General features: G+C 49.5%; 1 protein-coding gene and 1 pseudogene across 1 annotated transcript; one reads left to right on the top strand and one right to left on the bottom strand.

Moving 5' to 3' along the window:
• Positions 1-31,676: 31,676 nt before the first annotated feature.
• On the top strand, positions 31,677-39,672 carry LOC147118643 (uncharacterized). The gene is made up of 2 exons (XM_085984517.1): positions 31,677-35,148; positions 37,787-39,672. The coding sequence occupies exon 2, from the start codon at positions 37,882-37,884 to the stop codon at positions 39,181-39,183; it is 1,302 nt and encodes a 433-aa protein (XP_085840643.1). The 5' UTR covers positions 31,677-35,148; positions 37,787-37,881; the 3' UTR covers positions 39,184-39,672.
• A 39,269-nt stretch (positions 39,673-78,941) lies between these two features.
• LOC147118642 (uncharacterized) lies at positions 78,942-136,556 on the bottom strand (annotated as a pseudogene).
• Between the last annotated feature and the right edge of the window lie 7,623 nt (positions 136,557-144,179).

The raw sequence follows: 144,179 nt of genomic DNA, 5'->3' as shown, positions 1-144,179 counted from the left end.
GCTCGGTCCTCCAGCCCCGCCCCGCTCTTCCTATTGGTCCGGAGCTCCCGTCAATCACCCGGGCAGTGTAAACTGAGCATGCGCGGACCTTAGCAGCAGCCGCTGACACATCAGGGAAGAGAGCTCAGGGAGCGGGTTCATGAACCCCGGGGGAAGGCGGGCCGCTCACACCCCGAGGTCAGGGAGCGGGTTCATGAACCCCGGGGGGAGGCGGGCCGCTCACACCCCGAGGTCAGGGAGCGGGTTCATGAACCCCGGGGGGAGGCGGGCCGCTCACACCCCGAGGTCAGGGAGCGGGTTCATGAACCCCGGGGGAACGCGGGCCGCTCACAGCCCGAGCTCAGGGAGCGGGTCCATGGACCCCGGGGGGAGGCGGGCCGCTCACACCCCGAGCTCAGGGAGCGGGTTTATGAACCCCGGGGGGACGCGGGCAGCTCACACCCCGAGCTCAGGGAGCGGGTTTATGAACCCCGGGGGGACGCGGGCCGCTCACACACCGAGTGCGGCCCCAGGCCCCGTTATTAAAACGCTCAACATTATCCACCCGCCGCTTCCCGGTTTCTCCCGATTCGCTCAGCAAAGGGGCCCCGCGCCAAACTCCGGGACAAACAGGAAGTCAGGGAGCGTCTGTAAATGGAGGAGAAATGGAGACTGGTCAGGGAGCGTCTGTAAATGCAGGAGAAATGGAGACTGGTCAGGGAGCGTCTGTAAATGAATGCAAAATGGTGACTGGTCTGGGAGCGTCTGTAAATGGAGAAATGGAGACTGGTCAGGGAGCGTCTGTAAATGATGAAGTTACTATTTTTAATTAACAAATATGTATGATTGATTTTAATTAGACTCTTTTCCATGTTCCAGCTCATGTAAATACTGGCTGTAAAGGGGCCAGACTCTCAGGAGGCTATACACCTGCTTGTGTGAAAGTGATCATGCATCAGATTAATGTGCTTCTGCTGTGTGTGTTTAACAACGTGTCCAAAGCTGTTTATGAAATGTTAGGAATCAGTGAGTGCAGAACTGAACCCAGCCAGAGTCAGCACCTTCAGGGGAGGAGAGGGAGGGGAACCAGGGAGTGTGGAACTGAACCCAGCCAGAGTCAGCACCTTCAGGGGAGGAGAGGGAGGGGAACCAGTGAGTGTAGAACTCAACCCAGCCAGAGTCAGCACCTTCAGGGAAGGAGAGGGAGGGGAACCAGTGAGTGTAGAACTGAACCCAGCCAGAGTCAGCACCTTCAGGGGAGGAGAGGGAGGGGAACCAGTGAGTGTTGAACTGAACCCAGCCAGAGTCAGCACCTTCGGGGGAGGAGAGGGAGCGGAACCAGTGAGTGTAGAACTGAACCCAGCCAGAGTCAGCACCTTCCGGGGAGGAGAGGGAGGGGAACCAGTGAGTGTAGAACTGAACCCAGCCAGAGTCAGCGCCTTCAGTGGAGGAGATGGAAGGGGACCAGTGCGTGTAGAACTGAACACAGCCAGATTCAGCACCTTCAGAGGAGGAGAGTGAGGGGAACCAGTGAGTGTAGAACTGAACCCAGCCAGAGTCAGCACCTTCAGGGGAGGAGAGAGGGGAACCAGTGAGTGTTGAACTAAACCCAGAAAAAGTCAGCACATTCAGGGGAGGAGAGGGAGATGAACCAGTGAGTGTAGAACTGAACCCAGCCAGAGTCAGCACCTTCAGGGAGTGAGAGGCAGGGGAACCAGTGAGTGTAGAACTGAACCCAGCCAGAGTCAGCACCTTCAGGAGAGGAGAGGGGAACCAGTGAGTGTAGAACTGAACCCAGCCAGAGTCAGCACCTTCAGGGGAGGAGAGGGAGGGGAACCAGTGAGTGTAGAACTGAACCCAGCCAGAGTCAGCACCTTCAGGGGAGGAGAGGGAGAGGAACCAATGAGTGTAGAACTGAACCCAGCCAGATTCAGCACCTTCAGGGCAGGAGAGGGAGGGGAACCAGTGAGTGTAGAACTGAACCCAGACGAGTCAGTACCTTCAGGGGAGGAGAGGGAGGGGAACCAGTGAGTGTAGAACTGAACCCAGCCAGAGTCAGCACTTTCAGGGGAGGAGAGGGAGGGGAACCCGTGAGTGCAGAACTGAACCCAGCCAGAGTCAGCACATTCAGGGGAGGAGAGGAAGGGGAACCAGTGAGTGTAGAACTGAACCCAGCCAGAGTCAGCACCTTCAGGGGAGGAGAAGGAGGGGAACCAATGAGTGTAGAACTGAACTCAGCCAGAGTCAGCACCTTCAGGGGAGGAGAGGGAGGGGAACCAGTGAGTGTACAACTGAACCCAGCTCGAGTCAGCACCTTCAGGGGAGGAGAGGGAGGGGAACCAGTGAGTTCTGTAAAAGTATCCTCCGGACTCAAAGGAAAACCGTAAGCAATGCATGCAGGGCAGAACTAGGCCAATATCCATTAATAATCACTATCTAAAAAAGAGCCACCAAATTTTGGAAACACCTAGAAATGAGCAACCCCCAATGCTATCATTACGAAGCCCTGAAATGCCAAGAGAGGACCATAAAGAAGAATACCCTCAGTCAACTAGTCCTGGGACTCAGTGAAGTCACTACTAACACTAACCAGCCCCAGGACAGTGACAGCGTAACAAAAAGAATTCGACCCAACACAATCGTCGCTAAGCAAAAGGAAAAATATCTGTCATATTGGACAAAAACAGCAAAAACCCAAAGCAATCTCAATTGCTACTTGGCCCTAAACAGACAATACAACATGGCTGATTACCTGACCATGGTAAAGGATAGCAAACTGAGAAAAACCTTGACAATAGCCTAGCCTTCGTGAACATAGCCTGGCGATCGAAAAAGGTAGACACAGGCAGACCCGGCTACCAAGAGAGGACAGGATATGCTCTCACTGCAGTCAGGGAGTGGTGGAGACAGAGATGCACTTCCTCACAGCTTGTAGAAAATATCAGGGCATAAGGGAGAATTTCTATCCAAAATTCACAAAAATATGCCCGGAATTCAGAAATTTGAATGACGACCAAAAACTCCCATACCTACTAGGGGAAGAGAGAAATTGTGTAACACTAGCGGCACACTATGTTACAGCTTGCGATAAACAGAGGGACAACCTCAAAATATAAGAAAAGACTTTATATAAATTATATGAATGTATATTTATACACTCAGGAATATATCTGTTTATACACTGTATGGATAGATCTGTATTTTTGTGTACAAACATGAATGTTTTTCGATGCTTTGGCAACATAAAATGTAACTTGTCGTGCCAATAAAGCGATTTGAATTGAATTGAATTGAGTGTAGAACTGAACCCAGCCAGAGTCAGCACCTTCAGGGGAGGAGAGGGAGGGGAACCAGTGAGTGTAGAACTGAACTCAGCCAGAGTCAGCACCTTCAGGGGAGGAGAGGGAGGGGAACCAGTGAGTGTAGAACTGAACTCAGCCAGAGTCGGCACCTTCAGGGGGGGAGGGGAACCAGTGAGTGTACAACTGAACCCAGCTAGAGTCAGCACCTTCAGGGGAGGAGAGGGAGCGGAACCAGTGAGTGTAGAACTGAACCCTGCCAGAGTCAGCACCTTCAGGGGAGGAGAGGGAGGGGAACCAGTGAGTGTAGAACTGAACCCAGCCAGAGTCAGCACCTTCAGGGGAGGAGAGGGAGGGGAACTCGTGAGTGCAGAACTGAACCCAGCCAGAGTCAGCACCTTCAGGGGAGGAGAGGGAGCGGATCCAGTGAGTGTAGAACTGAACCCAGCCAGAATCAGCACCTTCAGGGGAGGAGAGAGGGGAACCAGTGAGTGTTGAACTGAACCCAGACAAAGTCAGCACATTCAGGGGAGGAGAGGGAGATGAACCAGTGAGTGTAGAACTGAACCCAGCCAGAGTCAGCACCTTCAGGGGAGGAGAGGGGAACCAGTGAGTGTAGAACTGAACCCAGCCAGAGTCAGCACCTTCAGGGGAGGAGAGAGGGGTACCAGTGAGTGTAGATCTGAACCTAGCCAGAGTCAGCGCCTTCAGTGGAGGAGATGGAAGGGGAACAGTGAGTGTAGAACTGAACCCAGCCAGAGTCAGCACCTTCAGGGGAGGAGAGGGAGGGGAACCAGTGAGTGTAGAACTGAACCCAACCAGAGTCTGCACCTTCAGGGGAGGAGAGGGAGGGGAACCAGTGAGTGTAGAACTGAACCCAGCCAGAGTCAGCACCTTCAGGGGAGGAGAGGGAGGGGAACTCGTCAGTGCAGAACTGAACCCAGCCAGAGTCAGCACCTTCAGGGGAGGAGAGGGATCGGATCCAGTGAGTGTAGAACTGAACCCAGCCAGCGTCAGCACCATCAGGGGAGGAGAGGGATCGGATCCAGTGAGTGTAGAACTGAACCCAGCCAGCGTCAGTACCTTCAGGGGAGGAGAGGGAGGGGAACCAGTGAGTGTAGAACTGAACCCAGCCAGAGTCAGCACCTTCAGGGGAGGAGAGGGTGGGGAACCCGTGAGTGAAGAACTGAGCCCAGCCAGAGTCAGCACCTTCAGGGGAGGAGAGGGAGGGGAACCAGTGAGTGTAGAACTGAAGCCAGCCAGAGTCAGCACCTTCAGGGGAGGAGAGGGAGGGGAACCAGTGAGTTCTGTAAAAGTATCCTCCGGACTCTCAGGAGAACCGTAAACAATGCATGCAGGGCAGAACTAGGCCAATATCCATTAATAATCACTATCTAAAAAAGAGCCACCAAATTTTGGCAACACCTGGAAATGAGCAACCCCCAATGCTATCATTACGAAGCCCTGAAATGCCAAGAGAGGACCATAAAGAAGAATACCCTCAGTCAACTAGTCCTGGGACTCAGTGAAGTCACTACTAACACTACTAACAATAACCAGCCCCAGGACAGTGACAGCGTAACACAAAGAATTCGACCCAACACAATCGTCGCTAAGGAAAAATATCTGTCATATTGGACAGAAACAACAAAAACCCAAAGCAATCTCAATTGCTACTTGGCCCTAAACAGACAATACAACATGGCTGATTACCTGACCATGGTAAAGGATAGCAAACTGAGAAAAACCTTGACAATAGCCTAGCCTTCGTGAACATAGCCTGGCGATCGAAAAAGGTAGACACAGGCAGACCCGGCTACCAAGAGAGGACAGGATATGCTCTCACTGCAGTCAGGAAGTGGTGGAGACAGAGATGCACTTCCTCACAGCTTGTAGAAAATATCAGGGCATAAGGGAGAATTTCTATCCAAAATTCACAAAAATATGCCCGGAATTCAGAAATTTGAATGACGACCAAAAACTCCCATACCTACTAGGGGAAGAGAGAAATTGTGTAACACTAGCGGCACACTATGTTACAGCTTGCGATAAACAGAGGGACAACCTCAAAATATAAGAAAAGACTTTATATAAATTATATGAATGTATATTTATACACTCAGGAATATATCTGTTTATACACTGTATGGATAGATCTGTATTTTTGTGTACAAACATGAATGTTTTTCGATGCTTTGGCAACATAAAATGTAACTTGTCGTGCCAATAAAGCGATTTGAATTGAATTGAATTGAGTGTAGAACTGAACCCAGCCAGAGTCAGCACCTTCAGGGGAGGAGAGGGAGGGGAACCAGTGAGTGTAGAACTGAACTCAGCCAGAGTCGGCACCTTCAGGGGGGGAGGGGAACCAGTGAGTGTACAACTGAACCCAGCTAGAGTCAGCACCTTCAGGGGAGGAGAGGGAGGGGAACCAGTGAGTGTAGAACTGAACCCAGCCAGAGTCAGCACTTTCTGGCGAAGAGGGCGAAGAACCAGGGAGTGTAGAACTGAACCCAGCCAGAGTCAGCACCTTCAGAGGAGTAGAGGGAGGGGAACCCGTGAGTGTAGAACTGGACCCAGCCAGAGTCAGCACCTTCAGGGGAGGAGAGAGGGGAACCAGTGAGTGTTGAACTGAACCCACCAGAGTCAGCACCTTCAGGGGAGGAGAGGGAGAGGAACCAGTAAGTGTAGAACTGAACCCAGACGAGTCAGTACCTTCAGGGGAGGAGAGGGAGTGGAACCAGTGAGTGAAGAACTGAACCCAGCCAGAGTCAGCTCTTTCTGGCGAAAAGAGGGCGAAGAACCAGGGAGTGTAGAACTGTACCCAGCCAGAGTCAGCACCTTCAGGGGAGGAGAGGGAGAGGAACCAGTGAGTGTAGAACTGAACCCAGCGAGAGTCGGCACCTTCAGGAGAGGAGAGGGAGAGGAACCAGTGAGTGTAGAACTGAACCCAGTCAGATTCAGCACCTTCAGGGGAGGAGAGTGAGGGGAGGGAGAGACACAAGAGAGAGCTGAAGCTACTTGAGAACCAGGTGAATCTACTTAGGAATCAGGTGAAAGAGCTGCAGGAAAAAGAAGAGAGCCATAGAGGAGAGATAACACCATTAGACCAGCAACCAGAGGCTAGAGATAAGACAAGACAGAGCCGGACGGAACGGCTGCACTCCCACACGGAACAAAAGCAACAGACACACAATACAAGGGGTGCCACACAGACCGACCAGCATACTGATTCGCAATCTTCCCCCACCACCGTGGAACCACAAGCGGGCCGCTCACAAGAGGTACGCACACACCAGACACCCCAGCCCAGCACACACACTATGAGTCCAAGCGAAAGCCACCAGACAGTAAACACAAACAAGGCTGACGTCGTAATACTCATAGACTCAAATGGGAAATTTCTATGGGAGAAAAAGCTATTCCCTAGAAGTAAAGTAGAAAAGATCTGGTGCCCAACAACAAACAGAGCCATGGGATGGCTGACCAAAGCCAGATTAGGCTCCCCCCAACACATAATAATACACACGGGCACAAATGACCTAAAGACCCAACAGAAAGAAGTAGCAACATCGCTCAGAGCAATGATTAGGAAAGCAAGCAGTACATTTCCAAACACTAGAATCACTGTTTCCACAATATTGCCGAGAACAGACTTCAACAACAACACAATTCATGAGATAAATGCCAGCATAGCAAGAGACTGCGAATCAAACCACAACGTACACCTGGCCCAACACCCCACCCTCGATGAGGAATGTCTTTACGACCACGTCCACATCCAAAGGCAAAGAATATCGATCTTTGCTAAAGCCCTGAAGGACGTCGCTTTTAACCGGGTCCATACCCAGACTCCAAGAGGACCCCCCCCCGACCACCAGAGATCAGCGGGGTACATATCAGGAACACTACAAGGACCACCAACACACCAACCGAGACCAGAGAGGATCCCCATGCAAAACAACAATATCAGACCTGCACCACTCCTGTCCCACAGGGGAATAGGACTGCTCCCAGCCAGACAGAGGGAGAGATGCACAGGACGTACGCAATACCTCAGACAGAAACAATCCATTAAGAGACAATAAGCAGATGTGCAGCAGCATCTACTTCCGCCTTATGGATCAAGGACTAATTAATAGAAAGAACTGTAACCAAATTGTATTAACTTTTGTAGACAACTGATGTGATCTTTTTTTTCCCACACTTAGACACGACAAACACGTACCACTCTTTAACCTATCATAGTAAAAGATCAAACTTAACATGAAATCCTTATATATTTCGACCTGGAATATCCAAGGTCTACGCTCTTCACTGCGAGAAGTGAAAAGTAGGACCCCAGAGTTCATAGATGAAACTAAAGACCTAGATATTATCATTTTACAGGAAACTTGGTATAAAGGAAAAGGACACACTGGCTGTCCCCAAGAGTACACTGAGCTGGTGGTCCCCTCCAATAAATTACCAAGTGTAACCCAAGGCAGAGACTCCGGAGGCATACTGATCTGGTTTAAAACAGAACTTAAGAATTACATCAAATTTATAAAAAAGGGCGAAAACCATATGTGGCTCAAACTTGAGAGGGAGATTATCTCAAACACCCAAGATGTTTACATTTGCGCACTTTATATCCCTCCAATCGATTCCCCGTACTTTAAAGAGGACACCTTCTCCAACATGGAGGGGGAAATTATCCAATACCAGGCCCAGGGGAACGTGTTGATCTGTGGGGACCTCAATTCAAGAACGGGCGAAGAACCAGACTTCACCAATAATCAGGGAAACAATTACGTTTTCGGGAATAACCACTTTGACATCCCTTCCCTTCCATACAGGCATAACTGCGACAAGCAGTCAAATACCAACGGAAAACAGCTACTACAGCTCTGTCGAAACCTGGGTCTGTACATTGTCAATGGTAGGTTCATAGGAGACCTCCTAGGAAGATCGACCTATTGCTCACCTCTTGGCTGCAGCACAGTAGACTATATGATTAGAGACTTAGACCCATCCTCTTTCAGAGCATTCACAGTCAAACCACAAACAACACTGTCAGATCACAGTCAAATTACTATGTTCCTCAAAAAGACAGAAACAAACAACATAGAAACACAACCCAGTAAACTGTACAACACCAAAAAATCGTACAGATGGGCCAAAAACGACACGGAAAAATACCAGAAAACAATTAGCAATGCATCAACTCAAGCTCTCTTAGACACCTTTCTGGATAACATATACACTCACAATAAAGAAGGCGTAAACCGGGCAGTTAGTAAACTAAACAATATTTTTGATAATTTGGCAACAAATGCAAACTTGAAAGCTCGCAAGAACAAACCCAAAACAAAAAACTGAAAAATGGTTTGACCGAGATTGCCATAACATGAGGAAAAAACTTAGAAAAATATCAAACCAAAAACACAGACATCCAGAAAACGAGGAACTACGCCTTACTTATTGTCAGACACTAACACAATACAGAAACACACTCAGAACCAAAAAAGAGCAATATATTAAGAATACACTCAGCTCCATGGAGGAATCCATTGATTCCAATTGTTTCTGGGAAAACTTGAAAACACTACACAAAAAACAACACGACGATTTGGCCATTCAAAATGGGGACACATGGGTAAACCACTTTGAAAAATTATACCAGAAAAACACACTAAGACCAGAGCAACACCAAATATGCAAAAAACTGGAAAAGCTAGAAATGGCCATAAAAGATAACCAAAACCCGCTGGACGCCATAATAACAGAAAAAGAACTTCTTGAAAAACTCAAGGACCTGCGACCAGGAAAAGCCTGCGGGACAGACGGCATACTAAACGAGATGATTAAACACACAGACAACAAAATGAAACTGGCTATCCTAAAACTCTTCAACTTGGTTCTGAGTGTCGGTTATTTCCCTGATATCTGGAACAAAGGACTCATAACGCCCATATACAAAAGTGGGGACAAAATCGACCCAAACAACTATCGAGGCATCTGTGTAAACAGTAACCTGGGGAAGGTATTCTGTAGCATCATAAACAAAAGACTTATAAACTTCCTTGAGGAGCACAATGTCTTGAGTAAAAGCCAAATTGGATTCCTGCCAAACTATAGAACATCCGATCATATCTTCACCCTACAGACCCTAATTGACAAACACGTTCACCATAACAAAAGCAAAATCTACGCATGCTTTGTAGATTTCCAGAAAGCTTTCGACTCCATCTGGCATGACGGTTTATTCCTGAAACTTATCGAAAGTGGGGTAGGAGGGAAAACATATGATGTAATCAAATCAATGTATACAAACAACAAATGTGCAGTTGAAATTGGAGACAAACAAACAAAATACTTCCCACAGGGGCGGGGGGTGACGCAGGGCTCGCCAATCTCACCGACACTCTTTAATATTTACATAAATGGATTGGCAAAACTACTTGAACAACCTACAGCACCCGGCCTCACCCTATATGAACCCAAGGTTAAATTCCTCCTCTATGCAGACGACCTGGTTCTGCTGTCACCTACTAAAGAGGGGCTACAGCAAAACCTGGACCTGCTGGAGTCGTACTGCCAGACTTGGGCCCTGACAATAAATCCCCAAAAAACCAAAGTCCTTGTGTTCCAGCAAAGATCCAAACATCAGGGACCCAAAATAAATTTCACAGTAGGAACAACCAAAATTGAACAAACCACTAACTACACATACTTGGGCTTAAAAATCAGTTCTACGGGAAACTTCAAACTGGCTGTGAATGAACTGAAAGAGAAAGCAAGAAGGGCTTTCTATGCCATCAAAAAATCAATCCAAATAGAAATCCCAATTAGCATTTGGCTCAAAATTTTCAAATCAGTAATTGAACCAATTGCACTCTATGGCAGTGAGGTATGGGGACCGCTAACTCAACAAGAATTTGCAAAATGGGACAAACACCCAATTGAGATCCTACATGCAGAATTCTGTAAAAGTATCCTCCGGACTCAAAGGAAAACAGTAAACAATGCATGCAGGGCGGAACTAGGCCAATATCCATTAATAATCACTATCCAAAAAAGAGCCACCAAATTTTGGAATCACCTACAAATGAGCAATCCCCAATGCTATCACTACGACGCCCTGAAATGCCAAGAGCTGACCATAAAGAAGAATACCCTCAGTCAACTAGTCCTGGGACTCAGTGAAGTAACTACTAACAATACTAACAATAACCAGCCCCAGGACAGTGACAGGGTAACACAAAGAATTCGACCCAACACAATCGTCGCTAAGCAAAAGGAAAAATATCTGACATATTGGGCAGAAACAACAAAAACCCAAAGCAAACTCAATTGCTACTTGGCCCTAAACAGACAATACAACATAGCTGATTACCTGACCATGGTAAAGGATAACAAACTGAGAAGAACCTTGACAAGGTACAGACTTAGCGAACATAGCCTAGCGATCGAAAAAGGCAGACACAGGCAGACCAGGCTGCCAAGAGAGGACAGGATATGCTCTCACTGCAGTCAGGGAGTGGTGGAGACAGAGATGCACTTCCTCACAGCTTGTGGAAAATATCAGGGCATCAGGGAGAATTTCTACCAAAAATTCTCACAAATATGCCCCGATTTCAGAAATCTGAATGACAACCAAAAACTCCCATTCCTACTGGGAGAGGAGAGAAGCTGTATAACAGTGGCGGCACACTATGTTACAGCTTGCCATGAACAGAGGGACAACCAGTAAACTAAGAAAAGAATATATATAAACAATGCGAATGTATATTTATACACTCAGGGATATACCTGTTTATACACTGTATGAATAGAACTGCGTTTATGTGCTAAACCATAAATGTATTTTGATGCTTTGGCAACATAAGATGTAACTTATCATGCCAATAAAGCGATTTGAATTGTGAATTGTGAGTGTAGAACTGAACCCAGCCAGAGTCAGCACCTTCAGGGGAGGAGAGAGGGGTACCAGTGAGTGTAGAACTGAACCCAGCCAGAGTCAGCACCTTCGGGGGAGGAGAGGGAGAGGAACCAGTGAGTGTAGAACTGAACCCAGCCAGAGTCAGCACCTTCAGGGGAGGAGAGGGAGGGGAACCAGTGAGTGTAGAACTGAACCCAGCCAGAGTCAGCACCTTCAGGGGAGGAGAGAGGGGAACCAGTGAGTGTAGAACTGAACCCAGACAAAGTCAGCACATTCAGGGGAGGTGAGGGAGATGAACCAGTGAGTGTAGAACTGAACCCAACCAGAGTCTGCACCTTCAGGGGAGGAGAGGGAGAAGAACCAGTGAGTGTAGAACTGAACCCAGCCAGATTCAGCACCTTCAGGGGAGGAGAGTGAGGGGAACCAGTGAGTGTAGAACTGAACCCAGCCAGAGTCAGCACCTTCAGGGGAGGAGAGGGAGGGGAACCAGTGAGTGTAGAACTGAACCCAACCAGAGTCTGCACCTTCAGGGGAGGAGAGGGAGAGGAACCAGTGAGTGTAGAACTGAACCCAGCGAGAGTCAGCACCTTCAGGGGAGGAGAGGGAGAGGAACCAGTGAGTGTAGAACTGAACCCAGCCAGATTCAGCACCTTCAGGGCAGGAGAGTGAGGGGAACTAGTGAGTGTAGAACTGAACCCAGACGAGTCAGTACCTTCAGGGGAGGAGAGGGAGGGGAACCAGTGAGTGTAGAACGGAACCCAGCCAGAGTCAGCACCTTCGGGGGAGGCGAGGGAGAGGAACCAGTGAGTGTAGAACTGAACCCAGCCAGATTCAGCACCTTCAGGGGAGAAGAGGGAGGGGAACCAGTGAGTGTAGAACTGAACCCAGCCAGAGTCAGCACCTTCAAGGGAGGAATCATTGGGGAACCAGTGAGTAAAGAACTGAACACAGCCAAAGTCAGCACCTTCAGGGGAGGAGAGGGAGGGGAACCCGTGAGTGTAGAGCTGAACCCAGCCAATGTCAGCACCTTCAGGGGAGGAGAGGGATGGGAACCAGTGAGTGTAGAACTGAACCCAGCCAGAGTCAGCACCTTCAGGGGAGGAGACGGAAGGGAACCAGTGAGTGTAGAACTGAACCCAGCCAGAGTCTGCTCTTTCAGGGGAGGAGAGGGAGGGGAAACAGTGAGTTGTGTAAAAGTATCCTCCGGACTCAAAGGAAAACCATAAACAATGCATGCAGGACAGAACTAGGCCAATATCCATTAATAATCACTATCCAAAAAAGAGCCACCAAATTTTGGAAACACCTAGAAATGAGCAACCCCCAATGCTATCATTACGAAGCCCTGAAATGTCAAGAGAGGACCATAAAGAAGAATACCCTCAGTCAATTTGTCCTGGGACTCAGTGAAGTAACTACTAACACTACTAACAATAACCAGCCCCAGGACAGTGACAGCGTAACACAAAGAATTCGACCCAACACAATCGTCGCTAAGCAAAAGGAAAAATATCTGTCATATTGGACAGAAACAACAAAAACCCAAAGCAAACTCAATTGCTACTTGGCCCTAAACAGACAATACAACATGGTTGATTACCTGACCATGGTAAAGGATAGCAAACTGAGAAAAACCTTGACAATGTACAGACTTAGTGAACATAGCCTGGCGATCGAAAAAGGTAGGCACAGGCAGACCTGGCTACCAAGAGAGGACAGGATATGCTCTCACTGCAGTCAGGGAGTGGTGGAGACAGAGATGCACTTCCTCACAGCTTGTAGAAAATATCAGGGCATAAGGGAGAATTTCTACCCAAAATTCACAAAAATATTCCCGGAATTCAGAAATTTGAATGACGACCAAAAACTCCCATACCTACTAGGGGAAGAGAGAAATTGTGTAACACTAGCGGCACACTATGTTACAGCTTGCCATAAACAGAGGGACAAGCACAAAATATAAGAAAACACTTTATATAAATTATGTGAATGTGTATTTATACACTCAGGAATATATCTGTTTATACACTGTATGGATAGATCTGTATTTTTGTGTACAAACATGAATGTTTTTCGATGCTTTGGCAACATAAGATGTAACTTGTCATCATGCCAATAAAGCGATTTGAATTGAATTGAATTGAGTGTAGAACTGAACCCAGCCAGAGTCAGCACCTTCAGGGGAGGAGAGGGAGAGGAACCAGTGAGTGTAGAACTGAACACAGCCAGAGTCAGCACCATCAGGGGAGGAGAGGAACCAGTGATTGTAGAACTGAACTCAGCCAGAGTCAGCACCTTCAGGGGAGGAGAGAGAGGGGAACCAGTGAGTGTAGAACTGAACCCAGCCCAAGTCAGCCCCTTCAGGGCAGGAGAGGGAGGGGAACCAGTGAGTGGCTGGGTTCAGTTTTACAGTCACTGGTTCCCCTCCCTCTCCTCCCCTGAATGTGCTGACTCAGGCTGGGTTCAGTTCTGCAGAGTCAGCACATTCAGGGGAGGAGAGGGAGAGGAAGCAGTGAGTGTAGAACTGAACCCAGCCAGAGTCAGCACCTTCAGGGGAGGAGAGGGAGGGGAACCAGTGAGTGTAGAACTGAACCCAGCCAGAGTCAGCACCTTCAGGGGAGGAGAGGGAGAGGAACCAGTGAGTGTAGAACTGAACCCAGACGAGTCAGTACCTTCAGGGGAGGAGAGGGAGGGGAACCAGTGAGTGTAGAACTGAACCCAGCCAAAGTCAGCACCTTCAGGGGAGGAGAGGGAGGGGAACCAGTGAGTTAAGAACTGAACCCAGCCAGAGTCAGCACCCTCAGGGGAGGAGAGGGAGGGGAACCAGTGAGTGTAGAACTGAACCCAGCCAGAGTCAGCACCTTCAAGGGAGGAGAGGGAGGGGAACCAGTGAGTGTAGAACTGAACCCAGCCAGAGTCAGCACCTTCAGGGCAGGAGAGGGAGTGGAACCAGTGAGTTTAGAACTGAACCCAGCCAGAGTCAGCACCTTCAGGGGAGGAGAGAGGGGAACCAGTGACTGTTGAACTGAACCCAGCCAGAGTCAGCACATTCAGGGGAGGAGAGGGAGAGGAACCAGTGAGTGTAGAACTGAACCCAGCCAGAGTCAGCACCTTCAGGGGAGGAGAGGGAGGGGAACCAGTGAGTGTAGAACTGAACCCAGACGAGTCAGTACCTAAGGGGAGGAGAGGGAGGGGAACCAGTGAGTGTAGAACTGAACCCAGATGAGTCAGTAGCTTCAGGGGAGGAGAGGGATGGGAACCAGTGAGTGTAGAACTGAACCCAGCCAGAGTCAGCACCTTCAAGGGAGGAGAGGGAGGGGATCCAGTGAGTGTAGAACTGAACCCAGCCAGAGTCTGCACCTTCAGTGGAGGAGAAGGAGGGGAACCAGTGAGTGTAGAACTGAACCCTGCCAGAGTCAGCACCTTCAGGGGAGGAGAGAGAGGGGAACTAGTGAGTATAAACCTGAACCCAGCAAGAGTCACCACCTTCAGGGGAGGAGAGGGAGAGGAACCAGTGAGTGTGGAACTGAACCCAGCCAGAGTCAGCACCTTCAGGGGAGGAGAGGGAGGGGAACCAGTGAGTGTAGAACTGAACCCAGCCAGAGTCAGCACCTTCAGGGGAGGAGAGGGAGGGGAACCAGTGAGTGCAGAACTGAACCCAGCCAGAGTCAGCACCTTCAGGGGAGGAGAGGGAGGGGAACCAGTGAGTGCAGAACTGAACCCAGCCAGAGTCAGCACCTTCAGGGGGGAGGGGAACCAGTGAGTGCAGAACTGAACCCAGCCAGAGTCAGCACCTTCAGGGAAGGAGAGGGAGGGGAACCAGTGAGTATAGAACTGAACCCAGCCAGAGTCAGCACCTTCAGGGGAGGAGAGAGAGAGGAACCAGTGAGTATAGAACTGAACCCAGCCAGAGTCAGCACCTTCAGGGGAGGAGAGGGAGAGGAACCAGTGAGTATAGAACTGAACCCAGCCAGAGTCAGCACCTTCAGAGGAGGAGAGGGAGGGGAACCAGTGAGTGTAGAACTGAACCCTGCCAGAGTCAGCACCTTCAGGGGAGGAGAGAGAGGGGAACCAGTGAGTGTAGAACTGAACCCAGCCAGAGTCAGCACCTTCAGAGGAGGAGAGGGAGGGGAACCAGTGAGTGTAGAACTGAACCCAGCCAGAGTCAGCACCTTCAGAGGAGGAGAGGGAGGGGAACCAGTGAGTGTAGAACTGAACCCTGCCAGAGTCAGCACCTTCAGGGGAGGAGAGAGAGGGGAACTAGTGAGTGTAGAACTGAACCCAGCCAGAGTCAGCACCTTCAGAGGAGGAGGGGGAGGGGAACCAGTGAGTGTAGAACTGAACCCAGCCAGAGTCAGCACCTTCAGAGGAGGAGAGGGAGGGGAACCAGTGAGTGTAGAACTGAACCCAGCCAGAGTCAGCACCTTCAAGGGAGGAGAGGGAGGGGAACCAGTGAGTGTAGAACTAAACCCAGCCAGAGTCAGCACCTTCAGGGGAGGAGAGAGAGGGGAACCAATGAGTGTAGAACTGAACCCAGCCAGAGTCAGCACCTTCAGGGGAGGAGAGAGAGGGGAACCAGTGAGTGCAGAACTGAACCCAGCCAGAGTCAGCACCTTCAGGGGAGGAGAGAGAGAGGAACCAGTGAGTGTAGAACTGAACCCAGCCAGAGTCAGCACCTTCAGGGGAGGAGAGGGAGGGGAACCAGTGAGTGTAGAACTGAACCCAGCCAGAGTCAGCACCTTCAAGGGAGGAGAGGGAGGGGAACCAGTGAGTGTAGAACTGAACCCAGCCAGAGTCAGCACCTTCAGGGCAGGAGAGGGAGTGGAACCAGTGAGTTTAGAACTGAACCCAGCCAGAGTCAGCACCTTCAGGGGAGGAGAGAGGGGAACCAGTGACTGTTGAACTGAACCCAGCCAGAGTCAGCACCTTTGGGGGAGGAGGGAGAGGGGAACCAGTGAGTATAGAACTGAACCCAGCCAGAGTCAGCACCTTCAGGGGAGGAGAGGGAGGGGAACCAGTGAGTGTAGAACTGAACCCAGCCAGAGTCAGCACCTTCAAGGGAGGAGAGGGAGGGGAACCAGTGAGTGTAGAACTGAACCCAGCCAGAGTCAGCACCTTCAGAGGAGGAGAGGGAGGGGAACCAGTGAGTGTAGAACTGAACCCAGCCAGAGTCAGCACCTTCAAGGGAGGAGAGGGAGGGGAACCAGTGAGTGTAGAACTGAACCCAGCCAGAGTCAGCACCTTCAGGGCAGGAGAGTGTGTGGAACCAGTGAGTTTAGAACTGAACCCAGCCAGAGTCAGCACCTTCAGGGGAGGAGAGAGGGGAACCAGTGACTGTTGAACTGAACCCAGCCAGAGTCAGCACATTCAGGGGAGGAGACGGAGAGTAACCAGTGAGTGTAGAACTGAACCCAGCCAGAGTCAGCACCTTCAGGGGAGGAGAGGGAGGGGAACCAGTGAGTGTAGAACTGAACCCAGACGAGTCAGTACCTTCAGGGGAGGAGAGGGAGGGGAACCACTGAGTGTAGATCAGAACCCAGCCAGAGTCAGCACCTTCAGGGGAGGAGAGGGAGGGGATCCAGTGAGTGTAGAACTGAACCCCGCCAGAGTTGGCACCTTCAGGGGAGGAGAGAGAGGGGAACCAGTGAGTGTAGAACTGAACACAGCCAGAGTCAGCACCTGCAGGGAAGGGGAACCAGTGAGTGTAGAACTGAACCCGGCCAGAGTCAGCACCCTCAGGGGAGGAGAGGGAGGGTAACCAGTGAGTGTGGAACTGAACCCAGCCAGAGTCAGCACCTTCAGGGGAGGAGAGGGAGGGGAACCAGTGAGTGTAGAACTGAACCCAGCCAGAATCAGCACCCTCAGGGGAGGAGACTGAGGGGAACCAGTGATTGTAGAACTGAACCCAGCCAGAATCAGCACCCTCAGGGGAGGAGAGGCAGGGGAACCAGTGAGTGTAGCACTGAACCCAGCCAGAGTCAGCACCTTCAGGAGAGGAGAGGGAGGGGAACCAGTGAGTGTAGAACTGAACACAGCCAGAGTCCGCACCTTCAGGGGAGGAGAGGGAGGGGAACTAGTGAGTGTAGAACTGAACACAGCCAGAGTCAGCACCTTCAGGGGAGGAGAGGGAGGGGAACCAGTGAGTAGACCTGAACACAGCAAGAGTCAGCACCTTCAGGGAGTGATAGGGAGGGGAACCAGTGAGTGTAGAACTGAACCCAGCCAGAGTCAGCACCTTCAGGGGGGGAGAGGGAGGGGAACCAGTGAGAGTAGAACTCAACCCAGCCAGAGTCAGCACCTTCAGGGGAGGAGAGGGAGGGGAAGCAGTTAGTGCAGACCTGAACCCAGCAAGAGTCAGCACCTTCAGGGGAGGAGAGGGAGGGGATCCAGTGAGTGTAGAACTGAACCCAGCCAGAGTCAGCACCTTCAGGGGAGGAGAGGGAGGGGAACCAGTGAGTGTATAACTGAACCCAGCCAGAGTCAGCACCTTCAGGGGAGGAGAGGGAGGGGAACCAGTGAGTGTATAACTGAACCCAGCCAGAGTCAGCATCTTCAGGGGAGGAGAGGTACCCTGTAGATCGAGCTTTACTCTGTATCTAACCCGTGCTGTACCTGTCCTGGGAGTGTTTGATGCGACAGTGTAGAGGGAGCTTTACTCTGTATCTAACCCGTGCTGTACCTGCCCTGGGAGTGTTTGATGGGACAGTGTAGAGGGAGCTTTTCTCTGTATCTAACCCGTGCTAATCAGCCACTCAGTTTATTATTCAGCTGAACAAATTATTTCAGTTCAGTATTGATTTTCTGAAGCTGTGTATAACTGTAATGCTGGTCCTGCGCTGTGAGTATATTGATTTTCTGAAGCTGTGTATAACTAATGCTGGGCCTGCACTGTGAGTATTGATTTTCTGAAGCTGTGTATAAGTGTAATTGGCCAGGCCACTTGGGATAACTCCCCTACTCTTCTTCGAAATAGTGCCATGGGATCTTTTACATCCACCTGAGAGCAGACGGGGCCTCAGTTTAAAGTCTCATCAGAAAGATGGCACCTCTGACAGTGCAGCACTCCCTCAGCTCTGCACTGGAGTGTCAGCCTAGCTTTATGTGCTGAAGTCCCTGGAGTGGGACTTGAACCCACAACCTTCTGACTCAGAGGGGACTTAATCCCCTTATTGGACACAAGGCTCTTTGTTTCACAACGCACTGTCTCAGATTTTAAAGATGTTTCATTCACCAGAAAAAGATGAAGTACATTAAATAAATCTGGAATGAAAAGTTTGTATCAGTGATGATGACCATGAAACTATCGGATTGTGTAAAAACCCATCTGGTTCACTAATGTCCTTTAGGGAAGGAAATCTGCCGTCCTTACCCGGTCTGGCCTATTGGTGACTCCAGACCCACAGCAATGTGGTTGACTCTAAACTGCCCTCTGAAGTGGCCCAGCGAGTCACTCAGTTGTATTCAGAAGGCGGCTCTCCACCACCTTCGAGGGCAATTAGAGATGGGCAATAAATACTGGCCTTGCTGGCGATGCCCACATCCTGTGAATGAATAAAAACACACAGTGGTCAGCTTCAGAACATAAGAATTAGGAGCAGGAGTCGGCCATACGACCCCTCGAGCCTGCTCCGCCATTCAATAAGATCATGGCTGATCTTCGACCTCAACACCACTTTCCTGCACTATCCACATATCCAATTCCAATTCCAATTCAAATGCTTTATTGGCATGAAAGTTTACAGAGAACCATATTGCCAAAGCTTACATAGCAAAAAGGTACAGTTTTCCAACATTCTGTAGGTGTCAATCGATTTGACATTTGTTGGGTACATACAATATTACTTTTAAACAATATTAATTTTAAACAGTCTTTGTACTTCATTTGGTACGTTCAATATTAATTTTAAACAGTCTTAATTTTAAACAGTCCTCAGGTTGTGACATGTTGTTACATATTTGGCCCCAAGGTATGGTCTGTCTCCTTCTCCCAGGACTAATCTCAATTTTGACAGGTCATCCAATTCTTTGAAATCTGGGGTTGTTTGGCTTAGCTTGTTGAATAATATGTTTCTTGATGTGTTGAATTTTTCGCATTTTAGGAGGAAATGCATTTCTGTTTCAACCTCGTCGGCCAGACATTGATCGCATATTCTATTCTCTCTAGGCTGCCAGGATTTCCTGTATCTGCCTTTTTCAATTTCCAGTTGGTGGTCGCTTAGTCTGTACCTGGTGAGGGTCTGTCTCTGTTTTGTGTCTCTGATGGTCGTGAGGTAGTCTGCCAGTTTATATTCTCTTTTTAGGGCCCGGTAACATTCTAATCTGCTTTGGCTTTCGGTTATTTTGTTCCAATGTTCCAGGTAGGTTTCTTTGCATTGTTTAATGATTTGGTTCACTCGGATTGGTGTTTGGACGGCTGTGTTGGTCTGGGGCTGGTCAGGGTCCGGCTGAGTACTTAGTTTCAGTAGCAGCTGACTCAGGGGACTCTTTTCTGGGTTTAGCTCTTGGGTCTGAAAGGCTTTGAAATGAAGGGTGTCTGGGGAGCTAGATTTGAGGTGATTTAGGAAGTTTAGTGCTCGTTTTTGGATGTTTATTATCAGTGGGTATCTGCCTAGTTCGGCTCTGCATGCATTTGTTGGCGTTTTTCTTTGGATGCGAAGGATGCTTCGGCAGAATTCTGCATGTAGCGCTTCTATTGTGTGTTTTTCCCATTTAGTGTAGCTTTGGTGATTTAGCGGGCCCCATACTTCACTACCGTACAGTGCAATGGGCAGGATTATGCTGTCAAATATTTTGAGCCAGATTTTGATTGGGATTTGGATGTTGTAGAATTTTCTTTTTATTGCATATAGGGCTCTTCGGGCTTTTTCTTTTAGTGCATTCACTGCTATGCTGAAGCTCCCTGATGCTGTAATAGTTAGACCAAGGTAGGTGTAGCTCATAGTGTGTCCTATAGTGGTATCACTGAGGGTAAACTGGTATTTGTTTTCCTGACATCTGGGCCTTTTTTGAAAAATCATGATGTTGGTTTTCTTTAGATTTACTGTTAGAGCCCAATTTTGGCAGTATTTGTCGAGTAGGTCTAGTTGTTGCTGTAATCCCTGTTCTGTGGGAGACAGCAGAACCAGGTCGTCCGCATAGAACAGGGATTTCACTTCTCCATCCAGCCCTTGATTCCACTAGAGTCAAACATAAAGGCCCCGATTTTCGGGCAGCTGTCGGACGGCTTTTCATGCGGCCGTGGTCCGAAAATTGTGGAAAAAGCGGGTCGGGACCCCCCCCCCCCGCCTGATTCCCCGCCCCGTCCGACTTTCGGACCACCGTTTCCACGCACCCCGCTTCAGTCCCGCCCGTCGCTGGCGGGACTGCTCGTCGGAGCACTAATCACCAATGATCACCTTGTTAAGGAAGATTTTCCTGTCGTTGTGACTTTGGGGCTTTCCCCACCTGAAACGCGCCTGCGGGGAACCCCGCCGATGAGAGCTGTCGTGAAAACAGCTGGCTTGCTTGCTTGCAGCAGCAGGTCGCTGAGGGCTGAAGAGATTTAAAGAGGCAGCATTTGCAGGCTGCAGGACCTTGTTGATCAAGGCTTGGGGGAACTATTTGAAGCCTTAGGAGCAGCTGCAGAAAGTTGGAGCCTCACACACTTCTTCAGTGTGAGCTCCTGGGAAGCCCCTCTCACCACCCTAACTCAGGACCTCCTCAACCGAGGCATCTGCTAGAAGCATGGGAGGCCTTTGGCACCTTCCCTTCCTGGCATTAGAGGATCTCCAACAGCAGAGGTGACAGCAGCAGAACCAGGAACAGCAGGATGATTACCAGGAGCACCAGGCTGCTGCTCACTCACCTGAAGCTGCACAAGCCAGAAGGGGCCAGCGCTTGGAAGTGGCTTGAGAGCACCTTGCTGCGCTTTAGGGGGCCAGTGGGACCCATTTCTGCACTGGCAGTCCTACTCAAGGACTTCCATGAAGATCTGGTTTCTCTGTTCAACAGATGGCCAACGCTCCCCAAGAGATGTCGTTCTCTTATGAGCACTCACCATGTTTTCCGTATGCTGGTGAGTTATCTCCTCCATGGAGGTTGCCAACCTTTCCATGGTGCTGCGTTCATGCACCAATGACTCCACAAAGGCTCTGCTCATGGTCGCTATGGACTCCTCCATTCGCTCCACACTCGCAGCGACCCTGGAGACAAAACCTGCCAGAGACTCCTGCATCTGTGCATGGAGATCCATCACCTCTTCTCTTGCGGATGGACCCAGAGGCAGAGGGTCGTCATGCAGCACAGCTGAGCTGGCAGAGTCCTGCGCCCTCCGACGAGGACTCTCCACTGCTGTCCCTGTCTCCAGAATCTGCTGAGGCTCACTTGTGAGCTGTGAAACACCAGGTGACAACACTACTCTATGTCCCGAAGGTCCCCCCGAGGTGTGTGTCTGCGCTGGTGCTGGGTGCGCCCTCAGAGGTTGGAGCTTCCTCTGAGGAGTCTGGCTGCACAGCCTCTTCCTCCTCCACAGTGAGGACGGGGGCTCTGGATGGTACTGTGGGGGAGTAAAGGAAGGAGTTAGAGATGTAATGCCAAGGTTCTTCTGGTGACTCCCAGCGAGTTGGCATCTGCTGACACCTGCATCCATGCAGCATTGGTCTCAGTGGGAGGCCTCTTCCTCCCTGACCTAGGGAAGAGCACCTTCCTGTGGGCCCTAACCCCATCCAATAATGCCTGCAGTGAAGCCTCGTGGAATTTGAAGGCAGCTCGGCTTCTGCCGCTGGCAGCAGCTGGTGCAGGCTCCTCTGCCATTGTGCAAGAGTGGTTGAGAAGCCTGCAGAGGTGGAGAAGCTTGCTGGACACTTTGAAAGCACCACGAATGATGACATCGTAGTGTGGGGATTTCTGACTCGAATTGGACAATTAGCAAGGCTTCCCACATGCTGGGAATTAATTGGCCACTTGAGGGAAAATTGCGTGGAGCTGGCTGACACTTTTTTATGTGTGTCAGAAACCCCACATTCGGGGAAATCCGACCATTCCCCACACAAGCCGAAAATCGGGGCCAAAGTGTCTGATATAATGTGTATTATGGGAAAGAGAAGTTTAGTCTGAGTTAGAAACTCAAACAGGCGTTTCACTGCAGACAGGTTGCCATGGCAACACATGAGACATTCCATTCACTGAATCGACTGGTTGGAATCTGTAATCAGATCAGGGGAAAGAACAGAGTTTGCCGTTATTAACCAAAGTGAGTAATAAAATACATTAGATTATAATGTGTGATGTTTATACCTATAATTGTGAAACTATAAGAAATAACATTAACAGCAGACAGTGTAGTTTAGGGATAATGAGAACATTACTGAAGAAAAGTAACTGCTGGGAACCATGGAATGTGTCCTTGTAAACCACAGATTAGAGAAATTCCAGCTGTCTTTTCCTCACTTCCTGCCAAAACCCAGAGTCCGGTGCCAGAGATGGATCACTGCAGGGTATAAAAGTGAGGGGATCCTGATGTAAGGGGGCAGTCGGGACTGGACACACCAGAGATCAAGCTCAGGGTGCCCGAGGTTCCATCCAGCGGGCTGACCCCGTGTAAGTTACTGTGGACTCGCGGGACCTGTATGTTTACTCTGATTGATGGATCAATATAAGGTACGGTAGATGACAGAGAATCTGCTCATCTTATATTTCTTAATGAGGTGTTAAAGATGCTGACACCAGACTATTGATCCTGCTAATTAATAAGACAAGGCATTAGCTAGAATCTTACACCTCTTTACTGTTCTACTCCTCTGCTCCTTTTAAACTTTTTCCATTTAATCTACTTTTCTTACTATTTTCTTCCTCCCAAAATCCATCACCTCACATTTCTCTGTGTTACATTTGATCCGATATCTACCTGCCCCATTTACTAACCTGCGTATTCAGTGAGGTCACTGACAGTCCACGTCGCAGTTGCCCATGGTCCCTTTTTTGGTCTCATCTGGAAACCCAAGTCCTGATCATTTCTCTATATTGAGAAGAGCAATGGCCCCACACTGAGCCCGGGGGACACCACTGTTTACATCCACCAGTCTGAAGAACATCAGATGGAGTATAATGTGGGAAAATGTGAGGTTATCCGCTTTGGTTAGAAGAATAAAAAAGCAAAATATTATTTCAATAGAGGGAGACTACAGAATGCTGTGGTACAGAGGGATCTGGGTGTCCTCGTACATGAAACACAAAAAGTTAGCTTGCAGGTACAGCAAGTAATTCGGAAGGCAAGTGGAATATTGGCCTTTATTGCAAGGGTGATGGAGTATAAAAGCAGGAAAGTCTTGCTACAACAAATAGAGGTAAATGGATATGATATGATTGGAATTACGGAAACATGGCTCCAGGGTGACCAAGGCTGGGAACTCAACATCCAGGGGTATTCAATATTCAGGAAAGATAGGCAAAAAGGAAAAGGAGGTGGAGTAGCATTGCTGGTTAAAGAGGGGATTAACACAATTGTAAGGAAAGATATTAGCTCTGATGATGTGGAATCTGTATGGGTAGAACTGAGAAATACCAAAGGGCAGAAAACATTAGTGCGAGTGGTGTATAGAGCCCCAAACAGTAATGCAGAGGTTGGGGATGGCATTAAAAGGGAAATTAGAGAAGCGTGCAATAAGGGCACAGCAGTCATCATGGGTGACTTTAATCTACATATAGATTGGGCTAACCAAATTAGTAACAATACTGTGGAGGAGGAATTCCTGGAGTGTATACGGGATGGTTTCCTGGACCAATATGTCGAGGAACCAACTAGGGATCAGGCCGTCTTAGACTGGGTATTATGCAATGAGAAAGGATTAATTAGCAATCTTGTTGTGCGAGGCCCCTTGGGTCAGAGCGATCATAATATGATTGAATTCTTCATCATCAAGATGGAGAGGGAAGTAGTTGACTCAGAGACTAAGGTCCTGAATTTAAATAAAGGGAACTATGATGGTATGAGACGCGAGTTGGGTAGGATTGATTGGGTAGTGTCACTCAAAGGGTTGACAGTGGATAGGCAATGGCAAATATTCAAAGATCACATGGATGAACTACAGAATTTGCTTATCCCAGTTTGGCATAAAAATAAATCAAAAAAGGTGACTTAATCGTGGCTTACAAGGGAAATTAAGGATAACATAAGATCCAAAGAGAGGGCATATAAATTGGCCAAAAAAAGCAGCAAACCTGAGGATTCGGAGCAGTTTAGGATTCAACAAAGGAGGACAAAGGGATTAATTAAGAGGGGGAAATAGAGTATGAGAGTAAGCTTGCAGGGAACATAAAAACTGACTGTAAAAGCTTCTATAGATATGTGAAGAGAAAAAGATTGGTGAAGTCAAGCGTAGGTCCCTTGCAGTCAGAATCGGGAATTTATAATGGGGAACAAAGAAATGGCAGACCAATTAAATACATATTTTGGTTCTGTCTTCACAAAGGAGGACACAAATAACCTCCCAGAGATGTCGGGGACATAGGGACTATTGAGGGGGAGGAACTGAAAGAAATCATTATTTGTAGGGAAATGGTGTTGGGGAAGTTGAAAGGAGTGAAGGCCAATAAATCCCCAGGGCCTGATAATCTACATCCTAGGATACTTGAGGAAGTGGCCCTGGAGATAGTAGATGCATTGCTGGTCATCTTCCAGAACTCAATAGACTCTGGAACAGTACCCATGGATTGGAGGGTAGCTAATGTTACCCCACTATTCAAAAAAGGTGGTAGAGAAAAAGCGGGGAATTATAGACCGGTAAGCCTGACATCGGTAGTGGGGAAAATGCTAGAGTCCATTATAAAAGATGTAATAGCAGAACACTTGGAAAGCAGTGACAGGATCGGACAAAGTCAACATGGATTTACCAAAGGTAAATCGTGCTTGACTAATCTACTGGAATTTTTTGAGGATGTAACTGGTAAAATAGATAAGGGAGAACCAGTGGATGTGGTGTATTTGGACTTTCAGAAGGCTTTCGATAAGGTCCCGCATAAGAGATTAGCTTGTAAAATTAAGGCACATGGGATTGGGGGCAAGGTATTGACTTGGATAGAGAACTGGTTGGCAGATCGAAAGCAAAGAGTTGGAATAAACGTGTCGTTTTCTGAGTGGCAGGCAGTGACTAGTGGGGTACCGCAAGGATCGGTCCTAGGACCCCAGCTGTTCACAATATATATTAATGATCTGGACGAGGGAATTGGATGTAGTATCTCCAAATTTGCAGATGACACAAAGCTGGGTGGGAGGGTATGCTGTGAGGAGGATGTTGTGAAACTCCAGTACGATTTGGACAGGTTGGGTGATTGGGCAGAAACATGGCAAATGCACTATAATGTGGCAAATGTGAGGTTATCCACTTTGGTGGCATAAACAGGAAGGCGGATTATTATTTGAATGGCGATAGATTGGGAGAAGGGGAAGTGCAAAGAGACTTGGGTGTACTTGTGCACCAGTCGCTGAAGGTAAGCATGTAGGTGCAGCAGGCGGTTAAGAAGGCAAATGGTATGTTGGCCTTCGTAGCAAGAGGGTTCGAGTACAGGAACAAGGATGTCTTGCTACAGTTGTACACGGCCTTGGTGAGACCACATCTTGAGTATTGTGTGCCGTTTTGGTCGCCTTATCTGAGGAAGGATGTTCTTGCCATGGAAGGAGTGCAGCGAAGATTCACCAGGCTAATACCTGGGATGGCAGGAATGACGCACGAGGGGAGATTGGGTCGATTGGGCTTATACTCGCTGGAGTTTAGAAGATTGAGGGAATCTCATCGAAACCTACAAAATTCTGTCAGGCCTGGACAGACTAGATGCAGGAAGGATGTTCCCGATGGCCGGGGAGTCCAGAACCAGGGGTCACAGTCTAAGGATAAGGGGTAAGCCATTTAGGACTGAGATGAGGAGGAATTTCTTCACCAAGAGAGTGGTGAACCTGTGGAATTCTCTACCACAGAAGGCAGTTGAGGCCAATTCATTAAATATATTCAAGAAGGAGTTGGATATATTTCTTAAGGCTAAAGGGATCAAGGGATATGGGGAGAAGACAGGAACGGGGTACTGAATTTGGATGATCAGCCATGATCTCATTGAATGGCGGAGCAGGCTCGAGGGGCCGAAGGGCCTATTCCTGCTCCTATCTTCTATGTTTCTATGTAACTGTACCACACCTGGAGTACTGCGTAGTTGTGGTCTCCTTATTTAAGGAGGGATATACTTGCATTGCAGGCAGTTCAGAGATAGAAACATAGAAGATAGGAGCAGGAGTAGGCCATTCGGCCCCTCGAGTCTATTCCGCCATTCAATGAGATCATGGCTGATCATCCAAACTCAGTACCCTGTCCCTGCCTTCTCCCCATATCCCTTGATCCCTTTAGCCTTAAGAAATATATCCAACTCCTTCTTGAATATATTTAATGAATTGGCCTCCACTGCCTTCTGTGGTGGAGAATTCCACAGGTTCACCACTCTCTGGGTGAAGAAATTCCTCCTCATCTCAGTCCTAAATGGCTTACCCCTTATCCTTAGACTGTGACCCCTGGTTCTGGACTCCCCGGCCATTGGGAACATCCTTCCTGCATCTAGTCTGTCTCGTGCTGTTAGAATTTTATAAGTTTCAATGAGATCCCCTCTCATTCTTCTAAACTCCAGTGAGTATAAGCCCAATCGACCCAATCTCTCCTCATACGTCATTCCTGCCATCCCAGGTACCAGTCTGGTGAATCTTCGCTGAACTCCTTCCATGGCAAGAACATCCTTCCTCAGATAAGGTGACCAAAACTGCACACAATACTGAAGGTGTGGTCTCACCAAGGCCCTGTACAACTGCAGCAAGACAACTTTGTTCCTGTACTCGAACCCTCTCGCTACAAAGGCCAACATACCATTGTGATGGTTCACTAAGTTGATTCCTGAGTTGAAGGGGTTGCCTTATGAGGAAAGGTTGAGCAGGTTGGGCCGATACTCATTGGAGTTTAGAAGAATGAGAGGTGATCTTATTGAAACATGTAAGATTCTGAGGGGGGATTGACAGGGTAGATGCTGAGAGGATGTTTCCCCTAGTGGAGGAATCTAGAACTCGGGGAATAGTTTCAGAATAAGGGGACGCCCATTTAAAACTGAGATGAGGAGGAATTTCTTCTCAGAGGGTCGTAAATCTGTGGAATTCTCTGCCCCAGAGAGCTGTGGAGGCTGGGTCATTAAATATATTTAAGGTGGAGATAGACAGATTTTTGAACAATAAGGGAGTGAAGGGTTATGGGGAGCGGGCGGGAAAGTGAAGTTGAGGCCAAGATCAGATCAGCCATGATCTTATTGAATGGCGGGGCAGGCTCGAGGGGCCAAATGGCCTCCTCCTGCTCCTGTTTCTCATGTTCTTATGTTCCATTAACCACTTCTCTCTGTTTTCTGCCCTTTACCCAACTTCCTATCCACGCTGCCCCACTCCCTTTAACACCGTGAGCCTTAATTTGATCAACAAGCCTCCTGTCCGGCACCTTATCAAACACCTTTTGACAATCCATCTCCACAACATCCACTGCATTTCCTTTCTCACTACACTGTGTTATTTCCTGAAATAATCCCTGCTGTCTGTCCTGAATGAATCCATTTCACTACCAAACGTTGCAATGTTTGCTCCACCCCACAGGCTTCTGTTTAAAGCCACAACAGAAAGGCCCAGCTTTCTCCTGGAGTTTGAGAGAAATCAGGTTTGAAAATGATGCAGAGTTTCAGCCAATGAGGGAGCTCCGGGCTGAGCCCCGCCCACTGGGTGCCACAAGCCCCGCCCCTTACACACTCCAATTGGTTGGAGGACCCGCCGCCAGCTCGGTCCTCCAGCCCCGCTCTTCCTATTGGTCCGGAGCTCCTGTCAATCACCCAGGCAGTGTGAGTTAAGCATGCGCGGCCCCCTTGGCCAGGAACCAGGAGGAGAGAATCTTGTCAATTTCTATCCTGGACTCACAGTGATGGCTTTTGTAAACTCCTTTTACAGGCTGTGAGAAGGGCAGCATTTACACACCGCAAACTCAAACCAAACATCACATCAAGATCTGACAGAGTCACTCCATTCATCAGGACCTGAATATCATCGGCCTTTGAATGTGGAAGGAGAAATGTTTGTCTGTTCTGTCTGTGGCCTCCCCTAGCCCCGGGCCCTGAACAAGGGACTGGAGAAACTCGCTGCCCTGCGGATCAGACAATCAGTGGACGCAAGTCCCGCCCCTCGAGCTCCCCGATTGGTTGGAGGACCCGCCGCCGGCTCGCTCCTCCAGCCCCGCCCCGCTCACTCCCTATTGGTCGGAAGCTCTTTGTTGGCCGGCGCGGACACAATGGACCGAAATGGCCTCCTTCCGTGCTATAACTTTCTATGATTCTATGAGCAGTGTGACCGTAAAAGCGCCGAGACACACACCGAGTGAGAGTGTTTCAGAGCACTGACTGTGGAAAGAGCTTTAACCAGTTACGCAGCCTGAAAAAACATCGCACCATTCACAGCGGGGGAAACCGTACACGTGTTCTGTGTGTGGACGAGGCTTCAACTGATCGTCCAACCTGGAGAGACACAAGGACACCCGCAGCTCGGCGAAACCACAAAAATGTGGGGACTGTGGGAAGGGATTCAATTATCCGTCTAAGCTGGAAACTCATCAATGCAGTCACACTGGGGAGAGGCCGTTCACCTGCTCCGTCTGTGGGAAGGGATTCACTCAGTCATCCACCCTGCTGAAACACCAGCGAGTTCACAAGTGACTGATGGGGTTGGATTCTGCTGTTGTTGCTGCTGTTAATCACATCCGGGACTGAATCATGTTCATCCTTTCAGGCAGCGCATTCCAGATCACAACAACTCGCTGCTTAAAAACAATTCTCCTCCTGTCGCCTCTGCTTCGTTTGACCAATCACATTAAATCTGTCTCCTCTGGAAACACTTTCTCCTTATTTACTCCATCAAAACCCTTCATGATTTTGAACACCTCTACCAAATCTCCTCTCAACCTTCTCTGCTCTAAGGAGAACAACCCCAGCTTCTCCAGTCTCTCCACATAACTGAAGTCCCTCATCCCTGGTACCATTCCAGTAAATCTTTTCTGCATCCTCTCTGAGGTCTTGACATTATTGCTAAAGTGTGGTGCCCAGAATGGAACAAAATATTCCAGCTGAGGCCTAACCAGTGTTTCAGAAAGGTTTAGCCTGACTTCCTTGCTTTTGTACTCTGCCTCTATTTATAAAGCTTAGGATCCCATATGGTTCTTTAACAGTCTTCTCAACTTGTCCTACTACCTGCAAAGATTTGTGTGCAGACACTCCCAGGTCTCTCTCTTCCTGCACCCCCGTTAAAATTGTATTGTATCATTTAGTTTATATTGCTTCTCCTCATTCTTCATACCAAACATCGCCCATCTCCATCCCTGCTTCCCCATCTGCTGCTGAAACCCTCACCCATGCCTCTGTTACCTCCAGACTCGACTATTCGAATGCTCTCCTGCCCATCTTCCACCCTCCATAAACTTCAGCTCATCCGAATCTCTTCTGCCCATATCTTAACTCGCAACAAGTCCTGTTCACCCATCATCCCTGTGCTCGCTGACCTATATTGGCTTCTGGTCTGGCAACACGTCAAGTTTAAAATTCTCATCCTTATTTTCCAAACCTTCCATGCCTCCCCATCTCTGTAATCTCCTCCAGCCCTACAACCCTCCGAGATATCTGCGCACCTCCGATTCTGGCCTCTTGAACATCCCTGATTCACTCCACCATTGGCGGCCGCACCATCAGCTGCCAAGGCCCTGAGCTCTGGAACTCCCTCCCTAAACCTCTCCGCCTCTCCACCTCTCCTCCTTTAAGATGCTCTTTAAAACCTAACATTTTGATCAAACTTTTAGTCATCTACCATAATATCTCCTTATGTGGCTTAGTGTCATATTTTGTTTGATATTGCTTCTGTGAAGTGCCTTCGGATGTTTTACTACATCCTCAATTTTTAAATTCTGATTCTTGTTTTCAAATCCCTCCATGGCCTTGCCCCTCCCTATCTCTGTCACCTCCTCCAGCTCTACAACTCTCTGAAAATTCCTTTTACCTGGTCACTTGTTCAACCAACCTCACTTCACAGCAACTTGTTCACTTGTAATAAAAAGTCCTGAGACATGTCACAGGAGTATTAGTAAACAAAGTTTGACACTGAGCCAAATATTAGGACAGGGGTAAATAAATCCAGGGACCACTTACACTGAGACACCAAATCCAGGGACCACTTACACTGAGACACCAAATCCAGGGACCACTTACACTGAGACACCAAATCCAGGGACCACTTACAATGTGACACCAAATCCAGGGACCACTTACACAGAGACACCAAATCCAGGGACCACTTACACTGAGACACCAAATCCAGGGACCACTTACACTGAGACACCAAATCCAGGGACCACTTACACTGAGACACCAAATCCAGGGACCACTTACACCGAGACACCAAATCCAGGGACCACTTACACTGTGACACCAAATCCAGGGACCACTTACACTGAGACACCAAATCCAGGGACCACTTACACTGAGACACCAAATCCAGGGACCACTTACACTGAGACACCAAATCCAGGGACCACTTACACTGAGACACCAAATCCAGGGACCACTTACAGTGTGACACCAAATCCAGGGACCACTTACACTGAGACACCAAATCCAGGGACCACTTACACTGAGACACCAAATCCAGGGACCACTTACACTGAGACACCAAATCCAGGGACCACTTACACTGAGACACCAAATCCAGGGACCACTTACACTGAGACACCAAATCCAGGGACCACTTACACTGAGACACCAAATCCAGGGACCACTTAGTGTGACACCAAATCCAGGGACCACTTACACTGAGACACCAAATCCAGGGACCACTTACACTGAGACACCAAATCCAGGGACCACTTACACTGAGACACCAAATCCAGGGACCACTTACACCGAGACACCAAATCCAGGGACCACTTACACTGTGACACCAAATCCAGGGACCACTTACACTGAGACACCAAATCCAGGGACCACTTACACTGAGACACCAAATCCAGGGACCACTTACACTGAGACACCAAATCCAGGGACCACTTACACTGAGACACCAAATCCAGGGACCACTTACAGTGTGACACCAAATCCAGGGACCACTTACACTGAGACACCAAATCCAGGGACCACTTACACTGAGACACCAAATCCAGGGACCACTTACACTGAGACACCAAATCCAGGGACCACTTACACTGAGACACCAAATCCAGGGACCACTTACACTGAGACACCAAATCCAGGGACCACTTACACTGAGACACCAAATCCAGGGACCACTTACACTGAGACACCAAATCCAGGGACCACTTACACTGAGACACCAAATCCAGGGACCACTTACAGTGTGACACCAAATCCAGGGACCACTTACACTGAGACACCAAATCCAGGGACCACTTACACTGAGACACCAAATCCAGGGACCACTTACACTGAGACACCAAATCCAGGGACCACTTACACTGAGACACCAAATGGGAATCAGAGAGCCTCAGTGTGGGGAATGGTCATGGTGGTGAAACCAGCTGTAGTGAGGGTGAAAGGTGGGTAATGGATGAAGATATGACGGTGGAATCAGATGGCGACTGGTGGGGCCTGGTGACAGGTTGTTGTCAGAAGCCCTTTTCAGGCAGGCCGGCGATTGGGTGTAACCAGAGCAACAACTGGATCCGCCTGTTCTTGTTCCCAAAGTCTAATGTCTTTTTCTTTGGGAAATGTCGAGATGTGAAAGAAGGGCGGAAATCGGACTCAGGCCAGACATTAGGTTCCTTGAATGAACAATTCATGAGGCTGTTTTGTGACTCGTCTGCGTGAGGTTAAAAAACATGAATGAGAAAGGACGTGTCCAGTAACACTGGCGTTGTCAATAGTGGTTTCTAACCTTAATCACTGTCTCCTAAGCCAAATATCCTATCGACTACCCCCAACCACTAATCCCAATCCTAACCAATAACCACTAGCCCCAACCACTAACCCCAATCCTAACCAATGACCACTGGCCCCAACCACTAACCCCAATCCTAACCAATAACCACTGACCCCAATCCTAACCAATAACCACGAGCCCCAACCACTAACCCCAATCCTAACCAACAACCACGAGCCCCAACCATTAACCCCAATCCTAACCAATAACCACGAGCTCCAACCACTAACCCCAATCCTAACCAATAACCACTGGCCCCAACCACTAACCCCAATCCTAACCAATAACCACTGGCCCCAACCACTAACCCCAATCCTAACCAATAACCACTGGCCCCAACTACTAACCCCAATCCTAACCAATAACCATTAACCCAACCACTAACCCCAATCCTAACCAATAACCACTAGCTCCAACCACTAACCCCAATCCTAACCAATAACCATTAACCCAACCACTAACCCCAATCCTAACCAATAACCACTAACCCCAATCCTAACCAATAACCACGAGCCCCAACCACTAACCCCAATCCTAACCAATAACCATTAACCCAACCACTAACCCCAATCCTAACCAATAACCACTAGCTCCAACCACTAACCCCAATCCTAACCAATAACCACTAGCCCCAACTACTAACCCCAATCCTAACCAATAACCATTAACCCAACCACTAACCCCAATCCTAACCAATAACCACTAGCCCCAACCACTAACCCCAATCCTAACCAATAACCATTAACCCAACCACTAACCCAATCCTAACCAATAACCACTAACCCCAATCCTAACCAATAACCACGAGCCCCAGCCACTAACCCCAATCCTAACCAATAACCACGAGCCCCAGCCACTAACCCCAATCCTAACCAATAACCATGAGCCCCTAACCCCAGCCCCTAACCATGGATTATTGACAGAGATCAATGGAGGAGCTGATGATCTGATAAAGGAAGTATTTGAAACAATTATCTTGATTAAAGAAATAGTGTTAGTAACACCAGATTAAATCAATGAGACCATCAAAATTACCAATTACAGTTACAAAGATCAGAACATTTCAAAGTGCAATATGTGTGATGGTGTTTTACTTAATTGTATCCAAACAATGTTAAATGATGCAGAAAATAACAGATTTCAAATCTTATACAAGATAGTTCTATAAAGGGGGTGGTTTAAAGGAATTTCAGGTGAGTGTAAAGTGAAACACTACAGTTCAGTCTATGACACCCACAAGCCATGTACTCAAACGGAACACACATTCAAACATTCGAGATGCAAAACCTGCCCTTTTACCTCCTCCCTTCCCCCGGTCCAGGGCCCCAAGCATTCCTTCCAGGTGAAACAGCGATTTACTTGTACTTCTTACAATTTAGTATACTGTATTCGCTGCTCACGATGCAATCTGCTCTACATTGGGGAGACCAAACGTAGATTGGGTGACCGCTTTGCGGAACACCTCCATTCAGTCTGTAAGGGTGACCCGAGCTTCCGGTCGCCTGTCACTTTAGTTCTCTGCTCCACTCCCACTCTGACCTCCCTGTCCTCGGCCTCCTACGCTGCTCCAATGAAGCTCAATGTGAGCTAGAGGAACAGCACCTCATCTTTCGATTAGGCACTTTACAGCCTTCTGGACTCAACATCAAGTTCAACAATTTCAGGCCATAACCTCGGCCCCTATATTTTCACATGGCAGTTGTTGATGATTCTGCCATTCCAATTTACACCTCATCTAGACTCATCTTTTGTTTCATTACTTGTCCCATTACCATCTCTTTTTGCTTTGTACTATCCTCCCTTTTGTCATTTAATCTCTCCTGCCTTCCACCCTATCAGAGACCTTCCCTTTTGGTCTTTCCTCCCCACTTTCCCTGCCTCTTCACTTGCTTAAAGCCTGCTACATCTCTAAGTTTTTCCAGTTCTGATGAAGGGTCACTGACCTGAAATGTTAACTCTGTTTCTCTCTCCACAGATGCTGCCTGACCCGCTGAGTATTTCCCGCATTTTGTTCTTATTTCAGATTTCCAGCATCCGCAGTATTTTCCTTTTATATTAGTATTTTAAACAAAGCTGATGTATTCAATATTTATACAGAATATTAATCTCCAGCCCAAGTATTGGGGTTATAGATCAGCAGAAACAAACCATAACTGCTAGAATGAACATGGTTCAGTCCTCAATGCAATCACAGTAAATCATGTTGTATTCACTAATGGCGGGGCTTTTACCCAGCACTCCACGCGGTGGGGAATGTGCCGCACCCAGACTACAGGAGCCCAGTACGCAGGCGTGGTTCCGGGCAGTGTTTGGAGCATGCGCAGTGCGTTGTACGGGAGACAGGCTGGAGAAGGACCGATGGTGGAGACGGGCCTCGGACAGCTGGTAAGAAGTGGGAGGGCACAGGGGAGGAACGGACCCGGTGGGTGAGCGTGGAGGCTTCATAAACAACTGGTGCAGGCCGCAAGTTCCGAACAATACCGTAAAGTGGAAATAACAACAGAAAAAGCTGGAAAAACTCAAGTTCTGAAGGGTTTCGACCTGAAACATTAACTCTGTTTCTCTCTCCACGGATGTTGCCTGGCCTGCTGAGTGTTTCCAGCTTTTTCTGTTGTTATTTCAGATTTCCAGCATCCGCAGTATTTTGCTATTGAATAACGTAAAGTTCCTCGGTTGCAGATTCGGGGCTTTCTCCCGGTAAAAGGCCTTGGTTGACGGCCGCCATCTTTCTGCAGGAAGGCGGGAATGTTCAGTATCGAGTCCACATGATTCAGGAAGTAGCACAGGGCACGCGTGGCCATCTTGGTACAGGAACAAAGAGGGGCGTGGCTTCAGGGTCTGTTCCCAACTGGGTCCTAGTGCCCTCCTGAGAAACAGAACGCCTCGTTTATCTCACTCTCCGCACATCGGATTTCTCCCCATCTGTCCTAAAGGCGCTGGTAAGTGCCGAGCTTACGGTTTGCATCCCACACAAATATAACAGAAGAGCCCCAGAGCTGGGCCCTCCATGTACAGTCCCAGGGTTAGAATCCCCATGTACACTCCCAGGGTTGGAATCCCCATGTACAGTCCCAGGGTTAGAATCCCCATGTACAGTCCCAGGGTTGGAATCCCCATGTACAGTCCCAGGGTTAGAATCCCCATGTACAGTCCCAGGGTTAGAATCCCCATGTACAGTCCCAGGGTTGGAATCCCCATGTACAGTCCCAGGGTTGGAATCCCCATGTACAGTCCCAGGGTTAGAATCCCCATGTACAGTCCCAGGGTTAGAATCCCCATGTACAGTCCCAGGGTTAGAATCCCCATGTACAGACCCAGGGTTAGAATCCCCATGTACAGTCCCAGGGTTAGAATCCCCATGTACAGTCCCAGGGTTAGAATCCCCATGTACAGTCCCAGGGTTGGAATCCCCATGTACAGTCCCAGGGTCTAGATGCTGGAAGGATGTTACCGATGGTCGGGAAGTCCAGAACCAGGGGTCACAGTCTAAGGATAAGGGGTAAGCCATTTAGGACAGAGATGAGGAGGAATTTCTTCACCCAGAGAGTGGTGAACCTGTGGAATTCTCTACCACAGAAGGCAGTAGAGGCCAATTCATTAAATATATTCAAGAAGGAGTTGGATATATTTCTTAAGGCTAAAGGGATCAAGGGATATGGAGAGATGGCAGGGACTGGGTACTGAATTTGGATGATCAGCCATGATCTCATTGAATGGCGGAGCAGGCTCGGGGGGCCGAATGGCCTACTCCTGCTCCTATCTTCTATGTGTGCAGCCCGCATCCCCCCGGGGTTCATGAACCCGCTCCCTGAGCTCGGGGTGTGAGCGGCCCGCGTCCCCCCCGGGGTTCATGAACCCGCTCCCCGAGCTCGGGGTGTGAGCAGCCCGCGTCCCCCCGGGGTTCATGAACCCGCTCCCTGAGCTCTCTCACCTGATGTGTCAGCAGCTGCTGCCAAGGTCCGCACATGCTCAGCTCACACTGCCCGGGTGATTGACGGGAGCTCCGGACCAATAGGAAGAGCGGGGCGGGACTGGAGGACCGAGTGGGCGGCGGGTCCTCCAACCAATCGGAGTGGGTGAGGGGCGGGGCTTGAACTTTAACCAGAACAACAGAAGGTGAGCTGACCATGCGCGGACCTTGGCAGCAGCCGCTGACACATCAGGTGAGAGAGCTCAGGGAGCTTCGATCTATTTTATTTCCTTTCCAGTTTGAAAAAGGGTTTCGACCCGAAACATCACTCTAATTTCTCTCCACAGATGTTGCCTGGCCTGCTGAGTTTTTCCAGCATTTTCTGTTGTTATTTCGGATTTTCAGCATCTGCAGTATTTTGCTATCGCTGTGCTGGACTCGGCCCAAACTGCCGTCCCGCGTACGCATGCGTGGACTCTCGGCTGTCAATCAACCAACAGCCAGAAGAGGTCGCTGGTGAGGCCAGTGAAGAAAGAAAGATTTGCATTTATATAGCGCCTTTCACCACCACCGGACGTCCCAACGCGCTTTACAGTCAATGAAGTACTTTTGAAATGTTGTCACTGTTGTAATGTAGGAAACGCGGAAGTCAATAATGGCACAGCAAGCTCCCACAAACAGCAATGTGATAATGACCAGATAATCTATCTTTTTGTAATGTTAATTGAGGGATACACATTGGCTAGGACACCGGGGATAACTCCCCTGCTCTTTCCCACATTACAACAGTGACTACACTCCAAAAGTACCTCGTTGGCTGTAAAGCACTTCAAGACGTCTGCTGGTCATGAAAGCACTGTATAAATGCAAGACTATCTTTCTCGAAATAGTGTCATGGGATCTTTTACATCCACCTGAGAGAGCAGACAGGGCCTCAGTTTAATGTCTCATCCGAAAGACGGCACCTCCGACAATGCAGCACTCCCTCGGCACTGCACTGGAGTGTCAGCCTGGATTTTTGTGCTCAAGTCTCTGAAGTGGGACTTGCACCCACAACTTTCTGACTCAGAAGGCGAGAGTGCTACCCACTGAGTCACTGGCTGACACTAAAGAGCCAGCAGTTCTGACGAAAGGTCATTGGCCTGAAACATTAACTCTGTTTCTCTTTCCACAGATGCTGCCTGACCTGCTGAGTATTTCCAGCATTTTCTGTTTTTATTAAAGAAACGAGGGAGTGATTGCTGACAGGAAGAATGTTGGGTCGTCCTGCGCATGCGCACCTCCCTGGCGGCTGAGGTGAAACACCGACTCGCCCCCACCTGAGCCGCGCACACGTACCAGATGTTGCGGCTCCGCATGCGTGCCCGATGTTCCAACCGCCGGGTTTTGTGCGCTGAGCATGCGCGTTGCGGACTGATTGGGACGGCCGATTGTGGAGCAGGAGGGAGAGCGCGGGGGCCATGAGCACATGCGAGGGACTCAGAGTCAACAGAGCGCTTTCTGGAGCGCGGGGGCTTGTGGGTATTACAGCCACCATTACTGCTGATCCTTTCAACCAACCTGTGCAGCAGCTGGGGCCTGAAAATCAGCTTCACTGCCCCTAGGATCGGAAAGCGGAAAATTAAACAACAGTTTGCCTCTGATCCTTTTCTGATCTCAATTTACAGGGTTATAGAAGTGGAGAAGCTCAGACCAAACATCACGTCAAGATCTGACAGAGTCGCTCAATTCATCAGGACCTGAATATCATTGGCCTTTGCACATGGAAGGAGAAACCAGCGATCGCAGCGATGACAAACCGCACACGTGTTCGGTGTGTGGACGCGGATTCAGCCGATCGCCTGACCTGGCGAGACACGTGCACCGTCACACCGGGGAGAAACCGGGTAAAGGTGGGGACAGCAGGAAGGGATTCAGTTCCCCGTCTGCATTGGAAGTTCAACGGCGCAGTCACACCAGGGACAGTCCGTTCACCTGCTCCGTGTGTGGAAAGGGATTTGTTTGTTCATCCCACCTGCAAACACATCAGCGAGTTCACACTGGGGAGAAACCATTTCAGTGTTCTGACTGTGGGAAGAGCTTTAAAAGCCCCGGGGATCTGAAGGGACACCAGCGAGTTCACACTGCGGAGAGACCATTTCAGTGTTCTGACTGTGGGAAGAGCTTTAAAAGCCCCAGGGATCTGAAGGGACACCAGCGAGTTCACACTGGGGAGAGGATATTTCAGTGTTCTGACTGTGGAAAGAGCTTTAAAAGCCCCGGGGAACTGAAGAGACACCAGATTGTTCACACCGATGAGAGAACATTTCAGTGTCCTAACTGTGGGAAGAGCTTTAAAAGCCCCTGGGATCTGAAGGAACACCAGCTTGTTCACACTGATGAGAGACCATTTCAGTGTCCTAACTGTGGGAAGAGCTTTAAAAGCCCCCAGTATCTGAAGCAACACCAGCGAGTTCACACTGATGAGAGGCCGTTTAACTGCCCTGACTGTGGGAAGAGCTTTAAAAGCGTCCAGTATCTGAAGGGACACCAGCTTGTTCACAATGATGAGAACCCCTTTAAATGTTCTGAGTGTGGGAAGAGTTTTAAAAGCCCCCGGGAGCTCAAGCAACACCAGCGCCTCCACACTGGGGAGAGGATGTTCATCTGCTCTGAATGTGGGAGGGGATTTAGTGAGTCATCCAAACTGCAGACACACCAACTTGTTCACACTGACGAGAGACCCTTTAAATGTTCTGACTGTGGGAAGAGCTTTAAAAGCTCCGGGGAGTTGAAGAGACACCAACACTTACACACCGGGGAGTGGCCGTTCACCTGCTCCGAGTGTGGGAAGGGATTTACTCATTCATCCACCCTGCTGATACACCAGCGAGTTCACACGGGGGAGAGACCATTCACCTGCTCCGTGTGTGGGGAGGGATTCGCTCAGTCATCCACCCTCCTGTCACACCAGCTTGTTCACACTGACGAGAGACCCTTTAAATGTTCTGACTGTGGGAAGAGCTTTAAAAGCTCTAAAATCCTTAAGGGACACCAGCATGTTCACACTGATCATAGAATCTAACAGCACAGAAGGAGGTGATTCGGCCCATCGTGTCTGTGCCGGCTCTTTGAAAGAGCTGTCCAATTTAGTCCCAAACCTCAGCTTTATCCCCAGAACTCTGCAAACTAGTCCTCTTCAAGTACATGTCCAATTACCGTTTGAAAGTTCCTGTGGAACCTGATTCCTGCATCCTTTCAGATGGTGCGTTCCAGATCGTAACAACCCTCTGTGTGAAAACAATTCTCCTCATTCCCCTCTAGTTCTTTTAGCAACTATTTTAAATCTGTGACCTTTGGTTACCGACCCACTTGCCAGAGTGAACAGTTTCTCCCTACTTGCTCGATCAAAACCCCTCATCATTTTGAACACCTCTATTAGGTCTCCTCTTAACCTTCTCTGCTCTAAGGGGAACAATCCCAGCTTCTCCAATCTCTCCACATAACTGAAGTCCCTCATCCCTGGTACCATCCTGGTCAACCTCCTCTGCACCCTCTCCAAGGCCTTGACATCCTTCCTAAAGTGTGGTGCCCAGAACTGTACACAAGACTCCAGCTGAGGCCAAAACCCTGCAGCTGTACAAAACCCTGGTTAGACCACACCTGGAGTACTGTGAGCAGTTCTGGGCACCACACCTTAGGAAGGATATATTGGCCTTGGAGGGAGTGCAGCGTAGGTTTATCAGACTGATACCCGGACTTCAAGGGTTAAGTTACGAGGAGAGATTACACAAATTAGGGTTGTATTCCCTGGAATTTAGAAGGTTAAGGGGTGATCTGATCGAAGTTTTCAGGATATTAAGAGGAACAGATAGGGTAGATAGAGAGAAACTATTTCCGCTGGTTGGGGATTCTAGGACTGGGGGCATAGTCTAAAAATTAGAGCCAGACCTTTCAGGAGTGAAATTAGGAAACACGTCTACACACAAAGGGTGGTAGAAGTTTGGAACTCTCTTCCGCAAACGGTCATTGATGCGAGATCAATTGTTAATTTTAAATCTGAGATTGATAGGTTTTTGTTACCCAAAGGTATTAAGGGATATGGGCCAAAGGCGGGTGTATGGAGTTAGGTCGCAGATCAGCCATGATCTCATTGAATGGCAGAACAGGCTCGAGGGGCTGAATGGCCTCCTCCTGTCCTATGTTCCTAACTAGTGATTTGTAAAGGTTTAGTGTAACTTCCTTGTTTTTGTATTCAATGGCCCTATTTACAAAGCCAAGTATCCCATACGCTTTCTGAACCGCCTCACCAACTTGCCGTGGCACTTTCAAAGATTTGTGAATATGGACCCCCAGGTCCCTCTGCTCTTGCACCCCCTCAAAATAGTCCCATTTAGATTATACGGCCTCTCCCTGTTGTTTCTCCCAAACTGCATCACTTCACACTTATCCTCATTTAATTTCATCTGCCTTGTGTCTGCTCATTTCACAGTCTGTCTCTGTCCTTCTGAAGTCTGCTATTACTATGTTCACTATTTACTACGTTGACAAGTTTTGTATCATCTGTAAACTTCAAACTTGAACACCTATACCCAAGTCCAGGTCAGTTATATATAACAAGAAAAGCAATGGTCCTAATCCTGACCCCTGGGGGAACCCACTGCATACTTCCCTCCAGTCAGAAAAACATCCCTCAGCACTGCATTGTCTCCTCTCCCTTAGCCAATTATATACCCAAGTTACCATCAACCCTTTAATTCCCTGTGCTTCTATTTTCCGAGTAAGTCTCTTATGTGGTACTATGTGCCTATATTTCCTAAGGAGGCTGAAGGGATGTAACCTGTCACCCCTGATCCTCTCTAACTTTTACCGCTGCACAATAGAGAGCATCCTGACAAACTGTATCACAGTATGGTATGGCAGCTGTAGCTCCTAAGGTCGGAAAGCCCTGCAGCGGGTAGTCAAAACTGCCCAACGCATTACCGGCACCCGGCTACCGACCATAGAGAACATCTATCAGAAACACTGTTTACGGAGGTCACTGACCATCATCAAAGACCCTACCCACCCCAGCCACAGTCTGTTCGCCCTCCTGCCATCTGGGAGACGCGACAGATGCATTTGCACCTGAACGACCAGATTTAGGAACAGCTTCTTTCCCAGGGCTGTCATCCTACTGAATTCCACAAATAAACTCTAAAGCCTGCACATCTGCCAATGCACTTTATTATGGTTATGTTTATGTATTACAAGCCAAATGAATGTCGAATGTTAAATGTCTTAATCTGAATGTACACTCTCGGGAGCCGCAAGCCTACATTTCGTTGTACTGCACTTGTGCACTAACAATGATAATAAAGTTGATTATGATTATGATTATGATTTATCAAATGCCTTTTGAAAGTCCGTATATACAACATCTGCTACACTACCTTCATCAACCCTCTACAAAGAACTCAATCAGGTTAGTCAGACACGATTTACCTTTAACAAATCCATACTGGCTGCCCCTTATTAACCCATGCTTCTCCAAGTGAGAATTAATTTTGTCCTCGACAATGGTCTCTAGTCGTTCACCCACCACTGACATTAGACTGCTTGGCCTGTAGTTACCAGGTTTATCCCTCTCCCCTTTTTTAAACAGGGTGTAACATTTGTAATCCTCCAATCTTCTGGCACCACTCCCATATATCTGAGGGAGATTGAAAGACTGTGGTCGGAGCTTCTGCTGTCTCCACCCTAGCTTCTCAGCAATCTAGGATGCATCGCATCTGGACCGGGTGACTTGTTAACTTTGAGTGATGACAACCTATTGAGCACCTCCTTTCTATCCATTTTTATCCAATTTCTCTACTCTCCCCTCCTCTACTGTGACATTAACTTCATCCTCTTTTGTGAAGACAGATGCTAAGTACTCATTCAGTACCTCAGCCACACCCTCTGCCTCCGTATGATGAGCTCCTATTTGGTCACTAATCGGCCCCACCATTCCTTTAACTATCCTTTTACTTTTCATATGTTTATAGAAGATTTTTGGGTTCCCTTTTACGTTACCCACTAATCCCTTGTGTCAGCTGTGGCTCAGTGGGTAGCACACTCGCCTCTGAGTCAGAAGGTTGTGGGTTTTAGTCCCACTCCAGAGACTTGAGTACATAAATCTAGGCTGACACTCCAGTGCAGTGCTGAGGGAGTGCTGCACTGTTGGAGGTGCCGTCTTTCTGATGAGACTTTAAACTGAGATCCCGTCTGCTCTCTCCGGTGGATGTAAAAGATCCCATGGCACTATTTTGAAGACGAGTAGGGGAGTTATCCCCGGTGTCCTGGCCAATATTTATCCCTCAACCAACATAACAAAAACAGATTATCTGGTTATTATCACATTGCTGTTTGTGGGAGCTTGCTGTGCACAAATTGGCTGCCGTGTTTCCCACATTACAACAGTGACTTTGAGATGTCCGGTGGTCGTGAAAGGCGCTATATAAATGCAAGTCTTTCTTTCCTATATCCTTTTTCAATTTCCCCCGCACTCTCTGTATTCTCCTGGTTTTTGACTCTTCTGTACCTGACATTTGTCGTAAACCACCTTTTTCTGTTTTATTCTAACCTCGATATCCTTTGTCATCCAGGGAGTTCGAGCTTTGGCCGCCCCACCTTTCCTCCTTATGGGAATATGCTTGGTTTGTACCCGGTGTCAAATTTTGTTTTATAACGTTCCCGTGAAGCGCGTTGGGACATTTTACTACATTAAATACGTTATATAAATACAAATCGTTGTTATTGTCTGAAACTAACAAATTCCACAGAGGAAAATAATTTTTTTACTCCGAAATATTAAATATTTTGTTCCACAAAGTTTATCTGCTTTTATTCATGAATTTTAAAAGCCTGTAGTAAAACCTGAGACATCCCGTTGTGAGGCAAAGAGCCTTGTGTCCAATAAGGGGAATAAAGGCCCACAGCCTCCTCTGGCCCCGGGCCCTGAACAAGGGACTGGAGAAACTCGCTGCCCTGCGGATCAGACAATCAGCCGGCGCTAGTCCCGCCCCTCGGGCTCCCCGATTGGTTGGAGAACCCACTGCCGGCTCGCTCCTCCAGCCCTGCCCCACTCGCTCCCTATTGGTCAGAAGCTTCCGTCAGTCACCCGGGCAGTGTGAGCCGAGCATGCGCGGAAAAAGTATAAAAATATAATAGAGGCCGAGGTTATGATCTGAAATTGTTGAACTGGATATTGAGTGCAGAAGGCTATAAAGTGCCTAATCGGAACAGCACCTCATCTTCCAATCAGGCAGTGTAGAAGGGTTTCGACCCGAAACATTGACTCTGTTTCTCGCTTCACGGATATTGCCACGAATGTTTTTCCAGCGTTTTCTGTTGTTATTTTGGATTGCCAGCATCCGCAGTATTTTGCTATTGAGAGAGCTCAGGGAGCGGGTTAATAAACCCCAGGGGGACGCGGGCTGCTCACAACCCGAGTGCGGCCCCAGGCCCCATTATTAAAACACTCAACATTATCCGCTTCACACACAACAGGGGTGGGCCTCAGGTCCCGAACAAGAGCCTCCAGGCCGGGCGTTTGCCCCGAGTGGGGCGGCAGCTGCGGGGCTTTCTCCCGGTGACAGGCCCGGGGTAACGGCCACCATCTTGAGAGGCTCGGGGCAGCAGGGCGCATGCGCGGCCCCCTTGGCCAGGAACCAGGAGGAGATAATCTTGTCAATTTCTATCCTGAACTCTCAGTGATGGCTTTTGTAAACTCCTTTTACAAGCTGTGAGAAGGGCAGCATTTACACACCGCAAAGTCAGACCAAACATCACATCAAGATCTGACAGAGTCACTCCATTCGTCAGGACCCGAATATCATCGGCCTTTGAATGTGAAAGGAGAAATGTTTGCCTGTTCTCTCTGTGGGAAAAGATTTCAAACATCAGTGTGACTGGAAAAGCACCGAGACACACACACCCGAGTGAGAGTGTTCCAGTGCACTGACTGGAAAGAGCTTTAACCAGTTACACTGCCTGAAAAAACATTGCACCGTTCACAGCGGGGAGAAACCGGACACATGTTCTCTGTGTGGACGAGGCTTCAAATGATCGTCCAACCTGGAGAGACACAAGGACACTTGCACCACAGTGAATCTGTGGAAATGTGGGGACTGTGGGAAGGGATTCAATTACCTGTCCCAGCTGGAAACTCATCAATACAGTCACATTGGGGAGAGGCCGTTCACCTGCTCCGTGTGTAGGAAGGGATTCACTCGGTCATCCCACCTGCTAACACACCAGCAAGTTCACACCGTGGAGAGGCCATTCACTTGCTCAGTGTGTGGAAAGGGATTTAATCAGTCATCCAAACTGCTGACACACCAGCGAGTTCACACTGGGGAGAGGGGCAGCATTTACAGACCGCAAACTCAAATCAAACATCACATCAAGATCTGACAGTCACTCCATTCATCAGGACCTGAATATCATCGGCCTCTGAATGTGGAAAGAGAAATGTTCACCGGCTCCTTGTGTGAGAAGGGATTTAATCGATCATCTAACCTGCTGACACACCAGCGAGTTCACACTGGGGAGAGACCGTTCACCTGCTCCATGTGTGGAAAGGGATTCACCCAACCTGCTGACACACCAGCGAGTTCACACTGGGGAGGGTCCGTTCACCTGCTCTGTGTGTAGAAAGGGAATCACTCATTCATCCAACCTGCTGACACACCAGCGAGTTCACATGTGACTGTAGGGGTTGGATTCTGCTCTTAATCACATCCAGGACTGAACCATGTTCATTCTGACAGTTGGGGTTTGTTTCTGCTGATGTTAATAACCCCTATAACTGGGCTGGAGTTTAATATTCTGGATATATAGCTGATTGAGTTGTCGGGGCTGCAGTGTTTATTTAAGAACTGCTGTCTGATCTTTCCCCTTAATTTCTGATGAGAGTCCCTGAATTATTTTACAATAAAATTATGAACTTTTACTTCAATCCTGAATTGATCTTTGGTACAAAATCTACAATTCAGTGTCTGAAAGGTTCCACTGATTAACATCTCCAATTAGAAAGTGCTGATTAATCCTCGCTGACAATTCTTACTGACTTGCACATTACACACAGTGGCACCTCCATTATCCACCAGAAAGAAGGGGAATGGGAATTGGTGGAGAATCGAGAGTCCCCAAATGTTGCCCCTCCCATCTGGTAAAGCAATCCCCTTGGCATGGGAATGGAGACAAGTCCATTCCAATTAACAGGCTGAGCATCATCAGCCCTTTGAATGTGGAAGGAGGAATATTTGTCTGTTCTGTCTGTGGGAAAAGATTTCAAGCATCAGTGTGACTGGAAAAGCACCGAGACACAGCCGAGTGAGAGTGTTCCAGTGCACTGACTGTGGAAAGAGCTTTAACCCATTATAGAGCCTGAAAAAACAGCGCACCGTTCACAGTGGGGAGAAACCATACACGTGTTCTGTGTGTGGACAAGGCTTCAACTGATCATCCAACCTGGAGAGACACAAGGACACCCGCACCATGGAGAAACCGTGTATATGTTGGGTCTGTGGGAAGAAATTCATCGATGCACTCACACCGGGGAGATCCCGTTCACCTGCTCCGTGTGTGTGAAGGGGTTCAATGGTTCTTCCCACCTGCTGAGACACCAACGAGTTCACAAGTGACTGCAAAGGTTGGATTCTGCTGTTATTGCTGCTGTTAATCACATCCAGAACTGAACCGTGTTCATTCGGACAGTTGGGATTTGTTTCAGCTGATGTTAGTAACCCCTATAACTGGGCTGGTGTTTAATCTGTATCAATGTCAAATAAATGAGCTTTGTTTCCCACACGCAGTGTGTTGTGTCCTTGATATCTCGACAATAAGACAAGCTGATTGAAGACTTGTTACAAACTGACTGGAATCCATCTGAGAACTGACATCCCACAACTTGTTAAAAGATGGATCTACAAGATGTCCAAGTCTGACAGGACAGAAAATTCTATTATATCACAGGGTCCACTTCAACCCTCCAGGGCAGTGAGCCCCTGTAATATTGGATTTTAACCTATGGGAAATATTCTGATAATCTGTTATTGTCACGGGGCAAAGCAGCCTTGTTACTTTAACATCAGTTTAATCAAACTCAATGGGCAATCCGATCTCCAAAGGGAAGCGTCTCCTTAAAGCTGACGGTGTCGGCAGTTCTGCAGCTCATTTCTCAGTGTGAGCGTGTCAGAATGAAAAGCTTTAACAACAGCCGATTGTTTCACAATGGGAGACCTCACCAGACCAAAGGCCATTGGTGGAGTTTAATGGGCTGTTTGTGTCACTGGGCTACAGGAGGCCATTTTTAACCGAAGGAAAACTGGTCACAGCAAACAGAGAGTTTAACAGACTGTCCCTGGTCCATTCGAACCCCCACCTTCTCTCTCTCTCACTATTTATGGGCACTGCTGCAGTAATTGCTCCTCTGACCTTTCCTCTCTTGTCCCTCCTACACCCCAAATACACGGCCTGACACAATCTCCCTCCCCCTACATCCTCACTGTGCTGGAATCCACACCAGTCTCCCCATCTGCTCCTTGTTCTCTCCCTGGATCCTAAAACTACTGAACTCAGTCTTCCCCTCCTGAAGTCTACAGGCTCTAAAACTGAAGCATGGTGTCCCTCAGTCCCGACTCCTTGATTTTCCTCCCCTTCTCTCCTCCTCTTTCCCCCTTGGTTGTGTTCCACACTCTGGGCCTTGGGCCTTCCCCGGGGATTCTCAGTATGAACAGGTGGGATGTGTTTGGAGACAGGGTGTCCCGGCTCTCCACCTTTAAAGGGACAAGGAAACGACCAGCTGGGCTGAATGGCCCTGCTTTATGACATCACTGCAGTGCCTAGCAACCAGCCTCCCTGAGCCCTGCTCATTATGGGCTGGGTTTAGCTCAGTGCTGTTACAGGAAGGGAAACAGGAGCAGGATTCGCCCCGTGTGGAGCCCAGGATTAATGGGGAGAGGTGCAGGATCAATTTATACCTTATTGAGTGAGAAATGTCATTGTCCCGGACACTCCCTGTCCCTCGGTATCTGTGTCAGGGAGCGGCTGATGGGTTTACTCTGTATCTGACCCGTGCTGTACCCGACTGGAGAGTGTTTGATGCTGACACTCGGGGCTCAGCTCCACGAGCACAACATTTAACCCAAAGATGATCTGATAAACCCATCAGCTTCTCCCCTGGACACAGGCCCTGAAGGACAGGGAGTGTCTCTGATGTTTTGGTCGGTGTCGTTGATCAAGTTTAAACACCTCGCTCACATCTCCTCTCACTCTGCTTTGTTCTAATGAGAAGTGCCCCAGTTTCTCTCGTCTCTCCTCCTGGGAAAGAGAAGTTCACCTCAGTTAGAAACTCAAACAGGCGCTTCACTGCAGACAGGTCATCATGAGGAAACATTTCTTTACCCAGCGAGTTATTATGATCTGAAATGCACTGCCTGAAAGGGTGGAGGAAGCAGATTCAAGAGTAACTTTCAAAAGGGAATTGGATAAATATTTGAAGGGAAAACATTTACCAGGATATGGGGAAAGAGCAAGGGAGTGGGACTAATTGGATAGCTCTCCCAAAGAGCTGGCACAAGCATGATGGGCCGAATGGTCGCCTTTTGTGCTGTTTCATTCTAGGATTCTCTGATAACTAAAGCCTGTCATCCGTGGTATAACCTCAGTGAATTTATTCTGCAGCCTCTCTGTGGCCCCGACATTCTTCCTAGTGTAAGATGTCCAAAACTTATTCTAACTGCAGCCGAACCGATGAGTTTGTTTTCTACTCCCCATTTATAAAAAACCTCGGGTAACATTTTTAAACCACTTTATAAACTTGTCCTCCAACTTTTACAGATTTTTGTATTTGATCTCCCTGTAGATTTTAGAGATATTAACATAACATGGCTAAAATACATTGTCATCAAATGTTTAATATAATGTATATTGTGGGAAAGAGAAGTTTAGTCTGAGTTAGAAACTCAAACAGGTCGCCACGGCAACACTGATAAAACATTCCATTCTATTTTCTCTCCACGGATGTTGCCTGGCCTGCTGAGATTTTCCAGCATTTTCTGTTGTTATCTTATCACTGAATCTACTGGTTGGAATCTGTAATCAGATCAGGGGAAAGAACAGAGTTTGTCTGTTATTAACCACAATATAAACTTAGAATCATAGAATGGTTACAGCACAGAAGGAGGCCATTCAGCCCATTGAGCCTGTGCTGGCTCTCTGCAAGAGCACTTCAGCGAGTCCCACTGCCCCGCCCTTTCCCCGTAACCCTGCAAATGTTTTTCTTTCAGCTACTCATCCAATTCCCGATTGAAAGCGGTGATTGAATCTGCCTCCACCACCCTTTCAGGCAGTGCATTCCAGATCCTAACCACTCGCTGCGTAAAAAAGTTTTTCCTCATGTCGCCTTTGGTTCTTCTGCCAATCACCTTAAATCTGTGTCCTCTGGTTATCGACCCTTCCGCCAATGGGAACAGTTTCTCTCTCTCTACTCTGTCTAGACCCCTCGTGATTTTGAACACTTCTATCTGATCTCCTCCCAACCTTCTCTGCTCTTAGGAGAACAACCCCAGCTTCTTCTGTCTATCCACGTAACTGACGGCCCTCATTCCTGGAACTATTCTTATAAATCTTTTCTGCACCCTCTCTAAGGCCTTCACATCCTTCCTAATGTGCGGTGCCCAGAATTGGACACAATACCCTAGTTGAGGCCGAACCCGTGTTTTATGAAGGTTCATCATAACTTCCTTGCTTTTGCAGTCTGTGCCTTCCTTGCTTTTGTTGCCTCTTGTTGCTGGCTCCAGGCACTGGAGCAGTTCCTGTGTGTTCAGCTCTCAGCTGCAGTCAGTACCTGGGCCGGGCTCAGCACTTTACCCAGCACATCTCTGTCCACATTGTCATACTTGACACGGAGGGGCTGCGCAGGCTTCTCGTCCACCTCGGTCAGGGCGAGAGGTCCCGACCACTCGTACAAGTCTACGGGCATGTTGCGGCCGCACTGCGGGCAGCCCGGGCTTAGGCTGTGCGAGCTGGAGCTGCGTGAGCTACACTGGAGAAGGTTGAGATTCCAGAAATAGTGGGGAACCAAGGGGCTAATGAGAGTGAGGAACTTAAAGTAATTCATATCAGTCCAGAAAAAGTACTTGAAAAACTAACGGGACTAAAAGCCGACAAATCCTCTGGACCTGACGGCCTACATCCTAGGGTTCTAAAAGAGGTGGCTGCGGAGATAGTGGATGCATTGGTCCTGATCTTCCAAAATTCCCTAGATTCTGGAAAGGTCCTCGTGGAATGGAAGGTAGCAAATGTAACCCCGCTATTCAAGAAAGGAGGGAGAGAGAAAACAGGGATCTACAGGCCAGTTAGCCTGACATCAGTCCTCGGGAAAATGCTGGAATCCATTATTAAGGAAGTGGAACAGGGCACTTAGAAAATGATGATATGATTAGGCAGAGTCAACATGGGTTTATGAAAGAGAAATCATGTTTGCATAAAGCTCCAAAGTGGGTTCCAAATCATTAATGCTCCAGATTCTAAGATTGGGAAGTGAACAGCTGTGAAATGGTAGGTTTTAGACCACTTCTGCAGCTTTCACCTATTCACAGCAATCCACAGTCATTGAGAACCCGACATACTTACCTGATGTGATAGTCGCTCTCCGGGAACCTTGTTAAAAACCTGGGAAAATGGTAAGTACTTGGGAAAATGGTGCTTAACTACGTTTTAACAAGCTTTAAAGTATCTAAATTGACTGACCCACCGCTTGGTGTCGGGTCTGTTCAGGGATGACAGACCCGACACTTGGGAAACTCACAAGGAGGTGGTTCAGAGCGGGATATCGACCCACTGTCAGTTTTTGTGGTTTTGACAGCGGACTTGCCTCCAAACCCGCACACTGAGCACCGACAAAATTCAGCCCTTAGAGAATTGCGCCCAGTTCTGGTCACCATATTATAAAAAGGATATAGAGGCACTGGAGAGGGAGGAGAGAAGCTTTAGAAGGATGACACCAGAAATGCGAGGGTATACATATCAGGAAAGGATGAATAGGCTGGGTCTCTTTTCTCTTGAAAAAAGGCTGAGGGGTGACCTAATAGAGGTCCTTAAATTTATGAAAATTTTTTGATAGAGTGGATACAGAGAGAATGTTTCCACTTGTGGGGAAGAGCATAACTAGAGGCCATCAATATAAGATAGTCACCAAGAAATCCAATAGGGAATTCAGAAGAAACTTCTTTACCCAGCGAGTGGTGAGAATGTGGAACTCGCTGCCACAGGGAGTGGTTGAAGCAAATAGTATCGATGCATTTAAGGGGAGGCTGGACAAGCATATGTGGGAGAAGGGAATAGAGCGTTATGCTGATAGATTTAGATGAGGAAAGACGGGAGGAGGCTCGTGTATTCAAGAAGGAGTTAGATATATTTCTTAAGGCTAAAGGGATCAAGGGATATGGGGAGAAAGCAGGGACAGAGTACTGAGTTTGGATGATCAGCCATGATTTCATTGAATGGCGGAGTAGGCTCGAGGGGCCGAATGGCCTACTCCTGCTCCCATCTTCTATGTTTCTATGTGTGCAGCATAAACGCTGGCATGGACTGGTTGGGCCAAATGGCCTGATTCTGTGCCGTATATCCTGTGTAATCCTGTGTAAAACTAACAATCTCAGTTTTGCAATTTTCAATTCACTATTTCCTGTAAACCGATTGTTAAAATCTGAGCCAGTGTGTTGTGAGACAAAGAGGCTTGTGTCCAATAAGGGGAATAAAGGCCCACAGCCTCCCCTGGCCCCGGGCCCTGAACAAGGGACTGGAGAAACTCGCTGCCCTGTGGATCAGACAATCAGCTGGCGCTAGTCCCACCCCTCAGGCTCCCCGATTGGTTGGAGGACCCGCCGCCGGCTTGCTCCTCCAGCCCCGCCCGCTCCCTATTGGTCGGAAGCTCCTGTCAATCAGGCCATGGGCCCGGGTCACGAAGAAAGCCTCGCGCGGTCGCCGGGCGGAGCTGCAGGTCGGCGGGAGCGGGGTCGGGAGATTAATAAAATGCGGGTAGGCCGCGCCACAGGGTTTAAAAAGTTGGAGGACGGCCTCAGGCCTGAATGAGATCCATGGCATCACTGGATGGCAGCGGTGAGGCTTTTTCTCGGTGAAAGGCACGCGTTACGCGCCACTATCTTGGTGGAGGAAAGACAGACCGGTTCCACCTGCAGCATGGCGCATGCGCAGCCATCTTTGTACAGGAACAGTGAGTGGGTGGGTCTTCTGGGTCCCAGTGACCAGGAGAGACAATCATTGACTCATTGATTTTATTCTCACTCTGCACACAGCGGGTGTAGAACTGAACCCAACCAGAGCAGAGGGAGGGGGGAAACTGGGAGTGGAGGAATGAAATGTTGGAGATGGTGCGGTGGGTTTGGATTTCAGCACAGGGAGGAGGGAGAGTGTGTGGGACGGGGATTTACAGCTTTGGGGAATCAAGAGAGGAAAGAATGTTCTACAGAAACTAGAATTGTCTGTTCTGAATTTCTATCCTGTACTTACAGTGATTACTTTGTAAACTCCTTTAATAGTTGGAAGGGCAGGATTTGCAGACGGGAAACTCAAACCAAACATCACATCAAGATTTGACAGAGTCACTCAATTCATCAGGACCTGAATATCATCGACCTTTGAATGTGGAAGGAGAAATGTTTGTCTGTTCTGTCTGTGGGAAAAGATTTCAGACATCAGTGTGACTGGTAAAGTACCAAGACACACACACCCGAGTGAGAGTGTTCCAGTGCACTGACTGTGGAAAGAGCTTTAACCAGTTATACAGCATGACAAAACATCGCACCATTCACAGCGGGGAGAAGCTGTACATGTGCTGTGTGTGTGGACGAGGCTTCAACTGATCATTCAACCTGGAGAGACACAAGGACACCCGCACCATGGAGAAACGTGAGGACTGTAAATGTGGGGACTGGGAAAGGATTCAATTACCCGTCAGATCCGGAAAAACATAGACGCAGTCACACCTGGGAGAGACCGTTCACCTGCTCCGTGTGTGGGGAGGGATTCACTCAGACATGCAACCTTCTCAGACACCAGCGAGTTCACAATGGGGAGCGGCCGTTCACCTGCTCCATGTGCCGGGAGGGATTCACTCAGTCATCCGACCTTCTGACAGACCAGCGAGTTCACACTGGCGAGGAGCCGTTCACCTGCTCCGTGTGTGGGAAGGTATTTACTCATTCATCCAACATGCTGAAACATCAGCGAGTTCACAAGTGACTGCAAGGGTTGGACTCTGCTGTTAATGCTGCTGTTAATCACATCATAGAAACATAGAAGATAGGAGCAGGAGTAGGCCATTCGGCCCCTCAAGCCTGCTCCACCATTCAATGAGATCATGGCTGATCATCCAAATTCAGTACCCGGTCCATGCCTTCTCCCCATACCCCTTGATCCCTTTAGCCTTAAGAAATATATTTAACTCCTTCTTGAATATATTTAATGAATTGGCCTCAACTGCCTTCTGTGGTAGAGAATTCCACAGGTTCACCACTCTCTGGGTGAAGAAATTCCTCCTCATCTCTGTCCTAAATGGCTTACCCCTTATCTTTAGACTGTGACCCCTGGTTCTGGACTCCCCAGCCATCGGGAACATCCTTCCTGCATCTAGTCTGTCTAGTCCTGTTAGAATTTTATAAGTTTCAGTGAGATCCCCTCTCATTCTTCTAAACTCCAGCGAGTATAAGCCCAATTGACCCAATCTCTCCTCATACGTCATTCCTGCCACCCCAGGTATCAATCTGGTGAATCTTCGCTGCACTCCCTCCATGGCAAGAACATCCTTCCTCAGATAAGGCGACCAAAACTGCACACAATACTCAAGGTGTGGTCTCACCAAGGCCCTGTAAAACTGCAGCAACACATCCTTGTTCCTGAACTCAAACCCTCTCGCTATGAAGGCCAACATACCATTTGCCTTCTTAACTGCCTGCTGCACCTGCATGCTTACCTTCAGCGACTGGTGCACAAGGACACCCAGGTATCGTTGCACTTCCTCTTCTCCCAATCTATTGCCGTTCAGATAATAATCTGCCTTCCTGCTTTTGCCACCAAAGTGGATAACTTCGCATTTATCCACATTATACTGCATCTGCCAAGCATCTGCCCAACCACCCAACCTGTCCAAATCATACTGGAGTTTCTCGGCATCCTCCTCACAGCACACATGCCCACCCAGCTTTGTGTCGTCTGCAAACTTGGAGATATTACATCTAGTTCCCTCGTCTAGATCATTAATATATATTGTGAATAGCTGGGGTCCTAGCACTGATCCCTGCGGTACCCCACTAGTCACTGCCTGCCACTCGGAAAAAGACCCATTTCTTCCAACTCTTTGCTTCCTGTCTGCCAACCAGTTCTCTATCCAAGTCAGTACCTTGCCCTCAATCCCATGTGCCTTAACTTTACATGCTAATCCGAGACTGAACCATGTTCATTCTGACAGTTGGGGATTGTTTCTGCTGATGTTAATAACCCTATAACTGTCTGGAGTTTAATATTCTTGATGTAAAGCTGATTGACTTGTTGGGGCTGCAGTGTCCCTTTAAGAACCACAGTCTGTGATCATTCTCCTTAATTCAGGGACTCTCGTCAGAAATTTGGTTGCACTAAATTTATGAACTTTTACTTCAATCCTAAATTGATCTTTGGTACAAAATCTACAATTCACTGTCTGAAAGATTCCATTGATTAACATCTCCAATTAGAAAATGCTGATTAATCCTTGCTGACAATTCTTACTGACTTGTACATTACACACAGTGGCATCTCCATCATCCACCAGAAAGAAGGGGAATGGGAATTGGTCGCAAATCCACAAATGTTACCCCTCCCGACTGGTACAGCAATCCCCTCGGCACGGGAATGGTGACAAGTCCAATCCAAGTAATGGGCTGAGTTTAATCTTTGTGGGCCTGTGGGATTGGTTTATATCAGACAGGAGGAGATTGGTGTCAGTGACTGTGGGATTGGTTTATATCAGACATGAGGAGATTGGGGTCAGTGACTGGTTGGTTGGACAGGATAAACTAATCAAACTTGGAGAAGATATGGTATTTCTATATTTAACGACTGTGGTAGAAAAGATTTTTTTTATTCATTCATGTGATGTGGGCGTCGCTGGATGGCCCAGTGTTTATTACCCATCCCAAATTGCCCTTGAGAAGGTGGTGGTGAGCCACCTCCTTGAACCACTGCAGTCCGTGTGGTGACGGTGCTCCCACAGTGCTGTTAGGGAGGGAGTTCCAGGATTTTGACCCAGTGACGATGAAGGATCGGCGATATATTTCCATGTCTGGATGGTGTGTGACTTGGAGGGGAGCTTGGAGGTGGTGGTGTTCCCCTGCGCCTGCTGCCTGATGCGCCATCAATTACTCAAAAGACTGAAGTTGAGCGAGTAACAATCAGGCTTTTATTAACTAAAGAATGAAGGTCTTGTCTCGAGTGGTCGACCCGTCCAGAATACTAAGGGACTGGGAGGTAGTCACTTATATACCTGGAATAGTGGGAGGAGTCAGCCGAGGCATGTCCAGACCTGTACCTAGTGGAATACACATACAGACACAGACAGGTATGACAGTGGTTTACCACATTCACCCCTTGTTTAAAAATGAGTCCGGCGGGGTGAAGTGTATTTAAAAGTTCGTGTATTGGAGTCTCTCCGGAGGTCTTGTCTGCCGCTGTGATCGACGTGGCGACGGCAGGGGTGGTGGAGCTTCCGGCGTCGCGTCCCGTGTAGGCTGGGGCCCTGGAGTGTAGTCCTCATGGGTGACGGTCCAAGGCGAGCCGGCTGCTGGGGTTGGATATCGGGTCGTGGGGGGGGGTGGTAATGGGTAGTGGGTTACAGCGGTCCCCGAGGGTGCGAGGTCTCGTATGGAGACTGTGTCCTCCCGCCCGTCCGGGTACGCAATGTAAGCGTACTGGGGGTTGGCGTGGAGGAGGTCGACCCTCTCGACCAGGGGGTCCGTTTTATTGGCCCTCACGTGTCTTCTCAGTAGTACCGGCCCTGGGGACGTCAGCCATGGCGGTAACGATGTCCCCGATGTGGACTTCCTTGGGAAGACAAACATTTTCTCGTGAGGGGTGGCATTGGTGGCAGTGCAGAGAAGTGACCGAATCGAGTGGAGCGCATCGGGGAGCACCTCCTGCCAGCGGGAGGTCGGAAGGCCCCTAGACTTTAAGGCTAGTAGGGCAGCCTTCCAAACAGTTGCATTCTCTCTTTCCACCTGTCCGTTCCCCCGGGGGTTGTAACTGGTGGTCCTGCTTGTGGCTATACCCCTAGCGAGCAGGTACTGGCGGAGTTCGTCGCTCATAAACGATGAGCCCCGGTCGCTATGGATATAGCTGGGGAAACCGAACAGGGTGAAGAGGCTGTTCAGACATTTAATGACCGTGGCACTGGTCATGTCCGGGCAGGGGATAGCGAACGGGAACCGGGAGTACTCGTCAATGATGTTGAGGAAGTACACATTGCGGTCGGAGGAGGGGAGAGGCCCTTTAAAATCGACGCTCAGGCGTTCGAAAGGGCGAGTGGCTTTTATCAGGTGGGCTCTGTCTGGTCTATAAAAGTGTGGTTTGCACTCAGCGCAGACTTGGCAGTTCTTGGTCATGGTCCTGACCTCCTCAATGGAGTAAGGCAGGTTGCGGGCCTTGATGAAGTGGAAGAACCTGGTGACCCCCGGGTGGCAGAGGTCATTGTGGAGGGCCCTCAGCCTATCGATCTGCGCGCTGGCGCAGGTGCCACGCGATAGGGCATCTGGGGGTTCATTGAGCTTCCCAGGCCGGTACAAGATCTCGTAATTGTAGGTGGAAAGTTCGATTCTCCACCTCAAGATCTTGTCATTTTTGATTTTGCCCCTCTGCTTGTTGTTGAACATAAAAGCAACTGAACGCTGGTCAGTGAGCAGGGTAAATCGTTTTCCGGCCAGGTAGTGCCTCCAATGACGCACAGCCTCCACGATAGCCTGGGCCTCCTTCTCGACCGCGGAGTGTCTGGTCTCCGGGCCCTGGAGGGTTCGTGAGAAGAATGCCACAGGTCTCCCCGCCTGATTAAGGGTGGCGGCCAGAGCGAAGTCGGACGCATCGCTTTCCACCTGGAAGGGGATGGATTCGTCCACTGCGTGCATGGTGGCTTTGGCAATGTCTTCCTTGATACGGTGGAAGGCTAAGCGGGCCTCTGCCGTCACGGGAAAAGAGGTGGACTTGATCAGCGGACGGGCTTTGTCTGCATAGTAGGGGACCCACTGAGCGTAGTAGGAAAAAAACCCTAGGCACCTCTTCAGAGCTTTTAGGCAGTGGGGCAGTGGGAGTTCCATAAGGGGACGCATCCGGTCCGGGTCGGGACCGATGACCCCGTGTTCTACAACACAGCCAAGGATGGCGAGGCGGTCTGTGCGGAATATGCACTTCTCCTTGTTATATGTCAGGTTCAGGAGTTGGGCGGTGCGGAGGAATTTCTCGAGGTTTGCGTCATGGTCCTGCAAGTCATGGCCGCAGATGGTCACATTATCTAGGTAAGGGAAAGTGGCCTGCAGCTCGTTTTGATCGACCATCCGGTCCATCTCCCTTTGGAAGACGGAGACCCCGTTGGTAACGCCGAAGGGAACCCTAAGGAAGTGATAGAGGCGGCCGTTTGCCTCAAAAGCAGTATACTGGCGGTCTTCAGGGCTGATGGGGAGCTGGTGGTACGCTGATTTCAGGTCAATGGTCGAAAAGACGCGGTACTGCGCGATCTGGTTGACCATGTCAGCTATGCGGGGGAGTGGGTAGGCGTCCAGCAGGGTGTAGCGGTTTATTGTTTGGCTGTAGTCGATGACCAGGCGTTGTTTCTCGCCGGTCTTAACGACCACAACCTGGGCTCGCCAGGGGCTGGAGCTGCCCTCAATAATCCCTTCCTTCAGGAGCCGTTCCACTTCGGTTTTGATGAAAACCCTGTCCCCGGCACTGTATCGCCTGCTCTTTGTGGCGATGGGCTTACAGTCGGGGGTGAGGTTAGCAAACAGTGGGGGGGGTGGGACTCTGAGTGTGGAGAGGTTGCATCTAGTGCGCGGCGGGCAATTTGGAGGCTGCTGGCTGCGGACTGTGAGTGGGGGGAGGGGGCCACCGTACGCCATCGTAACGCTTTTGAGGTGGCACTGGAAATCCAACCCCAGTAGAACGGCAGCGCAGAGGTCGGGCAGGACCAGGAGTTTAAAATTATTGAACACAGTCCCGTCTACTACTAGTGTCACCATGCAGTAGCCGCCAATGTCCGCTGACTGGGACTCGGAGGCCATAGAAATCCGCTGGTGCGCAGGCAGGACTGGGAGAGAGCAACGCCGCACCGTGTCGGGGTGGATGAAGCTCTCTGTGCTCCCGGAGTCAAAAAGGCAGTTTATTGCATGGCCGTTTACCTTAACGTCCATTTTGGACCGAGCTAGCTGGTGCGGTCTCGTTTGGTCCAGCGTCACAGAGGCCAGCGTAGGGGTCGGTGTGTCGCTGCGAGTATCAGATGGGGGGGGGTTGGCGGTCTGCTGCGTCCCGGCTGGTGTCCAAGATGGCGGCGCCCATGATTCCCATGTGGCTGGAGTCGTCCAAGATGGCTGCTGCTGCGGTGGTTCGCACATGGCTGGGGAGGCCCAAGATGGCGGCTCGCACGGCCCACACGCGGCGCTGCTGGCGTTCGGGGTGGCTTTGGCCTTGCAGACGCTGGCGTAGTGTCCCTTTTTCCCGCAGCCCGAGCAGGTTGCATTCTTCGCCGGGCAGCGCGCTCTGGGGTGTTTGGCCTGGCCACAGAAGTAGCATTTCTGGCCTTGGGATACTGCTGTCTGGCTTTGGGACACTGCTGCGGTAGTTGGGCCGTTGTTGGGCTGTGGCTGGGGTGGCACGGTGCTATGGGGCTGTCCTACCGTGTCCCAGGTTGTCGTTCCCCGCGGCGTCCACGGTGCAGAGGAGTAGGCATCCATGCCCCGGAAGGCTGCGTCCAGCGTTAGTGCGATGTCGGAGGCTTTGTCGAGGGTGAGGTCACTCTGCTCCAGCAGTCGCTGTCTGGTGTAGTTGGACCTGTGGCCCGCTACGAAGGCATCCCGGATCAGTTCCTCCGTGTACTTAGTGGGCGTTACCGCCTTACACCCACAGGCCCGGCCAAGCACGGACAGTGCTTGGAGGTATTCCTCAGTCGATTCCCCAGGTTGTTGCTTGCGACTCCCCAGAAGGTGCCTGGCGTATACTTCGTTCACAGGGCGCGTGTACTGGGTCTTGAGGAGCTGGAGGGCGGCTGTGTACGAGGTCGCATCCCGGATGACTGAGTACACTCGGTGGTTCACCTTGGAGATCAGGACAGACAGTTTGTCCGCATCCGTTTCGACCGCAGTGGAGGCAGTCAGGAATGTCTCGAAGCACGTGAGCCAGTGAGCAAACTTGGTGGAAGCGTCCGCTTCCCGACTGTCCAGGTCCAGGCATGCTGGTGTGAGGATCTTCTCCATTATAAAAAATTTAGTTAATAAAATTGATGCGCCATCAATTACTCAAAAGACTGAAGTTGAGCGAGTAACAATCAGGCTTTTATTAACTAAAGAATGAAGGTCTTGTCTCGAGTGGTCGACCCGTCCAGAATACTAAGGGACTGGGAGGTAGTCACTTATATACCTGGAATAGTGGGAGGAGTCAGCCGAGGCATGTCCAGACCTGTACCTAGTGGAATACACATACAGACACAGACAGGTATGACAGTGGTTTACCACACTGCCCTCGTCCCTCTAGGTGGTGGAGGTGGCGGGTTTGGGAGGTGCTGCCGAAGAAGCCTTGGCGAGTTGCTGCAGCGCCTCTTGTCGATCAGAGGTTCTCAACCAGGGTCCGTGAGAAGGTTTCAAGGGGTGGGCCCAGAAACTCGCTCCCTCTTTCATTCTTTCTCCCACTAGCAGCCCTCACACTGGGCGCCGGCTCAGTTCCCATTGAGCAGCCGCGGGGGAAGCGACGTGGGGCGCGATGGGGCCAAGGCTGCGGAAGCCGCCCCTCGCTCACTGCCAATTGGGTTGATCCAGATTCCCATCATCTCCATCCAGCCTGTTGCCCCCATCTCCCCCCTTCCCCCCTACAAATCCAGGCTGGGGTTTATTGGAGGGTGGGGCCATTCCCAATCCCAGGAGCCCAGCCCGTTGAACACCTTCTCCCACTGGAACAGGAGCAGTGCGCAGGCGCAGTTTGTGGGACCCGCAGCTCCAGCCACCGCTCGCCCTCACACCAGGCGGCGCCACTGAGCAGGACAGCCCACGGCCCCAGGGATTGGTCCCGTCAACCGTCAATCAAAGGCCAGCAGCCAATCCGCTTGGCCCAAGTCCCGCCTCCAACCGCCGTCCATTGTTGGGGCGAAAGTCAAAGCACCGCGAGCGGGAGCTCAAACTGTCAATCAAAGGCCAACCCCGCCCACTGCACCCTGCTCACTCTCCGATTGGTGGCTGCGGGGGTGGGCGGGGCGATAAAGGGCCAATCAGTGCACTCCCCGCCTGGGAGCTGGGCTTTGCTCAGGTGAGCAGATCACATGGGCTGGAAGGAAGGCGGCCACAAGGCAGCTTGTGAGGTCACTGGGCCTCTTGTATTGGAGAATCAAGGAGCAGGGAGTTTAAAACATACTATCACCACACTTAATTGTCAAATAACTATTTATTTGAAGGTCGAGAGCTGGAGTGACAGTTTGAAGGTCGAGAGCTGGAGAGACAGTTTGAAGGTCGAGAGCTGGAGAGACAGTTTGAAGGTCGAGAGCTGGAGAGACAGTTTGAAGGTCGAGAGCTGGAGTGACAGTTTGAAGGTCGAGAGCTGGAGTGACAATTTGAAGGTCGAGAGCTGGAGTGACAGTTTGAAGGTCGAGAGCTGGAGAGACAGTTTGGAGGATGAGAGCTGGAGCGGAACTCGGTTACCAGGATGCCAAGTTGGACAGCCAGGGTGATATACCTGATATACCTATCGCTAAATAACAGAGCCCACCCTCGTGGGTGATCGGATACAACAAGGAGGAATGCCAGCCAGTCGACTACCTTTATACCTGGGCAGGTAGGTGGAGTCATGGGCGGAGTCAGCAGTGGTCAGCCCAGGTATAGCAGCGTGACAAGAGGCGACCTCGTATAGTGATACAACAGTGTGAACAGTGATAACCATAGAGTAACGATATAACAGTGATAACTATAGTGTAACGATAGTGAATGATAAAAGTGGTTTACCACAATACCTATCAATTCATCCAATGAAAAGCGACGAGTTAAGACAGTAACTATAGGTTTTTATTGGCTAAATAACAGAGCTCACCCTCGTGGGTGATCGGATCCAACAAGGAGGAATACCAGCCAGTCGACCACCTTTATACCTGGGCAAGTAGGTGGAGCCATGGGCGGAGTCAGCAGTGGTCAGCCCAGGTATAGCAGCGTGACAAGAGGCGACCTCGTATAGTGATACAACAGTGTGAACAGTGATAACCATAGAGTAACGATATAACAGTGATAACTATAGTGTAACGATAGTGAATGATAAAAGTGGTTTACCACAATACCTATCAATTCATCCAATGAAAAGCGACGAGTTAAGACAGTAACTATAGGTTTTTATTGGCTAAATAACAGAGCTCACCCTCGTGGGTGATCGGATCCAACAAGGAGGAATACCAGCCAGTCGACCACCTTTATACCTGGGCAAGTAGGTGGAGCCATGGGCGGAGTCAGCAGTGGTCAGCCCAGGTATAACAGCGTGACAAGAGGCGACCTCGTGTAGTGATACAACAGTGTAAACAGTGATAACCATAGTGTAACGACATAACAGTGATAACCATAGTGTAACGATAGTGAACGATAAAAGTGGTTTACCACATTCACCCCTTGTTTAGATTTGAGTCCGGCGGGGTGAAGTGTACTACCAGTTCGGGTATGTCAGTCTGTCTGGAGGCCTTGTAAGCCTTTCCGATCGTCGCAGCAGCGGCGGCGGTGATGCAGTTTCCGATGTTAATGCTGGTGTCTGCGTGGTCGGCGAAGGCTCGTGGGGTTCCTGCATGCCGTCTACCTGGGCTGGATTTGGGGGGGTGGTGGGGGGTAACGGTGGTATCTCGGGGATGCCCGAGGGTGCGAGGTCTCGTAAGGAGACTGTGTCCTCCCGCCCGTCTGGGTATGCCACATAGGCGTACTGGGGGTTGGCGTGCAGGAGGTCCACCCTCTCGACCAGGGGGTCCGTTTTATGGGCCCTCGCATGCTTTCGCAGCAAGACGGGCCCCGGAGAGGTCAGCCAAGTTGGTAGCGTGGTTCCCGTAGTCGACTTCCTGGGGAAAACAAACATTCGTTCATGGGGGGTGGCGTTAATGGCAGTGCAAAGCAGTGACCGGATGGAATGCAGCGCTGCCGGGAGGACTTCCTGCCAGCGAGAGGTTGGGAGGCCCTTGGACTTTAAGGCTAAGAGAACGGCCTTCCAGACAGTCGCGTTCTCTCTTTCCACCTGGCCGTTCCCTCGGGGGTTGTAGCTGGTGGTCCTGCTTGCAGCAATACCTCTCGCTAGTAGGAACTGGCGAAGTTCCTCGCTCATGAAGGAGGAGCCCCGGTCGCTATGTATATAGTTCGGGAACCCGAACACGGCGAAGAGGTCGTTCAGGCGTTTGATGACCGTGGTACTGGTCATGTCTGGGCAGGGGAAGGCAAAGGGGAAACGGGAGTACTCGTCAATGATGTTGAGGAAGTACACATTACGGTCAGAGGACGGGAGGGGCCCCTTAAAATCGATGCTCAAGCGCTCGAAGGGGCGAGTGGCCTTGATCAGGCTTGCTCTGTCCGGCCTAAAGAAATGCGGTTTGCATTCGGCACAGGTTTGGCAGTTCCTGGTCATGGTCCTGACCTCCTCGATGGAGTAGGGCAGGTTGCAGGCCTTAATGAAGTGGTAAAGTCTGGTGACTCCGGGGTGGCAGAGGTCGTTGTGGAGGGTCTGCAGTCTATCAATTTGCGCGTTGGCGCATGTACTTCGTGATAGAGCATCTGGGGGTTCGTTCAGTTTACCAGGCCGGTACAAGATCTCATAATCATAGGTGGAGAGCTCGATTCTCCACCTCAAGATCTTGTCGTTCTTGATTTTGCCCCTCAGCTTGTTATTAAACATAAAAGCGACCGAACGTTGGTCGGTGAGGAGGGTAAATCGTTTGCCTGCCAGGTAATGCCTCCAGCGTCGTCCAGCCTCCACGATCGCCTGGGCCTCCTTCTCGACCGAGGAGTGTCGGATCTCAGGGCCCTGGAGGGTCCTTGAGAAGAAGGCCACTGGTCTCCCCTCCTGGTTGAGGGTTGCGGCTAGGGCGAAGTCGGATGCATCGCTCTCCACTTGGAAAGGGATAGACTCATCCACCGCGTGCATTGTGGCCTTAGCAATGTCTCCCTTAATGAGGGAGAAGGCTGCGCACGCTTCTGCCGTCAGGGGGAAGGAGGCGGACTTCATGAGGGGTCTGGCTTTGTCCGCATAATTGGGCACCCATTGGGCATAGTAGGCGAAGAGTCCCAGGGTTCTCTTCAGTGCCTTTGGACAGTGGGGAAGGGGAAGCTCCATGAGGGGGCGCATTCTTTCGGGGTCGGGGCCGATGACTCCGTTCTCTACTACGCAGCCGAGGATGGCAAGGCGCGAGGTGTTAAACACACATTTCTCCTTATTGTAGGTGAGGTTCAGCCGTTGGGCTGTACAGAGGAATCTCTCCAGATTAACATCATGGTCCTGCCGGTCGCGGCCGCAGATGGTGACGTTATCTAGATAGGGGAACGTGGCTTGCAGCCCGTTCTGGTCAACCATCCGGTCCATCTCCCTTTGGAAGACCGAAACCCCGTTGGTGACGCCGAAGGGAACCCTAAGGAAGTGGTAGAGGCGGCCATTCGCCTCGAAGGCGGTATACTGACGGTCCTCAGGGTGGATAGGGAGTTGGTGGTAGGCCGACTTAAGGTCGATGGTAGAGAATATTCGGTACTGTGCAATCTGATTGACCATATCAGATATGCGGGGAAGGGGGTATGCGTCCAGCTGGGTGTACCGGTTTATGGTTTGGCTGTAGTCGATGACTAGGCGGTTTTTATCGCCGGTCTTAACGACTACGACCTGGGCACGCCAGGGGCTGTTGCTCCTCTCGATGATGCCCTCTTTCAGGAGACGCTGCACCTCAGAGCTAATAAAAGCTCTGTCCCCGGCGCTGTACCGCCTGCTCTTGGTAGCGACGGGTTTACAGTCGCGGGTGAGGTTAGCGAACAGGGAGGGGGGCGGAACCCTGAGTGTGGATAGGCCGCAGGTGGTACGCGGTGGGCGGTATAAAGGCTGTTGGTTGTCGACTGTGAGTGGGGGGAGGGGTCCACCATATGCCAAAGTGACACTTTGAAGGTGGGATTGGAAATCCAGCCCTAGTAGGACGGCAGCGCAGAGTTGGGGCAGGATGAGAAGTTTAAAATGTTTATACTCCGTGCCCCTAACCGACAGGGTCACAACACAGTATCCGCTGATGTCTGTTGAATGGGACCTCGACGCCATCGAGATCCGGTTGCGCATTGGCTGGACAGTGAGGGAGTAGTGGCTCACCGTGTCTGGATGGATGAAACTCTCCGTGCTTCCGCTGTCGAACAGGCAGGTCGTGGCGTGGCCGTTTACTTTGATGTCCATCATGGACTTGGACAGGTGATGCGGGCGAGCTTAGTCCAGTGTGACGGAGGCTAGTGTATGGCTGAGCGAGCTGCTGTAGTCTGCGGGTGAGGCTGCGGTCGGGTCTGGAGACAAGGTGGCGGTCGAGTGTGGTGAACAAAATGGCGGTGCCCACGACGTTGCATAAAATGGCGGAGAAGATGGCCGCCCCCACAACTCACATGAGGCACTGCCGGTGTCGGTGGCCTTGATCAAAGATGGCCGCCCCCACGACTCACACGAGGGGATACTGGCATCTGTGGCCTTGATGAAAGATGGCCACCCCCACAACTCGCATGAGGCACTGCTGGCATCTGTGGCTTTCCCCCTGCAGGCCTTCCCGAAGTGGCCTTTCTTGTGGCAGTCGGAGCAGGTCGCGTTTCTTGCAGGGCAGCGCGCCCTCGGGTGTTTCGCCTGGCCACAGAAAAAGCAGCCGGCGGCCCGATCGCGGGGCTCCGATGTCGCAGCCGGTACCAGGGGTGGCGGTCCCGATCGGGTCCGGGACGCCGACGCTGAGGTAGGTCCCAGAGGCGGCGGTGCGAGGGGTATTGCGGTCGGGGTCGGGCCCGAGTCCCAGGGTCGCGCAGCACAGTACCTGGAATACGCCTCGAGGTCCCGATGGGCCACTTCCAGAGAGCGAGCGAGGGCTGCAGCTGTGTTCAGGCCGAGGTCCTTTGATTCGAGCAGTCTTTGCCGTGAGTAGTCGGACCGAAGGCCTTTCACGAAGGCATCGCGGATATTCTCTTCAGTATTTTCTGCAGCCGTTACAGCTTTAAAGTCACAGTCCCTGCCGAGTGTTTGTAGTGCCCGTAAAAATTCATCTACAGACTCTCCTGGCTGTTGCGGGCGGGATCTTAGGAGATGTCTGGCATACATAGAATTTACCGGGCTCCGGTACTGCTCTTTCAGCAGGTTGAGGGCGGCCTCGTATGTAGTAAGGTCCTGGATGAGTGCAAATACTTTAGGGCTCACTTGGGCGGTCAGAACTCTTAGTTTGGATCTCTGAGGCATGCCGGATTCTCCCAGGTAGGATTCGAAACAGCTCAGCCAGTGTTTGAAGTCGAGGGCTGAGTTTGCTGCCTGTGGGTTTAGATCCAGGTACGGCGGTCGGAGGGCTCACAGCCAGGCCGGCTGCTGTGGCTGTTGTAGCTGGGCGTCTGACTGGTCGTTTGGCTGCTCCATTAAAGACATTTCAAAATTTAGCCAATAAAATTGATATACCTATCAATTCATCCAATGAAAAGCGACGAGTTAAGACAGTAACTATAGGTTTTTATTGGCTAAATAACAGAGCCCACCCTCGTGGGTGATCGGATCCAACAAGGAGGAATACCAGCCAGTCGACCACCTTTATACCTGGGCAAGTAGGTGGAGCCATGGGCGGAGTCAGCAGTGGTCAGCCCAGGTATAACAGCGTGACAAGAGGCGACCTCGTGTAGTGATACAACAGTGTAAACAGTGATAACCATAGTGTAACGATATAACAGTGATAACCATAGTGTAACGATAGTGAACGATAAAAGTGGTTTACCACACAGTGGTAATGTGCAGGCCAGGTGTGTGGAAGAAACCGAGGGGAAACATCGAGAAAAACTGAGAGGAAACATCGAGAGAGACCAAGATGGAAACATCAAGAAAGACTGAGGGGGCCCTTTATTTATTTAACTTTATTAATTTATTAATTAAATTTATTTAATTATAAGTTGTGAGTTCCTCACGATGCTCTCCCAGTGTGGCCACCCTGTAACCAGAGATTATTCTAGAAGCCTAGGTAGAAATATCAATGTAATTACTGTAGAAATTACTTTTTTTACATTATTGCTTGTTCATTTTATGTGCTGTCTTTTTTATGTCTTTTATTTATTTTATGTCTGCTTTATTTATATTTTAAAGTATGTATGCGTGTATATGTCCGTATGTGTTTTTTTGTGATGGCGCCGATGAAGATGGCTGCCGTCCTTGCGAGCTCCGTGCGTACCAGGCAGCTCAGTGTTCTTGCTGCTTGGTGCTCTCGGCTCATCAAGAAAAAAGCATTTCACTGACTAGATTACACTTCTTGTATTTAGTTATGTGACCAATAAAAATTGAAATTGAAATATTTCTAAAAATAAAGCACAGTGATTTGAAATGGAAAGACTTGCATTTATAGAGAGGCTTCTGTGATCTCGGGATGTCCCAAAGTGCTTTACAAACAATGAATACTTGTGTTGTGTTACAGGGGGTCCGGGGAATTTTTATAACACTGGAGGGGCCTCAGAGAACCCCTGATCTACACTGTCCCATCAAACACTCCCAGGGCAGGGAGAGCACGGGTTAGATACAGAGTGAAGCTCCCTCTGCACTGTCCCATCAAACACTCCCAGGGCAGGTACAGCACAGGTTAGATACAGAGTAAAGCTCCCTCTACACAATCCCATCAAACACTCCCAGGGCATGTACAGCACGGGTTAGATAGAGAGTAACGCTCCCTCTAAACTGTCCCATCAAACACACCCATGGCAGGTACAGCACAGGTTTGATACAGAGTAAAGCTCCATCTACACTGTCCCATCACACACTCCCAGGGCAGGTACAGCATGGGTCAGATAGAGAGTAAAGCTCCCTCTACACTGTCCCATCAAAAACTCCCAGGGCAGGTACAACACGGGTTAGATACACAGTAAATTTCCTTCTACACTGTCCCATCCAACACTCCCAGGGCAGGTACAGCACACGTTAGATACAGAGAAAAGCTTCCTCTACACTGTCCCATCAAACACTCCCAGGGCAGGTACAGCATGGGTTAGATACAGTGTAAAGCTCCCTCTACACTGTCCATTAAACACTCCCAGGGCAGGTACAGCACGGGTTAGATAGCGAGTAAAGCTCCCTCTACACTGTCTCATCAAACACTCCCAGGGCAGGTACAGCATGAGTTAGATACGGAGTAAAGCTCCCTCTACACTGTCCCATCAAACACTCCCAGGGCAGGTACAGCACGGGTTAGATACAGAGTAAAGCTCTCTCAACACTGTCTCATCAAATACTCCCAGGGCAGGTACAGCACCAGTTAGATACAGAGTAAAGCTCCCTCTACTCTGTCCCATCAAACACTCCCAGGGCAGGTACAGCACGGGTTAGATACAGAGTAAAGCTCCCTCTACACTGTCCCATCAAACATTCCCAGGACAGGTACAGCACGGGTTCGACACAGAGTAAAGCTCCCTCTACACTGTCCCATCAAACACTCCCAGGGCAGGTACAGCACAGGTTAGAGAGAGAGTAAAGCTCCCTCTACACTGTCCCATCAAACATTCCCAGGGCAGGCACAGCACGGGTTAGATACAGAGTAAAGCTCCCACTACACTGTCCCATCAAACACTCCCAGGGCAGGTACAGCACGGGTTAGATACAGAGTAAAGCTCCCTCTACACTGTCCCATCAAACACTCCCAGGGCAGGTACAGCACGGGTTAGAGAGAGAGTAAAGCTCCCTCTACACTGTCCCATCAAACATTCCCAGGGCAGGCACAGCACGGGTTAGATACAGAGTAAAGCTCCCACTACACTGTCCCATCAAACACTCCCAGGGCAGGTACAGCACGGGTTAGATACAGAGTAAAGCTCCCTCTACACTGTCCCATCAAACACTCCCAGGGCAGGTACAGCACGGGTTAGATACAGAGTAAAGCTCCCACTACACTGTCCCATCAAACACTCCCAGGGCAGGTACAGCACGGGTTAGATACAGAGTAAAACTCCCTCTACACTGTCCCATCCACATGGACATTTTATCGATAACTCCCCTAGATACAAGTTTGACAAATTTGCTCGAATTCTTTGAGGACGTAACAAACAGGGTGGATAAAAGGGAACCAGTGGATGTGGTGTATTTGGACTTCCAAATGGCATTTGACAAGGTGCCACACAAAAGATCACTGCACAAGATAAAAAATCACGGGATTGGGGGCAATATACTGGCATGGGTGGAAGAGTGGCTATCTAACAGATAACAGAGAGTTGGGATAAATGGTTCATTCTTGGGTTGGCAATCAGTAACTACTGGTGTTCCGCAGGGGTCAGTGCTGGGACCCCAACTCTTTACAATCTATATTAACGATTTGGAGGAAGGGACCGAGTGCAACGTATCCAAGTTTGCCGACGATACAAGGATGGGAGGGAAAGCAGTGAGTGAGGAGGACATAAAAAACCTGCAAAAGGACATAGACAGGCTAAGTGAGTGGGCAGAAATTTGGCAGATGGAATATAATGTTGGAAAGTGTGAGGTTATGCACTTTGGCAGAAAAAAATCAAAAAGCAAGTTATTATCTAAATGGAGAGAAACTGCAAAGTGCTACAGTACAAAGGGATCTGGGGGTCCTGGTGCATGAAACACAGAAGGTTAGTATGCAGGTACAGCAGGTGATCAGGAAGGCCAATGGAATCTTGGCTTTTATTGCAAGGTGGATAGAGTATAAAAACAGGGAAGTCTTGCTGCAGATATACAGGGTATTGGTGAGGCCACACCTGGAATACTGCACACAGTTTTGGTTTCCATATTTAAGAAAAGATATACTTGCTCTCGAGGCAGTTCAGAGAAGGTTCACTCAGTTGATTCCGGAGATGAGGGGGTTGACTTATGAGGAAAGGTTGAGTAGGTTGGGCCTCTACTCATTGGAGTTCAGAAGAATGAGAGGCGATCTTATCGAAACATATAAGATTGTGAGGGGTCTTGATCGGGTGGATGCGGGGAGGATGTTTCCACTGATGGGTGAGACTAGAACTAGGGGGCATAATCTTAGAATAAGGGGCTGCCCTTTTAAAACTGAGATGAGGAGAAACTTCTTCACTCAGAGGGTAGTAAATCTATGGAATTTGCTACCTCAGAGGGCTGTGGAAGCTGCGACATTAAATAAATTTAAAATGGAGATAGACAGTTTCCTAGCTGAGAAGGGAATAAGGGGTTACGGGGAAAGGGCAGGGAAATGGACGTGAGTCTAGGTTCGGATCAGCCATGATCCTATTGAATGGCGGAGCAGGCCCGAGGGGCCGTATGGCCTACTCCTGCTCCTACTTCTTATGTTCTTATACCAAGGCTAGGAGAGGCACCCTGGATGGTATGGGGAGCTGGGACTTGTCCATGAGAGTAACTGAAGGTATGAGAGCTGAAATAATCTAGAGTAATGATCAGGTGTTAGCTGTGGCTCAGTGGGAGCACTCTCCCTCTCTCTCTCTGTGTCTCAGTGGGAGCTCTCTCTCTCTCTCGCTCTCTCTCTCTCTGTGTCTCAGTGGGAGCACTCTCTCTCTCTCTCAATTCAATTCAATTCAATTCAAATCGCTTTATTGGCATGATAAGGTACATCTTATGTTGCCAAAGCATCAAAATACATTTATGGTTGAACACATAAACGCAGATCTATTCATACAGTGTATAAACAGATATATCCCTGAGTGTATAAATATACATTCGCATAATTTATATATACTCTTTTCTTAGGTTTACTGGTTGTCCCTCTGTCTATGGCAAGCTGTAACATAGTGTGCTGCTAGTGTTACACAGTTTCTCTCTTCCCCTAGTAGGTATGGGAGTTTTTGGTCGTCATTCAAATTTCTGAGTTCAGGGCATATTTGTGAGAATTTTTGGTAGAAATTCTCCCTGATGCCCTGATATTTTCCACAGGCTGTGAGGAAGTGCATCTCTGTCTCCACCACTCCCTGACTGCAGTGAGAGCATATCCTGTCCTCTCTTGGCAGACTGGTCTGCCTGTGTCTGCCTTTTTCGATCGCCAGGTTATGTTCACTAAGTCTGTACCTTGTCAAGGTTTTTCTCAGTTTGTTATCCTTTACCATGGTCAGGTACTCAGCCATGTTGTATTGTCTGTTTAGGGCCAAGTAGCAATTGAGTTTGCTTTGGGTTTTTGTTGTTTCTGCCCAATATGACAGGTATTTTTCCTTTTGCTTAGTGACAATTGTGTTGGGTCGAATTCTCTGTGCTACGATATCACTGTCCTGGGGCTGGTTATTGTTAGTAGTGTTAGTGGTTGCTTCACTGAGTCCCAGGACTAGTTGACTGAGGGTGTTCTTCTTTATGGTCCTCTCTTGGCATTTCAAGGCTTCGTAATGATAGCAGTGGGGGTTGCTCATTTTTAGGTGTTTCCAAAATTTGGTGGCTCTTTTTTGGATAGTAATTATTAGTGGAAATTGGCCTAGTTCTGCCCTGCATGCATTGTTTATGGTTTTCCTTTGAGTCCGGAGGATACTTTTACAGAATTCTGCATGTAGGATCTCAATTGGGTGTTTGTCCCATTTTGCAAATTCTTGTTGTGTTAGCGGTCCCCACACTTCACTGCCATAGAGTGCAATTGGTTCAATTACTGATTTGAAAATTTTGAGCCAAATGCTAATTGGGATTTCTATTTGGATTGATCTTTTAATGGCATAGAAAGCCCTTCTAGCTTTCTCTTTCAGTTCATTCACAGCCAGTTTGAAATTTCCCGTAGAGCTGATTTTTATGCCCAAGTATGTGTAGTTAGTGGTTTGTTCGATTTTAGTTGTTCCTAGTGTGAGATTTATTTTGGGTCCCTGATATCTGGATCTTTGCTGGAACACAAGGACTTTGGTTTTTTGGAGGTTTATTGTCAGGGCCCAGGTCTGACAGACCGACTCCAGCAGATCCAGGTTCTGCTGTAGACCCTCCTTACTTGGTGACAGCAGAACCAGGTCGTCTGCATAGAGGAGGAATTTAACCTTGGATTCATATAGGGTGAGGCCGGGTGCTGTAGGTTGTTCAAGTAGTTTTGCCAATCCATTTATGTAAATATTAAAGAGTGTCGGTGAGATTGGCGAGCCCTGCGTCACCCCCTGCCCCTGTGGGAAGTATTTTGTTTGTTTGTCTCCAATTTTAACTGCACATTTGTTGTTTGTATACATTGATTTAATTACATCATATGTTTTTCCCCCTACCCCGCTTTCGATAAGTTTCAGGAATAGACCGTCGTGCCAGATGGAATCGAAAGCCTTCTGGAAATCTATAAAGCATGCGTAGATTTTGCTTTTGTTTTGATGAACGTGTTTGTCAATTAGGGTCTGTAGGGTGAAGATATGATCTGATGTTCTATAGTTTGGCAGGAATCCAATTTGGCTTTTACTCAAGACATTGTGCTCCTCAAGGAAGTTTATAAGTCTTTTGTTTATGATACTACAGAAAACCTTCCCCAAGTTACTGTTTACACAGATGCCTCGATAGTTATTTGGGTCACCTTTATCCCCACTTTTGTATATGGGCGTTATGAGTCCTTTGTTCCAGATATCAGGGAAGTAACCGACACTCAGAACCAAGTTGAAGAGTTTCAGTATAGCCAATCTCATTTTATCATCCGTGTGTTTAATCATCTCGCTTAGGATGCCGTCTGCCCCACAAGCTTTTCCTGGTCGCAGGTCCTTGAGTTTTTCAATTAGCTCTTTTTCAGATATTATGGGGTCTATCGGGTTTTGGTTATCTTTTATGGCAGATTCTAGCTTTGCCAGTTTTTCGCATATTTGGTATTGCTCTGGGCTTAGTGTGTTTTTCTGGTATAATTTTTCAAAATGGTTTTCCCATGTGTCTCCGTTTTGAATGGCCAATTCATCGTGTTGTTTTTTGTGTAATGTATTCCAGTTGTCCCAGAAACAATTGGAATCAATGGATTCCTCAATGGAGATGAGTGTATTCTTAATATACTGCTCTTTCTTGGTTCTGAGTGTGCTTTTGTATTGTGTTAGTGCCTGACAATAAGTAAGGCGTAATTCCTCGTTTTCTGGTTGTCTGTGTTTTTGGTTTGATATTTTCCTGAGTTTTTTCCTCATGTTCTGGCAATTGGAGTCAAACCATTTTTCGTAGTTTTTTGTTTTGGGTTTGTTCTTTCGAACTTTCAAGTTTGACATTGATGCCAAATTATCAAAAATATTATTTAGGTTATTCACTGCCCGGTTTATGCCTTCTTTATTGTGTGTGTATGTATTTTCCAGAAAGGTGTCCAAGAGAACTTGAGTTGTTTGGTTGCTAATTGCTTTCTGGTATTTTTCCGTGCTGTTTTTGGCCCATCTGTAAGATTTTTTAATGTTGTACAGTTTACTGGGTTGTGTTTCTGTGTTGGTTGTTTCTGTCCTTTCAAGATATGCAGTAATTTGACTGTGGTCTGACAGTGTTGTTTGTGGTTTGACTGTGAATGTTCTGAAAGAGGATGGGTCTAGATCTGTAATCATATAGTCTACAGTGCTGAAGCCAAGAGGTGAGCAATAGGTGGATCTTCCTAGGAAGTCTCCCAATAACCTACCATTGACAATGTACAGAGCCAGGCTTCGACAGAGCTGCAGTAGCTGTTTTCCGTTAGCATTTGTCTGTTTGTCGCAGTTATGCCTGTGTGGATGGGAAGGGAGATCAAAATGGTTATTCCCAAATGTGTAATTATTCCCGTGATTATTGGTGAAGTCTGGTTCTTCTCCCGTTCTTGAGTTGAGGTCCCCACATATCAACACATTTCCCTTGGCCTGGAATTGGATAATCTCCCTCTCTATGTTGGAGAAGGTGTCCTCTTTGAAGTACGGGGATTCTGTCGGGGGGATATAGAGTGTGCAAATGAAAACATCTTTCATGCTGGAGATGATGCCCCTCTTAATTTTGAGCCATAAGTGGTTTTCGCCCTTTTCCACAAATTCAATGCAACTCCTAAGTTCTGCTTTGATCCAAATCAGTATGCCTCCAGATTCTCTGCCCTGGGTTACTCCTGGCAATTTATTGGAGGGGACCACCAGCTCTGTGTACCCAATGGGACAGCCAGTGTGTCCTTCTCCTCTACACCAGGTTTCCTGTAAAAAGATAATATCTAGATTTTTAATCTCATCTAGGAACTCTGGGGTCTCACTCTTCATGCCAAGCATAGAAGAGCGTAGACCTTGGATATTCCAGGTTGAGATATATAAGGATTTCATGTTAAAATTGATTTTTTTTTCTGTGATGGGTTAAAATATGATAAATAGCAATATGTGTTTGTCGTGTCTAAAGGGGGAAAAAAGAACATTTCAATTGTCTATAAATGCTGAGGATAATTGGTTACAAATTTTTCTAACTACTAGTCCTTATTTTTTCTGATCCATAAGGCGGGAGTGGATGCTGATGATCGCCTGCATTATGTCTCTTAGTGGATTGTCTCTGCCAGTGGTATTGCGTATGCTCTGAGCACATCTCCCTCTGCCTGGTTGGGGGTGGTCCTGTTCCCCTGTAGTACATGAGTGGTGCAGTTCCGACATTGTTGTTGTGCGTGGGGATCCTCTCTGGTCCCGGTTGGTGTGGTGATGGTCTTTGTGGTAGTCCTGGTCTGTATCCCGTTGGTCTTTGGTGATCGGGAGAGGGTCTTTTTGGGATCTGGGTGTGGACCCGGTTAAAAGCGACGTCCTTCAGGTCCTTTGCAAAGACCGACATTTGGTTCCTGTGGATATGGACTTGGTCGTAAAGACATTCCACATCGAGGGTGGGGTGTTGGGCCAGGTGCACGTTATGTTTTGATTCACAGTCTCTTGCTATGCTTGCATTTATCTCGTGGATTATTCTGTTGTTGAAGTCTCTTCTCGGCAATATTGTTGAAACCGTGATTCTAGTGTTTGGGAAGGTGTCGCTTGCCTTCTTGATCATTGATCCTAGCGATGTTGCTACCCTTTCCTGCTGGGCTCTTAGGTCATTTGTGCCGGTGTGTATTATTATGTGTTGGGGGGAGCCTAATTGGGTTTTCGTCAGCCATTCTAGGGCTCTGTCTGTTGTTGGGCACCAGAGCTTTTCTACTTTGCGTCTAGGGAAGAGCCTTTTCTCCCATAGGTATTTCCCATTTGAGTCTATGAGTATTACTATGTCTGCCTTGTTGGTGTTTACTGGTTTGTGGCTTTCCTCTGGACTCCCTGGTTGTGTGTTGGACCGGTGTGGTCGTGTCTGGTGTGAGCGATCCTCTTGTGACTGGGTTTCAGTGTGCTGGTCGGTCTGTGTGGCTCCCCCTGTATTGTGGGTCTGCTGCTGTTGTTCATTGTGAGAGTGTAGCTGCCCAGTCTGGCTTTGTACTGTCTTATCTCTAGCCTCTGGCTGCTGGGCTAATGCCGCTCTCTCTCCCCTGTGTCTCTCTTTGTCTTTCTGCAGCTCTTTCACCTGCTTCTGAAGTAAGTTCAGCTCCCTCCTGTGTCTCTCCCTCCCTTGTTCTTGTTCCTGTTTTATTGCTGCTTGGTCGGATTTCATTTTAAAGATCTCATTTGTAAGTTTAACCAGCTGTGTCTCCAGCTGGTTAAATTTCTCCTTTAGTTGAACCGGGCTGTGTGGTCTCTGGGTGTGTGTCTGGTCAGAGTTGGAGGGCTCACTCACTTCCTGGCTAGGCTGCTTTTCTCTTGGTGAGCTGGAGGTGGTAGGGGGAGAATGTGTGCCTTTCTCCCTGATATTTCTGCTGGGGCTGGTCGAATCTACCATGAGGTTGTGGGGCCCCGGGGTGTGTGTCGGGTCGGAGCTGGAGGGCTCATTCACTTCCTGGCCTGGTTGAATTACTCCAGGTGAGGGGGGAATGGCTTTTTCCCTGGTAGTTACCCTGGGGCTGGTCGTTCCTTTCTCAATTATTTCTCTCAGTTTCTGAAAGGCTGTTTCAAAGTCTTTGAGGTTGCCTTGCACCATTATTGTACCGTTGCTGTACATGTTGACCATCGTGGTTTCGCTACCAGGTTCCCCTGATTTCTTTATTTTCAGTTTGGACCCAGTCGAGGTTTTTTCCAGCTTGACCCTGGGATAGTGTATGTTTATTGCTTTGATCCAAGCCGTTGGCTGCTCTGAGTAAAAAATGAGATTACTCATGTTCCCAGTGGAGTACCAGTCAGCAAAGAGAGTTTCCGGTTCCGCTCTCAGCTGATTATGCTTGAGCGATTTTTTTTCATTTTTTTTGACGTTGGGGGGAAGCTGGTCTCTGTGTCTCAGTGGGAGCACTCTCTCTCTCTCTCTGTGGCTCAGTGGGAGCACTCTCTCTCTCTCTCTCTCTCTCTCTCTCTGTGGCTCAGTGGGAGCACTCTCTCTCTCACTCTCTCTCTCTCTCTTGTCTCTGAGTCAGGAGGTTGTGGGATCTAGTCCACCTCCAGAGACTTGAGAACAAAATCTAGGCTGACACTCCAATGCTGTACTGAGGGAGCACGGCACTGAAAGAGGAGCCGTCTTCGGACGAGACGTTCAAGCGAGGCCCCATCTGCCCTCTCAAGTGGACGTAAAAGATCGGATATAAAAGCAAAATATTGCAGATGCTGGAAATCTGAAATAAAAACAGAAAATGCTGGAAATACTCAGCAGGTCAGGCAGCATCTGTGAAGAGAGAAACAGAGTTAACGTTTCAGGTCGATGACCTTTCATCAGAACTGGGGTCATTGACCTGAAACATTAGCTCTGTTTCTCTCCTCACGGATGCTGCCTGACCTGCTGAGTATTTCCAGCATTTTCTGTTTTTATAAAAGATCCCATGTTGTTATTCCGAAGAGCAGGGGAGTTCTCCCTGGAGTCCTGGCCAACATTTCTCCCTGAACCAACATCACTAAAACAGATCATCTGGTCATTATCACAGTGCTGTCTGTGGGATCTTGCTGTGCGCAATGTGGCTGCTGCATTTCCTACGTTACAACAGTGACTGCTCTTCAAAAGTACTTCATTGGCTGTAAAGTGCTTTGGGATGTCCTGAAGTTGTGAAAGGTGCTGTATGAATACAAGTCTTTCTTTAACAAAGGAGAAAAGGCCCCAAAATGGAACAGTCGGTAACAGGACATCAATTAGTCGCCTCTTATCTTAGAGACATCAAGGACTCGATACAAAGTGTGTTTGAAACAAAGCAGATTTATTTGACTTATTTCCAGAATATTAAACTCCAGCCCAATTAGAGGGGTTACTAACATCAGCAGAAACAAACCCCAACTATCAGAATGAACATTGTTCAGTCCTGGATGTGATTAACAGCAGCAATAACAGCAGAATCGAACCCCTGCAGTCACTTGTGAACTCGCTGGTGGCTCAGCAGGTGAGATCAACGAGTGAATCCCTTCCCACACATGGAGCAGGTGAACGGCCTCTCCCCGGTGTGAACTCGCTGGTGTCTCAGCAGACTGGAGTGCCGAGTGAATCCCTTCCCACACACGGAGCAGGTGAACAGCCTCTCCCCAGTGTGAACTCGCTGGTGTCTCAGCAGGTGGGAGCTGTACAGAGCTCTGGTTAGAACCCATCTGGAGTATTGCGTTCAGATTCTGGCACCGCACCTCAGGAAGGATATAGTGGCCTTGGAGAGGGGTCGCGGCGCAGATTCACCAGAATGATATCGGTGTAAAAGGGTTAAATTTTCTTCAAAAAACTCAAGCAGGTTTGTAGGACGTGACCCAGCCCACGTAACATCAGGAGGCGGGTCATTGTCTCCGAGGCAGCAGGGGTGTCACAACCACAAACAGAGGTGGGCAAATGGAATCTGCTGTTTGCTGCATCAATGTGTCTGGCTCTGTTCCATGGAGGAGCCGGCAGGTTTCCAGTTTCACCCACCCCCCGCCCTCCGACCTGCAAGCTCCCTGTCAGCCCTGGTTTAGCGGTTGGAGCTGGAGATTGCACAGATGAAGCCCGGCCATCAGAATGGCTGGGTCCTCTCGCCGAGGACATTGGACAGGCAACACCATCGCACCGCTCACCCGATGTCCACCCAGAATGAAAATCAGCCCCAAGAAGTCTAAGCTCAGCAATCTCAGCAACGTCAAACACATCCAAGATCCCCGATCAGCTGCAAGAGAAGGATCGACATTCCATTCTTGCCCATGTGCCAGTTGCAATTGAGCCTTTCTTTGAAAATGAGCCTGACTGAATGATCTGATCTGTGGTGTTTAATGGACTTGGGAAGCCAATCATATTTGGAAATATGAAACTTAACCCTGTATTTACTGAAAATATCAAATCTACCTTTTTCAGCTGACTGATGCATCTCAATGGCAAGAGCATTGTGATAATAAAGGTTTGCAAATCAGAGCTGAATTTGATATTTCCAATAAAATCAACCTCAGTGTTTCACAAATCCGAGATGTTCCAAGAGTTTTCAATGCGGAGGACCAGACTGGATGGTGATAAATATTTGGACATCTCCAAGCACACTGCCTGCCACTAGATTGTCCTCCACATTACAAGCTGTCTTATCCTCTTCAGCAATGCACAGCTTCAAATGAGAGAAAAGTTTGTCGCGTGTCTGGATTTCTTCCTGCACAATGGACCTCCAGTTGGTTCCCATTTGCTCACTGCATGTGAAGAGATCACTGCTTTGCTGTCAGATCACAGGCCAAATGTCAGAATTAAAGCAATTGTGGTGATAAGAGTAGCTGGAACATTATTAAGGATCAGAACCAAACTATTGTCAGGAGAAATTTGCTTGGGTTGTGTTTGGAAACAGCAGGGGGTGATTTTAACCTCACGCACCCGGCGGAAAACTAATGCAATCAGATCGGCCGTTTGTTTTACACCCCGTACAATTTCACTTTCGACTGAAATCATTGGAGAGCAAAATCGGGGAAGGTGTAAAACAGGCAGGAAATTCAATCCCGTCAGGTGGGGGAGGTTCAAATTACCCCCAGCATATCTGAACTAGAAGAACAACTACTAAAAATGGCCAAAAGGACAATAAAATAACGATGGAAACAGCCTGAGCAGTTCCGCAGCAACACGAATCCCCAAATGGGAAGCTTTCTGCTTTTTAACCTCGTACACTATTTATCTACAAAGTACATCTCTAATTATCATCAACAGCAAGCTGCAATATCACTTATTGGAATATGATTGTTTGACTAAGTAAGAGCTTAGCCAAAGAACTACCTGCAGTTATTTTACAAATATAGTATTTTCTTACTTTAAGCAAACCCTTTGAAGTTTTCTTTTGCCGTTTACTTTTTGTTGTGTGTTTTTTTCTCTTTAGGTCCCTGCACACAACCAAAGCATTCTCAGCTGAGGGAACAGGTGGGCAGCTTGCTCTGATCCTGCCATTCTACTGTGACCCATGGGGTCTCACCCTCCAAATGGACTTCCTTGTGGGGACACGCTCACTTTCTGTTGACCCCCTCTTTCTTCCCGACAGTCCAGTGGAGATTAAGGATTTGCCGTGTGAGGGAGAATAGGCATAAACCCACATCCCACCATTCTTTGGTGCCATTTGTTGAGCTGGCATGCTGTGCCCATCTCTGTTAATGACTGCTGATGTTCTTCAGTTTTTTGAAGCAGAAACAGTGTCCCCAAAGAGCTACTTGTGCTTCAAAAGAGTCGAGCCGCTCGGCCAAACAGCCACGTCGACTTTCAGTCCAACATATAATCCATCGATCGATCACTCATTTCATTCATTTAGTAACGGCAGATTTTACTATCTTACACCACATTCTGTGTATTTAAGATAGTATCTGACGACTATCTGAATTTATGTTGATAAATTATTGGGAGGGTAGAAGTGGTGCAATGCTCAACACTAAGAGTCGGACTGTTTCCGATTCACCAATTGAACACTTTGCTCTCACCAACATGCACAGTCCCTTTAAATGTGCTGCGCGGTTTCTCTCCCAGTGGCAGGAGCTGGTGAGCAGCCTGCGCAGGGCCTCGCCATTGCTGCACCACCATGCAGCCGCGCACCTTAGGGGCAACATTGGTGTGCGGCCCTCAACAGCTCACCACAACTTGTTAAGTGGCCCTCCAGCCTAAATCATTGCCCACCCCTGCCCAAAACCATCTTTAACGGGATTCTGCCTCCTGACGGAGCTGGAAAAGATTTTGCCATTATTACCACAATTGAGTGCCATCTTCTTTTCCAAAGATCTCTGAGCTTCTCTAATGGCTGCTTTTGTCTCCCTCAACTGTGGGTGACATTTCTCTCTATTCCCCTGTAAACTGAATTCATCTTGATCTGAACTGGGTTCAGTGTAAGATAGTTCAGGGAGTCAGGCATCATTCACCCCTAGACCTACGCTGGCCGGTAAAACCCCAGTCATTTCCTTAGTAAGGATTCCTCTGGTTCCTCACCATATATTTGTCAGGATACCGAAACCCAGCTTTCTTACCGACCACTCCTGGGGGCCCCACTCCCTGAGCCTACAAGCTTCAGCAGGGTCAGTGGTGGAGTTCCACAGCAGGAGCGAACCCAACTGTCAGAATGAACATGGTTTGGTCCTGGATGTGATTAACAGCAGCATTAACAGCAGAATCCAACCCCTGCCGACACTTGTGAACTTGCTGGTGCCTCAGCAGGTTGGATGACTGAGTTAATCCCTTCCCACACACGGAGCAGGTGAATGGCCTCTCCCCAGAGTGAACACGCTGGTGTGTCAGAAGGTGGGAAGTGCTGTGGAATCCATTTCCACACACGGAACAGGTGAACGGCCAATCCCCAGTGTGAGCACGTTGGTGTGCCAACAGATCCTTCTTGCTTTTAAAGCTCTTCTCACAGTCATAACATTTAAAAGGTCTCTTATCTGTGTGAACAAGTTGATGTTCAGTGAGGCTGGAAGAACAAGCAAATTTCTTCTCACACATGGAGCAGGTGAACGGCCTCTCCCCAGTGTGAACTCGCTGGTGTGTCAGAAGGTCGGATGGACGAGTAAATCCCTTCCCACACACAGAGCAGGTGAAAGGTCTCCCCCCAGTGTGAAGTTGCTGGTGTGTCTTAACGTGGGATGAACAAGTGAATCCCTTCCCACACATGGAGCAGGTGAATGGCCTCTCCTCAGAGTGAATTCGCTGGTGTTTCAACAGAACCGGTTTGCTTTTAAAGCTCTTCTCACAGTCAGAACATTTAAAAGGTCTCACATTGGTGTGAACAAGCTGGTGTATCAGTAGATGTGTTGAATTTGTGAATCCCTTCCCACACACGGAGCAGGTGAACGGCCTCTCCCCAGTGTGAACTCGCTGGTGTGTCAGAAGTGTGGTTGAATTCGTGAATCCTTTTCCACACTCAGAGCAGGTGAATGGCTTCTCCCCAGAATGAATTCACTGATGTGTTAGCAGATCCTTTTTGCTTTTAAAGCTCTTCCCACAGTCAGAACATTTAAAAGGTCTCTTATCAGTGTGAGCAAGCTGGTGTCTCAGCAGGGTGGATGAACAACTGAATCCCTTCCCACACTCAGAGCAGGTGAACGGCCTCTCCCCAGAGTGAACACGCTCGTGTGTCAGCAGATGAGTTTTGCGTTTAAAGCTCTTCTCACAGTCAGAACATTTAAATGGTCTCATATTGGTGTGAATAAGCTGGTGTTCCAGTAGATGGGATGAACCAGTGAATGCCTTCCCACACACGGAGCAGGTGAACGGCCTCTCCTCAGAGTGAACGTGCTGGTGTGTCAGCAGAGCCTTTTTGCTTTTAAAGCTCTTCTCACAGTCAGAACATTTAAAAGGTCTCACATAGGTGTGAACAAGTTGGTGTCTCAGTAGGTGGGATGAAGAAGTGAATCCCTTCCCACACACAGAGCAAGTGAATGGCCTCTCCCCAGTGCGAACTCGCTGGTGTGTCAGCAGGTTACATGACTGAGTGAATCCCTTCCCACACACAGAGCAGGTGAATGGTCTCTTCCCGGTGTGACTGCGTCGATGAATTTCCAGCTCAGATGGGTAATGAAAACCTTTCCCACAGTCCCCACATTTCCACGGTTTCTCCTCGGTGTGACTGCGCTTGTGTTTCGCCAGGCCAGAGGATCGACTGAATCCTCGTCCACACAGAGAACACGTGTAGTTTCTCCCCACTTTTTGCTTCCATGTTATGTTTGATGATATTCAGGTCCCGATGAATTGAGTGACTCTGTCAGATCTTGATGTGATGTTTGAGTTAAATTTCCTGTCTACAAATCCTGCCCTTCAAATACCCTGTAAAATGAATATAAAACAAGAAAAAGGGATCATGAGAGAGATCCCAGAAAAACACAAAGGCAGGTTGTGAAATTGAGCTCAATGAATCTGGGAATTTGTGGGGCCGGCACCAGAAAAATGTAACGATGAAAGCTGCTGGATTGTCATTAAAATCCCAACTGGTTCACTGATGTCCCTCAGGGATATGGGGATCGGGTGGGAAAGTCAAGCTGAGGTCGAAGATCAGCCATGATCTTATTGAATGGCGGAGCAGGCTCGAGGGGCCGTATGGCCAACTCCTGCTCCTAATTCTTGTGTTTTTATCAAAGGGAACCTGCCACCCTACCTGTCCCACGACTTCTACCGCCTAGAAGGAAAAGGGCAGCAGGTGCATGGGAACACCAGCATCTGCAAGTCACACACCATCCTGACTTGGACATAGATCGCCGTTCCTTCATTGTCACTAGGTCAAAATCCTGGAACTCCATCCCTAACAGCACTGTGGGAGCACCTTCACTACACGGACTGCAGCAGTTGAAGAAGGCGGCTCAGTACAAAATTATGAGGGGCATAGATAGGGTAGATAGAAAGGAACTTTTCCCCTTAGTAGAGGGGTCAATAACAAGGGGGCATAGATTCAAGGTAAGGGGCAGGAGGTTTAGAGGGGATTTGAGGGAAAACTTTTTCACCCAGAGGGTGGTTGGAATCTGGAACTCACTGCCTGAAAGGGTGGTAGAGACAGGAACCCTCACAACATTCAAGAAGCATTTGGATGAGCACTTGAAATGCCATAGCATACAAGGCTACGGACAAAATGCTGGAAAATGGGATTAGATTAGACAGGTACGATAGCAAAATACTGCGGATGTTGGAAATCCGAAATAACAACAGAAAATGCTGGAAAAACTCAGCAGGTCAGGCAACATCCGTGGACAGAAATTTGAGTTGACGTTTCGGGTTGAACCCTTCTTCAAAACTGGAAAGAAAAGATAGATCGGAGGCAGGGCTGCGATCGGACAATTTCAGATCATAACCTCGGCCCCTATTTCATTTTTTCTTGTAATTTTTCCACTCCTTTCCCCCCCCCTTTCCTTTTGTTTCTCTCTCACACCTGGCAGCTATCTCTTGCCCTGCCAGTACACTTTACACCCAATCTCAGCCTATTACCATCTTGTCTAGCTTCTAATACCTTTTATTGTCTCTTTTTTACTTCTTTTGTTTCTTTTATTCTTTTGTCCGCTCGCAGCCCTGCCTCCGATCTATCTTCTCTTTCCAGTTTTAAAGAAGGGTTCGACCCGAAACGTCAACTCAAATTTCTGCCCATTGATGTTGCCTGACCTGCTGAGTTTTTCCAGCATTTTGTTGTTTTTTTAGATTAGACAGGACTTGATGGCTGGCACGGACGCGATGGGCCGAAGGGCCTCTTTCTGTGCTGTATAACTCTATGACTCCACCTTCTCAAAGGCAACTAGGGATGGGTAATAAATGCTGGCTTTGCCAGTGACGTTCACATCTCTAGAATGAATTTTAAAAAATCTGCATATGTAAAATGGATTAAAAGCCTTTACAGAAATACTTGTTCCTAAAACAATAATCCTTTACATTGTAGGGACAGTGTCTGTTTAACAACCTAATCTCCCCCAGAATCCACCTCCCTTGACAGTCTCACATTGGAAATTGTTGGGTCCTCCTGGGCTCAGAAGTACTGGGGGTTAAACCCAGCAGCTTCTCCTCCATCTCCACTCCAGCTCAAACTGAAGCAACAAAAAGACCTACACAGGCGGCCAAGGACCAACTTCCGCATCCAGCGCCTGCCCTGATACAAGCCGGCTCTGGATTGGCGGTTCTGCTGTGTCGATCCACTTGTGGTTTCTCTGTTCAGGTTTCCTGGTGCCGTGCTCATCAGTCACCTGACAACCCATTGTTAGCGGAAGCACGTCATCCTCGGTCCCAGGGACCGCCTCAGGAAAGAAGATGGCCGCGCATGCACCATGCTGCAGGTGGAACCGGTCTGTCTTTCCTCTACCAAGATGGCGGCACATAACCCGGGCCTTTCACCGAGAAAAAGGCTCACCGTTGCCGTCCGGCAGAACACAGACCGGGCCACGGGATCTCATTCAGGCCTGAGGCCGTTCTCCAACTTTATAAACCCTGCGGCATGGCCTACCCGCAGTTTATTAATCTCCCGACCCCACTCCCGCCGACCTGCAGCTCCGCCCGGCAACCGCGCGAGGCTTTCTCTGTAAAGTCGGTGAGGGACACGTGACCCGGGCCCATGGTCTGTTTGACGGGAGCTTCCGACCAATAGGGAGCGGGCGGGGTGGGACTGGAGGAGCGAGCCGGCGGCGGGTCCCCCAACCAATCGGGGAGCCCGAGGGGCGGGACTAGCGCCAGCTGATTGTCTGATCCGCAGGGCAGCGAGTTTCTTCAGTCCCTTGTTCAGGGCCCGGGGCCAGGGGAGGCTGTGGGCCTTTATTCCCCTTATTGGACACAAGGCTCTTTGTCTCACAACACACTGGCTCAGGTTTTAATACAGACTTTTTAAATTCATCAATAAAAGCAGATAAACCTCGTGCTTCTGTAGAACAAACTTTTTAATATTTGGGAGTAAAAGGACAAGTTTCTTTCCCTCTGGGGAATTTATTATTAGTTTCAGGAAACAACAACCACTTGTATTTATAAAGCGCCTTTAATGTAGTAAAACATCCCAAGGCTCTCCACAGGATCGTTATAAAACAAAATTAGACACCGAGCCATATAAGGAGATATTCGGGCAGATGACCAAAAGCTTGGTCAAAGAGGTAGGTTTTAAGGAGCATCTTAAAGAAGGAGAGAGAGGTAGAGAGATGGAGAGGTTTAGGGAAGGAATTCCAGAGCTTAGGGCCCAGGCAACTGAAGGCACGGCCACCAATGGTGGAGCGATTAAAATCGGGGATGCTCAGAGGCCAGAATTAGAGGAGCACAGATATCTCGGGGGGTTGTAGGGGCTGGAAGAGATTACAGAGACAGGGAGGGGCGAAGCCACGGAGGGATTTGAAAACAAGGGTGAGAATTTTAAGGATGAGACACTTGAGGAAAAGCAGGGAGTGGGAGAGGGTCAAGCCCTTATGGGACAGGGTTGCTAATTCTGTTCTGCGACAGTTACTGGGACAGACTGTATCTCCCCCTCTCCTCCACACAGGGATTTGTGGTAGTTAAAGGGACAGCGATTCTTCTTGTTCTGTGAGATTGTAATTAAAGAGACACTACTCTGAGATGGCTGCGAACTTTTAGTGCCGCCAGCCTTTCTAAAACATCTTCCTTTCTTTGAGGATCTGTGTGAACTCGCTGGTGACTCAGCAGGTTGGATGAACTCTGAAACCTCTTTGCACAGTCAGAACATTTAAAGGGTCTCCCATTAGTTCTGGGGCAGGAGGGATCTGGTTAACAGTGATCACAATATCATTAGGTTTAAAGTAGTTATGGAAAGGGATAAAGAAAAATCAATTGTGAAAATACCCAGCTGGAAGAGAGCCAATTTCAGTGATTTGAGAAGGGATCGAGCACAGGTGGACTGGAAACAAAGATTGTCCAGGAAAACAGTGAATGACCAATGGCAGGCCTTCAAGGCTGAGATAGTTCGGGTACAATCCAAGCATATTCCCATAAAGAGGAAAGATGGAGCGTCCAAAGCTAGAGCTCCCGATGACAAAGGATAGAGAGGTTAAAATAAAACAGAAAAAGGAGGTTTACAACAAATGTCAGGTACAGAATACAGTCAAAAACCAGGCAGAATACAGAGAGTGCGGGGGAAATTGAAACAGGATATAAGAAGGGCAAAGAGACAATATGAGAAAAGATTAGCGGGTAACATAAAAGAGAACCCAAAAATCTTCTATAAACATATGAAAAGTAAAAGGACAGTTAAAGGAATGGTGGGGCCGATTAGGGACCAAATAGGAGCTCATCATACGGAGGCAGAGGGCGTGGCTGAGGTACTGAATGAGTACTTAGCATCTGTCTCCACAAAAGAAGAGGATGAAGTTAATGTCATAGTAGAGGAGGGGGGAGTAGAGAAATTGGATAAAAATGGATAGAAAGGAGGTGCTAAATAGGTTGTCATCACTCAAAGTTAACAAGTCACCCGGTCCAGATGGAATGCATCCTAGATTGCTGAGGGAAGCTAGGGTGGAGATAGCAGAAGCTCTGACCACAATCTTTCAATCTCCCTCAGATATATGGGAGTGGTGCCAGAGGACAGGAGGATTGCAAATGTTACACCCTGTTCAAAAAAGGGGAGAGGGATAAACCTGGTAACTACAGGCCAATCAGTCTAATATCAGTGATGGGTGAATGACTAGAGACCATTGTCAAGGACAAAATTAATTCACACTTGGAGAAGCATGGGTTAATAAGGGGCAGCCAGTATGGATTTGTTAAAGGTAAATCGTGTCTGACTAACCTGATTGAGTTCTTTGATGAAGTAACAGAGGGTTGATGAAGGTAGTGCAGTAGATGTTGTATACATGGACTTTTAAAAGGCATTTGATAAAGTACCACATAAGAGACTTACTCGGGGAATAGAAGCACAGGGAATTAAAGGGCTGATGGTAATTTGGGTATAATTGGCTAAGGGAGAGGAGACAGTGAGCAGTGCTGAGGGATGTTTTTCTGACTGGAGGGAAGTATGCAGTGGGTTCCCCCAGGGGTCGGGATTAGGGCCATTGCTTTTCTTAGTTATATATAACTGACCTGGACTTGTGTATAGGTGTACAAGTTTGAAGTTTACGGATGATACAACACTTGGCAACGGGGTAAATAGTGAGCATAGTAGTAGCAGACTTCAGGAGGACAGAGACAGACTGTGAAATGAGCAGACACAAGGCAGATGAAATTAAATGAGGATAAGTGTGAAGCAGGTGGTTAAGAAGGCAAATGGTATGTTGGCCTTCATAGCGAGAGGATTTGAGTACAGGAGCAAGGAAGTCTTGCTGCAGTTTTACAGTTTTACAGGGCCTTGGTGAGACCACACCTTCAGTATTGTGTGCAGTTTTGGTCGCCTTATCTGAGGAAGGATGTTCTTGCCATGGAGAGAGTGCAGCGAAGATTCACCAGACTGATACCTGGGATGGCAGGAATGACGTATGAGGAGAGATTGGGTCGTTTAGGCTTATATTCGCTAGAGTTTAGAAGAATGAGATGGGATCTCATTGAAAGTTACAATATTCTAACAGGACTAGACTGACTAGATGCAGGAAGGATGTTCCCGATGGTCAGGGTGTCCAGAACCAGGAGTCACAGACTAAGGATAAGGGGTAAGCCATTTAGGACTGAGATGAGGAATTTCTTCACCCAGAGAGTTGTGAACCTGTGGAATTCTCTGCCACACAGGGCAGTTGAGGCCAGTTCATTAAATATATTCAAGAAGGAGTTGGATATATTTCTTGAGGCTAAAGGGATCAAGCAGAGAAAGCAGGGACAGGGTACTGAATTTGGATGATCAGCTCATTAAATGGCAGAGCGGGCTCGAGGGGCCGAATGGCCTACTCCTGCTCCTATCTTCTATGTTTCTATGTTTAAGTGATACACTTTGGGAGAAACAACAGGGAGAGGCCGTATAATCTAAATGGGACTATTTTGAGGGGGTGCAAGAGCAGAGGGACCTGGGGGTCCATATTCACAAATCTTTGAAAGTGCCACAGCAAGTTGGTGAGGCGGTTCAGAAAGCGTATGGGATACTTGGCTTTGTAAATCGGGCCATTGAATACAAAAACAAGGAAGTTACACTAAACCTTTACAAATCACTGGTTAGGAACATAGGACAGGAGGCCATTCAGCCCCTCGAGCCTGTTCCACCATTCAATGAGATCATGGCTGATCTGTGACCTAACTCCATACACCCACCTTTGGCCCATATCCCTTAATACCTTTGGTTAACAAAAACCTATCAATCTCAGATTTAAAATTTACAATTGATCTCGCATCAATTGCCGTTTGCGGAAGAGAGTTCCAAACTTCTACCACTCTTTGTGTGTAGAAGTGTTTCCTAATTTCACTCCTGAAAGGATCTGGCTCTAATTTTTAGACTATGCCCCCAGTCCTAGAATCCCCAACCAGCGGAAATAGTTTCTCTCTATCTACCCTATCTGTTCCCCTTAATATCCTGAAAACTTCGATCAGATCACACCTTAACCTTCTAAATTCCAGGGAATACAACCCTAATTTGTGTAATCTCTCCCCGTAACTTAACCCTTGAAGTCTGGGTATCATTCTGGTAAACCTACGCTGCACTCCCTCCAAGGCCAATATATCCTTCCTAAGGTGTGGTGCCCAGAACTGCTCACAGTGCTCCAGGTGTGGTCTAACCAGGGTTTTGTACAGCTGCAGGGTTTTGGCCTCAGCTGGAGTCTTGTGTACAGTTCTGGGCACCACACTTTAGGAAGGATGTCAAGGCCTTGGAGAGGGTACAGAGGAGGTTGACCAGGATGGTACCAGGGATGAGGGACTTCAGTGCAGAGGAGGTTGACCAGGATGGTACAGGAAGCTTTCGTTTAAACGGAGGTTAAATGTCCGGAACGCTCTATCCACCGGCAAAATTCAGGAGTCGGTTCAGATAAGTTTTTTTACTTTCCGTTGCTTTTTTTCTCCAGTTGTGGCTCTGCAAGCGTCTAGCTGAAGCTGTTGCTTAGCTACAGAGATGCTTGCAAGCTGCGCCGACTGTTTTGAAGCTGTTGTTAAGCAACAGGGTTTGTTGCTTCAGACGGAGCTCAGAAGCTCCGTATGTTTTAAAATTAGCGCTGGTTTCTCCGGCAGTGTTGATCGACTGGCACCAGCTCGGTCCAGTCAGTGCTGGATACCAGAAAGTTTCCTGTACCATGGATGAGGGACTTCAGTTATGTGGAGAGATTGGAGAAGCTGGGATTGTTCCCCTTAGAGCAGAGAAGGTTAAGAGGAGACCTAATAGAGGTGTTCAAATGATGAGGGGTTTTGATCGAGCAAGTAGGGAGAAACTGTTCACTTTGGCAAGTGGGTCGGTAACCAAAGGTCACAGATTTAAAATAGTTGCTCAAAGAACTAGAGGGGAATGAGGAGAATTGTTTTCACACAGAGGGTTGTTAAGACCTGGAACGCACCATCTGAAAGGATGCTGGAATCAGGTTCCACAGGAACTTTCAAACAGTAATTGGACATGTACTTAAAGAGGACTAGTTTGCAGAGTTCTGGGGATAAAGCTGGGGTTTGGGACTAAATTGGACAGCTCTTTCAAAGAGACACAATGGGCCGAATCACCTCCTTCTGTGCTGTTAGATTCTGTGATCAGTGTGAAGTCGCTGGTGTCTCTTAAGGCTCTTAGAGCTTTTAAAGCTCTTCCCACAGTCAGAACATTTAAAGGGTCTCTCGTCAGTGTGAACAAGCTGGTGTGACAGCAGGGTGGATGACACAGTGAATCCCTTCCCACACACAGAGCAGGTGAATGGCCTCTCACCGGTGTGAACTCGCTGATGTCTCTTCAGATCCCTGGCGCTTTTAAATCTCTTCCCACAGTCAGAACATTTAAAGGGGTTCTCTCCTGTGCGAACTCGCTGATGTGCCAGCAGGTTGGAGGACCGAGCGACTCCCTTCCCACACACGGAGCAGGTGAATGGCTTCTCTCCAGTGTGTAGGTGTTGGTGTCGCTTTAACTCTCCGGAGCTTTTCTTCTTCTTCTTAGGCAGTCCCTGGGAACCGAGGATGACTTGCTTCCACATTAAAAATGAGTTCGCAGGTGACTGCTGAGTCCAGTGTGGGACCACAGTCTCTGTCACAGGTGGGGCAGACAGAGGTTGAAGGGGCGGGTGGGTGGGGTGCTTGGGTTGACGTGCGCTCCTTGCGCTGCCTGCGCTTGGCTTCCGCTTGCTCCCAGCAAAGAGACTCGAGGTGTTCGGCGCCTTCCCGGATACTTCTCCTCCACTTTGTGTGGTCTTGGGCCAGGGATTCCCAGGTGTTGGTGGGGATGCTACACTTTTTCAAGGAGACTTTGAGGGTGTCCTTGAAGCGTTTCATCTGCTTACCTGGGGCTCTCTTGCCGTGTCGGAGCTCCGAGTAGAGCGCTTGTTTTGGGAGTCTCGTATCGGGCATGCGGACAATGTGACCCGTCCATCGGAGCTGATTGAGCGTGGTCAAAGCTTCAATGCTGGGGATGTTGGCCTGAGCGAGAACACTGATGTTGGTGCACCTATCCTGCCAATGGATTTGCAGGATCTTGCGGAGGCAGCATTGGTGGTACCTCTCCAGTGCTTTGAGGTGCCTGCTGTACATGGTCCATGTCTCTGAGGCATAAAGCAGGGCGGGTATCACTACTGCACTGTAGACCATGAGCTTAGTGACGGGTTTGAGGTCCTGATCTTCAAACACTCTCTTCCTCAGGCTGCTCTGGCACACTGAAGGTGGTGTTGGACTTCGTCATCAATGTCTGCCCTTGTTGACAGTAGGCTCCCGAGGTATGGAAAATGGTCCACGTTGTCCAAGGCCTTGTCATGGATTTTGATAATCGGGGGGGCAGTACTGTGTGGCGGGGGCAGGTTGGTAGAGGATCTTTGTCTTATGGATGTTTAGTGTAAGGCCCATGCTCTTGTACGTTCCAGTGAAGGTGTTGATGATGGTTTGGAGTTCGACCTCCGAGTGAGCGCAGACGCAAGTGTCGTCTGCATACTGTAATTCAACGACAGAGGATGGAATGATCTTGGATCTGGACTGGAGGCGACGGAGGTTCCCCGTTTGTTCTGTAGATTAGCTCCACTCTAGTGGGGAGCTTACTGAGGGTGAGATGGAGCATTGCAGCAAGGAAGATCGAGAAGAGCATTGGTGCGATGACACAGCCTTTCTTGACCCCGGTTCGTACGTGAATTGGGTCTGTGGTGGAACCGTTGGTCAGGATCAGGCAGAGGATGGTGACAAACTTTTGAGGGCAGCTGAATTTGAGGACACTCCATAATCCCTCACGGTTGACAGTGTCGAAGGCCTTTGTGAGGTCAAAGAAGGCCATGTACAGTGGTTGGTGCTGTTCCCTGCATTTCTCTTGTAATTGACGCGCGGTGAAGATCATGTCCATTGTGCCCCTTAGTGGGCAGAATCCGCATTGCGACTCTGGGAGGAGCTCTTCGGCCACTGAGAGAAGGCGATTGAGGAGGATTCTTGCGATGACTTTCCCTGTGGCTGACAGCAGGGAAACTCCTCTGTAATTACCGCAATCGGACTTGTCACCTTTCTTGAAGATGGTCACAATTACGGCATCTCTGAGATCCCCTGGCATGCTCTCCTCCTTCCAGATAAGAGAAATGAGTTAATGAATTCGTGCCAGTAGTGCTTTTCTGCCATGCTTTAGTGCCTCGGCAGGGATTCCATCTGCTCCTGAGGCCTTGTTGTTCTTCAGTTGTCGGATGGCCTTTTCAACCTCATGCCAGACTGGGGTTGTACTGAGAAGGTGGTGGGTAGCATGCTGCGGGATGGAGTTGAGGACACTCGCATTGAAGACAGAGTCGCAGTTAAGGAGATCTTCAAAGTGCTTCTTCCAGCGGGCACTGACTGCCTCTCTGTCCTTGATGAGTACCTCGCCGTTTTTGGCCCGCAGTGGGGTAGGGCCTTGGGTGCTTGGGCCGTAGATGGTCCTGACTGCGCTAAAGAATCCACATGGTTGTCGGCTAGCTGCTGGATCACCTGGGCTTTCTCCACCCGCCACCTGTTCTTTAGATCCCGAGTTTGTTGTTGGACCTCGGCCTTCAGGCGTCTGTAGAGCTGCTTTCTTACTCTTGAGTTCTGTTGCTGTTTCCAGATCAGGAATGCCCTGAGCTTGTGGCTTATTAGCTCCTGGATCTCCTGGTCATTCTCATCGAACCAGTCTTGGTGTTTCCTGGTCGAGTGACCGAGCGTCTCTTCACAGGTGCTGATTATGGAGGCCTTGAGTGCAGACCAGGCGCTGTGGACACTCTGTGTCTCTGCATCACTGGGAGTTGTCAGGTTGTTTGTGAGGCGTAGGCTGAATACGGCTTTCTTGGCAAGGTCTTTGAGTGCTCCAGCGTTGATTTTCCTACGGCATTGTTTCGGTTGCCGCCGCTGTTTTGGGGCTACGCTGATGGAGATGACAGAGTGGATTAGGCGGTGGTCTGTCCAGCAGTCGTCAGCTCCTGTCATGACGCGGGTGATGCGGACGTCCTTGCGGTTCCTCGCTCGGACGATGACGTAGTCCAGCAGATGCCAGTGCTTGGAGCGAGGGTGCTGCCATGAAGCCTTGTAATTGTCTCTCTGCCAGAACAAGGTGTTGGTTATGACAAGGCCATGTTCTAATCATTTCGACAGGAGGAGGGTACCGTTGGAGTTGGCTTTCCCTACCCCCTCTCTGCCGATCACACCTCCCCGTGTGGTAGCTGGTGTGCAACGGCCACCCCACATTAAAAGAATTCACACACAGGCATCTCCCACCCTTTAAAATGAAGTTCGGGACCTGGAACGTCAGGAGCCTCATGGACAACCCCAACAGTGACAGACCGGAACACCGTACTGCCATCGTTGCCGGGGAGCTCAGACGTTTCGACATTGACATCGCCGCCCTAAGTGAGACCCGGCGGGCAGGGTAAGGCCAGCTCAAGGAGCAAGGCGGTGGCTACACCTTCTTCTGGAAAGGCAAACCTGAAGAAGAACGCCGCCTCCATGGGGTAGGCGTCGCCATAAAAAATGAACCAGTTGGGCGTCTCAGAGACTCTCCTAGCGGTATAAACGAGCGCCTCATGACTCTTCGGCTCACCCTAGCCCAGAACCAGTGCATTACGGTCATCAGTGCGTACGCCCCAACATTGGAAGCCCCAGATGAGACCAAAGAGGAATTCTACTCCAGCCGCGAACAATCCCTGACCCGAGTCCCAACAGGCGACAAGCTGATCCTCCTTGGCGACTTTAACGTCTGGAGCTTTTAAAGCTTTTCCCACAGTCATAACATTTAAAGGGTCTCTCATCGGTGTGAACTCGCTGGTGTGTCTGCAGGGTGGATGAATCAGTGAATCCCTTCCCACATTCGGGGCAGATGAATATCCTCTCCCCAGTGTGGAGGCGCTGGTGTCTCTGCAGGTTGGATGACTGAGTGAATCCCTTCCCACACTTGAAGCAGGTGAACGGCCTCTCCCCAGTGTGAACTCGCTGGTGTCGCTTGAGCTCCTGGGGGATATTAAAGCTCTTCCCACAGTCAGAACAGCTAAATGGTCTCTCCCCAGTGTGAACTCGCTGGTGTCGCTTCAGCTCCCCAAGGCTTTTAAAGCTCTTCCCACAGTCAGAACACTGAAATGGTCTCTCATCAGTGTGAACTCGCTGGTGTGTTTGCAGGTGGGATGAACAAACAAATCCCTTTCCACACAGGGAGCAGGTGAACGGACTGTCCCTGGTGCGACTGCGCCGTTGAACTTTCAATGCAGACGGGGAATTGAATCCTTTACCCGGTTTCTCCCCAGTGTGATGGTGCATGTGTCTCGCCAGGTCAGGCAATCGGCTGAATCCGCGTCCACACACCGAACACGTGTGCGGTTTGTCATCACTGCGATCGCTGCTTTCTCCTTCCATATGCAAAGGCCGATGATATTCAGGTCTGGATGAATCAAGCGACTCTGTCAGATCTTGACGTGATGTTTGGTCTGAGCTGACCGCCTGTAACTGCTCCACTTCTATAACCCTGTAAATTGAGATCAGAAAAGGATCAGAGGCAAACTGTTGTTTAATTTTCCCCTTTCTGAACCTAGGGGCAGTGAAGCTGATTTTCAGGCCCCAGCTGCAGCATGGGTTGGTTGAAAGGATCAGCAGTAATGGCGACTGTAATACCCACAAGCCCCGGCGCTGCAGAAAGCGCTGTTGACTCTGAGTCCCGCGCATGCACCTCATGGCACCTGCGTTCTGCCTCCTGCTCCACAAATGCCCGTCCTGATCGGTCCAGAACACGCATGCTCAGCGCACAAAACCCTGCAGTTGGAACATCGGGCGCGCATGCGAAGCTGCAACATCTGGTACGCATGCGCGGCTCAGGTGGGGGTGAGTCGGTGTTTCGCCTCAGCCGCCAGGGAGGTGCTTTACAGCCAATGAAGTGTAGTCACTGTTGTAATGTGGGAAAGAGCAGAGGAATTATCCCCGGTGTCCGAACAAATGTTTATCCCTCAATCAAGGCAACAAAATGATAGATTATCTGGTCATTATCACATTGCTGTGCGCTATTTGACTGCCGCGTTTCCTACATTACAACAGTGACTACATTTCCAAAAAGTACTTCATGGGCTGTAAAGCACTTTGGGTCGACCGGTGGTGGTGAAAGGCGCTATATAAATGCAAATCTTTCTTTCTTCACTGGTCTCACCAGCGACCTCTTCTGGCTGATGGTTGATTGACAGACGATAGGCCGCGCATGCGCACGCGGGTCGGCGTTTTGTGCCGAGTCCTACACAGCGCCCCCTCCCGGTCACCAAGGGTAATAACCGCGCATGCCCAAAGGAGACCAACCCCCTCCCCCACTCGGAGCTGCGCCTGCGCATTCGGATCCTGCGGACGGAGTTAGCGTGGGGCATTCCGGGAAAGGCCTTGGTGTCGGTTACAGAGTCGCGATCGGTGACGCAAAGTGAGTTTTCTCCGCTCCGATTGGGTGGAGAATCGCGCGGGGTGAGGGGAGGGGTGGATCGGGAGAGAATAAAGCGAAATAGAAAAACCTGAGAGTCCGCGATGCCCCGGTCCGAGCGGCGTCAGTTGGACTGTGCACGTGATCTCCTCGGGGACACGTGACCCGGGCTCAAGGCTTGATTGACGGGAACTTCCGACCAATAGGGAGCGAGTGGGGCGGGGCTGGAGGGGCGAGCCGGCGGCGGGTCCTCCAACCAATCGGGGCGCCCGAGGGGCGGGACTAGCGCCGGCTGATTGTCTGATCCGCAGGGCAGCGAGTTTCTCCAGTCCCTTGTTCAGGGCCCGGGGCCAGGGGAGGCTGTGGGCCTTTATTCCCCTTATTGGACACAAGGCTCTTTGTCTCACAACACACTGGCTCAGGTTTTAATACAGACTTTTTAAATTCATCAATAAAAGCAGATAAACCTCGTGCTTCTGTAGAACAAACTTTCTAATATTTTATAGAATCAGAATGGTTACAGCACAGAAGGAGGCCATTCGGCCCATTGAGCCCATGCCGGCTCTCTGAAAGACCACTTCAGCGAGTCCCACTCCCCGCCCTTTCCCCGTAACACTGCAAATTTATTTACTTCAGATACTTATCCAATTCCCTTTTGAAAGCCGTGATTGAATCTGCCTCCACCACTCTTTCAGGCAGTGCATTCCAGATCCTAACCACTCGCTGCTTAAAAAAGTTTTTCCTCATGTCGCCTTTGGTTCTTCTGCCAATCACCTTAAATCTGTGTCCTCTGGTTCTCAACCAGTGTTTTATAAAAAGTATAAAAAGACCAGTGTTAGTGCAAGCAGCACGGAGTGCTAGCAGCAGAGAGTGCCTTTGAGGGTTTGGTCTCAGGATTAGCAGACATAGCGGAGGCAGAGCAGAGAGAGGCGAGGCCCAGCCGAGGCAGCCGGGAGCAGCAGCGGGTGTTGAGTCGAGTCGGAGCGGCGAGGCGAGGCTGCCGGGAGCAGCAGCGGGTTTCGAGTCGAGTCGGAGCAGCGAAGCGAGACAGCCGGGAGCAGCAGCGGGTGATGAGATGAGTCGGAGCAGCGACTCGAGACAGCCAGGAGCAGCAGCGGGTGTCGAGTCGAGTCGGAGCAGCGAGGCGAGGCAGCCGGGAGCAGCAGCGGGTGTTGAGTTAAGTCGGAGCAGCGAGGCGAGGCAGCCGGGAGCAGCAGCGGGTGTCGAGTTGGAGCAGCGAGGCGAGACAGCCGGGAGCAGCAGTGGGTGTCGAGTCGAGTCGGAGCAGCGAGGCGAGACAGCCGGGAGCAGCAGCGGGTGTCGAGTCGAGTCGGAGCAGCGAGGCGAGGCAGCCGGGAGCAGCAGCGCGTGTTGAGTCGAGTTGGAGCAGCGAGGCGAGACAGCCGGGAGCAGCAGTGGGTGTCGAGTCGAGTCGGAGCAGCGAGGCGAGACAGCCGGGAGCAGCAGTGGGTGTCGAGTCGCAGCAGCGAGGCAAGGCAGCCGGGAGCAGCAGCGGGTGATGAGTCGAGTCGGAGCAGCGAGGCGAGGCAGCCGGGAGCAGCAGCGGGTGTCGAGTTGAGTCGGAGCAGCGAGGCGAGACAGCCGGGAGCAGCAGCGGGCGTTGAATCGAGTCAGAGCAGCGAGGCGAGACAGCCGGGAGCAGCAGCGGGTGTCGAGTTGAGTCGGAGCAGCGAGACGAGACAGCCGGGAGCAGCAGCGCGTGATGAGTCGAGTCGGAGCAGCGAGGCGAGACAGCCGGGAGCAGCAGCGGGTTTTGAGTTGAGTCAGAGCAGCGAGGCGAGACAGCCGGGAGCAGCAGCGGGTGTTGAGTTGAGTCGGAGCAGCGAGTCGAGACAGCCGGGAGCAGCAGCGGGTGTCGAGTCGAGTCGGAGCAGCGAGGCGAGGCAGCCGGGAGCAGCAGCGGGTGATGAGTCGAGTCGGAGCAGCGAGGCGAGACAGCCGGGAGCAGCAGCGGCTGTCGAGTTGAGTCGGAGCAGCGAGTCGAGACAGCCGGGAGCAGCAGCGGGTGATGAGTCGAGTCGCAGCAGCGAGGCGAGACAGCCGGGAGCAGCAGCGGGTGTTGAGTCGAGTCAGAGCAGCGAGGCGAGGCAGCCGGGAGCAGCAGCGGGTGTCGAGTCGAGTCGGAGCAGCAAGGCGAGACAGCCGGGAGCAGCAGCGGGTGTCGAGTCGAGTCAGGGCAGCGAGGCGAGGCAGCCGGGAGCAGCAGCGGGTGTCGAGTCGAGTCGGAGCAGCGAGGCGAGGCAGCCGGGAGCAGCAGCAGGTGCGGAGTCGAGTCGGAGCAGCGAGGCGAGGCAGCCGGAAGCAGCAGCGGGTGTCGAGTCGAGTCGGAGCAGCGAGGCGAGACAGCCGGGAGCAGCAGTGGGTGTCGAGTTGAGTCGGAGCAGCGAGTCGAGACAGCCGGGAGCAGCAGCGGGTGATGAGTCGAGTCGCAGCAGCGAGGCGAGACAGCCGGGAGCAGCAGCGGGTGTTGAGTCGAGTCAGAGCAGCGAGGCGAGGCAGCCGGGAGCAGCAGCGGGTGTCGAGTCGAGTCGGAGCAGCGAGGCGAGACAGCCGGGAGCAGCAGCGGGTGTCGAGTCGAGTCGGAGCGGCGAGGCGAGGCAGCCGGGAGCAGCAGTGGGTGCTGAGTCGAGTCGGAGCAGCGAGGCGAGACAGCCGGGAGCAGCAGCGGGTGTCGAGTCGAGTCAGGGCAGCGAGGCGAGGCAGCCGGGAGCAGCAGCGGGTGTCGAGTCGAGTCGGAGCAGCGAGGCGAGGCAGCCGGGAGCAGCAGCAGGTGCGGAGTCGAGTCGGAGCAGCGAGGCGAGGCAGCCGGAAGCAGCAGCGGGTGTCGAGTCGAGTCGGAGCAGCGAGGCGAGGCAGCCGGGAGCAGCAGCGGGTGTCGAGTCGAGTCGGAGCAGCGAGGCGAGGCATCCGGGAGCAGCAGCGGGTGTCAAGTCGAGTCGGAGCAGCGAGGCGAGGCAGCCGGGAGCAGCAGCGCGTGATGAGTTGAGTCGGAGCAGCGAGGCGAGGCAGCCGGGAGCAGCAGCCGGTGTCGAGTCGAGTTGGAGCAGCGAGGTGAGACAGCCGGGAGCAGCAGCGGGTGTTGAGTCGAGTCGGAGCAGCGAGGCGAGGCAGCCGGGAGCAGCAGCGGGTGTCGAGTCGGAGCAGCGAGGCGAGACAGCCGGGAGCAGCAGCGGGTGATGAGTTGTGTCGGAGCAGCGAGGCGAGGCAGCCGGGAGCAGCAGCGGGTGTCGAGTCGGAGCAGCGAGGCGAGGCAGCCGGGAGCAGCAGCGGGTGATGAGTCGAGTCGGAGCAGCGAGGCGAGGCAGCCGGGAGCAGCAGCGGGTGTTGAGTCGATTCGGAGCAGCGAGGCGAGACAGCCGGGAGCAGCAGCAGGTGTTGAGTTGAGTCGGAGCAGCGAGGCGAGGCAGCCGGGAGCAGCAGCGGGTGTTGAGTCGAGTCGGAGCAGCGAGTCGAGACAGCCGGGAGCAGCAGCAGGTGTCGAGTCGAGTCGGAGCAGCGAGGTGAGACAGCCGGGAGCAGCAGCGGGTGATGAGTCGAGTCGGAGCAGCGAGGCGAGGCAGCCGGGAGCAGCAGCGGGTGTCGAGTCGAGTTGGAGCAGCGAGGCGAGGCAGCCGGGAGCAGCAGCGGGTGATGAGTCGAGTCGCAGCAGCGAGGCGAGACAGCCGGGAGCAGCAGCGGGTGTCGAGTCGAGTCGGAGCAGCGCGGCGAGGCAGCCGGGCGCAGCAGCGCGTGTTGCGTCGAGTCGGAGCGGCGAGGCGAGGCAGCCGGGAGCAGCAGCGGGTGTCGAGTCGGAGCAGCGAGGCGAGGCAGCCGGGAGCAGCAGCGGGTGTCGAGTCGAGTCGGAGCAGCGAGGCGAGGCAGCCGGGAGCAGCAGCGGGTGTCGAGTAGAGTCGGAGCAGCGAGGCGAGGCAGCCGGGAGCAGCAGTGGGTGTCGAGTCGGAGCGCCGAGGCGAGGCAGCCGGGAGCAGCAGCGGGTGTCGAGTCGGAGCAGCGAGGCGAGGCACCGGGAGCAGCAGCGGGTGATGAGTCGAGTCAGAGCAGCGAGGCGAGGCAGCCGGGCGCAGCAGCGGGTGTTGAGTCGAGTCGGAGCAGCGAGCCGAGGCAGCCGGGAGCAGCAGCGGGTGTTGAGTCGAGTCGGAGCGGCAAGGCGAGGCAGCCGGCAGCAGCAGTGGGTGTTGAGTCAAGTCGGAGCAGCGAGGCGAGGCAGCCGGGAGCAGCAGCGGGTGATGAGTCGAGTCGGACCAGCGAGGCGAGGCAGCCGGGAGCAGCAGCGAGGGTGTCGAGTCGAGTCGGAGCGGCGAGGCGAGGCAGCCGGGAGCAGCAGCGGGTGTCGAGTCGGAGCAGCGAGGCGAGGCAGCCGGGAGCAGCAGCGGGTGTCGAGTCGAGTCGGAGCAGCGAGGTGAGACAGCCGGGAGCAGCAGCGGGTGTCGAGTCGAGTCGGAGCAGCGAGGCGAGGCAGCCGGGAGCAGCAGCGGGTGTCGAGTCGAGTCGGAGCAGCGAGGCGAGGCAGCCGGGAGCAGCAGCGGGTGTTGAGTCGAGTCGGAGCAGAGAGTCGAGACAGCCGGGAGCAGCAGCGGGTGTCGAGTCGAGTCGGAGCAGCGAGGTGAGACAGCCGGGAGCAGCAGCGGGTGATGAGTTGAGTCGGAGCAGCGAGGCGAGGCAGCCGGGAGCAGCAGCGGGTGTCGAGTCGAGTCGGAGCAGCGAGGCGAGGCAGCCGGGAGCAGCGAGGCGAGACAGCCGGGAGCAGCAGCGGGTGATGAGTCGAGTCGGAGCAGCGAGGCGAGGCAGCCGGGAGCAGCAGCGGGTGATGAGTCGAGTCGGAGCAGCGAGGCGAGACAGCCGGGAGCAGCAGCGGGTGTCGAGTCGAGTCGGAGCAGCGCGGCGAGGCAGCCAGGCGCAGCAGCGCGTGTTGCGTCGAGTCGGAGCGGCGAGGCGAGGCAGCCGGGAGCAGCAGCGGGTGTTGAGTCGAGTCGGAGCGGCGAGGCGAGGCAGCCGGGAGCAGCAGCGGGTGTCGAGTCGGAGCAGCGAGGCGAGGCAGCCGGGAGCAGCAGCGGGTGTCGAGTCGGAGCAGCGAGGCGAGGCAGCCGAGAGCAGCAGCGGGTGTTGAGTCGAGTCGGAGCAGCGAGGCGAGGCAGCCGGGAGCAGCAGCGGGTGTCGAGTAGGGTCGGAGCAGCGAGGCGAGGCAGCCGGGAGCAGCAGTGGGTGTCGAGTCGGAGCGCCGAGGCAAGGCAGCCGGGAGCAGCAGCGGGTGTCGAGACGGAGCAGCGAGACGAGGCAGCTGGGAGCAGCAGCGGGTAATGAGTCGAGTCGGAGCAGCGAGGCGAGGCAGCCGGGCGCAGCAGCGGGTGTTGAGTCGAGTCGGAGCGGCGAGGCGAGGCAGCCGGGAGCAGCAGCGGGTGTCGAGTCGGAGCAGCGAGGCGAGGCAGCTGGGAGCAGCAGCGGGTGATGAGTCGAGTCGGAGCAGCGAGTCGAGGCAGCCGGGCGCAGCAGCGGGTGTTGAGTCGAGTCGGAGCAGCGAGCCGAGGCAGCCGGGAGCAGCAGCGGGTGTTGAGTCGAGTCGGAGCGGTGAGGCGAGGCAGCCGGGAGCAGCAGTGGGTGTTGAGTCGAGTCGGAGCAGTGAGGCAAGGCAGCCGGGAGCAGCAGCGGGTGTCGAGTCGGAGCAGCGAAGCGAGGCAGCCGGGAGCAGCAGCGGGTGTCGAGTCGGAGCAGCGAAGCGAGGCAGCCGGGAGCAGCAGCGAGGGTGTCGAGTCGAGTCAGAGCGGCGAGGCGAGGCAGCCGGGAGCAGCAGCGGGTGTCGAGCCGGAGCAGCGAGGCGAGGCAGCCGGGAGTAGCAGCTGGTGTCGAGTCGGAGCAGCGAGGCGAGGCAGCCGGGAGCAGCAGCGAGGGTGTCGAGTCGAGTCGGAGCGGCGAGGCGAGGCAGCCGGGAGCAGCAGCGGGTGTCGAGTCGGAGCAGCGAGGCGAGGCAGCCGGGAGCAGCAGCGGGTGTCGAGTCGGAGCAGCGGGAGTCGAGTCGAGTCGGAGCGGCGAGGCGAGGCAGCCGGGAGCAGCAGCGGGTGTCGAGTCGAGTCGGAGCAGCGAGTCGAGACAGCCAGGAGCAGCAGCGGGTGTCGAGCCGAGTCGGAGCAGCGAGCCGAGGCAGCCGGGAGCAGCAGCGGGTGTTGAGCCGAGTCGGAGCGGCGAGGTGAGACAGCCGGTAGCAGCAGCGGGTGTTGAGTCGAGTCGGTGCAGCGAGGCGAGACAGCCGGGAGCAGCAGCGGGTGTTGAGTCGAGTCGGAGTGGCGAGGCGAGACAGCCGGGAGCAGCAGCGAGTGTCGAGTCGAGTCGGAGCAGCGAGGCGAGGCAGCCGGGAGCAGCAGCGGGTGTCGAGTCGAGTCGGAGCGGCGAGGCGAGGCAGCCGGGAGCAGCAGTGGGTGTCGAATCGGAGCAGCGAGGCGAGGCAGCCGGGAGCAGCAGCGAGGGTGTCGAGTCGAGTCGGAGCGGCGAGGCGAGGCAGCCGGGAGCAGCAGCGGGTGTCGAGGCGGAGCAGCGAGGCGAGGCAGCCGGGAGCAGCAGCGGGTGTCGAGTCGGAGCAGCGAGGCGAGGCAGCCGGGAGCAGCAGCGAGGGTGTCGAGTCGAGTCGGAGCGGCGAGGCGAGGCAGCCGGGAGCAGCAGCGGGTGTCGAGTCGGAGCAGCGAGGCGAGGCAGCCGGGAGCAGCAGCGGGTGTCGAGTCGGAGCAGCGGGAGTCGAGTCGAGTCGGAGCGGCGAGGCGAGGCAGCCGGGAGCAGCAGCGGGTGTCGAGTCGAGTCGGAGCAGCGAGTCGAGACAGCCGGGAGCAGCAGCGGGTGTCGAGTCGCGTCGGAGCAGCGAGCCGAGGCAGCCGGGAGCAGCAGCGGGTGTTGAGTCGAGTCGGAGTGGCGAGGTGAGACAGCCGGGAGCAGCAGCGGGTGTCGAGTCGAGTCGGTGCAGCGAGGCGAGGCAGCCGGGAGCAGCAGCGGGTGTCGAGTCGAGTCGGAGCGGCGAGGCGAGACAGCCGGGAGCAGCAGTGAGTGTCGAGTCGAGTCCGAGCAGCGAGGCGAGGCAGCCGGGAGCAGCAGCGGGTGTCGAGTCGAGTCGGAGTGGCGAGGGCGTCGAGTCGGGGCGGCGAGGCGAGGCAGCCGGGAGCAGCAGCGGGTGTCGAGTCGAGTCGGAGTGGCGAGGGTGTCGAGTCGGAGCAGCGAGGCGAGGCAGCCTAAACAGGCTCCACAGGCAACATTCCAAGGGGAGGTCAGAATTCAAAAGTGACATCACAGCCAAGCTGGTAGGTGATTGGCTGGTTGGTGAGTACTTTTCCTTCCCTTTTAAACCTTTATAAGTTGGTAAGTTCAATTAAATAGAGGTGTGATATTTATCATCTAGAATCGGGGCAGAGGGTATTTAAAAATAATAATAATAAATTTAATTAATTACCTAGAATGGCAGAGCAGGTGATGTGTTGCTGCTGCAATATGTGGGAGCTGGTGGACACCATTGATGTTCACAGTGATCACATTTGCAGTAAGTGTTGGCTGCTCGAGGAACTCCGGCTCCGTGTTGATGAGCTGGAGTCTGAGCTTCAAACACTGCGACACATCAGGGAGGGGGAGAGTTACCTGGACTCTGTGTTCCAGGAAGTAGTCACACCAATTAGATTAACTAATTCAGATGTAGTCTGTGGTCAGGGACAGGAGGGTGTGACAATGAGTGAGGCAGGTACGGGGATCCAGGAGGTAGTGTTGGAGGAGCCGCAACCCTTGCTCTTGTCCAACAGGTTCGAGGCTCTTACTCACTGTGGGGATGGGAATGGGGACTGCAGGGAGGATGAGCAACCTGGCCACAGCACCGTGGAACAAGGGGCCATTCAAGTGGGGCGAGGAAAAAGAAATGTTGTAGCGGTAGGGGATAGTATCATTAGGGGGATAGATAGGGTTCTTTGCAGCCGAGAGCGAGAGTCCCGAAGGCTGTGTTGCCTGCCCGGTGCCAGGGTTAAGGACATCTCCTCTGGGCTGGAGAGAAACTTGGAGTGGGAGGGGGAGGATCCAGTTGTCGTGGTCCATGTTGTTACCAACGACATAGATAGGACAAGGAAAGAGGTTCTGCTGAGGGAGTATGAGCAGCTAGGGGCCAAATTAAAAAACAGAACCTCTAGGGTAATAATCTCTGGACTATTACCTGAGCCATGAGCAAATTTGGCTAGGGTAAATAAAATCAGAGCGTTAAATGCGTGGCTCAAAGACTGGTGTGGGAGAAATGGGTTTTGCTTCTTGGGACACTGGCACCAGTACTGGGACAGGAGAGAGCTGTTCCATTGGGACGGGCTTCACTTGGCCAGTGCTGGGACTAGAATCCTGGCGAATCGAATAACTAGGGCTGTAGAGAGGGCTTTAAACTAATTAGTGGGGGGGAGGTTTCAAGAGAGCAAAAAATAAAAATGTCAGTGGAGAAGGCAATAGAGCAAGGTAGCAGTGGGGGAATTAAAAACCAGAGCGTGTCAGGAAGGGACAGAATGTATAAAGATAAAGGTAAAGTAGTAAAGGGGGTAAAAGCAGGAATAAATTGTCACAAAACATATTTAAAAGTTCTTTATCTGAATGCACGCAGCATTCATAACAAAATAGACGAGTTGACGGTACAAACAACTACACATGGGTATGATCTGGTGGCCATTACAGAAACATGGCTGCAAGGTAATCATGACTGGGAACTAAACATCCAGGGGTATTTGACAATTAGGAAGGACAGACAGAAAGGAAAGGGAAGTGGGGTGGCTATGTTAATAAAGGTGGAATCGCTGCAATAGTGAGAAATGATATTGGTTCAAAGGATCAGGATAGTGAAACAGTTTGGGTGGAGATAAGGAATAATAAGGGGAAAAAGTCACTAGTGGGTGTAGTCTAAACGCCTCCTAACAGTTGCAACTCTGTTGGTCGGAGTATAAATCAGGAAATAGTTGGGGCTTGTAATAAGGGAACAGCTATAATCATGGGGGATTTTAACTTTCATATTGACTGGACAAATCAAATTGGGCAGGGCAGCCTTGAGGAAGAGTTCATAGATGCATTAGGGATGGGTTCCTTGAGCAGTATGTTACTGAACCAACCAGGGGGCAGGCAATCTTAGATCTGGTCCTGTGTAATGAGACAGGATTAATAAAAAAATGTCCTAGTAAAGGATCCCCTTGGAATGAGTGACCATAACATGGTTGAATTCCAAATTCAGTTGGAGGGTGAGAGAGTTGGATCTCAAACCAGCGTACTAAGCTTAAATAAAGGAGACTATGAAGGTATGAGAGCAGAATTGACTGAAGTGGACTGGGAAAATAGATTAAAGTGTAAGACAGTACATGAGCAGTGGTGTACATTCAAGGAGATATTTCACAACTTTCAAAAAATATATATTCCACTGAGGAAAAAGGGGCGTAAAAGAAAAGACAGCCATCCGTGGCTAAGTAAAGTAATAAAGGATAGTATCCGACTGAAAACAAGGGCATATAAAGTCGCCAAATCTAGTGGGAGGATAGAAGATTGGGAAGCATTTAAAAGCCAGCAAAGAATAACTAAAAGATTAATTAAGAAAGGGAAGATAGATTATGAAAGTAAACTAGCAAAAAATATAAAAACAAATAGCAAGAGTTTCTACAGTTATATAAAAAGAAAAAGGGTGGCTAAAGTGAATGTTGGTCCCTTAGAGGACGAGACCGGGAAATTAGTGGTGGGGAACATGGAGATGGCAAAAACGCTGAAGAAATATTTTGTATCAGTCTTTACAGTAGAGGACACTAAAAGTATCCCAACACTGGACAAACAGGGGGCTATAGGGGGGGGAGGAGCTAAACACGATTAAAATCACTAAGGAGGTGGTACTCGGTAAGATAATGGGACTAAAGGCGGATAAATCCCCTGGACCTGATGGCTTACATCCTAGGGTCTTGAGAGAAGTAGCGGTAGGGATTGCGGATGCATTAGTGGTAATTTTCCAAAGCTCCCTGGATTCAGGAAAGGTCCCAGCAGATTGGAAAACTGCTAATGTAACACCCTTATTTAAAAAAGGAAGTAGACAAAAAGCTGGAAACTATAGACCAGTTAGCCTAACATCTCTGGTTGGCAAAATGTTGGAGTCCATTATTAAGGAAGCAGTAACATGACGTTTGGATAAGCATAATTTAATCGGACAGAGTCAGCATGGTTTTATGAAGGGAAAGTCATATTTGACAAATTTGCTCGAATTCTTTGAGGACATAATAAACAGGGTGGATAAAGGGGAAACCAGTGGATGTGGTGTATTTGGACTTCCAAAAGGCATTTGACAAGGTGCCACACAAAAGATTACTGCACAAGATAAAAAATCACAGGATTGGGGGTAATATACTGGCATGGGTGGAAGATTGGCTATCTAACAGAAAACAGAGAGTTGGGATAAATGGTTCATTCTCGGGTTGGCAATCAGTGACTAGTGGTGTTCCGCAGGGGTCAGTGCTGGGACCCCAACTCTTTACAATCTATATTAACGATTTGGAGGAAGGGACCGAGTGCAACGTATCCAAGTTTGCCGATGATACAAAGATGGGAGGGAAAGCAGTGAGTGAGGAGGACATAAAAACCTGCAAAAGGACATAGACAGGCTAAGTGAGTGGGCAGAAATTTGGCAGATAGAATATAATGTTGGAAAGTGTGAGGTTATGCACTTTGGCAGAAAAAATCAAAGAGCAAGTTATTATCTAAATGGAGAGAAACTGCAAAGTGCTACAGTACAAAGGGATCTGGGGGTCCTGGTGCATGAAACACAGAAGGTTAGTATGCAGGTACAGCAGGTGATCAGGAAGGCCAATGGAATCTTGGCTTTTATTGCAAGGGGGATGGAGTATAAAAGCAGGGAAGTCTTGCTTCAGTTATATAGGGTACTGGTGAGGCCACACCTGGAATACTGCGTACAGTTTTGGTTTCCACATTTAAGAAAAGATATACTTGCTCTCGAGGCAGTTCAGAGAAGGTTCACTCGGTTGATTCCGGAGATGAGGGGGTTGACTTATGAGGAAAGGTTGAGAGGCGATCTTATCGAAACATATAAGATTGTGAGGGGGCTTGATCGGGTGGATGCGGTGAGGATGTTTCCACTGATGGGTGAGACTAGAACTAGGGGGCATAATCTTAGAATAAGGGGCTGCCCTTTCAAAACTGAGATGAGGAGAAACTTCTTCACTCAGAGGGTAGTAAATCTATGGAATTTGCTACCCCAGAGAGCTGTGGAAGCTGCGACATTAAATAAATTTAAAACGGAGATAGACAGTTTCCTAGCTGATAAGGGAATTAGGGGTTATGGGGAGCGGGCAGGGAAGTCGACGTGAGTCTAGGTTCGGATCAGCCATGATCCTATTGAATGGCGGAGCAGGCCCGAGGGGCCGTATGGCCTGCTCCTGCTCCTACTACTTATGTTCTTATAAAGGTTCATCATAACCTCCTTGCTTTTGGACTCTATGCCTCTATTTATAAAGCCCGTATGCTTTTTTAACCGCTTTCTCAACCTGCCCTGCCACCTTCAACGATTTGTGCACACATACCCCCAGATCTCTCTGTTCATGCACCCACTTTAGAATTGTACCCTTTAGTTTATATTACCTCTCCTCCTTCTTCCTACCAAAATGTATCAATTCGCACTTTTCTGCGTTAAATTTTATCTGCCATGTGTCTGCCCATTCCACCAGCCTGTCTATGTCCTCTTGAAGTCTATCACTATCCTCCCAACTGTTCACTATACTTCAAAGTTTTGTATCATGTGCAGATTTTGAAATCGTGCCCTGTACACCCAAGTCTAAGTCATTAATATATATCAAGAAAAGCAGTGATCCTAGTACCGACCCCTGGGGAACACCACTGTGTACCTTCCTCCAGTCTGAAAAACAACCGTTCACCACTACTCTCTGTTTTCTGTCACTTAGCCAATTTCGTATCCATGCTGCCACTGTCCCTTTTATTCCATGGGCCTCAACTTTGCTGGCAAGCCTATTATGTGGCACTTTGTCGAACGCCTTTTGGAAATCCATGTACACCACATTAAGCGCATTGCCCTCATCAACCCTCTCTGTTACCTCATCAAAAAACTCAATCAGAATCAGAGCGGTTTCTGGGGCGCGGGGAATTGTGGGTGCTGCGGCCACCATTAGTCAGAGGCTGTCGGGAAGAGGTTTCTTGCAGGCTGACGGAAGGTAGGTCCCAGGCCGCCTGTGTAGGTCTTTTTGTTGCTTCAGTTTGAGCTGGAGTGGAGATGGAGGAGAAGCTGCTGGGTTTAACCCCCAGTACTTCTGAGCCCAGGAGGACCCAACAATTTCCAATGAGGGACTGTCAAGGGAGGTGGATTCTAGGGGAGATTAGATTGCTAAGCAGACACTGTCCGCACATTGTAAAAGAGTATTGTTTTAGGAACAAGTATTTCTGTAAAGGCTTTTAATCCCTTTTACATACAGATTTTAAAAATTAATTCTTGAGATATGGGCATCGCTAGCAAGGCCAGCATATGTTGCCAATCCACAGTGTCCCGTTGAGAAGGTGATGGTGGGCCTTCTTCTTGAACCAGTGCTCTCTCCCCAGTCTCTCTCTCCCTTCCCCCGTCTCTCTCTCTCTCTCTCTCTCTCTCCCCCAGTCTCTCTCTCTCTCTCTCCCCCGCCTCTCTCCCCAGTCTCTCTCTCTCTCTCCCCCTCAGTCTCTCTCTCGCTCTCTCCCAGTCTCTCTGTCTCCCAGTCTCTCTCTCTCTATCTCTCTCTCTCCTCCAGTCTCTCCCTCCTCCAGTCTCTCTCTCTCTCCCCCATCTCTCTCTCGCTCCCCGTCTCTCTATCTCTCTCTCTCTTTCTCCCAGTCTCTCTACCTCTCTCCCCAGTCTCTCTCTCCCTTCCCCCGTCTCTCTCTCTCTCTCTCTCTCTCTCTCCCCCAGTCTCTCTCTCTCTCTCTCCCCGTCTCTCTCCCCAGTCTCTCTCTCCCTTCCCCCGTCTCTCTCTCTCTCTCTCTCTCTCTCCCCCAGTCTCTCTCTCTCTCTCTCCCCCGCCTCTCTCCCCAGTCTCTCTCTCTCTCTCTCCCCCAGTCTCTCTCTCCCCAGTCTCTCTATCTCTCTCTCTCCCCAGTCTCTCTCTCCAGTCTCTCTCTCCCAGCCTCTCTCTCTCTCCCCCAGTCTCTCTCTCTCTCTCTTCCCCCCAGTCTCTCTCTCTCTCCCCCGTCTCTCTCCCCCATCTCTCTCTCTCCCCAGTCTCTCTCTCTCTCTCCCCAGTCTCTCTCTCCCTCCCCAGTCTCTCTCCTCTCTCCCCCAGCCTCTCTCCTCTCTCCCCGCAGTCTCTCTACTCTCTCTCTCCCGTCTCTCTCTCACTCCCCATCTCTCTCTCTCCCCCCCCAGTCGCTCTCTCTCTCCCCGTCTCTCTCTCTCTCCCAGTCTCTCTCTCTCTCCCCCCCCAGTCTCTCTCTCTCCCCTCCAGTCTCTCTCTCCCCCAGTCTCTCTCTCCCCCCGGTCTCTCAATTCAATTCAATTCAATTCAAATCGCTTTATTGGCATGACAAGTTACATCTTATGTTGCCAAAGCATCGAAAAACATTCATGTTTGTACACAAAAATACAGATTTATCCATACAGTGTATAAACAGATATATCCCTGAGTGTATAAATATACTTTCATATATAATTTATATATACTCTTTTCTTATATTTAGTGGTTGTCCCTCTGTTTATGGCAAGCTGTAACATAGTGTGCCGCTAGTGTTACACAATTTCTCTCTTCCCCTAGTAGGTATGGGAGTTTTTGGTCGTCATTCAAATTTCTGAATTCCGGGCATATTTTTGTGAATTTTGGGTAGAAATTCTCCCTTATGCCCTGATATTTTCTACAATCTGTGAGGAAGTGCATCTCTGTCTCCACCACTCCCTGACTGCAGTGAGAGCATATCCTGTCCTCTCTTGGTAGCCGGGTCTGCTATCTTGAGAGTGTCCCAAATGGTTCGGTGATCCTCCGTTGTGATCACATTATGTAGTTTCAGACAACTCAGTTCCCTGCTTTCGGAGTCATTATCACTCTTTTGTTCGTCTGAACTATTCTCCGTCATCTTATGTACCTTCTGGTACTTTCCTTTGGTAGGTTTCTTATTGCTGGTTTTCTTTCCCGACCTGCAGACTCGTGCTATGTGTCCTACTTTTCCACACTGTCTGCATACTTTGTCTTTGAACCAGCAATCATTCTGGTCGTGTGTTGTTCTGCCGCAGCGATAGCACTTCTCTGTTCCATATGACATTTTGTTTGTGCCATATTCTTGCGGTCTCTGTTGTATCTGCAGCGCCCCGTGCTGCTGCTTCATATGATACCGCAATGCTGAAAGCCTTTTCTAGCGTAAGGTCCTTTTCAGATAAAAGCCGTTTCTGGGTTCCTTCAGTTTGAAGCCCACACACAAACTTGTCCCTTAAGGCATCTGTCAGTCCCGCTCCAAACTGGCAGTGTTTCGACAGTTTGCGCAGTTCTGTTAAATAATCAGCATTGCTTTCATCCTTATGCTGGTTCCGTTTGTGAAACTTGAATCTTTCTGCTATCAGCAGTGGTGTGGGGTTTAAATGTTCCTTTAGTATCGTTACTATGTCTTCAAAACTCTTTTCCATTGGCTTTGTTGGGGTTACTAGATTTCGTAATAAACCATATGTCTTTGCACCCATTAAATTTAACAATACCGACACTTTCTTGTCATCTGACACCCCATTTGCCTTGCAGTACACCTCTATTCGGTCGACATATGTAGTCCAATCTTCGACTTCATTGTCAAATGCGGTGATGCTGCCACTCTTCGGCATTTTGGGTGTGGTTTAAAATGGCGTCTCCCAATGGCTTAAAATGGCATCTCCCGCGCATTCCTTACTCCCCCGCTGCTGCCGACGCCACTCCCGGTGGTTCTCGTGGTAATGGCGGCGCCTCGCGGGTTTCTGCGCGTCTCTCTCTCCCTCTCTCTGACGCTGCTCGGCCCCTGAACATCGGCTGCGCCCTGTGCGCTCTTCCCTCTCTCTCCCCCATCGACGCTGCTCGGCCCTTTGCTGTGCCGTTCGGCCGGGCTCTAGCCCGCCGCTGTCCGGGAAGGGTCTGCGCACTACCTGTTGCCAGCCCGTTTCGCTGGACCACCTCGACTGGAAAGCCAAGCCTGGCTCTCGACAGCCTCCCCCGCAATTCTCGAGTCTCTGCTGGATGACTGGGCGGTTGCCCGTGGTCGACGCCCGAGTCTCTGGCCTTGACCTCCAATCCACTGATCTCCAGGAACGAATCCCCAGGAGGTGATGCAGAGTTGCAGGTACGTTCGAACCTGCCTCGTCGCCAATGTTACGTCCATGTATAAGAAGACACAGACTGTGGAGAACGGTACAATAGGTTTTTACTCAACGTGGCTCAGACTGCAACTGATCTGTACAGATTACTACTCAGCGTTATATACAGGTGTGGTCACTGCCAGTACTACAGTATACATGAGCTGTAAAAAGTAGTTCCCCCCTTAAAGGTAGATACATTACAGAAACCACAACTGGATCGACACAGCAGAGCCGCCAATCCAGAGTGGCTTGTATCAGGGTGGGCGCTGGATGTGGAAGTCGCTCCCTGGCCGCCTGTTGTAGGTCTTTTTGTTGCTTCATTTTGAGCTGGAGTGGAGATGGAGGAGAAGCTGCTGGGTTTAACCCCCAGTACTTCTGAGCCCAGGAGGACCCAACAATTTCCAATGTGAGACTATCAAGGGAGGTGGATTCTGGGGGAGATTAGGTTGTTAAACAGACACTGTCCCTACATGTGAAAGAATATTGTTTTAGGAACAAGTATTTCTGTAGAGGCTTTTAATCTGTTTTACATCTACAGATTTTTAAAATTAATTCTTGGGATATGGGCATTGCTAACAAGGCCAGCATATGTTGCCAATCCCCAGTGTCCTGTTGAGAAGGGGGTGGTGGGCCTTCTTCTTGAACCAGTGCAGTCCGTGTGGTGAAGGTACTCCCACAATGCCAGGAGTTACCAGATTTTGCCTCAGCAACGAACGGTGATATTTGTCCAAGTCAGGATGGTGAGTGACTGGGAGGGGAACCTGGTGGTGATTGTGTTCCCATGTACCTGCTTCCCTTGTCCTTCTACAAACTGTAGGTCGCAGGTTTGGGAGGTTTTGTCAAAGTTGTATAAAGTCTCTCTCCTTCGAGCCCTCGCCCTCCCACATCTCTCTCTCCTCCCATGGCAGCCAGAGTCTTGTGTTGGCCTAGACCAGGTGGCAGGTTCCCTTCCCTGAAGGACATCAGTGAACCAGTTGGGATTTTATGACAATCCGGCAGCTTTCATGGTCACTTTCTTCTAGTGCCGACCCCACAAATGACCAGGTTCATTGAGCTCAATTTCACAACTTGCCTTTGTTGTTTTTGTGGGTTCTCTCTCACGCTCCCTTTTTCCTGTTTTAAATTCATTTTACAGGGTATTAGAAAGGGAGGATTTGTAGACGGGAAACTCAAACATACATCACATCAAGATCTGACAGAGTCACTTGATTAATTGGGACCAGAATATCATCAGCCTTTGAACATGGAAGCAAACAGCACCGTTCACAGTGGGGAGAAACCGTATGCCTGTTCTCTGTGTGGACGAGGATTCAGCCGATCATCTGGCCTGTCGAGACACAAGCGCAGTCACACCGGGGAGAAACCGTGTAAATGTGGAGACTGTGGGAAGGGATTCAGTTACCCGTTTGAGCTGGAAATTCATCGACGCAGTCACACCGGGGAGACACTGTTCACCTGCCCCGAGTGTGGGAAGGGATGCACTCATTCCTCTGCCCTGCTGAAGCACCGGTGAGTTCACACTGACAAGAGACCTTTTAAATGCCCGGACTGCGGGAAGTGCTATAAAAGTTCCGGGGAACTGACATGCCATCAACGTGTTCACACTGACGAGAGACCGTTCAGGTGCTCTCACTGCGAGACTGGGTTTAGGCGATCATCTGACCTCACTGTACACCATCGCATCCACACTGGGGAGAGGCCATTCACCTGCTCCGTGTGTGGGAAGGGATTCACTCAGTCATCCCAGCTCACTAAACACCAACTTGTGCATACTGATAAGAGTCCTTTTAAATGTTCTGACTGCGAGAAGTGCTTTAAAAGCAAAAAGGATCTGCTGACACACCAGCGAGTTCACACTGGGGAGAGGCCGTTCACCTGCTCCATGTGTGGGAAGGGATTTGCCCATTCATCCCAACTACTGAAGCACCAGCATGTTCACACTGGGGAGAGGCCGTTCACTTGCTCTGTGTGTGGGAAGAGATTCACTGATTCATCCAACCTGCTGAGACACCAGCGAGTTCACAAGTGACTGCAGAGTTTGGATTCTGCTGTTATTGTTGCTGTTAATCACATCCAGGACTGAACCATGACCATTCTGACAGTTGGGGTTTGTTTCTGCTGATATAATAACCCCTATAACTGGGGTGGAATTTAATATTCTGGATAATATTCCGGAGACGTTAAACCGAGGCCCCGTCTGCACTCTCAGGTGGACGTAAAATATCCCATGGCACTATTTTGAAGAAGAGCAGGGGAGTTATCCCCGGTGTCCTGGCCAATATTTATCCTTCAATCAACATAACAAAAAAAACAAGATTACCTGGTCATTACCACGTTGATTTTTGTAGGAGCTTGTTGTATACAAATTGGCTGCCACATTTCCTACATTACAACAGTGACAACAATTGAAAAGTACTTCATTGCATGTAAAGCACTTTGGGATGTCCTGAGGTCGTGAAAGGCGCGATAGAAATACAAGTCTTTCTTTTATAGATGTCAGATAATTCAGTTTTGTTTTAAACACATTGTTGTAGATTTTTGTCTTTCCCACCTGAGTGTTCAGCATCACCTGGCTGGAGCTCAGAAAGGACAATCTGGGGGAGGATCGTACGGCGGGAACAGAACTTCGGCCTGGACACAGTCCTTCAGGGCCACACTGAGAGGGGCAAACGGCACTTTGGTCTTTCTTGTCTCTTCACTGACAGCAAAGTCCCCATGAGGGTTAATCTCGAGGCGTGTGAGAAACGTGTCCCAGCCGCTCTCTTCCATGGTTCAGAGCTCCTAGGCACAGAACAGAAGGCTCCTTTACAACTGTGTTTAGAGTCAGGAAGAACAACGGTGAATGCTGGAAACGTGCTGTCAAATCAGAGATTGGTGTAAAACTGCGATCTGCTCCTGACTGAAAGGGAGCCTGTTAACTGCTGGTACAATTATACAACAGACATTTGATCTCCAGATAAAGAAGGACCTGCAGCGTGTTTCCAAGAATTCCCTGTTTTATTGATGTGTGTGTGTGTTAGACACCAAGATAACTAAAAATACACGACCTGGAACATCCACGGGGGTGCGATCCCGACAGTTACTCTGGGATCACTCCCGCTGTGGAACTCCAGCTCTGACCCTGCTGAAGGTTGTAGGCTCAGGGAGTGGGGCCTCCAGGAGTGGACGGTAAGAAAGCTGGGTTTTGTTAGAAGATCAGATTTATCATGAAGTAGGGTCATAAAAGTAAAGTCTTGCTTGTTTTATATACATGTATGTTTAATATTAGTGGACTTTGTATTAAAGACCCGTATCTAGTGAACTATTAGCTTGTAATCACCTCAGACAGAACAGGCTCTAATTATCCCTTTTAAGCTGAAACAGACCTCATGTGAACAGAACCAGCAGAGCTGAGAACTCTGCCTGTGTGGACTGAGTGGAACCGTGAAGGCCATTTGTTTCTTGAAATGCCCCACTAAAAGCAAACTCTGACATTGTTCTGACTCGCAGATTCCTCGTAGCTCCAATGAACAGGAAGCGGTTACTCGATGAACCCTATACAGCCATCCAATGGAATGCTTTGTTTGATGAATGTCTTTCAGCTCAATTATTTGATTGGCCGAGGTAACCAGGGTCACATGGGCTGTACCTGATTGGGCTTTAAATACAGGAACAGTTTGCAGCTCAGGTCAGAGAGCACCCCAGGAAGAAGAAAGCTGACGGCTACAGCCAAGGTGGAACATCCTTCGGGCTGTCCCTGGAGAGGGAGCACGCGGTGTCCGCCGGGACACTGGAGGCCTTCCGTGACCGGTGGGCACCGGAGGGACTGGAGTCAATTATCAACACCAGCAACAGTATTCGGATCTGATTTAATTTTAATTTGGAGTTGATTGTTTGTGCCCCTTTAAAAAGTGGGCCCTCTCGGTAATGTGACATCGATTGAAGACAATGTCATGCTAATTGGCATTTTAAAAGAGTCGAACATCCTTTCGTGCCTCCCAGGCTTGGCAATTATCAAAGTCTGAGTTCATGGATACAGCTTGTTAGATTATGAGTCTTACTATATAACTACAGGAAACTTTGTGCGATCTGGCACCGACCGTTCCCGCAAAACTGACGGACACTCCAGCTCTAATGTTGAAGCATACGGAGGTTTTCATCTCCGTACCTGACAACAAACACTGTTGCTTAGCAACAGCTTCTAAACAGTCGGCAAGCGTCTCTGTAGCGTCTCTAGCTGAAGCTGTTGCTTAGCTACAGACCTTGCAGAGCTTGACTGTTGAGAAAAAAGCAACAAAAAGAAAAAAAACGGCTCCTGATTTTTGCCGGTGGCTCGAGCTTGCTGGACATTTAGCCTCCGGATAACACAAAGTTTCCTGTATAATATTGTAAGAATGTTACAAGAAGTATTCCTTTGTAGAATCTCCCATGTAAATATTTTGCACACATTTAGTATAGGAGTTGTATTATTGTAGAATCTACGTATTAAAAATAAAGCCTGTGCTCAGGGGATTAAGGTGTGTGGAGTGTTTCATTGGCGATCTCGAACTCAACTAGGAATAGTGTAAAAGCTCATCAGGATTGTAAACAACTTCAGTCTGACATACATTGGAGATTGGTGTCAGTGACTGTGGAGCTGATTTATATCAGACAGGAGGAGATTGGTGTCAGTAACTGTGGGGTTGGTTTATATCAAACTAAGGAGATTGGTGTCAGTGACTGGGGTTGGTTTATATCAGACGGGAGGAGATTGATGTCAGTGACTGTGGGACTGGTTTATATCAGACAGGAGGAGATTGGTGTCAATGACTGTGGGACTGGTTTATATCAGACAGGAGGAGATTGGTGTCAATGACTGTGGGGTTGGTTTATATCAGACATGAGGAGATTGGTGTCAGTGACTGTGGGTTGGTTTATATCAGAGAGGAGGAGATTGGTGTCAGTGACTGTGGGATTGGTTTATATCAGACAGGAGGAGATTGGTGTCAGTGACTGTGGGATTGGTTTATATCAGACAGGAGGAGATTGGTGTCAGTGACTGTGGGGCTGGTTTATATCAGAGAGGAGGAGATTGGTGTCAATGACTGGGGTTGGTTTATATCAGACAGGAGGAGATTGGTGTCACTGACTGGGGCTGGTTTATATCAGACATGAGGAGATTGGTGTCAGTGACTGGGTTGGTTTATATCAGAGAGGAGGAGATTGCGGTCAGTGACGGGTTGGTTTATATCAGACAGGAGGAGATTGGTGTCAGTGACTGTGGGGTTGGTTTATATCAGACAGGAGGAGATTGGTGTCAGTGACTGTGGGGTTGGTTTATATCAGACAGGAGGAGATTGGTGTCAGTGACGGGTTGGTTTATATCAGATGGGAGGAGATTGGTGTCGGTGACTGTGGGGCTGGTTTATATCAGACAGGAGGAGATTGGTGTCAGTGACTGGGGCTGGTTTATAACAGACAGGAGGAAATTGATGTCAGTGACTGGGGTAGGTTTATATCAGACAGGAGGAGATTGGTGTCAGTGACGGGTTGGTTTATATCAGACAGGAGGAGATTGGTGTCAGTGACTGGGGTTAGTTTATATCAGACAGGAGGAGATTGGTGTCAGTGACTGGGATTGGTTTATATCAGACAGGAGGAGATTGGTGTCGGTGACTGGGATTGGTTTATATCAGAGAGGAGGAGATTGGTGTCGGTGACTGTGGGGTTGGTTTATATCAGACAGGAGGAGATTGGTGTCTGACTGTAAGGTTGGTTTCTATCAGACAGGAAGAGATTGGTGTCAGTGACTGTAACCCCATTCTTCCCCTGTCTGATATAAACCAACCCCACAGTCACTGACACCAATCTCCTTTTGTCTGATACAAACCAACCCCACAGGCCCAGAAAGATTAAACTCAGCCCATTACTTTTACTGGACTTGTCTCCATTCCCACGCTGTGGGGATTGCTGTACCAGACGGGAGGGGAAACATTTGGGGCTCTCGATTCTCCACCAATTCCCATTCCCCTTCTTTCTGGTGGATAACGGAGGTGCCACTGTGTGTAATATGCAAGTCAGTAAGAACTGTCAGCGAGGATTAATCAGCACTTTCTAATTGGAGATGTTAAACAGTGGAACCTTTCAGACACTGAATTATAACAAAGATTAATATAGGATTCAAGTAAAATGTATAATTTTATTGTTAACTAATTTCTGATGAGAGTTCCTGAATTAAGGGGAAAAATCACAAACAGCAGTTCTTAAATGAACACTGCAGCCTCGAGAACACAATCAACTATATATCCAGAGTATTAAACTACAGCCAGTTATAGGGGTTATTAACATCAGCAGAAATAAAACCCAACAGTCAGAATGAACAAGTTTCAGTCCTGGATGTGATTAACAGCAGAATCCAACCCCTGCAGTCACTTGTGAACTCGCTGGAGTTTCAGCAGGTTGCATGACTGAGAGAATCCCTTCCCACACACGGAGCAGGTGAACAGTCTCTCCCCAGTGTGAAACATAGAAACATAGAGATAGGAACAGGAGTAGGCCATTCGGCCCTTCGAGCCTGCTCCGCCATTCAATGAGATCATGGCTGATCTTCGTCTGAGATCTTAGCTGATCTTACCAGTTCAGTACCCCGTCCCCGCCTTTTCTCCGTAACCCTTAATCCCCTTAGCCTTCAGAAATATATCCAATTCTCTCTTGAAAATATTTATTGAATTAGCCTTCACAGCCCTCTGTGGCAGGGAATTCCACAGGCTCACCACTCTTTGAGTGAAGAAATTCTTCCTCATCTCTGTTTTAAATGATTTGCCCGCTATTTTTAGACTGGTGTGTCAGCAGGTGGGGTGACCGAGAGAATCCCTTCCCACACACGGAGCAGGTGAATGGCCTTGTCCCAGTGTGAACTCGCTTGTGTCTCACCAGGTGGGATGACCGAGAGAATCCCTTCCCACACACGGAGCAGGTGAACAGCCTCTCCCCAGTGTGAACTCGTTGGTGTGCAATGAGGTTGGAGGGACAGGTGAAATCCCGAGATTATAACTGAGACCTTCCCTGGATACCAAGGCTAGGAGAGGCACTCTGGAAGGTATGGGGAGCTGGGAATTTTCCATGAGACTAACTGAAGGTATGAGAACTGAAATAATCCAGAGTTAGAAAGGAGAAAAGGCCCCAAAATGTAACAGTCTGTGTAACAGGACATCAATTAGTCTCCTTTTATCTTGGAGACATCAAATATCAACACACTGTGTTATTTGAAATACCAAAATATTAAATTCCAACCCAGTTCTCGGAGTTATTAACCTCAGCGGAAACTAACTCCAACTGTCAGATTGAACATGGTTCAGTCCTGGCTGTGATTAACAGCAGCAGTAACAGCAGAATCCAACTTAGGCATAATGTGTGAACTCGCTGGTGTCTTAGCAGGTCGGATGACTGAGGGAAATCCTTCCCACACAGAGCAGGTGAACGGTCTCACCCCAGTGTGAACTCGCTGATGTTTCAGCAGGTTGGATGACTGAGCGAATCCCTTCCCACACTCAGAGCAGGTGAATGGTCTCTCCCCAGTGTGAACTTGCTGGTGTTTCAGCAGGTGGGATGACTGAGTGAATCCCTTCCCACACTCAGAGCAGGTGAACGAACCCTCCCCAGTGTGAACTCGCTGGTGTGTCAGCAGTGTGGCTGATCGAGTGAATCTCTTCCCACACTTAGAGCAGGTGAATGGCCTCTCACCAGTGTGAACTTGCTGGTGTTTCAGCAGGTGGGATGAACAAGTGAATTCCTTCCCACACACTGAGCAGGTGAACGGTTTCTCTCCAGTGTGAACTCGCTGGTGAGGTACAAGGAGGGATGACCAAGTGAATCCCTTCCCACACACTGAGCAGGTGAATGGCCTCTCCCCAGTGTGAACTCGCTGGTGTGTCAGCAGGTTGGATGAACAAGTGAATTCCTTCCCACACGCTGAGTAGCTGAACGGTTTCTCTCCAGTGTGAACTCGCTGGTGAGTTACAAGGAGGGATGACTGAGTGAATCCCTTCTCACTTGTGGAGCAGGTGAATGGCCTCTCCCCAGTGTGAACCCGCTGGTGTCTCAGCAGGTTGGATGAACAAGTGAATTTCTTCCCACACACTGAGCAGGTGAACGGATTCTCTCCAGTGTGAACTCGCTGGTGAGTTACAAGGAGAGATGACCGAGTGAATCCCTTCTCACATGTGGAGCAGGTGAATTGCCTCTCCCCATTGTGAACTCGCTGGTGTCTCAGCAGGTCGGATGACTGAGTGAATCCCTTCCCACACACGGAGCAGGTAAACAGCCTCTCCCCAGTGTGACTGCGCCGATGGATTTCCAGCTGTGACGGGGAAATGAATCCCTTCCCACAGTCCCCACATTTCCACGGTTTCTCCACGGTGTGGGTGTCCTTGTATCTCTCCAGGTTGGATGATCAGTTGAAGCCTCGTCCACACACAGAACACATGTACGGTTTTTCTTCGCTGTGAACAGTGCGATGTCTTTTCAGGCTGTGTAACTGGCTAAAGCTCTTTCCACAGTCAGTGCACTGGAACACTTTCACTCGGGTGTGTGTGTCTCGGTGCTTTTCCAGTCACACTGATGTTTGAAATCTTTTCTCACAGACAGAAGAGACAAACATTTCTCCTTCCACATTCAAAGGCCGACGATATTAAGGTCCTGATGAATGGAGTGACTCTGTCAGATCTTGACGTGATGTTTGGTTTGAGTTTCCCATCTGTAAATCCTCCCCTTCTAATACCCTGTAAAAGGAGTTTACAAAAGTCATCACTGTAAGTACAGGATAGAAATTCAGAACAGACAATTCTAGTTTCTATGGAACATTCTTTCCTCTCTTGTTTCCCCAAAGCTGTAAATCCCCATCCCACACACTCTCCCTCCTCCCTGTGCTGAAATCCAAACCCATCGCACCATCTCCAACATTTCTTTCCTCCACTCCCAGTTTTCCCCCTCCCTCTACTCTGGTTGGGATCAGTTCTCCACCCGCTGTGTGCAAAGTGAGAATAAAATCAATGAGTCAATGATTGACTCTCCTGGTCACTGGGACCCTGAAGCCCCACCCATGCTTTGTCCCTGCCCAAGATGGCCACGCGTGCGCAGTGACCCCGCCCTGTCCAAGATGGCGGCCAGTGACCCCGCTGACCCGGGCGGCCGGGCCTGTCACTGCGGGGCTAACACAGGGCCTGTGGGCTCTTATTCGGGGCCTGAGGCCTACACCAGGTGTTTATTAAGCTTTCCCAGCCCACCCGTGGGTCCAATTCCTCCCCGAGCCCACAATCTCCTACCGCCTCCCCGAACCATCTCTTCCGCTTCACTCCATCCCGACCACAAGTACTGCGCATGCTCAGAACACTGCCCCGTGCTGCACCTGTGCACTGGGCTCCTGTGGTCATTGTTGGGCACTTTCTGCCGCGCGTGAGATGCCGGGTAAAAGCCCCCATTGGTGAACGGAAAATAATGGATTGACATCACAATCCAGATTGTGGCCAGAGGGGCGATACACAAAATAAAGAAATAAATTATACAGAAATCCGAGTGCCCGGGTCCTCCTTCATGATGCAGTCTGTTAGCCGCCACATTTACTTTCGCACCTCAGGCCCCGCCCATGCTGTTTTAATCACTAAATCTTTTCCAACTATGTTTTCTAACTTGTGTTCAGGACTGTAATTCTGAGGGAAACATACGAGGCCTCGTTGTTTGTGTGTCCTGCTAGTGAGGCTGTAAAAGGGTTTAATAATTTGGCAATAATTTCTTATAAAGGTGGAAGGCGGTGAAAACGCCACCAGCGTTGCCTCAAAACACAAAGACAGAGAAGTTCACTTCATCAGCGCCTTGGCACAGGACTCAATATCCACCCCCTCCACCATTGGTTACTGTGTCCACAGTAAGTACAATCTACAGGATGACCAAGGTCAGGCCGTGTGGAGTCAAGGTCCAGGTAGCAGAATGGGTGGAAAGATGGCTCCAAAACAGAAATCAGAGGGTGGAAGTTAAGGGGCATTTCTCAGACTGGCAGAAAGTGAGAACTGGTGTCCCACAGGGATCCGTGCTGGGACCACTGGTGTTCACTATCATTTGGACTCAGAAACTGGAGGCATGTTGTTGGAATTGACAGATTACACCAAGTGTCTTCACACTGTGCAAACGATCCATTGTGCTAAGTGCGATAGAATTTGAACAGACCTAGCAGCTCAAAACTGGGTACCCATAAGGTGCTGTGGGCCATCATCAACATTCATCCATCCATAGGGGAGGGCCCCATAGGCACGAGCATTAATCCTCCTCTGGGGAGGGCCCATCTGCCCAAGCATTCTATTCAAGAAAGGAGGGAGAGCGAAAACAGGGAACTACAGGCCAGTTAGCCTGACATCAGTCATCGGGAAAATGCTGGAATCCATTACTGAGGAAGTGGTAACAGGGCACTTAGGCAGAGTGAACATGGTTTTATGAAAGGGAAATCGTGTTTAACAAATGTATTAGATTTTTTAAGGATGTAACTAGCAGGGTAGATAAAGACAAAAAGGCATTCGATAAGGTGCCACATAAAAGGTTGCTAAGCAAGATAAAGTCTCATGTGATTGAGGATAATGTATTAGCATGGAGAGAGGATTGGTTGACTGACAGAAAACAGAGAGTAGGAATAAACAGGTCATTTTCTGACTGGCAGGCTGAAGTCAAACGTAGGTCCCTTGCAGTCAGAATCAGGGGAATTTATAATGGGGAACAAAGAAATGGCTGACCAATTAAATACATACTTTGGTTCTGTCTTCACAAAGGAGGACACAAATAATCTCCCAGAGATGTCGGGGAACATAGGGTCTAATGAGAGGGAGGAACTGAAAGAAATCAGTATTTGTAGGGAAATGGTGTTAGGGAAATTGATGGGATTGAAGGCCGATAAATCCCCAGGGCCTGATAATCTACATGCTAGGGTACTTAAAGAAGTGGCCCTAGAAATAATAGATGCATTGCTGGTCATCTTCCAAAATTCGATAGACTCTGGAACAGTACCCATGGATTGGCGGGTAGCTAATGTTACCCCACTATTCAAAAAAGGTGGTACAGAGAAAATGGGGAATTACAGACTGGTAAGCCTGACGTCGGTAGTGGGGAAAATGCTAGAGTCCATTATAAAAGATGTAATAGCAGAGCACTTGGAAAACAGTGACAGGATCGGACAAAGTCAACATGGATTTACAAAAGGTAAATCGTGCTTGACTAATCTACTGGAATTTTTTGAGGATGTAACTGGTAGAATAGATAAGGGAGAACCAGCGGATGTGGTGTATTTGGATTTTCAGAAGGCTTTCGATAAGGTCCCGCATAAGAGATTAGCATGTAAAGTTAAGGCACATGGGATTGGGGGCAAGGTACTGACTTGGATAGAGAACTGGTTGGCAGGCAGGAAGCAAAGAGTTGGAATAAATGGGTCTTTTTCTGAGTGGCAGGCAGTGACTAGTGAAGTACTGCAGGGATCGGTCCTCGGACCCCAGCTATTCACAATATATATAAATGATCTAGATGAGGGAACTAGTTGTAATATCTCCAAGTTTGCAGATGACACAAAGCTGGTTGGGCGTGTGTGCTGTGAGGAGGATGCCGAGAAACTCCAGTATGATTTGGACAGGTTGGGTGATTGGGCAGAAGCATGGTAAATGCAGTATAATGTGGATAAATGCGAGGTTATCCACTTTGGTAGCAAAAACAGGAAGGCAGATTATTATCTGAACGGCAATAGATTGGGAGAAGGGGAAGTGCAATGAGACCTGGGTGTCCTTGTGCACCAGTCGCTGAAGGTAAGCATGCAGGTGCAGCAGGCGGTTAAGAAGGCAAATGGTATGTTGGCCTTCGTAGCGAGAGGGTTTGAGTACAGGAACAAGGATGTCTTGCTGCAGTTGTACACGGCCTTGGTGAGACCACATCTTGAGTATTGTGTACAGTTTTGGTCGCCTTATCTGAGGAAGGATGTTCTTGCCATGGAGGGAGTGCAGCGAAGATTCACCAGGCTGATACCTGGGATGGCAGGAATGACGTATGAGGAGAGATTGGGTCGATTGCGCTTATACTCGCTGGAGTTTAGAAGAATGAGCGGGGATCTCATTGAAACTCATAAAATTCTAACAGGACTAGACAGACTAGATGCAGGAAGGATGTTCCCGATGGCCGGGGAGTCCAGAACCAGGGGTCACAGTCTAATGATAAGGGGGTAAGCCATTTAGGACAGAGCTGAGGAGGAATTTCTTCACCCAAAGAGTGGTGAACCTGTGGAATTCTCTACCGCAGAAGGCAGTGGAGGCCAATTCATTAAATATATGCAAGAAGGAGTTAGATATATTTCTTAAGGCTAAAAGAATCAAGGGATATGGGGAGAAGGCGGGGAGAAGGCAGGGACAGGGTACTGAATTTGGATGATCAGCCATGATCTCATTGAATGGCAGAGCAGGCTCGAGGGGCCGAATGGCCTACTCCTGCTCCTATCTTCTATGTTTCAATGAAACTTGTGGGGTGCCGCAAGGATGCTTGGGCCTCAGCTATTTACAATCTATATCAATGATTAGATGACGGGACCGAGTGCAATGTATTCAGGTTTGCTGACAATACAAAGCTAGGTGGGAAAGTAAGCTGAGAGGAGGACACAAGCAGCCTGCAAAGGGATATAGACAGGCTAGGTGAGGGGGCAATAAAACGGCAGATGGAATATAATGTGGAGAATTGTGAGGTTATTCTCTTTGACAGGAAAAATAGGAAAACAGAATTTTTTTAAACATTGAGGAACTATTAAATGTTGGTGTTCAGAGAGATTTAGGTGTCCTCGTACAGGAAACACAGAATGTTAGCATGCCGGTACAGCAAACAATTAGGAAGGCAAATGGCATGTTGGTCTTTACTGCAAGGGGGATGGAGTACAAGAGTAAGGACGTCTTACTACAATTGTACAGGGCTCTGGTGAGACCACACCTGGAGTACTGTGCACAGTTCTGGTCTCCTTATCTGAGGATGGACATACTTGCCTTAGAGGCAGTGCAACAAAGGTTCACTACATTGATTCCTGTGATGAGAGATTGAGTAGATTGTGCCTATACTCTCTGGAGTTTAGAAGAAAGAGAGGTGAGCTCATTGAAACATGTAAAATTCTGAGGGGGATTGACAGATTAGATGGCGTGAGGTTGTTTCACCAGACTGGAGAGTCTAGAATTGGAGGGCATAGTCTCAGGATAAGGTGTCAGCCATTTAAGGATGAGGAGAAATTTCTTCACTCAGAGGGTTCTGAATCTTTGGAATTCTCTGCCCCAAATGGCTGTGGATGCTGAGTCGTTGAGTATATTCAAGGCTAAAATAGATAGATTTTTGTACTCCAGGGGAATCATGGAATATTGGGATCGGGTGGGAAAGTGGGGTTGAGGTCGAAGATCATCCATGATCTTATTGAATGGCAGAGCAGGCTCGAAGGGCCATGTGGCCCACTCCTGCTCCTAATTCTTATGTTCTTATGTATGTTCTTAAAGCATCCCATGGGCAAGGGCCACATAGCTCTGAGCATGAATCCACCCCAAAGCCACGAGGGCCCGAGTATTAATCAGCCTAGGGCCCCGAGGGCCCGAGTATTAATCCACTCCAGGGCCCCAAGGGCCTCAGCATTAATCCACCCCAGGGCCCCGAGGGCCCGAGTATTAATCCACCCCAGGGCCCCGAGGGCCCGAGTATTAATCCACCCAGGGAACCGAGGGCCCGAGTATTAATCCACCCCAGGGCCCCGAGAGCCCGAGCATTAATCCACCCCAGGGCCCCAAGGGCCTGAGCATTAATCCACCCCAGGGCCCCGAGGGCCCGAGTATTAATCCACCCCATGGGCAAGGGCCACATAGCTCTGAGCATTAATCCACCCAGGGCCCTGAGGGCCGAGTATTAATCCACCCAGGGCCCCGAGGGCCCGAGTATTAATCCACCCCAGGGCCCCGAGGGCCCGAGCATTAATCCACCCCAGGGCCCCGAGGGCCTGAGCATTAATCCACCCCAGGGCCCCGAGGGCCTGAGTATTAATCCACCCCAGGGCCCCAAGGGCCCGAGTATTAATTCACCCAGGGCCCCGAGGGCCCGAGTATTAATCCATCCCAGTGCCCCGAGGGCCCGAGCATTAATCCACCCCAGGGCCCCGAAGGCCTGAGCATTAATCCACCCCAGGGCCCCAAGGGCCCAAGTATTAATCCACCTCAGGGCCCCGAGGGCCCGAGTATTAATCCACCCCAGGGCCCTGAGGGCCCGAGTATTAATCCACCCAGTGCCCCGAGGGCCCGAGCATTAATGCAACCCAGGGCCCTGAGGGCCCGAGCATTAATCCACCCCGGGGCCCCGAGGGCCCCAGTATTAATCCACCCAAGGGCCCGAGCATTAATCCACCCAGGGCCCCGAGGGTCCGAGCATTAATCCACCCCAGGGCCCCGAGGGCCCGAGTATTAATCCACCCCAGGGCCCCGAGGGCCCGAGCATTAACGCACCCCATGGGCAAGGGCCACATAGCTCTGAGCATTAATCCACCCCAGGGCCCCGAGGGCCCGAGTATTAATCCACCCCAGGGCCCCGAGGGCCCGAGCATTAACGCACCCCATGGGCAAGGGCCACATAGCTCTGAGCATTAATCCACCCCAGGGCCCCGAGGGCGCGAGTATTAATCCACCCCTGCTGTACGTACATAGAATTGACAGCCGAGAAACAGGCCATTTGACCCAACTGGTCTGTGCCAGTGTTTATACTCTACATGAGCCTCCACCCACTCTAATGACCACTTCCTACCCTGCCCTCATATCCCTTTATTCCCTTCTCTCATAGATACATCAACCCTGACCTTAAATGCACCATTGCTATCTGCTTCAGCCACTCAGTGTGGCAGCGAGTTCCACATTCTCACCACACTGTGTGTGAAGAGCTTCCTCCGAACTTCTTTATTTGATCTGTTAGTGACGATCTTATGTTTCTGCCTCCTTGTCTGATTGATCCAGAAGTGGGAACAGTTTCTCCACATCAACCCTATAAACCCCTCATATCAATCAGGACTCCTCTCAGTCTTCTCTTTCCCAGAGAAAAGAGCCCAAACCTGCTCAATCGTGCCCGAGAGTTGCATCCTCTCAATTCTGGTAACGTTCTTGTAAATCTTTTCAGCATTTTCTCCAGTGCTTCAATAACCTTTTGTAGAGTGAAGACCAGAACTGCTCACAGTGCTCCAACTGTGGTCTCACCAAGGTTCAATATAAATTGATCATTACCTCCCTGCTCTTGCATTATATTCCTCTAGAAATGAACTGCTCACAGTGCTCCAACTGTGGTCTCACCAAGGTTCAATATAAATTGATCATTATCTCCCTGCTCTTGCATTATATTCTAGAAATGAGCCCCAATACTTTCCTTGCACTCTTTATGGCCTGTTCAACTTGTGTTGCTACTTTTATGTGTCTGTAATCACAGATCTCTTTGCACCTTTATTCCATTTAATTCATTCCCTTCTAACAACAACGACAACTATAAAGCGCATTTAACGTAGTAAAACGTTCCAAGGTGCCGCACAGGAGTATTTTAGGACAAATAATTTGACACCGAGCCACAGATGACCAAAAGCTTGGTCAAAGAGGTAGGTTTTAAGGAGCGTCTTAAAGGAGGAAAGAGAAGTAGCGAGGCAGAGAGGTTTAGGCAGGGAATTCCAGAGCTTAGGGCCTAGGCAACAGAAGGCACGGCCACCAATGGTTGAGCGATTATAATCAGGGATACTCAAGAGGGCAGAATTAGAGGAGTGCAGATATCTCGGGGGGTTGTGGGGCTGAAGGAGATTACAGAGATAGGGAGGGGCGAGGCCACGGAGGGATTTGAAAACAAGTATGAGAATTTTGAAATCAAGGTTCTGCTTAACTGGGAGCCAATGTAGGTCAGCGAGCACAGGGAATAAGTGGCCTCCTTATTCCTCCTACCAAAATGAACCAGCTCACATTTCGTCATATTGAATTTCATTCTCAATTTATCTGCCAAGTCTGCAAGCCTGTTTATGTTTTCCTGTATTTTGGTGCAGTCCCTAACATTATTAGTTATACCACCCAATTTGGTGTCATCTGCAAACTCTGACACCATACTCCAAGTTCTGAGTCCAAATCATGGTAAACAACCCAGCAGCACAGATCACTGCGGAACACCACTTCTCACTTTCTGCCACACTGAGAAATATTCTTAAACTTCAACCTCTGATTTCTGTTTTGTAGTCATCTTTCCATCCATTCTGCTACCCGGCCCTTGACTCCACACAGCCTGACCTTGCTCATCTTGTAAACCATACACACTGCAGACACACAGTGCCAGTGGTGGAGGGGTTGGATATTGAGACCTGTGGTAGGGGCGCTGATGAAGTGGATTTCTCTGTCCCGTGTGTTTAGAGGCATTGCCAGTGTTATTTTTAAACTCTTTCCATCTTTTAAAAACTCTTGTTGCCAGCTTATTTAACCTGTTAACAGCCTCTCAGATAGGACACACAAAAAATGAAGCCTCTAGAGTTTCCCTTTGAACAACAGGCTTGAATTCGAGTTGAAAACACAGTTAGAAAACATTTAGCGACTAAACCAGGCTGCGAGGAGTGGGCCAGAGAAAGATATTGGTAACGGAAAAGAGGCACCCAGTCAGGTTTCTGTATAATTTCTTGGTTGATTTTGTTTATTGCCTCTTTGCACACAAGCTCGATGGGATGACAAGAATATTAATTACGTCACCAATTGGGGCTTTCAATGGCGGGGCGTTTACCCAGAATCCGCCGCGCGCAGAATGTGCCCAATCAATGACTACTGGAGCCCAGTATGCAGGCGCAGGACAGGGCTTGCTCTGAGCATGCGCAGTGTGAGTGGTCTCGATGGTCTGAAGTGGAAGAAATGCTTCTGGGAAGCGGCAGTGTAATGTATATACCTTTAAGGGGGGGACTATGTTTTCAGCTCATGTATACTGCAGTACCGGCAGTGACCACACCTGTATATAACACTGAGTAGTAATCTGTACAGATCAGTTGCAGTGTGAGCCACGTTGAGTAAACACCTGTTGTACCGTTCTCCGCAGTCTGTGTCTTATTATACATGGACACAACATTGGCGACGAGGCAGGTTCGAACCTACCTGCAACTCTGCATCACCTCCCGGGGATTCGTTCCTGGAGATCAGTGGATTGGAGGTCAAGGCCAGAGACTCGGGCATCGACCAGTCATCCAGCAGGGACTCGAGAATTGCGGGGGAGGCTGTTGCGAGCCAGGCTTGGCTTTCCAGTCGTGGTGGTCCAACGAAACGGGCTGGCAACAGGTAGTGCACAGACATTTCCCGGACAGCGGCGGGCTAGAGCCCGACCGAGCAGCACAGCAAAGGGCTGAGCAGCGTCGACGGGGGAGAGAGCGAGAGGGCAGAGCGCACAGGGCACAGCCGGTGTTCAGGGGCTGAGCAGCGTCAGAGAGAGGGAGAAAGGGAGAGAGAGACACGCAGAAACCTGCGAGGCGCCGCCTTTGCCACGAGGCCCACCGCGAGCGGCATTGGCAGCAGCACAGGAGAAGCGTGCGAAACCTACAGGGCGCCGCCATTGCCACGAGAACCGCCGGGAGCGGCGCTGGCAGCAGCGGGGGAGGAAAGAAAGTGCGGGAGATGCCATTTTAAGCTATTGGGAGACGCCATTTTAAACCACACCCAAAATGCCGAAGAGTGGCAGTATCACCGCATTTGACAATGAAGTCGAAGATTGGACTACATATGTCGAACGAATAGAGGTATACTGCAAGGCAAATGAGGTGTCAGATGACAAGAAAGCGTCGGTATTGTTAAATTTAATGGGTGCAAAGACGTATGGGTTATTACGAAATCTAGTAACCCCAACGAAGCCAATGGAAAAGAGTTTTGAAGACATAGTAATAATACTAAAGGAACATTTAAACCCCACACCGCTGCTGATAGCAGAAAGATTCAAGTTTCACAAACGGAACCAGCATGAAAGCAATGCTGATTATTTAACAGAACTGCGCAAACTATCGAAACACTGCCAGTTTGGAGCACGACTGGCAGATACCTTAAGGGACAAGTTTGTATGTGGGCTTCAAAGTGAAGGAACCCAGAAACGGCTTTTATCTAAAAAGGACCGAACGCTGGAAAAGGCTTTCAGCATTGCGGTATCATATGAAGCAGCAGCACGGGGTGCTGCAGAGATACAACAGAGACCGCAAGAATATGGCACAAACGAAATGTCATATGGAACACAGAAGTGCTATCGCTGCGGCAGAACAACACATGACCAGAATGATTGCTGGTTCAAAGACAAAGTGTGTCGACAGTGTGGAAAAGTAGGACACATAGCACAAGTCTGCAGGTCGGGAAAGAAAACCAGCAATAAGAAACCGACCAAAGGAAAGTACAAGAAGGTACATAAGATAACGGAGAATAGTTCAGATGAACAAAAGAGTGATAACGACTCCGAAAGCAGGGAACTGAGTTGTATGAAACTACATATGAGTTGTATGAAACTACATAATGTGATCACAATGGAGGATCACCGAACCACTTGGGTCACTCTCAAGATAGCAGGAGTCCAGGTAAAGATGGAATTGGACACAGGATCAGCCCTAACAGTCATAAACCGACGGGACTACGAGCGGCTATTCTCACACATACCCTTGAGAGACACAAAAATTATTTTGAAGATGTACACGGGGCAGAAAGTCTACCCCAAAGGAAAAATAAGGGTGACCGTTATATATAACGGTAAGGAAACACCAAAACTAGACCTGTATGTATTGCAAGATGGAGGTCCACCATTACTGGGACGTGAATGGATCCGGAAAATACAACTGGATTGGCATTCCATACAGCCACTGACTGTGGCTGACAAAAAGGATGACGACGTCACACCTGGGCGACTGTCAAAGATCCTAACTGATGCGAAAGAAGTGTTCCAGCAAGGACTCGGAACACTAAAAGGCATGACAGCGATGATTAAAATTGAAGAAAACGCAAGCGCAAAATTTTTAAAGCCAGACCGGTACCTTATGCGAACCGCCCAGCCGTCGAAGCAGAGCTGGAGAGTCTGGAACGTTCAGGTGTACTGTCCAAGGTACACTGGAGCGAGTGGGCTACACCCATCGTCCCTGTGATGAAAAAGTCGTTGAGCAGCACGCCTGGGGAACCAGGGAAGGTTTGCATCTGTGGGGACTTTAAGGTAACAGTGAACCCGATTGTTCACACCGTACAATATCCACTTCCGCGGATTGAAGATATTTTCGCCTCGCTATCTGGAGGGAAACGCTTCACTAAGATTGATCTGGCCCAGGCGTATCTGCAAATGGAGGTGGAAAAAGCATCAAAAAAATACCTCACAATCAACACCCATAAAGGTCTCTACCAATACAACCGGCTGGTATTCGGGGTAGCATCAGCTCCAGCTATTTGGCAGAGGGCAATGGAACAAGTCCTGCAAGGAATCCCAGGGACCCAGCGTTATTTGGACGACATCCTGGTCACGGGCGAAAATGACAGTGATCACCTTGCCAACCTGGAGCAGGTGCTCACTAGATGGCAGGAATATGGGCTCCGAGCTAACCGCCCCAAATGCGAGTTTTTTAGAAAACAGATCTCGTATTGTGGCCACTTTATCGATAAAGAGGGGTTACATAAGTCCCCAGAGAAGATTGAGACAGTAGTCAAGGCTCCAGCACCGGAAAATGTGTCACAACTGAGGTCGTTCCTCGGGCTGGTAAACCACTACCATAAGTTCTTGCCAAATTTGTCTACAATACTACACCCACTGAACACCCTACTGCAAACGGGGGTGCCATGGAAGTGGAGTGTCGAATGTAGATGATCTTTCCAGAAGAGCAAAACACTAATCACATCGAGAGAGGTATTGGCCCATTACAACCCAGCATTACCAATTCGGTTGGCATGTGATGCGTCACCCTACGGCATTGGAGCGGTGCTGTCGCACAATTTCTCGGAAGGCTCAGAGAGGCCAATAGCCTTTGCATCACGATCACTAACCTCAGCTGAGCGTAACTATGCCCAGATTGACAGGGAGGCCCTCAGCCTAGTGTGGGGAGTGAAAAAGTTCAATCACTATCTGCACGGGCAGAAATTCACCTTGCTGACTGATCACCAGCCTCTTGTCTCCATTTTTAATCTGAAGAAGGGCGTCCCGGTGATGACTGTGCAATGACTACAAAGATGGTCACCTTTTCTAGGGGCGCACCACTATGAGATTGAATATAAGGGCACGAAACAGCATGGAAATGCTGATGGGCTATCACACCTGCCACTGCCTACTGCGGAGGAAGCACCAGCAGTGGATCCTGTCGAAATATTCCATTCGACTGTAGTTGAATACCGACTGGTAACTAATGCTTGTATCGAAAAGGAAACCCGAAATGACCCGACACTGTCTCGGGTATATGATTTGACGGTGAAGGGATGGCTAGCACATGGCGACTCACTGTTGCCAGCATTCTCGACAAGGAGAGAACAGCTGTCAGTGTGCCGGGAGACCTTGATGTGTGGATCCCGAGTGGTAATTCCACCCAAGTTAAGGGATAGGGTGCTCAATGAGCTTCATGAGGGCCATCTGGGAAGGGTAAAAATGAAAAGCCTAGCCAGGGCTTATGTGTGGCGGCCGGGAATCGATAAACAAATCGAGGACCTGACCAAGAGCTGCTCAGGATGCCAGAAAGTCCAAAATGCACCACCACAGGCCCCTCTACACCAATGGGAGTGGCCCTCATCTCCATGGCAATGGGTGCATATTGATTTTGCTGGTCCATTCATGGACTCAATGTTTTTAATAGCCGTGGATGCGCACTCAAAATGGCCTGAGGTCATCAAAATGTCCACCACCACGGAGAAAACTATTGCAGTTCTATGGACCATTTTTGCCAGGAATGGCTTGCCAGAACAGATTTGCTCTGACAACGGACCACAGTTTGTGTCCGAAGAGTTCCGGAGGTTCTTGAAAAAGAATGGGGTAAGGCATTACACATCCGCCCCGTATCATCCAGCCACAAATGTTTTGGCTGAGAGGTTTGTACAAACCTTTAAGAAGGCAATAAACGCTATGTACAATGACAACATTCCGCTGCAGCACAAGGTGGACTATTTCCTGTTCACCTACCGGAATGCGACACATGCAGTCACCAACCAGGCCCCAGCCATGATGTTCTTTAACCGAAGGTTAAGATCTCGCCTGGATTTGCTCAGACCAAACGTACGAAGAGATGTTGAGAGTAAGCAATTCCAGCACATCCATGAGAAGCCAACAAGGAGCTTCAATGTAGGGCAACCAGTCTTGGCCCGCGACTACCGAACAGAAAAATGGCAGCCAGGAACGATATGCACACGGCAGGGCCCACTAATGTACACAGTGGACATTGGGGAGAGCACCGTGAGATGCCATGCTGACCAGATCCTAGAGTCACAGGAACAAGTCAAACCCATGCCTCACTCATACGTACCTGGTGATGAACCCGACTTACAGGTCGCATCTACCCCAGAAACAGTAGCATCGGAAGCTGATGAACCAACCGACAACAGGGGGCCAGAATCACCTCCGCACCAAGAGCAAGATACTCGGGAAAGGCGCTATCCAGAGAGGATCAGGAAGCCTCCCCAAAGACTGAATATATAAATAGACTATTTTCAGCTAATGTTGCATGTTAAAAGTGTTAATTGTAATTAGTTTGATATTTAATTGTTAAATGAGTGTTATGGTACTGTTAATCTAAAAGGGGAGGAATTGCAATGTATATACCTTTAAGGGGGGGACTATGTTTTACAACTCATGTATACTGCAGTACCGGCAGTGACCACACCTGTATATAACACTGAGTAGCATTCTGTACCGATCAGTTGCAGTGTGAGCCACGTTGAGTAAACACCTGTTGTACCTGTTAGATCCGTGATTCTGAGGATATGCTGTTATTCAATAATCACACGGGTGCTGTAAATTAACAATAAACAGGTCTTTACTGGAGGAGGGTAGTCTCAAGACTGGGGGTACAGAGGCATGCGCAAAGCTTATATACAGGTGTGGGCACTGCTGGTACTACAGTATACAGGAGCTGTAAAAGTAGTTCTGACTTAAAGGCACATACACTACAATTCCTCCCCTTTTAGATTAGTAGTACCCCTAATATTCAAATAACAATTAACATTTTAACATGTACATTAAACAACAAAAGTCCATTTATAGATTCAGTCTTTGGGGCGGCTTCCTGACCCTTTCGGGATAGCGCCTTTCCGGAGGTTCTGGTTCTTGGTGCAGAGGCGATTCTGACCCCTTTTCATCGGGTAGTTCATCGGGTTCCACTGCTACTGGCTCTGAGGTAGATGCTACCGGTATGTCGGGTTCATCCCCAGGTACTCGAGACATGAGGTTGACGTGTTCCTGTGACGCTAAGATCTGACCGACGTGGCATCTCACAATGTTCTCCCCGACATCCACTGTGTACATTAATGGCCCCTGCCTTGTACATATCGTTCCAGGTTGCCATTTCTCTGTTCGATAGTCACGGGCCAAGACTGGTTGCCCTACATTGAAGCTCCTTGTCGGCTTCTCATTGATGTGCTGGAATTGTTTGTCCTCAACATTTCTTCGCACATTTGGTCTGAGCAAGTCCAGACGAGATCTCAACCTTCGGTTAAAGAACATCATGGCCGGGGTCTGGTTGGTTACTGCATGTGTCGCGTTTCGGTAGGCTAATAAGAAATTGTCCATCTTATGCTGTAGTGGAATTTCATCGTCGCACATGGCCTTTATCGCCTTCTTAAAGGTTTGTACGAACCTCTCAGCCAATCCATTTGTGGCTGGATGATACGGGGCGGATGTGTAATGCCTTACCCCATTCCTTCTCATAAGAACATAAGAACATAAGAAATAGGAGCAGGAGTAGGCCAATCGGCCCCTCGAGCCTGCTCCACCATTCAATAAGATCATGGCTGATCTGATCCTAACCGCCAATCCACTATCACAGAACCATCTCCTGAATCTAACAGAATTAGACACACAAAATAGGAGCAGGATCAGGCTACACGGCCCCTGGGCCCGCTCCGCTACCCACAGGGCCATGACTGATCCGAACCTAGACTCATGTCCAAATTCCTGCCCGCTCCCTGTAACCCTTAATTCCCTTTACTTCTAGGAAACTGTCTATTTCTGTTTTAAATTTATGTAATGATGTAGCTTCTACAGCTTTTTGGGGCAGCATATTCCATGGACCTACCACCCTCTGAGTGAAGTAGTTCCTCCTCATCTCAGTTTTGAAAGAGCATCCCCTTATTCTAAGACTATGCCCCCTAGTTCTAGTTTCACCCATCATCGGGAACATCTTCCCCGCATCCACCCGATCCAACCCCTTCACAATCTTATATGTTTCAATAAGATCGCCTCTCATTCTTCTGAACTCCAATGAGTAGAGTAGAGGAGAGTCCCAATCTACTCAACCTCTCCTCATATGTCCATCCCCTCATCCCCGTGTGAAGAAATGTTGAGGACAAACAATTCCAGCACATCAATGAGAAGCTGACAAGAAGCTTTAATATAGGGCAACCAGTCTTGGCCCGTGACATAAATTTTTGAAACTCGTCGGACACAAACTGTGGTCCATTATCAGAGCAAATCTGCTCTGTCAAACCGTTTCTGGCAAATATGGTCCGTAGGACTGCAATCATTTGCTCTGTAGTGGTTGAAGACATTTTTATCACCTCAGGCCACTTTGAATGAGCATCCACTGCTATTAAGAACATTGAGTCCATGAATGGACTAGCGAAATCAATATGCACCCATTGCCATGGAGAGGAGGGCCACTCCCATGGGTGTAGAGGGGCATGTGGTGGTGCATTTTGGACCTTCTGGCATCCTAAGCAGCTCTTAGTTAGATCTTTGATTTGTTGATCGATTCCCGGCCACCACACATAAGCCCTAGCAAGGCTTTTCATTTTCACTCCCCCCAGATGACCTTCATGTAGCTCATTTAGCACTCTCTCCCTTAACTTGGGTGGGATCACCACTCTGGATCCACACATCACTGTCCCCTGGCATACTGACAGCTGTTCTCTTCTGGATGAGAATGCTGGCAACAGTGAGTCGCCATGTGTTGGCCATCCCCTCACCGTCAGTTCATATACCCGAGACAGCGTCGGATCATTGCGGGTCTCCTTCTCTATATCCGCGTTCGTTACTGGCAATCGTTCAATTATTGATGAATAAAATATCTCAATAGGGTCCACTGCTGGTGCTTCCTCCACAGTAGGCAGTGGCAGGCGTGATAGCCCATCAGCGTTCCCATGCTGTTTCGTGCCTTTATATTCTATTTCATATTGATTCGCCCCTAGAAACAGGGACCATCTTTGTAACCGCTGTGCAGTCATCACTGGAATGCCCTTCTTAGGATTAAAGATGGAGACAAGTGGTTGGTGGTCAGTCAGCAAGGTGAACTTCTGCCCATGCAGATAGTGGTTGAATTTTTTTACTCCCCATACTAGGCTGAGGGCCTCCCTGTCAATCTGGGCATAGTTGCGCTCAGCTGAGGTTAGTGACCGAGACGCAAAGGCTACTGGCCTCTCCAACCCGTCTGGGAATTTGTGCGACAGCACCGCTCCAATACCATAGGGTGATGCATCACATGCCAAACGAATTGGTAGTGCTGGCTTGAAATAGGCCAACACCTCTTTTGATGTGATCAATTCTTTACACTTCTGGAAAGCTCATCTACGTTTGTCATCCCACTTCCATGGTACCCCTGTTTGCAGTAGGGTGTTCAGTGGGTGTAATACCGTGGACAAATTTGGTAAGAACTTGTGGTACAGGTAGTAGTTTACCAGCCTGAGGAACGACCTCAGTTGTGATACATTTTCCGGTGCTGGAGCCTTGACTACTGCCTCAATCTTGTCAGGGGACTTATGTAACCCCTCTTCATCGATGACGTGGCCACAATACGAGATCTGTTTCTGGAAAAACTCGCACTTGTGGCGATTAGCTCGTAGCCCATACACCTTTAATCTGGTGAGCACCTTTTCCAAGTTGGCGAGGTGATCACTGTCATTTTCGCCGTGACCAAGGTGTCGTCCAAATAACACTGGGTCCCTGGAATCCCTTGCAGGACCAGATCCATCGCCCTTTTGTCAGATAGCCGGAGCCGAGGCTACTTCAAACACCAGCTGGTTGTATTGATAGAGACCTTTATGAGTGTTAATCGTAAGGTATTGTTTCGAAGCTTCTTCTACCTCCATTTGCAAGTACGCCTGGGCTAGATCAATTTTGGTGAAGCGTTTTCCTCCAGATAGTGAGGCAAAAATATCCTCAATTCGTGGAAGCGGATATTGTACCGTGTGAAGGACTGGGTTCACTGTCACCTTAAAATCCCCACAGATGCGGACCTTCTTTGGTTCCCCAGGCATATTACTCAACGACCTCTTCATTACAGGAATGATGGGTGTAGCCCACTCGCTCCAGTCCACTTTGGACAGTATTCCTGAATGTTCCAACCCTTCCAGCTCTGCTTCAACAGCTGGTCTGATCTCATAAGGCACTGGTCTGGCCTTCAGAAACTTTGGGCTTGCATTTTCCTCTATTTTAATCATTGCTGTTATGCCTTTTAGTGTTCCTAGTCCCTCCTGGAACACTTCTTTTGCATCAGTTAGCATTTTTGACAGTCGTCCAGGTGTGACGTCGTCATCCTTTTTGGCCTCAACCTTCAGTGCCTGTATGGAATGCCAATCTAATTGTATCTTCTGGATCCATTCACGTCCTAGCAGTGGTGGTCCTCCATCTGGCAATACATATATATCCATTTTAGGTATTTCCTGGCCTTTTTATATCACTTTCACCCTTATTTTTCCTTTGGGGTAGACTTTTTGCCCCGTATACGTCTTCAAGACAATCTCTGTAGCTTTCAAGGGTATGTGTGAAAATAGCCGCTTGTAGTCTCTTTGATTTATGACTGTTAGAGCTGATCCTGTGTCCAATTCAATTTTCACTTGGACTCCATCTATCTTGAGTGTAACCCAGATAGTCTGGTGATCCTCCATTTCGGTTACCTTATGTAGTTTCAGACAACCCAGCTCCTTGCTTCCGGAGTCTGTGTCACTTTTCTGTTCGTCTGAACCACTGTCCATCACCTGGTGTACCTTTTTGTACTTCTCCTGTGGAGATTTCTTACTGTTGGTTTTCTTCCCAGACCTGCAGACTCTTGCTATGTGTCCTGCTTTCCCACACTGTCTGCACACTTGGTCCCTGAACCAACAATCTTTCTGGTCATGTGTTGTTCTGCCACAGCGATAGCACTTCCCTGTTCCATAGGACATTTCATTGGTGCCATATTCTTGCGGTCTCCGTTGTATCTCTGCAGCGCCCCTTGCGGCTGCTTCGTGTGATACTGCCATACTGAAAGCTTTGTCCAGCGTAAGATCCTTTTCTGATAGAAGCCGTTTCTGGGTTTCTTCACTTTGTAGCCCACACACAAACTTGTCCCTTAACGTATCTGCTAGTCCCGCTCCAAACTGGCAGTGTTTCGATAGCTTGCACAGTTCCGTTAGGCACTCAGCATTGCTTTCGTCTTTGTGTTGGTTCCTTTTATGGAACTTAAATCGTTCTGCTATCAGCAGCGGTGTGGGGTTTAAGTGGTCCTGTTGGATTTCTACTATGCTTTCAAAATTCTTGTTCACCGGCTTCTCTGGGATTATTAGATTTCGCAGTAACCCATAAGTTTTTGCACCCATGGAATTTAACAAAACCAGTGCTTTATTAGCATCTGGCACTTCATTCGCCCTGCAGTACACCTCAATACGTTCCACATATGTCGCCCAATCTTCGACTTCATTGTCGAACGTAGAGATACTGCCACTCTTTGGCATCCCTGGGTGTGAGTTAACTGTCAAAAATGGCATCTCCCGCACTTCCCCTTCTTATCCGCTGGCACAAAATGGCGTCTCCCGTGCTTTCCTTCCTTCCCGCGCTTGCCTTTCTTCTCTGCTGCGGCTTCTAAAACTGGCGCCTCCCGCGCTCTTCCTTCTTCTCCGCGGCTCAATGGCATCTCCTGCGCTCTCCCTTCTTCTCCCCATGGACCCTGTTCAGCCCGTGAGCCCTGGCTGTGCTCTGCGCGTTCTTCTTTTTTTTTTGAAGCCGCTCAGTCTTGAACCCGACTGTTTCTTTACCCTCTCTCTCTCCGGTTTGTTTTCTTTTTCTCGACGCCGCTCGGTGTTCAACCCCCGGCTGCGCCCTGCGCGCTTCACCCTCTGTCTTACCCCATCGACGCTGCTTGGCTTTCTCTCCGCCGTCGGTCGGCTCCAGCCACCGCTGCTCGGGAAGGGTCTGCGCTGGACCTGTTGTCGGTCTCTTGCTGATTGTCGTGGCTGAGGAACCAAGCCCGGCTCTCCACAGCCTCCCCTGCGATGTTCACTCTCTGCCTGACGGCTGGGCGGTTTCTTGTGGTCAACACCCGTGTTCCTGGCCTCGACTTTGTTTTTTTTTATGTTGCAGGTAGATTCGAATCGACACTCATCACCACTGTTAGATCCGTGATTCTGAGGATATGCTGTTATTCAATAATCACACGGATGCTGTAAATTAACAATAAACAGGTCTTTACTGGAGGAGGGTAGTCTCAAGACTGGGGGTACAGAGGCATGCGCAAAGCTTATATACAGGTGTGGTCACTGCCAGTACTACAGTATACAGGAGCTGTAAAAGTAGTTCTGACTTAAAGGCACATACACTACTGTACCATTCTCCGCAGTCTGTGTTTTATTATATAAGGACACAACAGGTAGGAGATTGTGGGCTCAGAGAGGAATTGGACCCGCGGGTGGGCTGGGAAGCTTCATAAACATCTGGTGTAGGCCTCAGGCCCTGAATAAGAGCCCACAGGCCCCGTGTTTGCCCCGCGGTGACAGGCCCGGCTGCCCGGGTCAGCAGGGTCACTGGCCGCCATCTTGGACAGGGCGGGATCACGGCGCATGCGCGGCCATCTTGGCAAGGAACAAAGAGTGGGCGGGGCTTCAGGGTCCCAGTGACCAGGAGAAACTATCATTGACTCATTGATTTTATTCTCACTCTGCACACAGTGGGTGTCTCACCATTTTCATAAAATATTTAAGACATCAGTGTGAAAAGCACCGAGACACACACACCCGAGAGAGTGTTCCAGTGCACTGACTGTGGAAAGAGCTTTAACCAGTTACACAGCCTGAAAAAACATCGCACCATTCACAGTGGGGAGAAATCATACACGTGTTCTGTGTGTGGGCGAGGCTTCAACTGATCGTCCAATCTAGAGAGACACAAGGACACCCGCACCACGGAGAAGCAGTGGGAATGTGAGGACTGTGGGAAGGGATTCAATTACCCATCCCACCTGGAAACTCATCAACGCAGTCACACTGGGGAGAGGCAATTCACCTGCTCCGAGTGTGGGGAGGGATTCACTAATTCATCCAACCTTCTGATACACCAGTGAGTTCACTTTGCTGAGAGACCTTTTAAATGCCCGGACTGTAGGAAGTGCTATAAAAGTTCCGGGGAACTGACATGTCATCAACGTGTTCACACTGGGGAGAGGCCGTTCAGGTGCTGTCACTGCGGGACTGGGTTCAAGCAATCATCAGAACTCACTGTACACCAGCGCACTCACACTGGAGAGAGGCCGTTCACCTGATCCGTGTGTGGGAAGTGATTCACTAATTCATCCCACCTCACTTCACACCAATTTGTTCACACCAGTAAGAGACCTTTTCAATGTTCTGACTGTGAGAAGAGCTTTAAAAGCAGAAATGATCTGCTGAGGCACCAGCGAGTTCACAAGTGACTGCAGGGGTTGGATTCTGCTGTTATTGCTGCTGTTAATCACATCCAGGACTGAACCATGTTCATTCTGACAGTTGGGGTTAATAACTGCTGTAACTGGGCTGGAATTTAATATTCTGGATATTTCTCAAATAATCAGCTTTGTTTTAAATACCTTGTTGTGAATTTCTCATCTCTGTTCACTGACAGCAAAGTCCCCGTGTGGGTTAATCTCGAGGCATGTAAGAAATGTGTCCCAGCCACTCTCTTCCATGGTTCAGAGCTCCTAGACACGGAACAGAAGGCTCCTTTACAACTGTGTTTAGAGTCAGGAAGAACAACGGTGAATGCTGGAAACGTGCTGTTAAATCAGAGATTGGTGTCAAACTGCGATCTGTTCCTGACTGAAAGTGAAACGGCAGGTTTAAGTTTCCAATCTAAGAATGACTGTGGTAATTATTCTATGTAGATTTAACATGTTTGTGTGACAGTCCTGAGTTTACCATTTTAAGGCAGGCATTAACCCATTTAAAATAAACCTGTTTGAAATAAATTGGTTAAAGTCTGCATTAAAATAGCAGAGGGAGGAGTTCACAGGAGCCTGTTAACTGCTGGTACAATTATACAACAGACATTTGATCTGCAGATAAAGAAGGACCTGCAGCGTGTTTCCAGGAATTCCCTGTTTTATTGATGTGTGTGTTAGACACCAGGATAACTATAACTACACGACCCGGAATATCCACGGGGGTGCGATCCCGACAGTTACTCTGGGATCACTCCCGCTGTGGAACTCCACCACTGACCCTGCTGAAGGTTGTAGGCTCAGGAAGTGGGGCCTCCAGGAGTGGACGGTAAGAAAGCTGGGCATCAGTATCCTGACAATATATGGCGAGGAACCAGAGGAATCAGTAACTAGTGGTGTTCCGCAGGGGTCAGTGCTGATTCCCCAACTCTTTACAATCTATATTAACGATTTGGAGGAGGGGACCGAGTGTAACATATCAAAGTTTGCAGATGATACTAAGATGGGAGGGAAAGTAGTGAGAGAGGAGGACATAAAAAACCTGCAAGGGGACATAGACAGGCTAAGTAAGTGGGCAGAGACTTGGCAGATGGAATACAATACTGGAAAGTGTGAGGTTATGCACTTTGGCAGGAAAAATCGTAGAGCAAGTTATTATCTTAATGGCAAGAAACTGGAAAGTACTGAAGTACAAAGGGATCTGGGGGTCCTGGTGCACGAAACTCAAAAGGTTAGTATGCAGGTGCAGCAAGTGATTAAGAAGGCCAATGGAATGTTGGCTTTCATTGCTAGGGGGATAGAATATAAAAATAGGGAGGTATTGCTTCAGTTGTACAAGGTATTGGTGAGACCGCACCTGGAATACTGCATACAGTTTTGGTGTCCATACTTAAGTAAAGACATACTTGCTCTCGAGTCAGTACAAAGAAGGTTCACTCGGTTAATCCCGGGGATGAGGGGATGGACATATGAGGAGAGGTTGAGTAGATTGGGACTCTACTCATTGGAGTTCAGAAGAATGAGAGGCGATCTTATTGAAACATGTATGATTGTGAAGGGGTTGGATCGGGTGGATGCGGGGAAGATGTTCCCGATGATGGGTGAAACTAGAACTAGGGGGCATAGTCTTAGAATAAGGGGCTGCTCTTTCAAAACTGAGATGAGGAGGAACTACTTCACTCAGAGGGTGGTAGGTCCATGGAATATGCTGCCCCAAAAAGCTGTCGAAGCTACATCATTACATAAATTTAAAACAGAAATAGACAGTTTCCTAGAAGAAAAGGGAATTAAGGGTTACGGGGAGCAGGCAGGAATTTGGACATGAGTTTAGGTGCGGATCGGTCATGGCCCTATGGGTAGCGGAGCGGGCCCAGGGGCCGTGTAGCCTGATCCTGCTCCTGTTTCGTGTGTCTAATTCTGTTAGATTCAGGAGATAGTCCTGTCATAGTGGATTGGCGGTTAGGATCAGATCAGCCATGATCTTATTGAATGGCGGAGCAGGGCTCGAGGGGCCAATTGGCCTACTCCTGCTCCTATTTCTTATGTTCTTATGTTCTTACTGAGGAACCATCTGGGGTTTCACCGGCAGCGTAGGTCTAGGGGTGAATGATTCCTGACTCCCTGAACTGTCTTACATTGAACCCAATTCAGATCAAGGTGAGTTCAGTTTACAGAAGAATAGGGACAAATATCACCCACAATTGAGGAAGGCAAAAGCAGCCATTAGAGAAGCTCAGAGATCTTTTGGAAGATGGTGCACAATTGTGGTAATAATTGCAAAAGCTTTTCCAGCTATGTCAGGAGTCAGAAGACCATTAAAGATGGTTTAAGGTTACTGAAAGACAGTCCAGGACAGATTGAAACAGATTCCCAGGCTGTGACAGAGCTGTTAAATGACTATTTCACATCTGTCTATGCTCTTGTGGATGATGCTCAGATTCCAGCTGTGGGATGTACTGTCGACAATAACATCATCAATATTAAAATAGAAAGGGATTGTCATCTTGGGTAAAATCTGAGATCTGAAATTAGATGGCGCTCCAGATCCAGATGATATCCACTCACGGGTGTTTAAAGAGATGGGACGGTGCTCTGTGAGCCCGTTGCCCGTATCAACAGTTCCATAGAGTCAGGGATTGCTCCCTGAGATTGGAAGGTAGCTCACCTTCCTCCCATTTTCCAAATCGGGGAGAGATCAGAGCCGGGGAACTACAGGCCCATCAGTGTGACCTCGATCACAGGGAAGATGCTTGAAGGGATCCTGAGAGATGTTTATGATCACTGGGGAAAGGGAAGGGGCCGTTAGAGAGACTCAACACGGCTTCCGGAAAACAAGGTCACGTCTACAAACTAGCTGGAGTTTTGTGAAGAAGTTGCGAGGTTGGTGGATGAGGGGAATCCGGTTGACATTGTCGACCTCGGGTGTCAAACTCATTTTCTATGGTGGGTCTGATCCGATATCCTGGCACTTGTTGTGGGCCACATTCAGCAAAAGTTATTAAAATAGGAATAAATGAAGATAAACTATATCGGTGATTATTTACAGTTAGATTTTATTTACAGCTGCTGCTGCTCCCGATCCCTGGCACCTCTCAGCTTGAACCATTGCATCAACATTTGGAGCAAGTGACTGGGCTGAGGCCTGTCCTGGATATAAACACGAGGATCACTTGTCACCACAGAACCTTGTTACCCAACCACTGACCCTGGAAGTGAATTCCACAGCCTCACAACTCTCTGTGTGAAGAAGGTTCTCTCGATCATTGTTCCAAATCTCCTACATTTAATCTTGTATCTCTGGCTCCTTGTCTTGATCTCTCAATCACTGGAAACAGCCAATGGTTCTGTCAACCCCATCCCACCTTTCATCATTTTAAACATTTCTATCATATCGCCCTGGAATATGTGTTGAATATGAGAAGGACGAGTCCGAACAGAAAGGACACAAAGTCAGACTGGGCCAGAGACTGATCCACCAGCCATTCTGGTCAGGAACGCACCTGTCTTGTTGGACCTCCTGTAGTCCTGATCTGTTTACAACCACAACTGGCTGCCTCAGTGATTATCAGATAAACCACAAGCACACAACACTCTCTGCTGCACACACCTTGTAAACATTATCTCTGGGCCTCCACAGTGAGGAGGTAAACTGCAAGAAGAGGGGAAAAGAGGAGCCCTTCCTTCCCACGACAATCTGCGTGCTTTACTCTGTAACCTTTACTCTTCAAATAAAGTCACTCCCTGCGGCTCGTTTCAAGGTTTCTTTGGTGACCTTTTCCCGCAGTTCGGAATATTGACAACACGGCCGACCTGCATCATTGGTGACATCACAATGACCATTGACACTGAATGGTTTAGGGTTCGTGTTTGGGGTCTTGGGGTTCGGGGCTGGTGTTACACTTTGGGGTTACTTGTTGTGGTTATGGGTTAGTGATTAGGGTCAGGAATAGGGGTTAGTAGTTAGGATTAGAGGTTAGTGGTTATGCTTACGGGTTAGGATTAGGGGTTACTGGTTTGGGGTCAGGATTAGGGGTTAGGGATAGAAACCACTATTGACAATGCCAGTGTCACTAGACACATCCTTTTTGCTTTCATGTTTTTTAAAACCTCACGCAGACGATTCACAAAACAGTCTCATGAATTGTTCATTCAAGGAACCCTTCTGACTGAGTCTGATTTCCTCCCTTCTTTCACATCTCGACATTTCCCACAGAAAAAGACATTAGGGACAAGGTGTAGTGCCAGAGGACTGATGGATAGCGAACGTAATACCTATATTTAAGAATGGAGATAGAACATGTCCAGGGAGCTATAAACCAGTCAGCTTAACATCGGTGGCAGGAAAAATAATGGAATCCCTACTAAAGGAGAAAATAAAACATCGAGAAACCAAAAATATTATAATGAATAGTCAGCATGGAATTCAAAAGGGAAGGTCTTGCTTGACCAACCTCATTGAATTCTTTGAAGAGGTAACAGAGAAAGTAGACAAGGGTAATGCAGCAGATGTAATCTATCCAGATTTTCAAAAAGTCTTCGATAAGGTGCCACATAATAGACTAGTGAATAAGGCTAGAGAATGCGGAGTCAGGGGACAAGTAGCAGAATGGATAGCTAGCTGGCTGCAAGATAGAAAGCAGAGAGTAGGGGTAAAGGGTAGCTATTCAGAGTAGCAGAAGGTGGGTAGTGGAGTTCCACAAGGATCAGCACTGGGACCACTGCTGTTCACAATTTATATCAATGAGTTAGACTTTGGAAACAAAAACACAATTTCTAAATTTGCAGATGAGACCAAATTGGGTGTGACAGTCAGTACTGAGGAGGACTGCATTAAATTACAAGAAGACATAAACTTGAAACATGGGCATATAATTTGCAAGTTAATTTCAACACAGATAAATGAGAGGTATTACCTTTTGGTAAGAAAAATAAGGAGGTCACATATTACTTGGAAAAAAAGAACCTACATGGTGTAGAGGAGCCAAGGAATCTGGGAGTACAAATACACAAATCACTAAAAGTAGCGACACAGGTTAGCAAGGCCATAAAAAAAGCAAACCAAGCACTCGGGCTTATTTCTGGAGTTATAGAATTGAAAAGTAGGGAAGTTATGATAAACTTGTATCGAACCTTGGCTAGACTGCATTGGAGTACTGCATACAGCTCCGATCGGCATATATTACAGTAAGCTTGCAGGGAACATAAAAACTGACTGTAAAAGCTTCTATAAATATGTGAAGAGAAAAAGATTGGTGAAGGCAAGCGTAGGTCCCTTGCAGTCAGAATCAGGGGAATTTATAATGGGGAACAAAGAAATGGCGGACCAATTAAATACATACTTTGGTTCTGTCTTCACAAAGGAGGACACAAATAAACTCCCAGAGATGTCGGGGAACATAGGGTCGAATGAGAGAGAGGAACTGAATGAAATCAGTATTTGTAGGGAAATGGTGTTAGAGAAATTGATGGCATTGAATGCCGATAAATCCCCAGGGCCTGATAATCTACATCCAAGGTTACTTAATGAAGTGGCCCTAGAAATAGTAGATGCATTGCTGGTCATCTTCCACAATTCTATAGACTCTGGCACAGTTCCCATGGATTAGAGGGTAGCTAATGTAACCGCACTATTTAAAAAAGGTGGTAGAGAGTGTAATGTATATACCTTTAAGGGGGGAACTATCTTTTACAGCTCATGTATACTGCAGTACCGGCAGTGACCACACCTGTATATAGCACTGAGTAGTAATCTGTACAGATCAGTTCCCGTGTGAGCCACGTTGAGCAAACATCTGTTGTACCGTTCTCCTGCAGTCTGTGTCTTATTATACACAGACACAACATTGGCGACAAGGCAAGTTCGAACCTACCTGCAACTCTGCATCACCTCCCGGGGATTCGTTCCTGGAGATCAGTGGATTGGAGACTCGGGCGTTGACCACGGGCAACCGCCCAGTCATCCAGCAGAGACTCGAGAATTGCAGGGGAGGCTATCGAGAGCCAGGCTTGGCTTTCCAGTCGAGGTGGTCCAGCGAAACGGGCTGGCAACAGGTAGTGCGCAGACCCTTCCCGGACAGCGGTGGGCTAGAGCCCGACCGAGCAGCACAGCAAAGGGCCGAGCAGCGTCGACGGGAGAGAGAGAGAGAGGGCAGAGCGCACAGGGCGCAGCCGCTGTTCAGGGGCTGAGCAGCATCGAAGAGAGGGAGAGAGAGACGCGCCGAAACCCGCGAGGCGCCGCCATTGCCACGAGGACCGCCGAGAGTGCCATTGGCAGCAGCGCAGGAGAAGCACGCGAAACCTACAGGGTGCCGCCATTGCCATGAGAACCACCGGGAGCAGCGTTGGCAGCAGCAGGGGAGGAAGGAAAGCACGGGAGATGCCATTTTAAGCCATTGGGAGACGCCATTTTAAACCACACCCAAAATGCCGAAGAGTGGCAGTATCACCACATTTGACAATGAAGTCGAAGATTGGACTACATATGTCGAACGAATAGAGGTGTGCTGCAAGGCAAATGAGGTGTCAGATGACAAGAAAGCGTCGGTATTGTTAAATTTAATGGGTGCAAAGACGTATGGTTTATTACGAAATCTAGTAACCCCAATGAAGCCAATGGAAAAGAGTTTTGAAGACATAGTAACGATACTACAGGAACATTTAAACCCCACACCGCTGCTGATAGCAGAAAGGTTCAAGTTTTATAAACGGAACCAGCATAAGGATGAAAGCAATGCTGATTATTTAACA

This window comes from Somniosus microcephalus, chromosome 4, assembly GCF_052327205.1.
Source record: "Somniosus microcephalus isolate GS21.2 chromosome 4, FLI_Smic_1.0, whole genome shotgun sequence".
NCBI lineage: Eukaryota > Metazoa > Chordata > Chondrichthyes > Squaliformes > Somniosidae > Somniosus > Somniosus microcephalus.
Note: the sequence above shows the minus strand (reverse complement) of the source record. Positions and strands in the feature narration are given on the sequence as shown.

Bases quoted from the DNA above. Each gene is read 5' to 3' on its own strand.
- LOC147118643 (XM_085984517.1), top strand. From the start codon at position 37,882: ATGGAAGGAGAAACCAGCGATCGCAGCGATGACAAACCGCACACGTGT.